The sequence below is a fragment of the Phascolarctos cinereus genome, unplaced genomic scaffold (assembly GCF_003287225.1).
Source record: "Phascolarctos cinereus isolate Bilbo 61053 unplaced genomic scaffold, phaCin_HiC Scaffold_4;HRSCAF=312, whole genome shotgun sequence".
In the NCBI taxonomy this organism is placed as follows: Eukaryota; Metazoa; Chordata; class Mammalia; order Diprotodontia; family Phascolarctidae; genus Phascolarctos; species Phascolarctos cinereus.
In genome coordinates this window covers 285,096,113-285,240,291 of record NW_027555847.1, presented here as the reverse complement: position 1 = coordinate 285,240,291, position 144,179 = coordinate 285,096,113, and the positions used below count along the sequence as shown (strand labels likewise).

Genomic DNA, 144,179 nt, shown 5'->3' with positions numbered 1-144,179 from the left:
ATTAAATAAAATTTAGAATTAGTTAAGTTCACTGAAAACAAACGATGTCTGCTTCACAATTATTATAAGGCTAAGTTATATCACTTTATTTTTTAAAACACTATAGTTGAAAATAACAATAAAATGAATAAGGAATCACCATTATAGTTCTTACTTTTTCTCCAAGTGGTGGTATAGAAATGGATCACTCATCAGATAGAGTTTTGTTATATCAGTTGTATCTAAACTTTTTTTAAATCATAGATCCTATCAAAAAATTGTGAGGATGAAACTCCAATGTGCATATTTATTTATAAATTATATCTACCTGCTACTTACTGTACTAATATATTATAAAATAATATAAAAATAGACATTAAAAAGGATAGAATGAGTCATTCAGGATAAGTATAGATGCATTGTGATCTCCACAGCAGATCTCTGTACATTACTGTTCATATCAAACTCACTCCTCTTCCAAACTTTTCTATCCCTCTCCAGAGTACCACCATGCTTCCAGTCACTTAGTTTCACATCCTCAGTGTCATCCTCAACTCCTCCTTTCACTCACTTCACAAGAAGTTGTCAAATCTTGTAATTTCTATTTCTCCTCCAACACCTGCCACCCTGGTTGAAGTGCTTATCACCTATTGCAATAGCATCCCATTTAGTCTTCCAACCTCAGGTTTCTTTCTAATACAACCCATTAATTAACTTCCACAAAGCCTGAGTTTCCTAAATTGATTTTCCTAAAGAAGAGTTCTGACCATGTCATCCCACTGCTTGAAACTGTTGATTCCTTATTGACTATAAGATCAATTATAAGCTCCTCCATTTGGTACCAACAGGTAGCCAGAATAACTGGCTGTTATTCTAAGTGACTGGTAGGCTTCAAACAGCTCAGAGCAGCCATTACCTATAAAAAGCAGCTGGTCACATTTTACTGGGCACTAACTTCTACTAAAGGGATGATACAGGGTCATACAATCGTCCTTTATCCAGAGTTCCCTATTATGGGTTAAGCAATGCTAAATAGTTCCTCTAATAAGATGGGGTAGAACACAGGAGGCTTATGTTGCTAACTGGAAATGGTACATTAAAAAATCAGGCCTGCCTACGTCCCTCTAGTTTATTTGTAATAAAAGAATTAAATTCAATTCTTTTAAGGAATGACTTTTCTCTGTCCTTTCAGCATCTCTCTAGCCATGGTAGGTAACTCTGAATAACAGTTAATTCAGTCTCTTCACAGACTCCACATAAAATGACAATTTCCACTCTCAGTCTCTTCTCAGTCGACAATTAAAATTGATTTTCCTTATAGATGACAGTTGAAACCTTTTGTCTTCTTAGTAATTCCTCATAGTAATTATTAAACTGTCACTGTTCAAGAATCTATTGCCCCATAACTATAGTATCTCTAGTCTGTCAGGGATAAGCTATTAAAGCTGGTATTGAATTTCTTCTTATATCTACATTTTTTTTTCAGTCCTTAAATATCACTTGGGGGCACATTCAAATCCCACTCATACTTGATAAAAAGTTAAATATCCAAGGAATGATAGATACTTCTGCCAAATTTGTCAACATGCAGAGATATTTTAAGAACTGGTTTTTGTTATATATTCTCAAAGAACAGGTTCAGGATTCTAGATTACCACTGAGCACAAACCAAAGTTTTCTCAAGTCTTATATAGTTCCAATTATATCAGAGAAAAAAAGAAGATACAATTAAGATTGACATTTCAAAGATATGCTTGTATAATTTATAGTAGACTAATGGAGAGGAAGGAGGTTTACATATCAAAAGATAACAGAAGAAGAAAAACTACATCAGATCAAGCTGCAAATTGATCAACAAACTGAGATTTATAAGTGGAAAATGGTTATCCAAAAACTGAGCCAGAAGTCCTTTGTCTCTAATCAGTTAATTAAAAATAACTGGACTAAAAATCTTCAAAAGTCTCAGCTAAAATACACGCTGTAAGGAAAGCCTCAGCTAGCCACATGATTTTCTTTACAAGTTAAATGGCTGTGCAGGAGTCAAATGAAAAGAAAATTTAAAACTCTTACTTCGGAGGGAATTGTGGGGAGATGGCAGAATAAGGCAGAACAATACTTGGCTTTCACAAATCCCCCCACCCCCACACCAAATAATAATGCCTCAAAGTAAACTTTAGAGCAGCAGAAATAATTAAAAGTCATGGTAAAGCAGTCATCTAGCCTAAGACACTAGGGAGGATATTAGAAAAGATCTGACCTCTCAGGGTGGTGGTGTAGCCTGACCGAAGTGAAGATACCTCTGGGCAGATATCAAGTCAACAGGCAGCAAGCTCTGGGGACAGGTGTATCTGGGAAGCTTTCACCCTGCAGATGTGTGAGGGGTTCAGTGGCTGATCAGAGGAAGATTGTGGGGGCCCTCTGCTGGCGCTGGAGGTGGGGCCTAGGCACGGACCAGACAGGAGGCTGTGGCTGCAGGTGAGGGGGAGGGAGCATACATTGGTGAGTGTATCACAGAAGAGGAGGGACCAAATCCCTGGTTTTAGTTCCAGGGCAGAGGTACAAGCTGACACAAGCCATCTGAGGGACTGCAGGGAGCAAGAGCATTTTCTGTGGTGGTGGTGCTGGGGACTCTGGTCAAGGCTAAGGGGCAGAGACAAGTACCTGAGGTCACTTACAGGCCAAGGTGTGAACTGGAGGAGCAGTGACCACACCTTGCCTTGGATTACAGAATATTGGAAGAACCAAGAGGTCAAAGGCCCCGGATAGAGCTTCAAAAACAGCAGCTCAAGAAACATGAACCCTGAGACATTATCTGCCACACTCTGAGAGCTGAGCCTGACTCTAACATAAAGTTAACAGCCAAGAAATAGACTGTTAAAATAAGTAAAAAAGGGGCAGCTAGGTGGCACAATGAATAAAGCACCAGCTCTGAAGTCAGGAGGGCCTGAGTTCAAATCCAGCCTCTGATCAAACACTTGACACTTAGTAGCTGTGTGACCCTGGGCAAGTCACTTAACCCCAATTGCCTAAAAAATAAAAAATAAAATAAAATAAAATAAGTAAAAAACAGTGAAAGAACCTGACCATAGATAGTTAGTTAACTGTGGTGATAGAAAAGATCAGAGTTCAAACTCGGGAGAAGACAAAATAGCTTCTTGTAAAGCTTCAAAGAAAATGTAAAGATGGCCTTGGTGCAGCTATAATCAGCCCTAGTACCATGAAAGCTATAAAGGACCTTTCTCCTATTAAAGGGTTACAGGGTTCTACTACCAGCTCTTGTTTTCTGTAACTGGAATCATGGCGCCTGCTCTTCCAGTCACAGGTGTGGCTGCCAGCAGTGCTGCCCTTTGCCCTTTGTGTACTGCTTAAGTGTGCTGAAGGGATCCAGAAACCAAGCTTACAAAATACCTTCAGTATCCTCAAAAAAGGGGATAGGATAAAGATGTAAAAGTTTAAAAATTTTACTAGAGTAGTAAACTTTACTTTGAGAAAGCAACAAGATTAGACTATTTTCTCTAAGAATTAAGATATCTATCTATCCATCCATCCATCCATCCATCCATCCATCCATCTATCTATCCAATTGGCTTCCAAATATTTCTAATGGGATATACAGGCTTTGAGAACATTTTAGTAATAATTGGATTAAGGATTTTACATGTAAAATTGCATTAATAATTTTAAAGAAAATTTTAAATCATGTTTTTTTTTTCTCCTGCTTTGGAGCCTCTGGTAATATTAAGAAACAGAAGGGCTCATTTTATAAGTCAGGCCCTCATGGATTCTCATTAAGATTCTTCCTTCAACTTGTAGATGGTATGGTCCATGTTATGTTCAAATAAAGATAAGAAAGAGCAAGTAATATGTACAAACAGAAATTCTTTGAAGTTTCAGGTGAATTATAGTTTTCTAATTTGATATTCCTCTGTAGCTCTGTTGTTAATAGGAGTCGTTCCATAAGGTTTGAGCTGGTTTTCACCACATGAACTAGTTACTAGAAAACAAAATTTAAGAGGCTGTACTAAGTCGTATCAAGTTTTGTTACTGGTAGATTTTAGCAGTACTACCTAGGGAATCTCAGCAAGTGACTCGGAACCAGAAAAGTGGATCTTCTAGGAGGAGGCCCTTCAAGAGCTATCCTGAGAACCAGGCCTACTCCAGAATTTATAAAGGAAGATGTTTCCAGGGACCAAACAACTACATGTGACAGCTGGCACTCAAGAAGAAATATTCTGATAAAAGAAACACTGGCAGTGAGTTACCAGGAAGAAGGAAACTTTGTTATTTAATAAAGATAATCATATCATTTTTGCTTTTTGTTTCATAGTATTTATGTTTATCTGAAAGAGGGATATGCCCAACTTATTTTTATATATTGTTCAGAGATTAGGGCCATTCCTCCTGAAACTTTTGATCAACTAAAAGTTGATTTTCTGTTTTTATTAACCTCACCTTACCAAAACGTGACATATGGAAGGTTAACTGTTTGACATTCCTCAGGTAGAAGGCAAAGGGAAATTTGAACTTCCTAACTAAAGCATTTTGGTTATTTATCAACTACCCGAGACAACTGTGTAAGGGAGGAATTCCCTGACCATGAGTTTTCTTAGTTACCTTGGTGATATATGAATCTTCCCTCTCAATCAGTCTATTGTGAACCCTCTAAATGTAGTTTAATCTGTAACCTAACTTAGTTCACTTATAAAATATGTTTAACAAGTTTTGACTCCTTAAGGGATATATGAGGTTATCACTCAGCTGAACTATTTGTTCAACTTTTATGACATTGAAGGAAACATGATATTATCATTTTTTGTGATACTTATGGCCACAATACACTTGTTTGCTGTTACAAATTTAATTCCCTTGACTTACAGTCCCTGAGACTTACTCAGATTTATCCCTCTGACTATTAGACATCAGGAAAAGTTTGTCACCTATCTGCCTACTCCCCTCCTTAAAGGAATTCTATCAAGTTCTAGATGAGAGAGATAGTAAGGAAGACACCATGGCTTTGGGTTATTTTAATGAACTCCCTTTGAAATCATAACCCAGTTTCCTGCTTCTATAATTATGCTTTCACTGGTGTGAGAATGTTGGGCTTAAACCCAAAAGAGGGGATTGTGAATTATCATTTATTAATATTATTTGAACCTGACTTTATGTGACTAGAGATTGTTTGAACCCAGAATGTCACCCTGACCTCAACAACTCTCCAGGAATGTCAGAGATAGCTATAAAGAATTTTGGGTTCTCCAGGATCTACCCAAAACATTTTAGTTCCTCTCACCCAGACCTTGTTTGGGGTCTACCCAAGCTTGTGGTTTGGGTTCCCTTTGTGTTTTGGCTTCACTTAAATTTTATTGAATGTTTACATTTGCTGATATCAATCTCAATCTACCTTGATTTCAAGTTGCCCTCTTGGCAAAATTGCTTAACTGCATACCTGTGGTTTGTGTTTGGGTCCCCTTGTCTAAATCCTATGTAATGTAAGCCTTCCAGAGCTTAGAGGAGAGGGATGCACACCTCCTTTCTGGCTTACTCTCCTCTACCATAAATTTCTTTATAAAACTATTTCGGATTTATGGGTTTGTTCTCTGGAACAACAACTCCCATGTCCAAACCTAAAGGATGAGCTTTCAGATTCTAGGAAGATAATATATGTAATAATCTTTCCAAAATGAAGTTACATCAGCTAGAAATTTATAATTTGAATTAACACATAGTCTAGACAGAATTAGGCCAATTGACTCCAAGAATAAGTTTAAAACCCTACATGTCTATACACAAACGCACAAAGTATAAGTAACGAGCAAAGTACACTAGAAAACCTAATACAGGGGATCAAATTTGATCTACTACTTATTACAGAGGCATAATGAGATGAGAGGAAAAACTAGAAAATCAATACTAGAACAGCATTTTTTATTCAGAGGAACAAAGTACAGATAGCTCATGCTTTATGTAAATTTGCATTATGCACATTCACCATTATGTAAAGAATTCTGAAAGAATTCTGCCTTCCAAAAAACCCCCTACACTACTGTTCAATGTTATGCTCCCTTTCTCTCTGCTCCTGCCCCTTGGCTTGGCATTCTGTGGTCTCCCACCCTCCCCCACCAAAAAACAAAAACAAAAACAAAAAACCCTGCAAGTGAAAGCAGAAGAACAGATGCAGAGAAAGACTGACTCTGCAGCACCATTCCCACTCAGGTACCCCTAGCCTGCCCCCACCTGTCACTTATTCTCTCCTATCTGTATCCATGCCTGGCTCCCATGTCTCTCTCCCCCTCCTCCCCAGTTCTTCCTCTCCATTCAGGCCAGGCCCCTGAGATGTTCCTTTTCCTGTTGCTCCATCCCTGGTCCTTTTGTGTCCTTGATCTAGCTCCCTCACTCCACTCGCACCTTGTCCCCTTCTTGCCTCCCTCCCTTCCTCATGACAAATTCAGCAAATTCGCATTAGGTAAAAAATTGCTTTATGTAGACGTTTGTGGAATGGTCCGCTCAGGTAAAGAAATAACTGTGTGTAAATAAGGGACAAGTAGGACTGGATCTTAAGAAAAGAGCAAAAACAAAAGACATAGACCCAACTGGAGCCTTAAAAATGAAACTGTAAGTATTGAGTGGGTCAAAAAAATAAACCATAGGGACTGGTGGTACAGTGGATAGAGCACTGGAACTGGAGTCAGGAGGACCTGAGTCCAAAATCTGACCTCAGACACTTGACACTTCTTAGCTGTGTGACCTTGGGTAAGTCACTTAACCCTGATTACCTCACCAAAAAAAAAAAGAAAAGAAAAGAAAAAGAAAGATAAAGAAAAAAAGATAGGAATAATTAATTACCATGTTAAAGAAAATGATAATTATGAAACAACATACCAAAATGTCTGGAATGCAGCTAAAAGCAGTCCTAGGGTGGGGGTGGGGGGGTGGGGGACAAAGCAAAGACAATTTCAATTAGGAAAAAAGTAGATACTTAAAGTGACTCATCTATGTATAAGGAATTCATAAATCAACTTAGATAATAAGAAGAAAATAGAAGCAAGTGCAAGAAATGAAAGATTAATATAAAAGTATAGTCAAGTCCTAATAATAGTAATGATGACCTATTAGTAAGTCCTATAAGAAAATTATTAGAAGTGCTAAAGCTGAAGCTGAAGTCATTGCTAAACAAAAAGAAAAATAGAAAAGTAGAGTTTTTTTTAGATACTCAATGCAAAAAGGATTTATTTTTTCAGCATATAGATATCTTTGATTCTTTCTGACTTAGTAGGTATTTATGAGGGAATTGCTTAAGGTACACTGAAAACAAATGCCTTATCCAGGGCCAAGTAAATGTCCCAGACAGGATTTGAACTCAAGTCTTCCTGAGTCTAAATCCAAAACATTATGCCATCTTCCCCCCCAAAAATATATGTGTATATAAGTGTATATACACATATATTTGTGTGTGTACATATATAATATATATATATATATATATATGTATATGTATAGCTGTAGACAATATAAATTGTTACTTTGTATTAGCTGGAACCCTTTTACTAACATTTGCAGAGATGTAGGCATAAATTATATTCATTTCATATACTGAGATACTTAGAAGAAACTTTGGGTAGTAGTCATTCAGCCATGTCTAATTCTTCATAACCTCATGGACCATACAGTCCATGGAGTTTTCTTGGCAAAAAAATACTGGAATGTTTTGCAATTTTCTTCTCCAGTAGATTAAGACAAACCGAGGTTAAGTGATTTGCCCAGTGTCATACAACTGATAAAAGTGACTGAGGCTGGATTTGAACCCAGGTCTTCCTGAATCCAGCCCCAGCACTTTATTCACTGAGCCACCTACCTGCCTTCTAGGCAAATAGAGGTTAAGTGCTTTGCCCAAGATCACACACAGCTAGTTAAGTGTCTGAGGCCAGATTTGAACTCAGGTCTTCCTGACTCCAGACTTAGTGCTCAATAACATATATAACTAGTGGACCAAGTATCTCTTGGTTTACATAGACTAGGTTCAATCTAGAGGGCAGTCCCCAAAGATCATTCAGTTTGGCTCATTTTACTACCACCCAGTTTCCTCTAAGTATCTCAGAATATAAATTAATGTGACTTACGCCTATATCTCTATAGATGTGAGTAAAAGTTCTCAACCAGTAAGTCAAAGTGGCTACATATTGGCTACAGCCTTCATTTCACACCAATTCCATTAGACTGTGAGTTCCTTGAGGTCAAGGATTGTTTTTATTTGTTTGTTTTGTTTTGCCCCTTTCTGTATCCCCAGAGCTTAGCACAGTGCCTGACACATAGTAGGTGCTAAATGAGTATTTATTTGACTGGATGAATACACTTATACTCCTTTCCAGTAAGTCCCACAAAGAATAACAGAGCTAAAGCTGGAAGTGACCTGAAAGGCCACTTAGTCCAATTTCCCTCCTTTTACAGATGGGGAAACTGAGGCCCTTCAAAACTAAGTAATTTGCTCATGGTCATGTTAAACGAAAATCTTTGTCTGGGCATTGCCCCATATAATGAAACAAACTCAGGAAGAGAAAATTAAAAGGAGTTTATTAAGCACATAAGGCAACAGTGTTGAGTGAGGTCGGTAACAGTTTCAAACTACTTACATCTTTTATAGACAACTTTCATAAGAAGGGAAAGACAATCCTGATAGGTGCACATTTCTAACAGGGGATGGACTATTCACCAAGAGATAGGATCAAAGCATAAATGGCCTCCCTTTCCTGCAGGTTGCTTCACATGGTTAAGGAGTTAAGGATCACCCTTTTCTTATGGGCTACCTGACACTTAGTGGCTGATTCTGCACAATAACTTCCCCCTTTGGCGTTAACTACACCTATGATGCAGCACCACAACCTGACATTATCATAATCTCTGCTGCTTGTGATAAATCAGTTTGAGTAAGAATTGTGGTTATAAACTAGGGGACTTAAATTTACAACAAGAAACAAGTGTACTGTAGCCATGAGTAATACAAAATTCATAATCCCATGTTTTCTTCAATATCATAAAAGTTGAACAAACTCAGTTAAACAAAGTCATAATCTCATATATCTCTTGAGGAATCAAACCTTGATAAATAGATTCTATAGATAAACTAAGTTAGATTACAAATTAATAAACTTAGAGGACTTACCATGGACTAATTTTAGAGATTTACATGTCACCAAGATAACCAAGAAAACGCAGTGTCAGGGAAATCCTCTCTTATACAGTTAATCAGGGGTAATAAGTAAATAATTTTGGGGGAGCTTCAAACTTCTCTTTGGCTTCAACTTGAGACATGTCAGAAAGTTAATATTATTAATCCATAGCCAAATTTTGGCCAGGTGAGGTTAATAGAAACAGAGAATTTTCAATTGACCATAAGCTGCAGGAGGAATGGCTCTTATCCCAAACAATAATTGAATCCAAAATAATACGATGATTGTCATTATTAAATAGCATTTAGTATATATGTAGCCCACTCCCAATGTCCATTTAATGAGAACATTTCAACTTGAATCCCAGATGTCCCTTGCAGGCATCTGGTCCCTGGAAACATCTTCCCTTAAACATTCTCAAACTGACCTCATTCTCAGGACAGCTCTGAAGGGAGATCCTCCTAGTAGATCTGCTTCTCTAGTTCCAGGTCACTTAGGTAATTCTGCTAAAATCTGCCAGTAATGAGACTCAATACAATTTAGTGCAATCTTCTAAAAATGCTTTTTCAGTAACTAATTTATGTGGTGAAACTAACTCAAACTGTATTAACAACAGAATTATACAAATTATACAATAGAGTTATACAAATTAGGAATTCATAATTCAGCTGATACTTCAGAGAATTTCAGTTTTTACACACCACTTGCTCTTTCTATCTTTACCCAAACATTGTACCTGATATAGACAATGCCACCAAAAAGCTCATTTATTTAGTTGCTTAGGATATGCAATTGATCAGAAATCCAGATTAAAAATGGTAAGATTTTTCCTACTTGTATCCTATTATAGTAACTTAGTTATTTTAATATTAATCTATTAATTGATAGATTTAGTATTGCAATAGCAAAAACTTCTATAATTCACCTACTTTGATTATGTATTTGCTATGAAAATACAATTCATCTACTTTAGTTATGTAAGTTTCCTATGAAAGGAAAAAGGAAAGATGTGGTTATGACAATGTCAAGACTGTCATTTCAAGGGCACAGATTGATCTGACATAAGCCACAGTGGGAAAAACTCCATTAGCTCTGTTTGATTCCAGGCTAAAGTCATTGTTAACAGCCAATCATAGAGCAAAGTTCCATATTATTCACAGGGTATCATCCAGGCTTAAAGTTAACTGGGTGGGAGAATTTCCTGTTCAGAAAGAAAATAGCACAATGGAACGCCGAGTTCAGAGGATCCTACTTTTGCCTACTCAAAATCATTCCCTCAACTTTTCCCAAGGACAGACATCCACCTGTAGCAATTCTCAGATTGTACTCCTTTTGGGCAGCACATGGCATTCCTTGAATGGTGGACATTGGCTTCATGAGAATTCAGGAATTCATACCTGAAGTCAAAACTTAGAGCAATGTTAAAGACCCAAGAGATTTTACCTCAAATAGAACTTTTTTTTTACTAATCAAAACTTAGGACTAAATTATTATTAATTTTCTCATGTTTCAATAACTTAACTCATCAATGAGCACATAAAAGGACATTTCCTCTATCCTTCATTTATAAATTAAGAATAATCACATTCTAGAGTTCCACACATACAGTGAATACATGCTAGTTGACTCAAAACCCCAGAAAATGTTGGCTACTGTATGTTTCTAGAATAAAAGACATCCAGATTATTTATTAACCCTTAAGGCAAAATTGAAACCTTTGAATCTAAGGTCTCTTGTTACCAAATTAGTTCAAAGATGTAACTTCAATGCATACTATATATTAACAGATACAGTATCATAATACTCACAAGTAATAACCTCAGATAAGCTCACTCTTTACTAAAATTCAACTTGTAAATTCCCTGCTTTGAATGAGAGTAGTCCTAGTTTCTCAAACTTCATTACTTCAGCACTTTACCATATGCTTTTAGCAGGGCTGATAACATCTCATGACTCTGCCTGAAAAGAAAGTACTAAAACCTTCACAGATATTGACAACTTAAGAGACCTTGACTACTTCTGCCACCACCCTAAACAGTAAATTATCCATATATCCATATGTAATATATATATATCCAATAAAATATTTAAGTTTTCAAACATTTGACCATATTCTTTAACATCTAAAGGCATATCTAATAGTATACAGATTAAAAGAGAAATTACTTTTCTAACAGTATTTCTGATACAAGTTTCCCAAATTTTATAATATAAGAAATTTAAAAATACAAAAATAACCTAAACAATATTATGGGTTCTAAACAAAACTTTTTGCCAAGAAAATAATATCAATTCATTTGAATGCATCTCCAAATCAACTAATATATAGAAAATCACTATCTAGCAATTTGGCATTTTATATTAATCACATTCAAAGACAGTACAGAGTAATTATACTTAATAAGAATAATAGCTGACATTTCTATAGTGCTTACCATGTTAACACATGCCAAGCACTTCACAATTTATTCCATTTGCTACTCACAACAACACTGGGAGGTAGCTGCTATCATTTTCCCATTTTATAGATGAAGAAACTGAGGCAAACAGGTCACATAGCAAATAAATCTGAGACTAGGTTTGAACTCAGGTCTTTCTGATACATGCGGTTTCTAAGCACATCAGCAAAATGCCAAATATCAAAAGTATTTTGAATCAAATTCTGATTTACTACAAATATTCTAATAGGAGAACACATCCCCCTTTAAACGAGACCACATTACAATTTAGTTTCAGGACAAACCAACCAAATCAAATCGGGATTTACAATTACTAATGGTACTCTGATCAACTTATTTCTAATAGTTTCCATTTGGTAAACTTTTTTTTTATTAATTCATTTTTAGTTTTCAACAATCAACTTCCATACGCTTTTGAGTTTTACATTTCCCCCACTCCCCACCTCCCTCGCCAAGACAAAGTGCAATCTGATATTAGGCTCTCTCTCTATATTCCTATTAAACATATTTTCACAGTCATGTTGTAAGGGGATTAGAACCAATAGGAGGAACCACAAGAAGGAGGAAACAAAACAAAACAGAAGGAAAAAAAGAGCAAACAGTATGCTTCAATCTACATTCGAATTCCACAGTTCTTTCTCTGCATGTGGATAGCATTTTCCACCATAAGACTTGGAGATGGCTTAGATCTTTGCATTGCTGAGAAAGGCTAAGTCTATCAAAGTTAGTTATCCCATAATGTAGCTGTTACTGTGTACAATGTTTTCCTGCTTCTGCTCACTTCACTCAGTACCAGTCCGTACAAGTCTTTCCAGGTTTTTCCGAGGTCAGCCTGTTCATCATTTCTTATAGCACAGTAGTATTCCATTACATTCATAGACCACATCTTATTCAGCCGTTCCCTAGCTAATGGGCATTCCTTCAATTTCCAATTTTTGCTACCACAGAAAGAGCTGCTTTAAATATTTTTGTACATGTGGGTCCTTTCCCCATTTTTATGATCTCTTTGGGATACAGCCCTAGAAATGCTATTGCTGGGTCAAAGGCTATGCACATTTTGATAGCCCTTTGGGCATAGTTCCAAATTGCTCTCCAAAATGGTTGAATCATTTAAAAACTCTACCAACAATACATTAGTGTTCTATTTTTTCCACATCTTCTCCAGCATTTATCATTTTCTGGTTTTGTCATGTTGGCCAATCTAATAGGTGTGATGTGGTACCTCAGAGTTGTTTTGATTTGCATTTCTCTAATCAATAGTGATTTAGAGCATTTTTTCATGACTATAGATGGCTTTAATTTTTTCATCTGAAAACTGCATGTTCATATCCTGTAACCATTTATCAACTGGGGAATGACTTGTATTCTTATAAATTTGACTTAGTTCTCTATATATTTTAGAAACGAGGCCTTTATCAGAGACACTGTTTATAGACATTCTTTCCCAGTTTTCTGCTTCCCTCCTAATCTTGGTTGCATTGGCTTTGTGCAAAAGCTTTTCAATTTGATATAATCAAAATTATCCATTTTGCCTTTCATAATGTTCTTTATCTCCTCAGTAATCTGATAGAATACTGTCCATCTGAAATTGCTAACAGGAATTTCCCTAAAAAGTTTCTCAAATCTTTCTTATCTAAATAGAATCAAAACCTTCTCAGATCTCTTTCCAAAATTGCAAACCCTTAACTAAACCATAATTTGGAAGTTTACAGTAAATACATTACATATTAGTTACAAATTTTAGCGTCTAGTTTATAATGTTGTGGATTTCTGCCAACCAGGAGAAAAAAAAGAAAGAGAAAATAAAATAAAATAAAAAATATTTCTTCTTATCTGTCTTTATCTCTGTAATCTCCAGCCTGGCCAAGGTTGAGAAGGCGGAGAGAAAGAATCTCACAGTTTTCCTTTCTCCCACTGAAAGTTTAATCAAAAGTCAATGAGAATAAATGCCTGTTTAAAATCACTAATAGCTAGGTTTGGTATTCTTGCTGATTGGGGTGGAGGGAGAACTCCATGTGGTCGCTGCTTCTTCACTGTCTCCCAAGGAAAAAAGATAGGAGGAAGGAAGAAAAGGAATGAAAACAAAACTTTTGGTTTCTAAAGAGGTAACTACTTAGCATTCAGTTTATCTCCACTTCAACCCTAAGGCTTCTGGCCATAAAATACTACCCAAAAGGAATTCCTGTAAGGAAAATGAATTTTGAATTGCTAGAGAGGCAACTCCCTTTTTCACTAAACTTAAATGATTCATGGTAATAACAACAGAGAAGTCTCAGGTCTTTTGCTCTTCCACATCTTGCAGTAGTTCTTTGCTGTTATTCCAGCTCTAAGGGTATGTGTACTTGCCTTTTTTCCCCAAGAGGCTGATTCTAAAAGGCAGGAATCCTATATTCTCTTCTCTCTAAGAGACTGGCATGGAGAAAACATTCTCCTTTCTATAGAAAGCTAGATCCTAGAAATCTCAAAGTTGTTAGAGAGGCCACCCTTAAGGCTAACACTGCTCAGGGGGGCAGCTAGGTAGTGCAGTGGCTAGAGCTCTGGCCTTGGAGTCAGAAGAAGCTGAGTTCCAATCCAGCCTCAGACACATAACACAAACCAGCTGTATGACCCTGGGCAAGTCACTTAACATTGATTGCCTCACCAAAAAACAAAACAAGACAAAAACACTGCTCAGAAACCCCCTTTCTCTTTCTACAGCCTGGGGGTTAGGAATTCCCACTACATTGCCACATGTTCCTCCTCTCCTAGGACCATATGGTTGAAAACATATGCAACTGCAATATGCCTTTGTCACCTAAGAGTCCAGGAACCTGGGAGTCCAGGATTGCCATCTCCTGCTCTTCTCCTAATCCTCTTTGTTCTACCTGCAGTGTAAAATAGATCAATGGGGTTGAATAAGAATGACCCACCAGTTAAATGGGACATACTACAGCATTCTATGCTCATCTGTCTACTTCTAAATAAAAATGTCTATGATTTTTTTCTAGAAAAAAAAGGTAGAAGCAACTTTTTTTTTTGGTTAGGCAATGGGGTTAAGTGACTTGCCCAGGGTCACACAATTATTAAGTGTTATGTGTCTGAGGTTGGATTTGAACTCAGGTCCTCCTGAATCCAAGGTTAGTGCTCTATCCACTGCGCCACCTAGTTGCCCCCAAATCAACTTTTCTTTATTTTATCTCCTCACAGGAAGAAAGGAAATACAAAACTCAGAGGGATGGAATAGTTAATGGGAAGGAGAGAGGAGAGGTGGGAAAGGAGGACTGTCTGCAGACCCTTTGACACCACATCATTTAGCAACAGTCACCCATCAAAATCTTAGAAGGAAAGAAATAAGGAAGAAAACAAACATTTATATAATACCTATTATGTGCTAGAAGCAGCTAGGTGGCGAGGGGGTAAGAGAAAGAGGGGGACAAACACGCAAAAATAGCATGAAGGGAAATACACAGTTAGTCATCATAAGTATAAATGTGAAGAGGATGAAGTCACCCATAAAATGTAAGCAGATAGCAGAATGGATTAAAAGCAAGAATCCTACAATGTGTTGTTTATAAGAAACACATCTGAAGCAGAGAGATACACACAGAGTGAAGGTAAAAGGCTGGAGCAGAATATATTATGCTTTAGCTGAAGCAAAGAAAACAGGGTAGCAATTATGATGTCAGACAAAGTAAAAACAAAAATAGATCTAATTAAAAGAGATAAAGAAGGAAACTATATCTTGCTGAAAGGTACCATAAACAATGAAGTCATGTCAATACTGAATGTATATACACCAAATGGTATAGCATCTAAATTTCTGAAGGAGAAGTTGAATTGGTAATAGGAAGTTATAGACTATAAAACTATACTAGTGGGGAACCTCAACTTTTTCCTCTCAGAACTAGATAAATCTAACCAAATAATAAACAAGAAAGAAGTTAAGAAGGTGAATACAATTCTGGAAAAGTTAGATATGGATCTCTGGAGAAAATTAAATGGGAATAGAAAGGAATATACCTTTCTATCAGCTATACATGGCATCTGCAGACAGATTGACCACGTATTAGGACATAAAAACCTTACAACCAAACAGAGAAAAGCAGAAATAGTAAATGCATCCTTTTCAGATCACAATGCAATAGAAATTACATTCAACAATGGACAATGGAAAGAGAGATTAAAAATTAATTGGAAATTAAATAATCTAATTCTAAAAAAAGTGGGTCAAAGAACAAATCATAGAAACAATCAATAATTTCATTAAAGAAAATGACAAGACAGCATACCAAAATTTATGGGATGCAGCCAAAGAGGTACTTAGAAGAAAACTGATATCTCTAATTGCTTACATCAGTAAAATAGAGAAAAAGTAGATAAATGAATTGCACATGCAATTAGAAAAAAACTAGAAAAAGAACAAATTAAAAATCCCTAATTATACAACAAATTTGAAATCCTGAAAATTAAAGGAGAGATTAATAAAATTGAAAGTGAGAAGACCATTAAATTAATAAATAAAACTAGAAACTAGTTTTATGAAAAAATCCATAACAGATAAACCATTGGTTAATTTGTTTTAAAAAAGGAAAGAAGAAAACCAAATTACTAGTTTCAAAAATAAAAGGGGTGAATTTACCATGAACAAAGAGGAAATTAAGACAATTGTTAGGAGCTAATTTGCCCAATTATATGCCAATAAATTTGACAATCTAAATGAAATGGATGAATATCTACAAAAGTATAAATTAACTAGATTAAGAGGAGAAGAAATAAAATACTTAACCCAATTTTAGAAAAAAGAAATTGAACAAGCCATCAGTGCACTTCCTAAGAAAAAAATCCCCAGGACCAGAAGGTTTCACAAGTGAATTCTACCAAACGTTTAAAGAACAATTAGTCCCAATACTATATACACTACTTGGAGAAATAGACAAAGGAATCCTACCAAATCCCTTTTACAACACAAATGTGCTGATACCCAAACCAGGAAAAGCCAAAAAAGAGAAAGAAAATTATAGAGCAATTCCTTTAATGAATATTGACGCAAAAATTTTAAATAAAATACTAGCAAAGAAATACAGCAACTTATCACCAGTATCATACACTATGACAAGATGGGATTTATACCAGGAATGCAGGGCTGGTTCAATATTAAGGAAACTATCAGCATAACTGACCATATCAATAAAAAAACAACAACAACAGAAATCATATGATTATCTCAACAGATGCATAAAAACTCTTTGACAAAATACAGCACCCATTCCTACTGAAACTAGAAAGCATAGGCATTAGTGGAGCTTACTTAAAATAGTAAGCAATATTTACCTAAAACCATCAACAAGGATTATCTGTAATGGGGATAAGCTAGAAGCCTTTCCAATACAATCAGGGGTGAAGCAAGGATGCCCATTATCACATCTATTATTTAATATTGTACTAGAAATACTAGCTATAGGAATAAAAGAAAAATAAATTAAAAGAATTAGAATGGTCAATGAGGGAACAAAACTATCACTCTTTGCAGATGATATGATATTATACTTAGAAAATCCTAGAGAATTAACTAAAAACTACTTGAAATTATTAACAACTTTAGCAAATTTGAAGGATACAAAATAAATCCACATAAGTCATCAGCATTTCTATATGTTACCAACAAAGTCCAGCTGCAAGAGATAGAAAGAGAAATTAAAACAACTGTGGACAATATAAAATATTTAGGAATCTACCTGCCAAGACAAAACCAGGAACTATATGAACACAATTATAAAATGCTTTTCATACAAATAAAGTCAGATATAAACATCTGGAAAATATTAATTACTCATGGGCAGGCTGAGCCAATATACTAAAAGTGACAATTCTGACCAAATTAATCTATTTATCCAGTGCCATACCAATCAAACTATCAAAAAATGTTTTATAGAGTTAGAAAAAAATAATAAAATTAATCTGGAAGAAAAAAAGTTCAAGGATATCAAGGGAATCAATGAAAAAGAAATGTGAAAGAAAGTGGTCTAGCTGTACCAGATCTCAAACTATATTATAAAGCAGTAATTATCAAAAAACAATATAGTACTGGCTAAGAAATAGAGTGATGGATCAGTGGAATAGATTCGGTACAAATTACATTCATTATAGTAAGGGACAATAGTAATCTAATATATGATAAACCCAAATATCCAAGCTTTTGGAATTAAAAGTTCATTATTTGACAGAAACTGCTGGGAAGGGGCAGCTAGGTGGTGCAGTGGATAGAGCACTGGCCCTGGATTCAGAAGGATCTGAATTCAAATCCGGCCTCAGACACATAACACTTATTAGCTGTGTGACTCTGGGCAAGTCACTTAACCCCATTGCCTAGCCAAATATAAAAAAGAAAAAAAGAAAGAAAGAAAGAAAGAAAGAAAGAAAGAAAGAAAGAAAGAAAGAAAGAAAGAAAGAAAGAAAGAAAGAAAGAAAGAAAGAAAAAGAAAGAAAGAAAGAAAGAAACTGCTGGGAAAAATGGAAAACAGTATGGCAGAAACTAGGCATAGAACAACATCTCACCAAGATAAGGTCAAAATAGGTACATAATTTACACATAAAAAATAATACCATAAGGAAATTAAGAGAGCACGGAATAGTTTTCTATCAGATTTATGGGTAAGGGAATAATTTAGGACCAAAGAAGATATAGAAAGCATTAGAAAATGTATAATAGATCATCTTGATTATATAAAATTAATAATTTTTGAACAAACAAAATCAGTGCAACCAAAATTATAAAAAAAGCAGAAAACTGGGGAAAATTTTTTGCAACAAGTATCTCTGATAAAGGCCTCATTTCTCAAATATACAGAAAACTGAATCAAATTTATAAAAATACAAGTCATTCCCCAACTGATAAATAGTCAAAGGATATGAACAAGCAGTTTTCAGACAAAGAAATCAAAGCTATCTATAGTCATATGAAAAAAATGCTCTGTCACTATTGATTAGAAAAATGCAAGTTAAAATAACTCTGAAGTACCACCTCACATCGACCAGAGTGGCTATTATGACCAAAAAGGAAAATGTTGGATGTTTGAGGGAATGTGAGAAAACTGGGACACCAATGCACTATTGGCAGAGTTGTGAACTGATCCAACCATTCTGGGGAGCAATTTGTAACTATGCCCAAAGGGCTATAAAATTGAACATACCTTTTGATCCAGCAATACCACTGCTAGGTCTATATCCTAAAAACATCAAAAAAAAAAGGGAAAGGAACTGTTAGTACAAAAATATTTATAGCAGCTTTTTGTGGTGGCTAAGAATTGGAAATCAAAGGGATGTCCAAAAATTGGAGAATGGCTAAACAAGCTGTGGTATATGATTGTAATGGAATATCATTGTGCTATAAGAAATGACAAGCAAGATGATTTCAGAAAAAGCTGGAAACACATGAACTCATGCATAGTGAAGTGAACAGAACCAGGAGAACATTATGAACAGTAACATCAATATCGTTTAATGAAGAACTGTGACTTAGCTATTCTCAGCAATGATCCAAGACAATCTCAAAGGACTAGTGATGAAGCATACTACCCACCTCCAGAAAAATAACTGATATTGACTGAATTCAGACTGAAGCATACTATTTTTTCACTTTATTTCATTCATTTTTTTCTTTCATTCAAGTCTTCTTGTACAAAATGACTAATATGGAAATAGTTACTCAATTGTACATGTATAACCTATATCTGATTGCTTACCATCTATGGGAGAACAGAGGGGAGGGAGGAAAGGAGGGTTAGAATTTGGAACTCAAAACTTTGAATAAAAATGTTAAAAAATTTGGGGAAAAGACTAATATACAGTTGTACAAGGTATTAAAATATTTTCTTTAATAAAATTATTTATTCTTTTCTCAAATCCATTCTGCTATCCTCCTTCATTTTATGAGTGAGTTCATTCTATTCAAACGCATGGTTATGACTTTTAATTGTGTACTTTCTTCTATCAAATCATCTTTTCCTTGGAAGAAGAAAAAAATTGTTAAGAGTAGAAAGTAAAAATCTTTGTTGTTGTTCATCCTTCATTTTTGAAGAGGACCAATGACATCACAGGGTGATGTCTTGACTTGCCCATGAATTGGATTTAAGTAAGTCAGAATTGCACAAAGTCATCAGCCTCACTCCCTTTTCCAGAATCATTGAAGTCCCAGGGCAAGACAAAAGTCAGGATGACTTGGGATGGCTCAGGATGCAGTGGATGATCTTAGCATCTTTGATGTGTAACCAAACTCTAAATGCTCCACAGTGCTTGTTTCAGTTGCCTTCATGGCCATTGAAACAAATTGTTCTCATCTACCTGTTCCACTTGGGGGAAATCTTACATGGTTGGGGTAGACTTCCCCCTAACTCACCAACATAAATTGCTCTTCTAGTTCTACTTATTTCACTCTGAATCAGTTCATGTAATTCTTTCCCAGACTTTTTAAAGTTATCTATTTCCTCATTTCTTAAAGCATATTACTCTCCATCACATGATCATATACCATAACTTATTCAACCATTCCTCAATTGCTAGACATCAGTTTTTAGTTCTTTGCTACCACAAAAAGAGCTGTACACATTTTTATTTTTAATTTATTTTTATTTATTACATGTTTGTTTTTATTTATTTTACATTACATATTTATTTTAATTTTTATTTATTACTTATTTTTATGCATGGCAACTTTTCCTACTTTAATCTTTTGGGAGTATAGGTCTCTAAGTGGTATAGCAGGTCAAAGGAAACATTCTATTCAGTAGCTTTTCTTGCATAATTCCATATTGTTTTCCAGAATGGTTATATTCATTCACAGGTCAACCAATAGTGCATAAATGTGCCTATTTTCCCTCAGCCCCTCCAATATATATCACTTTCCTTTTCTGTCATCTTTGGAACTCTGATGGATGTGAGGCAGCATCTCAAAATCACTAACTTGCAATTCTCTAATTAGTAGTTATTTGGAGCATTTTTGACATGGTTATATATAACCTGAATTTCTTCCTTTGAGAATTGCTTATAAATATCCTTATCCTATTTATCAATTGGAAAATGGCTCTTATTCTTAGAAATTTGAATCAGCTCCTTAAATGCCTTATAAATGAAACATTATTAGAGAAACTTGTGAAGATTTTCTCCAGTTAATTGTTTCCTTTTCAATCTTAGCTTTATTGATTTGTTTGTCCAAAAGCTTTTTAATTGTATATAAATAAAGTCATCCATTTTATCTTCTGTGTTTCCCTTTGTCCCTTCAATTTAATAGACATTTATTAAGGGTCTACTATGTGCCAAGTACTGGGGATACAAATAAGAAAGTGAAAGACAGTGAGAAGGATGAGCAAGTTGGGAAGGTGTTAAGCGTCCCAAAGCCGAGTTATCTCCATGATGATTCTCCTCCTAGAAATGTTTCACAGACTTCAAACCTAGCAGTGCTTCAGATGGACAGTGACTTTGGTCATTATAGTTTCTTCTATCTATAGATCTTCTAAGTAATTTTTCCCATGTTTCTCTTGTTTATAATGTGAACTTTATATCTTGATTTGGAACTTATCTTGGTATAAAGCATGAAGTATGTTTGCCTAAATCTAACTGTTTCCAAACTGCTGTCTAATTTTCCAAAAAATGTAAAACCAAAATAAAATAAAATAAAACAAAATAGTGAATCATTCCAGTAAGTGAGTTCTCTGTGTTTATCAAATACTAAGCTACTATATATATTTGCTCCTAAATACTGTATAACGAATATATTCCACTGGTGAATCTACTTTTAAACTAATACCAAGTTATTTCTAGAATTATAGCTTTGCAGATAATGGCATTTCTGAGCTCCCTTCATCACCATTTTTTTTAATCACCATTTTTTGAAATTATTACTTACCTTGAGAGTCTTAACTTTTGTCCCTCCAGAAGAATTTCAATATTATTTTTTCTAATTCTCTGAAATAATATTTTAGTAATTTGATTGGCATGGCATTGAATAAGTAAATGAATTTGGTAGTAGTGCCATTTTTACTACATTGACTCATTCTACTAATATTTCCCAATTATTTATTTTATTTTTTATTAATTAATTTATTCTTAGTTTTCACATTCACTTCCACAAGATTTTGAGTTCCAAATTTTCTCCCCATCTCTCCCCTCCACCCCTCAGAGACGGTGTGCATTCTGATTACCCCTTCCCCCAATCTGCCCTCCCTTCTATCACCCCCCCATCCCCTTACCCTTCTATTTTCCTGTAGGGCATGATAGATTTCTATACCCCTTTGCCTGTATATCTTATTTCCCAGTTGCATGTAAAACCAATTTTTAACATTCGTTTTTAAAACTTTGAGTTCCAAATTCTCTCCCTTCTTCCCTCCCCCACATTGAGAAGGAAAGCAATTCAATATAAATTATACATGTATAATCACGCAAAACACTTCCATAATAGTCATGTTGTGAAAGACTAACTATATTTCCCTCTATCTATCCTATCCTGCCCCCCCATTTATTCTATTCTCTCCTTTGACCCTGTCCCTCCATAAAAGTGTTTGCTTCTGATTACCCCCCTCCCCCAATCTGCCTTCCCTTCTATCATCCACCCCTTCTTATCCTCTTCCCTCCTATTTTCCTGTAGGGTAAGATAGATTTCCATGCCCAAATGAGTGTGTATGTTATTCCTTCCTTAAGCCAGATCTGATGAGAGTAAGATTCACTCATTCCCTCTCACCTCCCCCCTCTTCCCCTCCACTTTAAAAGCTTTTTCTTGCCGCTTTTATGTGAGATAATTTACCCCATTTTACCCCTCCCTTTCTCCTTCTCCAAGTACAATTGTTTCTTACCTCTTAATTTTATTTTTTAGATATCATCCCTTCATATTCAACTCTCCCTGTGCCCTCTGTCCATATATATATATATATATATACATACATATATGTATGTATATATATATATGTATATGTATATATATATTTTTTTCTCCAATATTTTCTCCTTGACCCGGGGACTCTGGAATTTGGCTATGATATTCCTAGGAGTTATTCTTTTGGGATCTCTTTCAGGAGGTGATTGGTGGATTCTTTCAATTTCTATTTTACACTCTGGTTCTAGAATATCAGGGCAGTTTTCCTTGATAATTTCTTGAAAGATGATGTCTAGGCTCTTTTTTTTTATCACAGCTTTCAGGTAGTCCAATAATTTTTAAATTATCCCTCCTCGATCTATTTTCCAGACCAGTTTTTCCAGTGATATATTTCATATTGTCTTCTATTTTTTCATTCTTTTGGCTTTGTTTTATAATTTCATGATTTCTCATAGAGTCATTAGTTTCCATGTGCTCCATTCTAATTTTTAAGGAATTATTTTCTTCAATGAGTTTTTGGACCTCCTTTTCCATTTGGCTAATTCTGCTTTTTAAGGCACTCCTCCTCATTGGCTTTTTGGACCTCTTTTGTCATTTGGGTTAGTCAATTTTTTTTAAAAGGAAAAACACTAGCATGTTTAATATTCCAGCACTTTACAGGAAAAGTAGATAGAATATGAGAATTCTCTAGAAACAAAACACTGTATACTATAATTTTTAAGGTAAAGAGTACCAAGTTCCTTCCTCTCGACTCCCCAGATCCACCTTTTATGGGATTTTATTTGGCTCCCATCCTATTCAGTAAAAATGGGATTTTACTGTAAACTGTTGTAGCATACTGCAAGTATTAAAGAGGCTGCTACTAACAGGGCTCTAAGCAGGTGGCTTGACTTTGGTGTCCTCCCATACCCTACTTTGTGCATTTTCCCCATTTTCTAAAATCCCCTCTTTTCTTGTCTCTGGTGATCCAAAGACCCTCACAGGAGTAGCCTGTCTGTGCAGTCCTCAATGCTCCAAAAATGCCCCTCTTTTTTCCCACTTCCAATAATTGTCATTTATTTCATAAATATTTATAAAGTGTATTTATAAATCATCCATTCTTTCAGTGCTTTTGACCTCAGATAGGAGGAAAGTAATTTATTTAAAGTAACTCATACTAGAATGTCCAACAGGCCTTCTCTAGCCCCTTGGGCTATCTGACTCTCATTCTAACACGGCAGAATAGGAGCCAGGAGCTTGACACTGCAATTCTGAAAGACTGGATGAGGCAGTGTGGTGCCAGCTCTATCACTTATAGCCAATATGACCTTGGAAAAGAATAATAAGAATAATAGCTAACATTTATGTAGCACTTAACATATGCCAGGCACTCTACTGTGCCAAGTGCTTTATGATTATTGCCTCATTTAATCCTCACAATAATCCTGGAAGACCCCATTTTGCAGAGGAGGAAACCAAGGCAAACAAAGGTTAAGTGACTTGCTCAAGGTCACATGGAGAGTAAGTGTCTGACATCAAATTTGAATTTAGATTTTGTTGACTCCAGGCCTAGTGGAAAAATTAGTGACTTCTTTCTGCCTCAGTTTCCTCATCTGCAAGATGGGGAGAGGGGAGTTGAATTAGATGATCTTGAAAGTTCCTTCTAAATCTATGACCTAGCTATTTTACAACTGAGCTTTAAGCTTTTCAAGGGCAGGAGATGTCACTTATCTACCCTTTTCTATTCTCTACTGCAGGGCTTCTTAAACATTTTCCACTCACAACCCACAGTTTAAGAAGTGCTACGCACCTAGTATAGTTTACTATACATACAATAGGCATTCAATAAATGTTTCTGCATTAATGATGAATGAATATCAATGATCCAGGACCCCTTTATTCCCTTAGAAAAATAAGTATAACCTGCCTTGGAATTTTTCAAGTAATTGGCCACATAATCTGAAGTAAGAGCTTCATAAAGCAGCATTGGCTTAAAATCCTTTTGACTCCATTTCTTATACGCCCATTTCTGCAGACAGTCTTCATTGCCCAAAAGCTGATAATTAATAAAACACATCACAGTGGAAGGGTATCGCCATGTTTCACCCTTGAGTTCCCTTTTTTTCTCTCGTAGAAATTCATGCCATGAGAATTCATGAAGAGGAACCATTACAAAGTCTTTAAATTTGTCTGGATGAAACCTCTTCAGACACTCCACTGTGCACTTCACAATCTGAAACATGATACCCTTGAACAGCCCCGCAGACTTCAGCTGTAGTACCACCTGCAGTGGCTTCTTCAAACTGGAGCAGGGGTGAGGTGCCCATGGCTGGCAGCAGAGCCAGCTCTCCAGAGCATGTTCTTGTACCTGCCCACCTGCCTTTGGAGGGCCCAGGATCCTGCCTCATCCGGAGCTTACAGCTCACTCTCCAGGCTGAGAGACCAAACAGTGAGCCATCCCCATGGCAGTGCTCAGAGGAAGGGCAAAGCCATAGAGGGAGACAGATTGTGAGCTCTTTTCATTCACTTCCATCCCACCCTGCAGTGGTCCCTAGTCTATTTTTTAAGGTGTTATTTTCTTCAGTATTTTGGGTGTCTCCTTTAGCAAGCTATTGAGTAGTTTTTCCATGATTTTCTTACATTACTCTCATTTCTCTTCCAAGTTTTTCCTCTACTTCTTTTACTTGCTTTTCAAAATTCTTTTTGAGCTCTTCCATGGCCTCAGACTGATTCACAGTTTTCTTGGAGGCTTTGGATGTAAAAGCTTTAACTTTGTTGTTTTCTTCTGGTTGTATGTTTTGATCTTCTTTGTCACCAAAGTAAGATTCTATGGTCTGAGTTTTTCCTTCTGTTTGCTCATGTTCCCAGCCAATTATTTGACTTTTTAACTCTTTGTTAAGGTAGGTCTCTACTTCCACAGTGGAGGGTGTACTGTCCCAAGCTTCAGGGGTTTTGTGCAGCTGTTTTGAGAGATACTTCTAGGGACCTGTAAATTTTCAGTTCTTCCAAGGTGGTATGATAAAAGGAGAGGTGTTTACTCCTTTTCTGGCCTGTGCTCTGGTCTATGAGTGACCACAAGCCCTCTTTTCTCTCTTGAAACCGTGAGGAGGGTTCTCTCTGTACCACAAGCTCCACCATGCCAACTCTCCTTCTTGCCCCAGGACCACCACCCAAAACTGCAACCCAGATCCAAGCACGGGAAAAGCAAGAGAATCCTGCCTCAACACCAGCAAAGAGATCCCTGCAATCCCCCTCTGATCAGCTGCTTGATACCCCCGTCATCTGTGGGCCAAGAACTCCCTCTCACCCAGATCTGACAGACCTTTCCCACTGACCTTCTGAGTTGTCTTTGGTATTTGTGGGTTGAGAAGTCTGGAAACCACCACAGCTGCCTGTGATTCAGTCTCCTGAGGCCTGCTCTGAGTTTGCCCTAGTCCTGTCTTTGCCTGCATGGCCCACACTGAATTGTGCTCCTCTCCCAGCCAGAAGCAACAGACCTTTCCTATCAATCATCCAGGTTGTCTTGGGCTGGAAATTTGTTTCATTCTGTCTTTCTGTGAGTTCTGCTGCTCTAGAGTTTGTTTAGATTTATTTTTTTACAGGTATTTGGAGGGGCTTGGGGGGAGAGCTCATGTTAGTCACTACTTTTACTCCACCATCTTGGCTCCACCAAATTATTTAAGTCTATTTCTGTAAACAGTATCTATATTGTATTCTTGCATGTAGACTCCGAAGCATGATCCACATTCTGTTATACTTTTAAATGGAATTTCTCTTTCCTTCTCTTCTAGAATTTATTCATCAAGCACAAACAAAATTATTACTTTTTGGAGATGATATGATGAACTTAAAATACTCTAAAGAATTAACCAAAATGAAGTAAAATAATTTCAGTAAACTTGCAGGATATTAAAGAAATCCACAAATAATCAGCATTTCTATATAATATTAATTCCCTCAAATTTCTTTTTCTTGTCATTACTACAGCCAGAAGTTCTACTACAATGTCAAATAGAAATAATGAGAGTGGACATCCTAGTTTCACTCCTGGTTTTATTGAAAACGATTTAAATTTATCTCCATTAATTATAATGGTAGCTCTTGGTTTTAGATATATACTATTTATCATTTTGGGGCAGCTAAGTGGCACAGTGGATAGAGGGTCTGGATTCAGGAAGACTTATCTTCCTGAATTAAAATCTAGCCTCAGACACTAGCTGTGTGACTTTAGGTAAGTCATTTAACCATGTTTGCCTCAGTTTCCTCATCTGTAAAATGAATTGGAGAAGGAAATGGCAATATCTTTGCCAAGAAAATCCCAAGTAAGGTCAGAAAGAATAGGGCACAACTGAACAATAACAATAAACCTGTTGTTTTAAGGAAAGATCCATTTTTCCTATGTTTTCTGTTGTTTTTTTTTTAACAGAAATGAGTATTATATTTTGTCAAAAGCTTTTTGTGCATCAATTAGTATGACTTTGTTATTACTATGGTTAATTCAGATTATGGTTTGCTAACATTAAGCAAAGTTATCTAACATTAAACAGAATTAGAGTTAGGGTTAATTGCAGAATTAGGGTTAGAGGTAGAAGCAGGATTAGAATTAGGATTAGTTGACACTGCATTTCTAGATTCTCAGCATGGTGGAAGATCACTTCTCCCAGGGCACATGGCACTTCCACAGGAGCTACTGCAGGAAGCAGAACCCAGATGCCCTCTCCAGCAGTCATCCCAACCACTGGATAGGCTTGCTGCCATGTTGCTTAGTCTTGCTTCTTGTTACAATGTAACTTGTGGCTAGTGTCTCCTGAGCAGTCTCTGTCAGCCAGTAGGCTAGTGTGTGAACCACTGAAGGTGACTTTTTTTTGAGAAAAGGGGCAGTAGCCCACAGAGCTTATTTGTACAAGAAATCATAGGAAAGTATTGTATGGCCATGGAAAATGAAAGAATTCTTTGGGTTTTCCCTACTTTTTCTTTACAAACTCATTTCACATGATTCCTCTCTGTATATTCTGTTATGCAGCCAAAAAACACTACTAGATGTTGCCTGATTACTACATGCTATTTCCTTCCCCCATGTATTTATGCAGCCTCCTATGCCTCCCTCCTTATCTCAGCATTTCCAAATCTATTTTCTTCTTCAAGACAGGCCAGATGCCATGTTGCCTGTGAAGGCCACCCTGATTCCACCAGCTGAAAATGTTATTTGTTCCCTCAGATTTTCTAAGAGAATATTGTTTATATCTTTCCTTTGCTCCCACCACTCAGTCAGGAAACAAACATTTTTAAAGCAACTATCATGGGCCAGGCACTGTGCCAAGTGTTAGGAATAAAAAGAAAAATAAGACAGCTTTCCAGGAGCTCACAGTCTGATGTGGGAGGCACATGAAAACAACTGTGTACACACAAGATATAGACAAAATGAAGTGGAGATAATACAGGAAAGAACTAGCATTGAAAGGGAATCAGGAAAAGCTTGTAGGGGTTTTAGCTGGGACTTGAAGGAAGCCAGGGAAGTCAGGAGGCAGAGATAAGGAGGGAGAGAGTTTCAAGCAGGGGGAGACAGCCAGTGAAACGGCTGTCTTGTGTAAGGAACAACAGATAGGCTCATGTCACTGGATCACAGAGTACATGGAGGGGAGTGAAGTATTAAAAGACTGGAAAGACAATAGGGGGCCAGGTTGTGAAAGGCTTTGAATGTCAAATAGAGGATTTAATGTGAAACAAGGCTGGAAAGACAGGATAGAACCAAGATTTGGAGGGCTTTAAATGTTAGGCTGAAAAGTTTGTATTTTGTTCTAAAGGAAAAAGCTATTGAGAGTTTTTGAGCAGGGCTCAGAACTACACCTTAGAAAGATTATTTTGGTAATAGTGTAGAAGATAAATTAAGGCAAGGAAAGACTTAAAGACTAAAAGAGAGGGCAGAATGTGAGAAGTGATGAAAAAGCCTAAACATATTGCTTCTCTATGTAGAAGGCACATAGAGGAGCAATGTGAATGATTTTATAGAGTTGACTGAGCAACTGAGCAAGAAAGGGAAGAGCAAGAATAACTACAAGGTTCTTAGGGGAAAATGGTGGTGAAGGTGGTAGATAAGTTAAAAGGAAGGATGGATTTTTTTTTTTGGTTTGGAGGAGATGAATAATGACTTCTGTTTTGCTAATATTGAATATGAGAAGCTGATGACCCAGTACAATCTCCTCATTCTAGAAATGAAGAAACTAAGACTAAGAAAGATTAAGTGACTCTCCCAAGGGTCACACAGCTACTAAGTGTCTGAGGCCAGATGTGAACTCAGGAAGATGAGTCTTCCTGACACCAGGCCTAGCACTCTATCCACTGTATCACCTAGCTGCCCCATACTTACATACTACCTCAATATTTACAGAGCACTTTCTTCATAATCTTATGAGGTAGAGAGGGACAGTATTATTATCCCTACAAGAAGCTTTTCCTGATTCCCTTTAAATGTTAGGTCCTCCCTGCAAATCTCATCTCATTTCTGTGGGCCTCAATTAAGCTGAAGCTTAAATACTCTGGCCACATAATGAGAACATGGGACTCATTGGAAAAGACCCCCATGCGGGAAAGACTGAAGGCAAAAGGAAAAGGGAATGGCAGAGGTTGAGATGCATAGACAATATCATGGAAACATGAACATGAACATGGACAAACTTCGAGAGTTAGTGGAGGATAGAAGGGCCCGGTCTGCTACAGTCCATGGGGTCATGAAGAGTCAGACATGACTGAATGACTGAACAACGAATTAGAGCATTCAGCAGATGACCTCCGATCTTCTAGTTATAAATCTGTATTTCTATAATTCTATAATCTACTAAACTATCGATGATTTGGGAGTTGGTGGAGGTAGTTCCTACACCAATAAAATCACATATTTTTGAAATATTGAAGTATTTAGGGAGAAATGGAACACTCAATTGCCTTGATCCCTCTGTCTCTGTCTGTCTCTTTTTCTCTCTGTCTCTATCTCTCTTTCTCATCACAGAATGCTCTAGACAAACTGTGACATAGGCAGAATTGTTTGGTCTTCAAGTTGGCCTTGCTATTCAGGGCCTTTTTCATTCTTTGTTCCCTAAACCTGCCTTCCTCACTCCCCAAATCTCTTCAGGACTGTCATATTGCTCCTTCTCTAGTCTTTAAAGGAAGGAAGAGCTTATCAATCTGATGCACACTAAACTAGCTTAATGGTGTGTGTGTGTGTGTGTGTGTGTGTGTGTGTGTGTGTGTGTGTGTGTATGTGTGTGATTTTTTTTTTTGTGAATGTTTTTTCAAAGGAATCTTTGCCAGGGATTGCCTAACTCACAGGAATGAATTGCTAATGATGGGATTTCATGGGTGATAGGTCTCTTTAAATACAACATTGTTGGAAATCATCCCTGCACTGACTCACATAATGGTCATACTACTTAGAATGCTTTTGGAAAATGAAAGTCCAGACATTAAACATAGTAACTACTACATAAAAAGCATCATTAGGTAAGTTGACATTTGTAGTAATAGTCAGAGTTCCAAATTAAAGAGTGAGACATGTAAAATTAAGGACATTTACAGCATTTCCTGGAACCTGTCATTCATGGTGTAAAGAAGTCATCACATTTTTATGGACAACAGTTTTTAGACCTTTTTTTAAACCAATCTAAAATAGAGATTAACTGCTGTGCAAGAGCTATCATTACCCATTTGTAATGTTATAGCTCTAGACATATATCAAGCAGCTGGTGGCACACTGGACAGAATATTGGGCCTGTAATCAGAAACACCTGAGTTCAAATCTAGCCTCAGACACTAGCTGTATGATCTTGGAAAAGTCACAACTTCTGATTGTCTCAGCTTCATCAACTGTTAAATGGAAATAATAACAGCACCAATCTCACAGGGTTGTTGTGAAAATCAAAGGAGATGATATTTGTAAAAGTGCTTAGCACAGTGCCTGGCATATAGTAGGTGCTATATGAATGCTTATTCCCTTCCCTTCTCCTTCTATATACCCAGAAGATGTTGAAAAAGTGATGAGTATGATGAAGTTATTTATTGAACAAACATTTATTAAGTGCCTAATATGTGCAGAGTACTGATCTAGGTTCAGGAAAAGATTGAAAGTTTATCTAAAACAAGGTCCCTGCCCTTATGGAACTTATGGTCTATTAGGAGATAAGACATATGCAAAGATAGAAATCCAAAATGAAAAAAAAAGTAAATGAAAAAGATATAGGAAAAGATGCTATGCTAGGTCTTAGATGAATAATATAACACAGGAGAATCATATTTTCTAAGTATGCCAACAGAGACCCAATGCTCTAGCAATTTTTTGTTTCCATACCTCAAGGGCTATTTGAATAGCTTCATGACCTTTCTTGCTAACTCTGTTGCCAAATGTCAAATCTACTGAATTTAAAGGGTCACCGTTGTGTTAAGAGTGGTTAGACATAATTTCCCTAGCTCCAGAGGTCAGAATTAGGAGCAATAAGTGGAAGTAAGGAAAAAACTTCCCAATGAATGAGCTTTCTCAGGAGAGGTTTCCACCTCACTAGAGGTCTTAAAGTGAAGTCTGGATGACCTCCTGATGGGTACATCATAGCAAAGATTCTTGTTCAGATAAGTGTTGGGCTAGAAGGCCTTTGGAGCTATAACTGGGACAAAGAAACCAGGGCTCTGCACCAGAGCACAGAAATACAAAATCATTATTTCTAATGATTGTATAAGTCAAATATTTAACAATTATTATACATATTAACATTACATTTACCCCTTCAGGAGCATATCATAGAAACTAGCAAGAATAATTAAACTGAAAAGCTACCAGATGGTACCCCTCTTAGGTTAGTTGTCACATACCAGGGAAGTTTTTCCCAGCTGGATCTAGTTCTTTTTTCTTCATAGCAACCCCTCCACTAGCACATCTGAGGTGCCCAAAGTGCGGTTTGTTATCCTGAGGTCATTGTTTCCCTGCCTCTCCTTTAGAGAGTTCAAATGAACCCTATTTGAAGGACTGTTTAGTGTTACCTGTTTCAGGCATCATTTCTGGGCTCAGACCCCGAAACTGCTTATTACGCTTCCCCCCCCCTTTTTTTAGGCAATTGGGGTTAAGTGACTTGCCCAGGGTCACACAGCTAGTAAGTGTCAAGGGTCTGAATCCAGATTTGAATTCAGGTCCTCCTGACTCCAGGGCCAGTGCTCTATCCACTGCTCCACCTAGTTGCCCCTTGATTACGAATTCTTGAAGGGGCTTTGGGAAACTATAGGAAACTGAGAGGCCAGCATTCATGACATGTTAAAAACAAAGTTTCTCACCCTGTTTCTTCTTCACTGGTCTCAACCATGTCCACACATGAAACAAGTGTTGTATTATATTGGTCACTCTGAACTGCATACTCAACTATATAAGGTCCACATTTGTTTATATAAAGAGTTATTTACATGTAGTAGGGATCCATGTGGTTGAACTAGATGATCTGTGTGGTTTCTTCTGTCTCTTAGGATTCTTTGGTTCTATATTTTTTCTTCATTAGAACTGTAAAATGCAACAAATTTAATTTAACAAATTCTTTTTGGCAATGGAATAACAATTCTCTAGTTCAAACCATCATGCTTCCACACATCCATGCAGAACAAGTAGAAAAGTATGTCTTTGATAAAGCAAGCAATATTTCTCCCCCAATTTTTCTGCCAGGCATAATTAGTTCAGCACTGTGATTTCATGTGTATTCAGAACTTCCAGTGTAGAAAGTCTTCACAGATGCGGATTAGCAACTTATTTGTAATTAACAATTTTCTCTCTTTTGAAAGTGTCATTTTTACATCATATTTGTTTATAAATACACCCTTCACTCCCCAAACCTAGCCTACATTCCTTTATAGCAATTTTTTTTAAGTTCAGAAAAGCCAAACAGTACATAGACTATGCTTTACATCATATGCAATATTTCACTCCTATCATTCCATACTTCTCTGATGAAAGAAAGGAGGTGCATTTTATCTGAGATCAAGTTTGGTCATTATAATTTTACAAGGTTCAGTTTCATTTTATTACTGCTTACATTTGCCAAAAATTTACATTAACCATGAATAAGGTTTCAATGGCATTCCACAGTACCCCAGTGTGGTTAGGGAAACTAGTTTTGCTTTTTTCCTAGGGATGCAAGGAACTAGGCCCCGACTAGTGTTGCCATTTCCAGCCACATCTTGCTGTGAATCATCTGCTGTTCACTGCTTAAGTCGCATACACGTTTCCCTTCTCTCAGTCCAAACATCAGCAGTTCTGGGTGAGCATTACAACTGACAGCTGTTCTGCAAAGCTCTGGATCTAGTTTCTCTCCTATCCAATGCCCTTTCCTCTCAACCCCACTCCACCCACTGCTCTGGTTCCCGGTCTCTGTGATGCCTGTGACCTTTACCGAGATTTATGTAGGGTGCTCTGCCTCAGCTGCTCCAAGTGATGACTCCTAGGAACTTCCCAAGAGCTAAGAAGCCGCAGGATCCAACAAGTGGGGGGGGGAGGGGGGATAGGGAGGGGTATGAAAATGTATCGGGGGCGGGACTGACTGAGAGCTGGGTGAGCTTCCTTGATGCCTTTGTCCTCCAGGTCTTCCTTCAACTTGGAAGTTAAAAGGCTGTCTTGCTTAGGAACTGTTTCCCAGTGGGAGAGTGGGAGAGTGATTCCCAGAGCCTCCCTGTCCTTTTCCTTGCATCCTCCTCTCCCATCTCCTCCTCCTTTCCTTTTCCCACTCCGTTTCTCTCTATCCCAATCCTTCCTTTCTTCCTCCTTACCTTCCTTCCCTTTTCCCCATTCCCTCATCCACAGCATGAGAACTGGAAGTGGTGGAAAGACAATCCAAGAGCAGCACGCGATCTATCCCGAATTCTTTTGAAAATCTCAGCTCTCGCTTCACTTTACTGAGACGGGAGCTTGGCTAGTATTTCGGTTAGTTAGCTGTCTGACAGCAATTTGTGCCTCATGGTTGAGTGCTGGGCTGACGGTACTCAGGAGCTCTCTGAGGCTGCTTCTTCTGTGCTGGACAGCACCTCTGTACCTGTTTCCCTGAAATTTGACACAGGTGTCCAGTATCAAATCCCTTTGCATTCATTTGGAAACCATGCGCCTAGGCAAATGGGAGTTAGAACTCGAAGGAAAACAGCTCTTTGTCGCCAAAGTTTTACAAATACTCCATGCCAGTGCTGTTCCCATAACACCCCCTGGGTCCTTCCCTCTACATTTTAATTTTTGACGATTAGTCCCTTTGATGTAGGTTTCTGCTCTGTACCTGTCTGTGAAAAGTATCTCTCCAGAAAGCAGAGGTTTTGTTAAAAAAAAAAACCACCAGACCATTTCCTGTCCCCATTCACTTTAAACTGTACCTGTGTTCAAACATGCTAGCTCTAAGCAATGCTGTGGTGATTTCCTTCAACCTGGCTACTAGTGTCAAGCCACGCTACTTCTCCCATCTCAAATGCACAATAGGCTTTCTCTTAGTCATAGAGTGAATAAAACGCTGTTGAATAAAATGGGAGCCTTCAGAGATGTCAGACAAAAGAGTTGTGGTGTCAAGTCTCCCCCAAAAGAATAATGCCCTCAGGAAAATCTCAGCTTGTAAAGGTGTCTTTTCAGATCAAAGAAATCATGTGACTGGAGATGCCTTTTTGAAATGAATGAACATTTTAAAATCAGGATTCTTTGATAGAAGAAAAGAAGAAGGGGGATAAGGGAAATTCCTGGTAATTTTATTTATGTTAAAATTCCATAGATTTGGCTGCTCCTATTTTTTTTACATCAGCAATAGAAAGTATGACATGCAAAAACATCATTGGCCTGTGAAAGAAAATCAAAATTCCCCGTAGGCGTCAAGGTACTTTATATGTAGGAGCCAGCCAAGCTCTGATTATCAACAGAGAGACTCCAACTTCTGGAAACAACATGGGTGAATATAAGGCAATTTGGTGGCATTCATTATTGAGAGGAAGAGAAGAGTCTGTCAGCACTGAGCTAGTTCAACCAAGTGCAGTACTTCAAAGTCTAGGCATTATATACTGGTGGATAGAACATGGGGATAAGACTAGCCAGGGGATTCCAAGTGGGATGGCTGAGTCTTAATATATTTGTTTTGGTAGTTTTTTTCAGGTTGATCACCTTATTTCAACTGACTGGAATGGTGTTATCCTACAACTTCAGCAGCTGTAATCACTACCAAATGGCAAGTGACTATGAAAATACAATATACAATAAGAAACTGGAAACTTTGTATTATTCGGAATCGGTGAGTGACAGGATTTAGGATAAAACTCTACAGAAACACTAAGTGCAAAGAAATATTTTCCAGTTTTTAAATTTAAGAAAAAACACAAGGGTCACTAGGACACCAGGAAACAGGAAATAGCTGAAGCATAGGTTTTTATGGCCTTCCTAAGAGAATCTGTTTCAGCATCATCCCAGGGAAAGCTTGTGTTTGTGACTTTTTGGAAGCAGTGGAGAGATTGTTCTTTATTTTATTTAGAATTTTATTCTAAGCTAATAAGATATGAAATATAGTCAATGAATCTAATGTATGGTCAATATGTGCATAAGGATATTTTGTTGAATGTGAGCATGTTGTGTGTAGAGGATGTCTACTCCAGACCTAAAACTTTTTGTGTGTGTTGTATATTAATTAAAAATACACGTTCTGACTTTTGAGAGAAGAATTTAGGAGTCTTCTGACTGGACCCTTGTGAATGTTTCTGTGGCATGAAGGAAAGAGAACAAGCTTACTTGTTAATATTAGTGTGCCTACTATGTACCAGGCACTGGACTAAGCAATTTATGAATATTATCCCATTCAAAGATGATAGAGGACCAGAATGGAAGGAAACACAGCCCAAAGAAGAAATTTCTCCCTCCCCACCTCCCAATACTTCTAAACAATTCTAATTCTCTAAAATGTGTTGAGATGGGTTTAATGGAAAGAGTTGGTAGGAAGGCACCTTTGATGGGGTGCCCCTTCATTTACACTTGGATTGAGAGCACTTGTTTTTAGCAAATTTACTATAATAAGTTTATCTTTTTTCCTCTAGTCATCATCTGAAAATAGTAATTTGTTCTGTGAAACCAAGGTGAGTAGTGTTATATCTGCAGCTGAGGGGTGAAGAGAGGCAAGGGGAGGGGAGAGATTATTCAGTAGGATGGAAGTGAAGCTGTTGAACCTGAGGAGGCAATGGTTAGAGATGGTTCTTCAGTATGGACTGAGAGCCCCTGGACTGGATCGATCACATTTTAGGAAGGCAGACAGGGTTCTTGAAGGGGGTGCAGTGACAGAAACCTTCTGGAAGGCCATGACTTTGATCTGATCACAAACCTTAAGTAAGCCTCACTTAAGTTAGAGGGATCCTTCCACCTGAGAATTTCTGGGATATGGATGGGGGGCCGGATGCAGAGAGGGAGCTGAGGGATGAGGAGAAATGAAGAAATGGGAATCATTGCTCAGAATTCAGGATGGGGGCGGGAGGGGGGCTAGGGTGCCACCTATGGTTTTCACTCTGACAGTGAGCCTTGGTCTGAGACCAGTCCTGCTAGGTAATAAAGGAATTTCAGAGAAGCTAGTAGCATCTTCTTCTCATGGGCTCTCAAATTGTTCTCTTTTTCCTCCTTCTCCTCCTGCTCCTGCTGCTGCTGCTGCTCTTTCTTTTCCACCCACCCATTTACTCTCTCATCCCACCTACTCCCCTCTGTGCTTGCTTTTCTTGTTCCATTTCCTCTCTTTCTCTACCACTCCTCAGCTCCTTTCCTTCTATTTCTCCTCCTTTTTTCCTCCCCCGCCACTCATTTCCCTAGCTTTCTCTTTTGTGGACTTTCCCCTTTCTTTGTTTTCACTTTCTCTTTCAATCCTTTCCAAAACAGAGTGGTTGTCTAACTGTCATAGAGCAGCTTGCCCACAATTGGTCAAACAACTGTTCCTCTGAAATGGGGGAAACTGTTGAAGATTTCGTGAATAGGACTCGCATTGCCCTGAAGAATTATTGTCCAGTCTTCCAGGGAAATCAGGTACAGGCTGGCACCGATGGGGGTCCAGCCCTCCATCATCAATACCTTAAGCTTTGGGGCTAATACTTATGTAGTACTAACTGAACAGGAATTTCTGACCTGGTGCTTCTACAAAGGAGTTGTTTTGTTTCTCCTCTCCTTCCTCCTCTCTCTACACCCCCAGTCCCCACTGAAAAATAACTATGGTTCCAAGGAACCATAATTGTATGTGCTGAACAGAAAGTGGAAAGGGAAAAACTACAGTAGGGGAGTGTAGTCTCCCAGCTGGATCAAGAAACTGATACTCCTGAGGGTGACTGATGAGGCAGATTGTGTGGTAGTGTGAAAAATGCATGGCTTCAGGGGTTTTCAGTTAGACTTCCAGCTCTACTACTTCAATTGAGCCTACTTGCATTAAGCACATTAAGACACTACATGACACTGGGTAAGTCACCTTACTTTACCTGGAAAGGTGACAATTTCCCCATTTGTAAAAGAGGGGGTGGGATAAGTTGATCTCTAAAATCCCTTCCAGCTCTAAATCTGTGTCTCTATGGCCATTCTTTACACCTTAAGAGAGTCTAATTTTTCACTCTTTCCATTTTATTAACCTTCAGTGAAGTGTACAGGGTATCTTTCAACCTTCCTTCAAACTAGACAGTAGCTTTAAAAATTGCTTGTGGTTGTGTTGCAGGCTTGTGTGTATTTTAAAGCTAAGTTCTTTGCTAAAGCACAACAATATTTTGCACATAGTTTTCAAGGAAGGAAGGAGGGAATGAAGAAGAGAAGGAACGAAGGAAGAAAAAATTAGTGGTGTTGTCTGCAGGCAAATAAAACAAAGATAATTCCAGGATTAAAAAAGACTAACAATTCAATTGAATGAACATTTAACAAGTACCACCTGTATACTAGGTGATAGGGAAATGCAAAGCATACATAAGGCACAAAATGTCCTCATGAAATTTATATTCTCTTTGGTTAAGCACAAACATAGATAATTATAATACTAAACAAGTCCAGTAGCAGCAGAATACTCCTAGTTAATAACTTGTGGCACCTTTCAGCATGTGACCCTCAAGGAGTACCTGTGCCCATGACTTCTCTCTGTATATCCTGGTTTTGGGGGTATGGCTGGAGGCATAGAAGGGAAGAACTGGTTAGAATATGAATATAACCTAATTTTATCATAACATTTCATAACAGCTGGCGTGTTAAGTGCTTGTCAGGATGTAAAACTGTGATTGGGGAATGTGCAGGCTGGTCTATCAATCAGTCAGAAATAGTGCGTAGTAATGGAAAGAGCTCTGGAGCTAGCAAAAGGTCTGTGTCCAAATCCTCGGTCTACCTGTTATTAGCCAGTGTGACACAGGCCTCATTTGTAAAAAGGGGTTTAACTTTTGTGTAACCTGTATCACAGGACTGCTTTGAGGAAAATATTTTGTGAGCTTACATAAATGTGAGCTGTTACTATTTCCCCTAAAATGATTATAGCCTGGTCTGAGGGCATGTGACTCTGGGGAAGTGACTTAATCTCTGCCTCAGTTTCCTCTACTGTAAAATGCAGTTAATAATAGGACCTACTTCACAGGATTGTTGTGAGGGTCAAATGAGATAATATTTATTATTATTTATATCATATTACACATACTATACAGCACAGTGCTTGGCTAAGCTATATAATTATTGTTGTTTAGTCATATCTGACTCTTAGTTTGCTATTTCCTTCTCCAGCTGCTTTTACAGATGATCATATTGAGGTAAACAAGGTAAATTGACTTGCTTAGGGTCACATAGCTAGGAAGTGTCTGAGGTCTGATTTGAACTTAGGAAGATGTTTTCCTGACTCTGGGTCCAGGACTCTTTCCATTGCTTCACCTAGTTGCCCCTGTGCCACATAGCTGCCTAGCATATAGTAAGTGCAAAATAAATATTTATTCCCTTCCTCCTATTATAGCAAGATCTTAAAACAGAATCCAGAAACTAGAGGGGTTGCAGGCATGCAGGCAGTGGTCAGGAACCAAATCAGTTGAAGACCTATTTGGCCTCTGATTCTATATGTCATGGAGCAGCTTGCAATCTTCATATATCCAACCCAATTTTCATATATCAGGTGGTCAAGAAACCCTTATGGATTGAAATGAATCCTCACAGGTGGAAAAAGGCAATGACAATAATGGGGAAAAGAGACTGATCAAGTGCCAGTAAGATCATGATACAGCCTAAGACGAAGCAATCCTAGATGATTCTTTATACTATAGTTTCAAGTTCAAGGGAGAGATTAAGACCAATAGCACTATGTCTTTAATATTCAAAAAGTCATAATTTCATCAGTTTGGCTATACTTCTTCCACACTTTAGTTAGTGATTTTATGAGTTACTGTGGTTAAAAAAAATCACTTCTTGACCAATTCTCTGGAAATGAGTTTTTCTACTCTGAGCTACGTTGGATCAGCCAGTGAAGCAGGGTTTTAATAGTAGAACAGAACTACAATCCAGGAAATAGTAGATCAAGATGATTAAAATTAAGTCATACATAGAGAAATTATTGAAGTTTTTTTTAGCACAGATGAGTAGGTCAACCTACTCCTTCATTCAATAAGTATTTACTGATCACTGACTATATGCTAGTTTGGATATAAATACTTTTTCAGCTCTTGGCATGTGCAAAATATTGTACTCAAATCAGGGAGAAGGAGTATGATTATTTACTAAACATCAGTAAATAAGGCAGTATATAGTTAAGTGACAAGTTGTAGGAGTTCTGAGGAGAGCCAGAGCAGTTAAGGGAGATTTCATGGAGAAACTGTACCTTAAGCTGGCCTTTGAAAGATGTTTCACGTTTAGATAGATTGGAAGAACAAGAGCAAAATAGTAAAAGATACAAAAGAAGTGAACATTGATAGGATGAAATTGATCTGACTACAGTAATAAAAGTATTAACCACACCCTAGAAATTTTGGTCTGTATGGAAAAAGGCCTGAAGGATCCAACAAACTCGTGCGAGAGCCTGGGATGGCAAGATCAATTTTAGAGCTGACCTGAAGGCTTAAATCTCTTTTGAGAACAGACTCGTGGGAACCCCAAAAGTCTTACAACAAACTTCCAATAGCTCTAAAATTTTCAGTTGATTCCACAGCCTACTCTGTGTTATTAAGATTTTTTAGACCAAGGATGACTCTGAAGTGGCCTATTTTAACTCCTTTTATTTTTCCTTTTCCATCTGGAGATCACCAAATAAAAAGATAACAATAACTGACATTTATATAATTATATATAGGTTTGCAACATGCATTATGTATATTATTTCATTTGTTTCAAAGCAACTTCTCTTATTATTCCCATCTTACAGATGAGGAAAATGAGGCCTATAGATGTTAAGTGACTTGCCCAGGGCCATACAGCTAATAAATGTCTGAGACTAGATAGGGTGCATGTTGGGGCTCAAATGTTCTTAAAGCTAAACAAAGGTAATTTTATAACTTGAATATTGTGTTAATTTTATGTTGTCTTGTTCCACAGGCAAACAACACACAGCCACCAAAAAAGAATACGGAAGAAAGAATTGAAAAAATGACGTGCTCTGAAATAGCTAGAAATTTATTAGAAATTTGGAGAGACTACTGGAGAGAAACAGAAAAGTCAGGTATGTACACTTTCAAAAAATGCCTTGATTTTTTTGAGATGTTGTCAATAGTTTTTCTTGTTAATTATAAAAATTTTAGGAGTATGTTTTGTAAACATTTTAATACATATTTTCATCTGGTTAGGGGAGAGGTGGCCTCAACCAAGCAGGCTCCCTGGACCACTAGGAAAATGTTGTAGGAAATTTCTCTAATAATTAACCACTACCAAGTCATGGGCTGTGATTCTACACAGTACAGTGATTCTACCTGGAACTCCACAGAAGCATGATTCAAATGGAAAATAGGAGAGTGGACAGGGTGATCAGTGGTTTTCTGACAGTTTGATGATAACAGAATAAAATCATGCTCCAAAAATATTTTTAAATGTGCACCTTCCAAATCTTGTCACCATCTTCTCTTATGTTTTTATCACCTTGCTCGTCTTCATTAAATGTTTCACTATCTTGAAATTATGTGAGTTGTTCTGAATTAGAGTGAGTTATTTCAGGAAAAGCAAGCTCCCAAGCAATATATATAATCTATGCAAAATGTAGTAATGACAAATGATGGTAATGTTTCTATGATTTGAAAATAAACTATTGATTTTATGGTAATCTTATCCAAAGAGTTTTATGTTTTTAGATCCATTACATTATATTTTTTCTTATGTACCTTTTGAACAGTAAACCCATGAGGGAAGAAGATATCAGAAATAGTTGTTGTTAAAGAAAAAAAAAGTTTAACGATTATATCTAAATTTCAAAATATTTCTTAAAGTAAGTCATTTCACTAAAGCATATTATTAATTTTGTACTCTTCCTTCACAGCTAGAAGAAGGGGGGAAAAGGAAGAGAAGATAAAGTCTGAATAAGTGATATAAAACTACTGAAAAGAACTTGCAAGGAGAAAAAATGTAGCCACATTTTTAGCTCAGATTTTTAAAATTCTTGGAACAATAAGAATGATGAGGTCAAATATACGTATCAATCCTGAAAAACACCTTTAATGTTTATAAAGATTATTTATATTTTTGAAACATTTGCAGAGTGGATTTTTAACTTGTTTTGTGAACACTTAAAAAAATGTATTGTCCTGTACTGTCATATAGGTCCATATAATGGTTTTGCTGAACTGCTCTTTTCCTTTTTTCTTTTTACATTTTTTGTTACTAAGGTTACTTTAAAAAAACACTTTTCTTATTAGAGCTAACTGGGAAGGAGAGGGGAGAGAGATATATTTAGAATTTAATGTGAGGTAAAAACAAAAAGAGAATATTATATGTATATTCAGGGATATTGCAGAAGAGATTCCCTGCATTGGATAATTGACTAAGTGACCTCTAATGAGCCTGAAGCTAAGATTTTATGATTCTATGAATTAGTTTGTATGAATAAATGTTCCTAGGTAGAGCAGTGGATAGAGGGCTGGACCTGGGATTGGGATGACTTCAAATCTGGCTTCAGACACTTAACTAGCTGTGTTACCCTGGTCAAGTCACTTTTGTTGCCTCAGTTTCTTCTACTATAAAATGGGATAATAATAGCACCTACCTCTCAGGGTTGTTGTGAGGATCAAGTGACTCATAATAAGCACTATATAAATGTTAGCAATTATTATTACGTTAGCTATTATCTCCTTTTAATATTCAGAGATGCTGGGCTTTTTTTCTTCTTTTCCTAACTCACCATCAAAACTGTATTATGTGTTTAATTTGATTTCTCTTTGTGCTAGTTTATGTATTTAGAGAACTAAATTGACCTCATCTCTGTCCTCCAGGGGTTTCCAGTATGTATAATAACAACCTTCTTGAGGCTTATTTACCCAATTCTTACCACCTCCTAAAACCCCCAACCAGAATGCTTCCCGTTAATGTGCTAGGAGACTCAGTTAGCAAAGACTAATTGAATGTCATAGAAAGGACAGTAGTTACAAAGTATTTCCCCCCAAACACTGCAGGAAAATAGGTAGTGAAAAACACAGATACAGGATGGGGGCGGGTGTGTGTGTGTGTGTGTGTGTGTGTGTGTGTGTGTGTGTGTGTGTGTGTGAAGGCAACTCACAACTCCAGCACTGCAAGGCCCCACTGTCCCCTCTCTAGAAGGATCTCACAAAGTTGACTACAAGTCACACTGTTGTTCAGCTGGTCTAGCTCTTTGCTTAATTTTATTGAATAAACATTAGCAGAGGAGAGCCATCCCCAGGGAAGGGACTCAGACAGAGCAGGTTCTTCTGTTTGTAAATAAACAGAAGTGAAACTATCACTTTAAACTGGTTAGCAAATCATTGCCCTGGGTGTTTGGAGTGATCACATTACTCAATCTTGCCTTTAGTTTGGAATGGAAGAAGTCTCATCTTGAACTAGACTGAGAAATGGGATTTAATAAAATGGGCACTAGGGTGGGCTACAGAGTAATATTGGTTATTAAATAATACAGCATGATATCAATTTCCTCACCATATTTCCTCACCATAACAGCTAATCCCTTCACACCTGCATTCTTCCCCCAGTCATCACCTCTACAATCTATTCTTTTCTTTCTTTTCTCCATCTTGATCTATTGGTAAATCAGTTCAACACTACAATACTCTCTTCTTAGTCAGTGAATAAACATTTATTAAGCACTTACTATGTACCAATAAACATTTAAGCACCTACTACTTTTGTACCAGGTACTATGCTAAGCACTCAGGATACAATGAGAAAGTCCCTGCCCTCAAGAAGCTTATAATGGAATGGAGGAAGATAAAAGAAGCTAAAAAGGGGGAGGGGGAGAAGGTGAGGGGCAGAGGGTACCCAATATCATATGTTCACACTGACAGAGTTGAAACCAAGCAGAGAACCTTACAGGAAATAAATTTAGCAAATTTGGAGTCCTTTATAAAGGGGAGGCTTTGGGAGACGTTTATAGTCCATTCCTCCAGCCCTCCAGTACAGGAAAGGCAGCTGAGGATGATGTTGAGTTTCAAAGCTGAATCAATCTCCATGATGATGAGATTTTTAGGTAATGAGTTTTTCCTGGGGGAGGCATGATCTTCCTAGCATTAAAAACAAGCAGAGCTGCTGATGGGATACAAAGAGAGGGGGAAAAAAGTTTCTCCTCTCAAGGAGTTCACAGTCTAATGAGAAAGACAATGTATAAAAACCCCCCAAAAAACAAAATGCAACATATATATAGATATAGATATAGATATATGTATACACACGTATATGATAAATTTAAATACTTCAACTTGAAAAGGCTACAAGTCAAGTCTAAAGTGAATAGAATGCTGGTGCATGATTTTTTGTTTGTAGATGATTGTGCACTCAATGCAGCCTCTGAAGTGGAGATGCAACAAAGTATGAATCGATTCTCTGCTGCTTGTGCTAGTGTTGGCCTAACAATTAACACCAAGAAAACACAGGTGCTCCATCAGCCAGCACCACGTCATCCACATGTGGAACCATCAGTTACAGCAAACGGAGAAGTTTTGAATACTGTGGATAAGTTCCAGGGATGTACACATTGAGAATGAGGTTGATATTGACATTGACAGAGCTAGCTTGGTGTTTGGGAGGCTCCAAAGGAAAATGTGGGAGAGAAGAGGTATTAGACTGGTGACTAGACTGAAGGTCTACAGTACTATTGTGCTGACTTCATTGTTGTGCACCTGTGAAACCTGGACAGCATACCAATGCCATGCCAGGAAACCAAAATGCTTCCATTTAAACTGTCTTAGCAAAATTCTGAAGATCATCTGGCGGGATAAGATACCAGACCATGAGGTCCTTTCTTGAACTAAACTGCCAAGCATTCAAACTCTACCATGGAGAGCACAACTGCCAGGCTGGCCATTCGAATGACAAACTTATGCTTGCCAAAAAGACTATCTTATGAAGAACTCACACAGGGCAAGTGCTCACATGATGGTCAGAAAAAGGGATAGAAGGACACTCTTAGGTCTCTCTTAAGAACTTTGGAATTGATTGTGTAACATGGGAGACACTGGCATGGGACCACCCATCATGGCGGGCCCTCATCAGAGAAGGTGCTGTGCTCTATGAGCAAAGCAGAATTGAAGCAGCTCAAAAGAAACTGGAGACATGCAAATTTAGAGAATCTGCCCCAAAGGTTCACATGGACCATTTGTGCTCGATCTGTGGTAGAGCATTCCAAGCTTGTATTGACCTGATTAGCCACAGTCTGACACACCATAACTTGACTCTAACATAGCGATGTCATTTTGAGAATGTTGAACCACCACCACCACCACCACTAAATTTAAGATAACAGAAAGAAGGCCCTGGAGTCCCTTGCCCCCTTAGGCTCTTGTTCACCTTCCCTGCCAAGCCCCAAGTTTGGAATATACCCACCAGCCATTGTATTCACTCTTATTCAATGTGCTAATGAGTAAGAATAAGAATATGATTTTTTTAAGAGAACTAGAGAAAATTTCAAAACTACACTGACTAGTCCACTACAAATTTATGTTATGTAATCAACTGACCCTTCACTGTGGCAAGGCAATGCTTTTACACCTACCCAAACTTTTCATGTTTTTCCCTCATTTCTCCTGCTTAGCAGAGAAGCTTGCCTTCACTGAAAAAAATAAAGCCATTCACTGGCACCTTTCTTCTTTTTCCCTCCTCCCCATCTTACCACTCAGCTTCCTTTGTCCACTAACCCCTTCACATTTGTCTCATTTGAAAGCCTTTCTTACCAAGGGCCTATCACTTGCCCCACAGTGATCTCATCCAATCCATTCCATTTTCAGCATATTGCTTCCTCTCTTATCCCCACTCTCTCACTAATCTTCAAACTCTGCTTGTCTACTGGCTACTTTCCTCCTGCCTACAAACAAACCCCTTCCTCCCCACAACCCGAACTTTATCCATTCATCTCTGCTAGCTACTATTCTATATCTCTCCTTTTGGTGGCCAAGCTATGAGAAAAACATTTATGGTTGGTGCCCCTCTTCCTTTCCTTTCTTTCTTCTTAACTCTCTGGAGTCTTACTTCTGACCTCATCATTTCACAGAAACTCCTCTCTCCAAGATACCAATGATCTCTTAATTGCTAAATAAGCTGACCTTTCTTTTCTCAGTCCTCAGTGTTCCTTTCTGCTGTCTTTGACACTGTTAGGTACCTCTTCTCCTGGATACTGTTTTCTCTCTAGGTTTTTGTAACACTACTCTTTCCTGGTTCTCCTACCTATCTAACTGATCCTTCTCTGTTTCCTTTACTAGATTTTCATTTAGGGTACAACATTAACCCTGGGTATCCCACAGGGGTTCTGTCCTGGGTCCTCTTCTCTTTCCCTGTTACATTATTTTGCTTGATTTCATTAGCTCTTGTGGATTCAATTATCACTATATAAATGATTTTCAGGTCTATCTATTCAGACCTAACCACTTACCTTACCTCCAATCTTGCATCTCCCTCTGCCTGTTGGATATCTCCAACTGGTTGTCCTAAAACAGAACTCACTCTTTTCCCCCCAAGCCCTCCCCTCTTCCTAACTTTCCTATTTCTGTCAAGGTCACTACCATTCTCCCAGTCACTCAGGCTTTTAACCTACATACCATCTTTGATTCCTCACTCTCCATATCTAATCTGTTGCCAAATCCTGGCCATTCTACCTTCATAGCACCTCTCATATATTCTCTTCTCTTAACTAGGCAGCTAGGTGGTACAGCAGATTGAGTGGTTGGCCTGGAGTCAGGAAGACCTGAATTCAAGTCTAGCCTCAGATACTTATTAGTAGTATGGCCTTGGCAAGTCACTTAACCTCTGTCTGTATCAGTTTCCTCAACTGTAAAATGGAGATAATAGTAGTACCTACCTCACAGGTTTGTTGTGAGGATAAAATGAGCTAATATTTGTGAAGCACCTAGCAGAGTACCTAGCACATAGTAGGCACTTTCCTTCTTCCACTGCTACTGCCCTGGTACAATAAATTATCACAGGGTTGGCCTATTTCAGTATCTTTCTGCTTAGGCTGACTCTCTCAAATCTTTTCCCAGTCCAGTCTATTCTTCACTCAGCTATCAAAGTGATCTTCCTCAAGTATAAATCTGACCATGTCACTACTCTATTGAATATATCCCAGAGACTCCCTATTACCTCCAGGATTCCTCAGTTTGGCCCTTTACAAACCTGGTCCTTTCCCATGTTTATACTTGTCTTGTGTATTACTCTCCTCCACATACTTAATGATCTGGTCACTCAAGGCACTCCATCTCTTGGTTTTATGCATAGTCGCTGGCTGTCCCCTATGCCTAGAATTCTCTCCCTTCTCACCTCTGTTAGCTTCCCTGGCTTCCTTCACCTCCTGCAAGCTTTTCTTTGTCCTCCTTAATGTTAGTGCCTTCCCTCTGTGATTATCCCCAAGTCATCCTGTACATATCATTCGTATATACTTGTTTGACGCTATTTCCCCTCTCTTGGGTTGTAAGCACCCTGAAAGGCCCTTTTCGTACCCTCAGTGTTAGCACAGTGCCTGGCACACAGTAGGCACTTGATAACTTGCAGAACACGGTGTTCAGAGGACCTGAGGCTCAGTTGGGCTCCTACCCCTAGGGTGTAATATCACAGTGGGAAAAACCAATCTGCTTCTGGGCCAGATTTAGCAAATCACTTGGTGGCTGTGCTCATTCCTCACCAGATTCTGTTGCTGTGCTTGCTCCTCACCAAAATCTGCTGCTGCTAGATTGGGATAGGCAAGTTATTCAGCCACAGTGCCCTTCTCAAGGTACTGAGACCTCCAGGTGTGTGCTAAGTGCTGGGGACTCAAGAAAAAAAAAAAGACAGTCCTTGCCCTCAAGGAGCTTACTATCTAATGGGGGAAGATAATAACAAAAGGATGCTAAAAGGGGCAGGGGAGGACACCAGGTAGTATGATATTACTTGGAATCAAGACCAAGTAGAGCTGCTCATGGAAAATGGAGAGTTACTTGGAAAGTTTAGGTCCCAGCTTTTGGGAGGACTTTTTTGCTCCACCCTCTAGTCCTCCTGAGGGGAGAGGCACCTTAGGAAGTTGAGAAAGTGTTAAGTATCAAAAACTGAGTTAATGGCATGGTGATTAGATTTCAGGTGATCAGCCTATCCTGTGGAAGATGGAGAATTGCTTCATTCCTCATATATTGAGTATGAGTATGTTACCTCATATTCATATGTTATTTCATAATTTTACTTAAATTTGATCTGGAGAAAAGGAGTTGGAAAGAACAATATCTATAGTAAGCTGTGACCTTACCTTTAAGCCATGTATGCTCTCTAAATATGAATGTACTTTTCCCAAGGATCTTGTGCGTTTAAGAGGAGCGACCTTCCATAGGACTACGTGCCTTCCTTCTCCTGATGCATGTTACCTAAGGGAAGAGGAAAAGGGAAATCTGCAGGGAGCAGGATTTTCTTCTCCTTCTAAATGAATTCACTTTCCATCTCCTCCCACACTGTCTCTTGCCTGAACTCCAGCCTAGAGGACTCTTCTTTCTTCCTCAATAAGTTCAGTACCTGGCTCACAATCCATATCTTCTCCTCAACTCCTGCATTCATACCAGAGGATGTCATCATACATATTGACATTACCTCAAACACCCTAACTGTTCAGTTTCTCAACCTACTCATTTCTCATGACCTCTTCTTCCACCCACTTCAGCCATACACAAAAAAGAACATACCTTTGATCTTGCCATCTTGCCCCAAAATGTAACACCTCTATGTTCATGGATTCTGAAATCTTGTCTGATCACAATCCATTGGTTTCCACTTCTCCCTCTGTCTTCCCTTACCAAACTCTACTTTTCAACCACAACATGACCTCCAATTCCTTGACCCCTCAGTTCTTTCCCGGTCCATCACCTCTGAACTAGCATTTTCTCCTCCTTTTCCCAACTTGACTCTCTGGTGAACCAGTTCAATCCTATGCTGCCCTTTTCTCTTGAGTCCCTGACCCCTTTATCATCTTGTTGACCAAGCCTTAGCCTTAGTCACTATCACCATCTGCTACCTTCACTGCTACTCATGTGCTACTGAAAAAAGGTGGAGAAAATCATGCAATTGTTTTGACTGAGTTCACTATAAATTTATGTCACATGGCCTCAGCTGGGCCTTGATTGCTGCTAGGTAATCTTTTTTTTTCCTTTTTGGTAAGGCAATTGGGGTTAAGTGACTTGTTAAATGTCAAGTGTCTGAGGCAGGATTTGAACTCAGGTCCCCCTAACTCCACGGCTGGAGCTCTCTCTATCCACCGCACCATCTAGCTGCCCCTTAAATAGTCTTTCTACACCTCTTCTATCAACTCACTATTCTATTCTTCACAGTGGCTCTTCCAAAACTTTTCATCCCTCCTCAAACTCAAATGACGCCCCTCTTCACACTCTCTCAGCTGAGAACCTTGCTCCATATTTTATAGAAAAAAATTGAGATCATTCACTAGTATGGTTTTTTTTTATAGTTTTCCTTACACTGCCTTCCATTCCCTTCCAAAACCTACTTTTCTGTTATAAACTTGATCATAGGCTATTGTCTTTTTTGTTTTTTGGGGGGTTTTGTTTGTCTTTGGGTGATTGTAAACTTATGGTTCATCTGACACTGAACAAAAGGAGATTTACTTAGTCTATAACATAGAAAGAATATTCACTCAACAAAGATACTCCAACACTTTAACTTCTGGTAAACAGAGCATAATGGGGTAACACATAAAGTATCAAGATAGCTACCAAGTCTGAAGGACCCAGACCTCATATGAATGGGCCTTCTTTTATCCCCTTAGTTGATCAAAATGTCACATCAGCAAATAATTGGAAAAAGTAGTTTCTGAGAGTTTCTTTTAATTCATCTCTAATTGTTATGAATTCTTTTTTCATCTTTCATGCATATTTTTTAATCACAGTAACTGTTAATCTATTTTATTAGCTTTTTTAAAACTTAAAAAACCTACTTCTGCTTTTATTTAGCAATTTAATGAGTTTTTTTTGCGTTTAATTTTGTTGATCTCTTCCTTGATTTTCAGAATTTTTAATTCTGTTCTAAAAACTTTCCTAGTTTTTTTAAAAAAATTGTATATCCAATTCATTATTTCATTCTTGCTCTCTTTTGTTGATGAAATCATTTAGATATATAAATTTTCTGCTAAAGACTGCTTTAGGGGTATCCCAAAACATTCGATAATATTTTCTATTTTTTCCTATGATTTATTTATTGACTAACCAATTCTTTAGGATTAAATTATTTAGTTTCCAGTTTATTTTTAATCCTTTTCTTAAAAAACTCCTTATTGAAAACAATTTTTATTTCATTGTCCTCAGTAAGATGTTTTGCCTAACATTTTTGTTTTTCTGAATTTGTCTGTGAAGTTTTTATGTCCTAATATGTCCAATTTATGGAAAGGTGCCATGCATAGATGAGAAATATGTATCATTCTCTTCATTCACAACCAGTAATTTCCAAGAATCTTTCATATCTAGCTTTTCTGAAATTTTATTTAGGTCTTTAACCTCTTTCTTCTTTTTTCTGTAGGATTTTGATATGTCTAGATTTTTTATATGTCTAGATTTGCTACATTCTTTTACTTTAACTCTGCCTGCATATTTGTTTCAAGTTCTATAAACAACTTATTGTTTGATTTTGCTTTGTAATCCATTCTGTATTCAATTCCATTTTACGGATGAGTCCATCCTATTCATATTTATAGTTAGGATTGTTAATTGTGCACTTCCTTACATATTATCCTCTCATACTTTTTCTTCTCTTTAAAAAAAATAAGTGATAAAATAGGAATGTACTTAACACTAGTGATCCATAAGTGAAGTGTTTTATTTTTTCCCCAATAACCTTTTTCTCTTCCCTTCCCCTTTTCCCCAAACACCAAGGGAATTCTTAGTCTTTCATTCTTTCCAATTAATACTCCCTTCACAACTACCTCTGACACAAGCTTGTTTTTATTGTAATCCTTCAACAATCCTACCCTCCTTCTTATATTTCTTTTCTCCCCTTTTCTTATCTCGACCCATTTCCCTGTTGAGTTTAATGTATTTCTACACCACACTCTGGGTGTATAGGTGTGTATTGGTATGGGAGTGTTCAATCCTTCTAGTCCAGTTCATATGAAAACGAGGTTCATGGGATTCTCTTTCTACCCACTTGTTCCTCCATGTTTATATATTCATCTCACACACCTTAATTATGTGTATACTAAGTTCCCATTCCTCCTTTATTCCTTAGAAACCTCCCTTTTCTCTCCCTAGTCTTTTATTTTGTAAGACAAAACCAGAGCATTATTACACCCTGGACCTCTCTTCATTTTAACTCCCTTTATGACCTTTTAGGGCTCTGAAGAGATACTATTTCTTCTTCCTTAGTTAGTATGTAAACACTCCATTATCACATATTCCCTTCCAAATGCTCAAGTGTATTTACTTTTCTAGTTTTCTCTTAATTCCTGTGTTTGCATTTCAAAGCTTCTACTCAGCTCTGGTCTTATAATCAGGAATGCTTGAAAGTCCTTGATTCTTTTAAAAATTCATTTCTCCCCATATGATTACACTCAGTTTTTCTGGGCAAATTATTCTTGGTTGTAATCATTTCTCCTTTTACATTTAAAATATTATATTGCAAAATCTCTTCTCTTTTATACTGGTAGCTGACAAATTACATGAGATCCTTAACTGTGGTTCTTGACAAATAGGTGGCACAATGGGTAGAGTGCTGGACTTAGAGTCAGAAAGACATGAGTTCAAATTATACCTCAGACACTTGCACGCCTAGGTGCAGGCAAGATATTTAACCTTTTGTACCTCAGTTTTCTCATTTATAAAATGAGAATAATAATAATAATAATATCCACTTCTCAGTTCCATGTTCTCCTCACATTCCACAGGTCTTCTGTCTCATCAAATGTTAGATCATTTTCCTTTCTTTTGCAATATTTATTAATGCCTAAAATCATTTATTAGATCTAGGCCATATTTCTTCCGTTAATTTTTTCTCTGTTGTTTTATCTGCTTATGCTCATGATCTTTAAGTTTTCTTCTTGAGATCTTGGTAATTTCAGTCTCCACATTGGTTTTGTTTGTGCAGTCTTTTTATTTTTATGTAATCAAAGTTACCATTTTGCTTCCTGTGAATATCTCTGCCTGTTTCTGTCTCTCATTTGGTTACAAACTCTTCCTTTACCATAGATCTGATGAGTAATTTCTTCCATATTCCACTAATTTGCTTATGATATTACCTTTTATGTCTAAATTATATCCCCATTTTAGGATTATCTTGGTGTCTGGTGTGAAATGTTGATCTATATCTAGTTTCTGCCAGACTACTTTCCAGTTTTCCCAGCAGTTTTTGTCACATACTGAATTCTTAGCCCAATAGCTGGGATCTTTGGGTTTATCAAACACTGGTTATTGAACTCATTTGCTTCTGCAAATTGTGTGCTTAATGTGTTTCCCCGATCAATCTTGTTATTCAGTTGTTCAGTCTGACTCTTCATGACCCTGTGGACCATAACACACCAAAACTGTCCATGGGATTTTCTTGGCAAAGATACTGGAGTGATTTGTACTTCTTTCTCTAGTGGATTAATGAAAACAGAGGTTAAGTGACTTGCCCTGGGTCACACAGCTAAGTCAGTGTCTGAGGCCACATTTGAACTCAAGTCTTCCTGACTACAGGCCCAGTGCTCTGATCCACTGAACCAACTAGCAGTCTCTCTATTTCTTACCCAGTACCAAATTATGTTGATGATTCTGCCTTTGTAGTATAACTCTCACAACTGGTACTGCTAGGATTCCTTCATTTTTATTTTTTCATTGATTCTCTTGATATTCTTTTTTTTGGGGGGGGGGGTTGAGGCAGTCAGGGTTAAGTGACTTGCCCAGGGTCACACAGCTAGTAAGTGTCAAATGTCTGAGGCTGGATTTGAACTCAGGTTCTCTTGACTCAGAGCCAGTGCTCTATCCACTGCACCACCTAGCTGCCCCTTTCCCTTAATATTCTTCTTGTTCTTCCAAATGAATTTTATTTTTTTTTCTAGCTTTATAAAGTAATTTTTTGGTAGTGTGATTGGCAAGGTGCTGAATAAGTAAATTTATTTAGACAGTAGTGTCATTTTTATTATATTGGTTCAGCCTCCCTTAAGCAATTAATATTTCTGCAATTATTTAGATATTGTGTGAAAAGTATTTTGTAATTGTGTTCATATAACTTCTATGTATGTCTTGGTAGGTAGACTCTCAAGTATTTTATACTATCGATAGCTATTTTAAATGGAATTTCTTTTTCCATCTTTTCCTGCTGGGTTTTGTTGCTAATATGTAGAAATTCTGATGACTTGTGGGAGTTTATTTTATATCCTACAGCCTTTGTTGAAGTTGTTAATTTTTTCAATTAGTTTTTTTTTTCAACTGTCTCTCTAGGGTTTTCTAAGTAAATCATCATAACATCTATAGAAAGTTATGGCTTTATTTCCTCATTGTCTATGTTTATTCCTTTAATTTCTTTTTTTTCTCTCATTGCTATACCTAGTATTTCTATTAAGTTATTGAATAGCAATAGTGATAATAGACATCCTTGCATCACCTGTGATTTTATCGGAAAGCTTCCTAGCATATCACCATTACAGATAATGTTTGCTCTTGGTTTTAGATAGATACTACTTATCAATATAAGGAAAGCTCTATTTATTCCTCTGCTTTCTAGTGTTTTTAACAGGGATAGGTATTTTATTTTGTCAAAAGCTTTTTCTGCATCTATGGTAATAATCTTGATTTTTCTTGTTTTTTAAATGTGGTCAATTATACTTATGGTTTTCTGAATTTTGAAGCAGCACTGTATTCCTGGTATAATTGAAGCTAGGACACTTTAATATACTGCTGTAATCTCCTTCCTAATATTTTATTTACATTTTTGCATCAATATTCATTAGGGAAATTAGCCTATGGTTTTCTTTCTCTGTTTTGACTCTCCCAGGATTAGGTATCAAGACCATATTTGTATTACAGAAAGAATTTGGTATCAAGGATTCCTTCTTTATCTATTTTTAAACTGTTTATTATTATTATATTTAATAATTAATTCCAATATTGCTATATTGGAATTAATTCTTCTTTAAATGTTCAGTAGAATTTATTTGTAAATCCATCTGGTTTGGGGTTTTGTTTTTCTTAAGGAGTTCACTTATGACTTGTTCAATGTCTTTTTCTAAGACAGATAGGATTTTTTTAATATACTGTACTTCCTGTTCTGTTAATCTGGACAATTTATATTTTTCTGAATATTTATTCATTTCATTTAGATTGTCAATTTTGTTGGTATGTAGTTGGTCAAAACAGCTCCTAATAATTACTTTTATTTTATCTTCATTGGTGGTAAATTCACTTTTTTCATTTTTCTTTAAAAAATCAAATTAGCCAATGCTTTATCAATTTTATTGGTTTTCAAAAAGTGAGCTTCTAATTTTATTTATTGGTTCAATTTTTAAAATTTTCATTTTTGCTGATCTCTCCTCTAATTTGTTGGACTTCTATTTTGGAATTTAATTAGGGGGGTTTAATGTGTTGGCTTTCTAATGTTTTAGCTGTGCACCCAATTTGTTAATCTGCTTTTTCTTGTTAATATAAGTGTTTAGAGATATAAATTTTTTCCTAAGTACTGCTTTGGCTGTACTCCATAAATTTTGGCATGTGGTCTCATTGTTGTCATTATCTTTAATGAAATGATTGATTGTTTCTATGACTTGTTCAGTGGAATACATTTGGGTAAAAAATATAGTAGCAAAAAAGCATAGCAACTTCGTGTTTGATAAACTAAAAAATCCAACTATTGGGTCAAGAGCTCACTATCTGAAAAAACTGTTGGGAAGACTGAAAAGTAATCTGGCAGAAACTGTGCACAGATGAACATTTAACACCAGATACTAAAAGAAACTAAAAATGAGTACACAGTTTCAATTAATCAATAAATGTTTATTAAGCAATGACTATGTTCCAGACACTATACTACATGCCTGGAATACAGAATGAGGCAAAAGACAGCCTTTGCCCTCGAGGAGCTTCCAATCAAATAGAGGAGACAATATGCAAACAAATACATATAAAGTAAGCTATACACAGGATAAATACAAAATAACAGACAGAAGGCACTAGAATTAAGAAGGATTGGGGAAGGCTTCTTGTAGAATGCAGCATTTTTACTAGGGACTTAAAGAAAGCCAGGAAAGTCAGTAGTCAGGAGTGGAAGAGGGAGAACATTCCAGGCACAGGGCATAGCATGAGAAAATGCCCAGAGTTAAGAGATGGAGTGGCGTATTCATGAAACAGTTAGGAGGCTAGTGTTATAGAATCCAAGAGTACCTATTGGGGAGTAAGATGTAAAGGGTTATTTCAGAAGCAAATGAAAGAAGCACTGAAGAAATTACTTGTCAGCTCCATGTATTAGGGAAGATTTTGTGACAAAACAAGAGACAGAGAAGGTCACAGGAGATAAAATGGAAACTTTCTATTACATAAAATTAAAACATTTTTGCACAAACAACCAATGCTACTAAAATTAGAAAAGCAGGAAACTGGGGAAAATTTTACAGAAAGTTTCTCTAATCAAGGTCTCATTTCTAAGATATAAAGGAAACTTACTCAAATTTACAAGAATGAGATCCATTTCCCAAATGATAAATGGTCAAGTGACATAGGCAGCTAGGTGGCGCAGAGGATAGAGTGCTGGTCTGGAGTTAGGAAGACAACTTTCTGACTTCAAATCTGACCTCAGATATTCACTAGCTATGGACCCTGGGCAAGTCACTTAATCCTGTTTGCCTTAGTTTCCTCATCTATACATGAACAAGAGAAAGAAATGACAAACTACTCCAATATTTTTGCCAAGAAAACCCCAAATCGGGTCATGAAGAGTCAAACATAACTGAAAATGACGGAACAATATTAAAGGTTATGAACAGGCTGTTTATAGAGGAAGAAATCTAAGTGATTAATCAATAGCCACATGAAAAAATGCTCTAAATCGCTAAAATTAGAGAAATGCAAATTAAAACACCTCTGAAGTACTACCACATGCCTATCAAATTGGCTAAAATGACCAAAAAAAAAAAAAAGACAAATGCTAGAGAGACTATGGGAAAACAGGCACCCTTAATTCACTGTTCATAAAACTATGAATTAATCTAACTATTCTGAAAAGAAATTTGAAACTATGGCCCAAAAGCTATTAAACTGTGCATACCCTTTGATCCAGCAATACTGCTACTAGGTCTATACCCCAAAGAGAGCAAAGAGGAAAAGAACCCATAGATATAAAAAAAAAATTATAGCAGCTCTTTTTGTGGTGGAAAAACATTGGGAACAAAGAAATATCCATCAATTGGGGAAAGGCTGAAGAAGTCATAGTATATGAATGTGATAGAATACTTTTTCTTTTTTTTTTTTATCCCCTGCACTCCTCATTACAAAGAAGAAAGGGGTGGTAAAAGAGAAAGAATGTGATCATCACTTGCAATATATAATTAAAATAATCTGCTCCCATTTGTTTGTTTAGTCCCTACCCCAACTGCTGGTTCATACATTTTCTTTCTTTCCCTTTAATACCCTCTTTATGTTCTATCTTCTAAAACTAAAGTTTGCTTTGCTTGTGTCTCTTCCCTTCCTGACACTATCAAGATTCCTAAATCTCTTTCTACCCTCTCCTTGGCCATGCCTGCTTACCTGTTGAATTTAATGTATGGAATTATCAAAAATCTGGTGTGTGTGTGTGTGTGTGTGTGTGTGTGAGAGAGAGAGAGAGAGAGAGAGAGAGAGAGAGAGAGAGAGAGAGAGACAGAGACAGAGACAGAGAGAGAAAGCAAGCCCTCCTTTGTCCCACTCAAGTAACAGGGAGATTCATGACATACTAGATCTCTCCATTCTCCATCCCAGAATCTTTTCCTTCAGCAATCTGAAGTGGGATTGGCCTCTTCTATTTTCTCTCTCAAAGCTGGAAGCCAATTTGATACTAGGCTTGAAGGCAACTTTTACTTGGAAAGTCCTGAAGGGGAACCCCTGCTTGAAGGGTTTCCAAAGGCAGACTAAGAACTGAGGCTCTTACCTCTACCCAATTCCATCCCTCTCCTTCTGCAGGGAAGGGTTTTAATTTCTGCCAATCAGGAGAGTCCCACACCGTTGGTTTTGGGGACATGGGTTACATTTAAAAACAAATTTTTTTGCTGCATTTGCGTCTAAGGGCAAAGGATTCCTTCACTTGCAGACAGTGAAACTGTTGCGGTCTGAGAGGTTCAGAGATCCCTCAAGGACCAGAGTACAGGACTATAGTAAAACACATACCAAATATGCTAACTATGTGATTCATGGTGAGATTAGGGAGTGGTGAAGGGGTGGTCAGTTTTTAAAGGAACATTTACTTTTTGTACCTATTGAACAGGTGTTTTATCCAGAGTTCACTAGGAAAAGCCCAAGAGGGGTGGGGAGGAATTACAGGAAAGCGGTTTTTTTTTTTAGGTCTGCTAGGTTTGTTTTTTTTTTTTTTAACACATATAAGTTAATTAGTGGTCAGGGCCTGCTGAGAGTTGCCCAGTCTGCCACCAATCAATTGTTTGACAAGATAGAAGAAGTAGGCAAATAATGAGGTAGGGAGTTGGTATAAATAGTCCAGTGGGTACCAATATCTTTATGACCCAGTACAAAACCAGTTCAAACTAATAATTCCTTCAGGTGCAATTTGTAACTGCACTAGGGAGAGAGAGGTATCATGAGTAATTGCTAGGCATTGTGTCCTTGGGCTGGGGAGAAACTGCCAGGGATAGTGTTTTTGAGGCTAGGGAGAAACATGATCTTGGAATTGGGGTCCCAGTACAAGCACCCCATCAAGACCATGTATTAAAGAGGGAGAAGGGGACCTCCTCCTCTCCCCACTACCCCATAGGCCACGTTGCTTTGAAAAACAGGCCTGGGGATTTGGCCTTTTCCTCTGACCCTTTTCATTGTAGGTGAAGGGAGTGGAATCTCCAACCTGAGAGTTTAAGCCACAGGGATCTAGGGATCCAGGAATCCAGATTGTCTTGCAGCCACACACCAGAGAAGTTCTGGGGATCAAGGGTGTAGGCAAAGTAGCCCATAGGAAGCTTGAATTTGAACTCCTTGGAACTAATGTTAAGCAGGAACTGTGCTATGCTGTCAGTCCAAGTCCCACCTCCCCTCCGGAGCAAAAGAGATGGTGAAGAGGTGGGGAAGGAATTATGCCCCAGAGGTGTTGAAGGAAATGTGTATATGTTTGTTGTTGCTATATCTTTGAAGTAAATATCCCTCTGTAAAAGGCAATCTGATGTTAAGTGGTAAATGAAGCTGGAGTGCTACTTACTAGATCCCCTAAAATGAGATATTTGTAAAATGCTTGGCATATAACAGGCACTATATAAATGCTTATTTCTCTCAAATGAGGATGGGAATATAATCTATGGAGGCTTAAGCCAATGGCAGAGAAGAGAGACTCTCCAACCTCCTCCCAGTACCTGAGAACCCTGGTGGGAGGGAAAGTGTGGGAAGAGGGTAAAATGTAACAGCCTTGACCTTGAGAGAGTAGAGCCAGAGTCAACTGTGTTACAAATGAAATGTTTTTAAAATACATAGAGGAAATTTAGAAGGGAACACATATAAGCTTTTTTTTTCTTTTTAAAGCTTCATGTAACAAAAATTCAGTTTCATATATAGTCTTTTTATTCTGTTCTTTGTGTAGCACCACAGTTATCATTGAAGGCTGAGTACCTAGAAGACAGCCTGCCTTAGGCAGAGGTTTATGTTATGGGTCTTTACTCCTAATACTATAGCTCAGAAGCCTCCTACTGGCATATTTCCCTGAACAGTTAGCCATAAAAAAAGCCAATTAGCTCTTAGCCAAGGTATTTACTAAAATAACACATCAAAAAGAGTCGCTACAAACCATTCTCTTTCTCCCACAAATACATGCAACGTCCACAAGATGAGTAGACTCAAACGGTGCACGATGGCAGGGAGGCATGTTATACAGGGAATACATGTGGCCAAGTCAAGTCACAATTCCAGAACCACAGGGCCTCAAAGTCCTTTCTCTCTTTGTGGAGTCTTCTCTAGTTTGATTCTTCATTACCAGGTCTATCTCTCTAGAATCCACAGGTGACTCTTTTCTTTGCTGCCAAAGGTCTTACTTCATGGAGTTGATTCTAGTCAAGAGACTGTCTCTTTGTATTCTTGATGTACTGAACAATATGGCAATGGATGGAAGAAAAAGAAATCCTATCCTGTGAGAATAATCTTGATACCCCTATTCAATCTGATCAGTACCTGCTCAGTTCATTGTGACTTATGGGTATCAGTGATTGTCTTTAAGTGAGATAAATGGGGATACAATTAAGTTCAATTGTCAGGATAAGAATTACATAGGTTGGAATTAACCCACTATTTAGTAATGATAATATCCATGCTTTGATGATTATATTGTTTTTAAATGATATATAAGATAGATTTCTACCACACAGATTTGCAGTTTGTTATGTAGGCTGGTGTTAGGAATAGTGGTAGAGACTTGCTATAATTCCTCCCCTCCACCCCCCGCCCCACTCCTATGAATGTACTGTGAGAGTTGCTGTGATTCAGAAAACCACAGTTTCCCCACTTTCAATGTTCTTTTGCACATAATGTTCATAATATGCTTGTGAAAAGTACCAGAATCCTGTTTCCTAATCACTGAATAGTGGCATTTGAGGGATATCTCCCTTGACGAAATACTGGAGTTCCTTCCTTTAACCAAACATGGAGTTCTACTTTCTCCCCTTGACCAATCATGTAAATTTCCTCTTTTGGAATTGATCAATCAAAGAACTTTACTCCCTCATTCTATTTTTAGTGCTATCTCATTCCCTATAAATATTTACCACCTTCAAGCAGAAGAGATCCATGACTACAGAGGTGATTCTTGAATCCAATTTCTTAGGGATGACTAGTTTCCCTATTAAATGAAACTGCTAAGAGTCAGCCGTGGGTGTCCTTGTTGTGGACTGGAATTTTGAGGTCACACTCTTCCCAAAAGTGATTACCTCTCAGGGGCCCGCTTCTTCCTCAACTGCTGGCCCCTTCTAGACGCTTTAAAACTAACAAACTCTCACACTAGGTCTTTTAAGGATCACCTAAGGATACAGCTGATATTTGTTTTTCCAATGCAATTGCTTCCTCAAATATCAATCAGGGAGAGTTGTTCATACCTCTCAAAGGGATGGCAAAGTGTTTAATATCTCATCAAGACATTAACTTCTCATCATCTGTGATTTCATCCTGTGATTAATCAACTGTAACAGGAAACCAAATCCTCTCTCCCAACAAAAATTTTCATATTTATGTTTGTCTAATTCATAACTTTAATTTTTTAAAAATATTTTTTCAATCAGCAAAAATGTCTCCTCTCTCTTACCCTCAACCTTCCTAATTAAGAACAACAGCAAAACCCATTACAAAGATGTACAGTCAAGCAAAATAGACTTTTGCATTGTGTAAGTTTAACAGATTATGATTACAGTTAGGACCAAGAAAGTCATAAATATTCTCAATAGGTCAAGAATGATATGTGGCTAGTAACCTGCTCTGTCTCGGTTGAACATTTATAGACATTGCTTGCTTTGACTTAACCCGCTCCCTCTTTAAGGATTTTCAGTAAAACACATGAATTGCATAAAGACAAAGCCCCTGCATATACTTACACCATAGGCATTCCCTGCTTTATTGCTATCCGTCACAAGGGGCTAACTGCAAGCGCCTCCTGTAAGTAAATCCCCTCACATAGCATGAACTGATCACCTTGGCTTTGTGCATCTCTTTCCTTTGAACTCCTCTGTCACTAGCAGAAGTAATTGGGCACTTTGGTGCCCTGATCCACAATAATCATCATAGTCTATAAGATTCCCAGGAAATGGGCTGGGAAGTGCCAGGTGGATCCCTGATAGCCATCCATGGGAATGTGGGCACCAGTGATTCAAGTAATAGATTTGTGTGGACCACCTAGGAGGTTGGGAGATGCTCCCAAGACTCCATTAGGGTTAAGTACCTGCTAGCCAAGATGAAATTGCCAGCTGTTGGCAAAGAAGCTAGAGCAGCAATTACTAAGATAGCTTGGCCATTGTTAATTGTTTTGCATTATGTCACTGAACAATAGTCAGCTGCTGAGGCTTGAGTGGGAGAATTAGAAAGACCTAGTGCTAAAACAAGATACTTGGACTATTTCTTCCCAGTTAATGAAGCATATGGCTGAAAAGAAAGAGGAGAAAAACACATTTGCAAGGGTTATAAGGGCTCTAAATACCAAAAGTAAGGTCAGAGGTCTTGTAACATCTAAGAATTGAGACCCTGGGACACAGGCCCTGGAGGAAATGGATTCAGATGAGGAGTGAAAGATAACATCTGAATCTGAAGGGGAAATAGTGGATGTGGACTCTTTGCAGTCATTCAAGTTAGACTAGTATTATAAAGCTAGATAAAGCAGAAATATATGGGGAATAATCAAGGTTTCCCAACCACAGCACAATATATTATGAGCCTAAGAAACAGAGATTGGCACAAGAGGAATTTAAGAGAATCATTCCCTTTTAGATTGGATTATTAGTGCCTATAGGGATGCTTGGGTGGACCCTTATTCTTTTTTTTTTTTTTTGGAGGGGGGAACCATTTGAAGTTTATTAATTGGGAAATGACGTGAACAAAATGATTTCTTAGGAAACAACGAATAGATAGATGGATGAATGAAAAATCATTTATTGAACATGCTAATGCTCACAGCTATGCCTGTACTAAGTACTAGGAATACAAATAGCAAATCAGAAATAGTCCCTACTGTCCTCAAGCTCACCTGCTATTGGTGAGGGTGGGTTGGACAGCAACTATAGGAAGTTTCTTCAGCCCACTCCACTTTGTATCTGCTGCTCTGACTAGGTTTCAACTCTAAGGAATAAGATGGCCCTCTCATGGTAAGCTCATAATTTTTAATCTCATCACTATGCTGCCAACTCAAACCTTGACTGACACCATCTCCTTCAGCCCTCTCCCCTCTCATTGAAGGGGTGGAGGTCAGACTACCAAGCTCCTCACAATGCCTTTCTTTGTAGAGGGCAGAAACTGGACTTACAATTTACTCTACTTTGCATAGGTTGTTCTGCCTAGTGTCAGCTCTAGGATAAAGATACCCCTGCACCAGGTCCCCTTGTGTTTCCCTCATGCCCCACCACTGCTTTTGTGTCTCTTTTTCTACATTGTTTCACTCCACAAGAGTGTAAAGTCCTTGCAGGCAGAGACTGACTTTCTTTTTTATTCATTGTATCCTCAACACTTAATATACTTCCCAGAACATAGTAGGTGCAAATAAATGCTTATTGAATTAGACTGGATTGGATTGGATTAACTTCAGTTGTAAATCCAACAGAAAGGTCTCATGATCCTTAGATTTCAGTGGCAAAGCAGATGGCAATTCCTTTTTTTTTTTTTTAATATTTTAAACTGAAAAAATAATACATATTTCTGGTGCTGAAACTTTTGACAGTGCCAACGACTCTGACATTGAGAATTTGCTTTTCTAGATCTTTAATAGCTATGGCTGCTAAGGAATTAGGGGCTGTCGCCCTGGCAGAAACAGTTGCCATGTTGCATCTCCACAGGGGCTGCTTTCCAGTATAATGACTGTAGGACCCGAACTGGAAGTAGTACCATTGGTCTGGAGATTGCTGCCATTTCCAGGGCTCTTGGGCTTACTTGCCTGTTGCTGGCAGTTAATGAAGTGGTTGGTTTTGGCAGCAGTTATTAAAGTGATCTCCCATTCCACAGGAATTGTTCCCTTCAATGATAGCTTTACGTTGCTAATGATATGCTTGATGGGTTGCAGAAGACAGAAACTTGTAGCATCGTGAACCTTAATTGCAAGCTAAAAAAGTGAGGAATAAAAGGACAACGTGATATGCAGGAAATAGCACTAAAATAGGAGTCAGGAGGTCTGTGCTTTAGTCCTAGTTTTACAAGGCCCTAAACTTTTCTGGTCCTCAATTTTCTGTAAAATGATTGATTTGTATTATACCACAGAGTACCCTCAATGTCTAAAATTCTTCTATAGTTTCTCCTAAATTACATTACATCGCAAGGAAATATCAGATCCCACCTACTGAAGCCCCCTCAAGGACCAGTAGAAACAAGGGATCTTCACAATATAGTTCTGTCTCAGTGTGGTCTGCCTTTGTTAACTCTTTTATCCCAAGTTCTTTATCCAGCTTTGGCACATGCTGCTGACCTGTTGACCCAGATTTTCCTCCTTGGGCTTTCCTTCCTTTTCTTGGTTTGCTGATCCATTTCCCAGGAATGACTATGACTCACAGTCTACCTAAATCAATATCTGGTACTACGTTATTTTACTGACATAGCAAATATAATTGTTCCATTTTCCCAGGGGGTTCCATCTAAAAAGGAAGTAGGGCAGTTATCAGGTCTGGCTACACAAAGATATAGTTCAGGCCTAGGGCAGCTTGACCTTTATAACAGATGGGAGACTGGACCCTTTTAATATGCTGGTAGAAGGCCTCCTCTGGAGGAGTGTGTAGGAGGCCCAGGCTAGTATTAGGAAGATGCCATACTAGGTCAATGAGTTTCATTGGGCCTAATGCAAAACCTGTTACATCTGGGATGAAGAACAAACTTTTAAAGTTATCCCCTTTTCACTGGAAGGAACCTGTTAGCTGTTTTAAATCCCTTAGTACAGGCATCACTTTGTGACTTTGGAGAAATATTTGGCTGAGTTGGCTGAGATCTAGGATCTAAATTCCATCAGAATAAGATGCATGCAAGGAAAGTCAGAAAAAACTTCTAAGATAAACGGATCAAAAAGAGTCACAAGGAATCAAGTACAGTTTGATGTGCTATGGGCCTCAGGAGTGTCAGGAAAAGACATAAAAAACCTAATGCAGGGTTACTAAAGAGGTGGGGGATGTTGAAATCTCTTCAGCAATATACAAAAAAGACTTCATCAGTTCCTCCCGAAGAAAGTAAGGCCCCAGAAATGAAGAGGGGACAAAAAAACCTGTGCCAACCCCTTGCTGCTTAGAAGACACCTGAACCTCCAAGAGACTAAGGCTAGGGTTGAGACTCCCCAAGAGCGAAATGGATTGAGGATCTCGAGATCAGAAGCCATATGTAGAAATAACCCTGAACTGGTTGCAGCACAATTAACAGTCCTTCCCCTAGTAGACAATGGGGCTGGGTGCAACCTTATTCATGGAAATCCACCCTGGTCCTCTGGTTTACATTGATGGGTTTGGAGGTACTGGAGCCCTAGCAAAGAGAATTTAAGGTAAAGCAGGCAGTGGCACATTGTATTAGATCTAGCTAATGCCTTTTTTCATATTCCTTCTTCACCCACACTGTGACTTCTAGTTCCTTCACTTCTCAAATCTCCTCAGTACTAACTACTCTCTCCTCTTTTCCCCATCTTTACCCCTTGGTGAAACATTTCAATTCTATACTATCCTTCTGTCCTGAATTCCTGATCTAATCTAATCCTAAAGAATAAATGGGCCAAAGAACAAATAATAGAAACAATTGATAATTTCATTAAAGGTAATGACGAGATAACATGACAAAATTTTTGGGATGAAGCCAAAGCAGTACTTAAGGGAAAATGTATATCTTTAAACGCTTATATCAGCAAGAACGAAAAAGAGCAGATCAATGAACTGGGCATACAACTAAAAAAACAAAAACAAATGTAAAATTCCCAACTAAACTCCAAAATAGTAATCATGAAAATCAAAGGAGAGATTAACAAAAATTACAGTAAAAAATCTAATTGAACTAAAAACTTTTATTTTTTAAAAAAAGTAAAATAAAGCACTGGTTATTTTAAAGTTTAAAAATGAAAGAAGGAAAATAACTTACTGTCTCAAAAATTAAATGGCTAAATGAACAACCAAATGAAGATGAAATTAAAGCAATTATGAGGAACTGTTTTGTCCAACTACATGGCAATAAAACTGGCAACTGTCACAAGTAAAATCAGCTATACTGAGGCACAAAGTTCTGAGCACAATCAGTTTATTAGTAAAGCATGAATTTGCTAATAAAGAGGGTCAAATGACTAATTCAGTTAGGCCAATGACCCAAAGGAGGAAAAGTAGCCTTTTTTATTGCTGTAGAACAAAGAACAGAAGATGGTAGGTGGGAAAACAATATGATTGGTTAAAGGACTGAAGCGTTAGAGAGATCGGGATAATATGATTGGTTGAAAGTCTGAAACATGGACTGCTAACAACTCTTCCTTTCATCCAGACAAGGTTGATTGACACTGTCCACCAGGATCTTGCAGGAATAACTAATGGTAGATAACAAATTTCCTCTCATTACACAAAAGCAGCTAGAGAAAATATATTTCCTGAAATGGTACCATGCTAGCTGATAGAGACAACAGATGTTCTGGAATTGAACCCAGATAGTTAATGTTAGAGGAGAAAACAAGTTTCCTTGACAAAAAGTGATTTGCAGGTGGTGTTGAGGTAACAATTCCCTTTGAATTAAAGTGTTTTATGACAGCACTGAACTTCTAAACTTAGCTCAGTGTATTTCTTTAATGAAAAGTAATTGAATTTTGTATGTACTTAGAGTTTTCCTTTAATTAAAAATGACTGATAGGAAAACTGAACTTTTCCATCTAACTGAGAATGGAAGACTGAACTTTGAACTCATGGGCTTCTTCACTCAGAGAAAGAGTAAAGCTTAGGATGTTACACAAAATACAGAATAAAGTGACAGAACAGAATCTTCACAGAATGGAACCAAAATAAATTACAAAATTATCATTTTATTTTCTCATAATGAAATGAGTGAATATTTAAAAAAAATACAGATTGCCCAGATTAACAGAAAAGGAAATAGAATAAATTAAATAACTCTATCTTAGAAAAATAAATTGAACAAGCTATAAACGATCTCCCTAAAGGAAAAAAAAAGGACCAGATGGATTTAAAAGTGAATTCTACAAATATTTAAAGAACAATTCATTCCAATACCATATAAACTGTTTGAATAAAGAAATAAAGGAGGAGTTCTACCAAATTCCTTCTATGACTCAAACATAGTTTTGATACATAAACTAGGGAGAGGAAAAACAGAGAAAGTAAACTATAAACCAATTTTCCTAGTGAATACTGATACAAAAATTTTAAATAAAATACTAGCAAGGAGTTTACAGTAACATATCACAAAGACCATAAATTATAACCATGTTAGATTTACAACAGGAATTATAGGCTGATTTAATATTAGGAAAGCTTTAAGATAACTGACCATATCAGTAACAAAAACAACAAAATTCATGTGATCATCTCAATAGATGCAGAAAAAGTTTTTTTCTTTGTGCAAAATACAACACTCATTCCTATTAAAAATACTAGAAAGCATAGGAATAAATGGACTTTCCTTAAAATGATAAGCCTAAATAATCTGCCTAAAACCAAGAGCAAGCATTTTCTGTAATGGGGATTAAACCAGCAGCCTTTCCAATAAGATTAGGAGTGAAGTAAGGATATCTGCTATCACCATTATTATTCAATATTGTACTAGAAAAAGAAATTGAACGAATAAGAATAAGCAATGAAGAAATAAAATGATCACCATTTGTAGATGATATGATGGTATATTTGGTGAACTTGAGAGAATCTGTTTTCTTGGGGTAAGTGTTACATTATTCCAGAATCTCAGGAGCAGGCTGGCTGGGTACCTGCAAACTTTCAGTGCTCTTAAAGTGGTCTGGCTCAAGACAAAGTCTGATTGTTGCCACCTTAGCTCTCTAAGTCCCTGATCTGGGTTTAGGCCTGAGCAAGAGGAGACTGCTATTGTACTCAGCCATGATTAGCCAGCTAGTAATTTCTACCTGTTGAGAGTAACTGAACTGCAGGCTCTGCTTTGGTCTGGTATTTCTGCCATGGTTATTTCTCTGTAGATTTCAGACTAGGCTAGAAGCTGGAACTGATACCCAACTCTGCTCTTGGGGTCTGAGTTACACTCAGAAAGCACCTTGCTTTTGAACTTGCTTAAGGCCTGCAGACCATTCCCTACTATAGAACACCATCCCTGGGTGACGGACAACAAAATTGCTTCATGGATACTACCTGCTCCTGTACCATGCATGGATGCCTAATATGACTCTGGGACTTTCTCTTGTCATGGAGCATAGACTCTTCCTAGGGACTAGAGTGTTCTTCAGCGTGCCTCTAGGCAGACCACTTCCCCAACATCCATAGGCCTCTCTTTATGCCAAACTGGGCTGGACAAATTCCTGACTTTTTGTTGAATTTCCCCATCAGAATTCAGTCTGATGTCTTTCCTAGATCTGTTTGGATGAGTGTGGGCAGGGATGGAAGGAGCTAGCCTTACTTCTTCACACTAATATAAGATTCAACTTACTAAATACTCTAATAGTATTTACTTCCCTCAGCCTGGCATCAAAAGTCCTCCTAATCCAGGCCCACTCCATTTTTCCAGCCTTATGTCCTCTTACTCTATTACATGTACCTCATGGTTCAGAAATATTAAGACTATTAAGTGTTCCCTGAACATATCCAGTGCTTTTCAACCTCCATGCCTTTACTCATACTGTTTTCTCTGTCTTGAATATCATCCCTAACCCTTCTCTGCCCTCACCTCCTACCCCTACCCCCAACACCATCTTTCTGTCAAAATCTTAGCCACCTCTAAGGCCAGTTCAAATGTAATTTCCTCCATGAAGTCTTCTATTGTCTCCTTAATCAAACAGAATCTCTTTTTTTCTGAATCCTCAAAATACTTTGTACTGTTGTACTACTTGTGAGATGTCATAGTAGGGATCCATGGTATAAAAAAAAAAAACAAAAAAAACCAAACCTCCGGACTTGGATGAAGCCAGAAGAACTGAGCTCAGTCTCTAGCTCTGACATTTATTAACTGCATGATTCTAGGCATTTCATGGATTAAAGTTCAGAGAAGACAAACATATCATTCGATATTATATAGCTAGTAAACAAGGTAGGGGCCTTCCACCCATGAAGACACTGATAGTTTCAGCCTTGACAGTTTCAGAGTAAACCTGTTCAATCAAGTTCTGTAGCTCAGACTAATGGCACATGCTCCCCTCTGCTCCTTAGGCGTTATGGTTTTCTTTCAAAGTACAGAGTAGGAAGTAACAGGAGGACTCAGGGTTCCCAGGATTTTTTGAGCTCAGTTTCTTTAAATATCTCTATTGTTTGTAGGTACCTTTGTATGGCTTGTGTGGAACAGAACACTGGTACTTTCTTTTTCTTTTTTAAAAAATAAGTTTAATTGATTTCTTCTGTTTTTTACATTATCACCAGAGAAGGAAATGCAAACCACTTCAGTATCTTTGCCAAGAAAACCCCATGCACAGTATTAAAATTATAAAAGATGAATCTTCACTGGAAGATGAGCCCCTCAGGGTAGAAGGTGTCCAACATGCTACCAGGGAAGAGCAAAGCACAACAAGTAGCTTTAGTACTAATTAAACAACTGGGCCTAAGCAAAAAGGCAGCTCTGCTGTGGATGTATCTTGTGATGAAAGGAAAACCTGAAGCTGTATAGATCAATATTGTACAGGAACTTGGAATGTAAAATCTATGAATAAAGGTAAGCTGGATGTGGTCAAATAGGAGATGGAAAGATTAAAAACTGACATCTTGGATATTGGTGAACTTAAATGGACAGGAATGGGTGAATTTAATTTGGGTGATTGTTATATATTGCTGTGAGCAAGAATCCCACAGAAGAAATGGAGTGGCCCTTATAGTCAACAAAAGGGCAAGAAAAGAAATACTGGCATATAATCTCAAAAGTGAAAGAATGATATCTGTTTGAATCCAAGGCAAACTGTTCCACACCAATTAATTTAATTTAGCCACCTTTAAAGTTTATTAATCAATGCAATTTTATGCTCCAACTACTGATGCTGAAGAGATCAAAGTTGATCAGTTCTTCGAACACCTACAACATCTTCTAGAAATACCAATAAAAAAATATGTCATTCATCATAGGGACTCAAATGCTAAAGGGTGAAATCAAAAGATAATTGAAATAACAGGCAAGTTTGGATTTCTAGTATAAAATGAAGCAGGGCAGAGATTAATAATTTTGTCAAGATAACTTGTTGGTCATAGCAAAAACACCCTTTTTCAACAACCCAAAAGGTGACTCTACACATGGACATCACCACATGGTCAATATTGAAATCAGATGAATTATATACTTTGCTGCCAAAGTGTATTAATATGATTTAGTGAGGTTCGGATTCGCTCCTATAAATGACACTCTCCAATGCACCAGAAAATAATAAGAAATAGATAATTTATTTAGAAGAAGCAAGGCACAGATAGTTTGAATTTGCATAGAAAGCATATAACAATAAGAACAATCAATAACATAGCACCGATCAAGAGAGTCGGTAATGGAAGAGAATACATCACCAATTCAAGGCCCAGCCGTTGCAGCCCGTACAAACTTGAATTGTGTAAAGATTTTCCCGGGTGAAGCGTCCTTCCCGCGGGTGAGGCTCAGCGGGCTTACAGGATGCAGTTTTTTTATATTGTTCTAAACAAAGAAAAGCTTGGGGCCAAGAAGTCCTTTTTGAGGGCATGCGCTATTCATGGTTTGTTCAATACACATCTGGCCTTAGTCACGTTTTCATCTGCCTGAGGCCTGGTATTTTGTTATTTAATAACATCACGTCTCACAAGGAGAGAAGCCAACCCTCCATGTCGACGTGACCTAGGAATGGCTAGTTCCTGGAATGCTAAGCCAAGAGCACTCAGGAGTTATGGAACGGTCATGGCCGGGATTTGAACTGAACCTATTTATTTGAGTGATCTTATTAATTTAAAGGGGAATTTCCAATTTCCATTTCACAAAGGCCTTAAGATCATGAGAATAATAGGTGAGGGGCAAAGGTGTGACATGAGTGTATATGGTGCGTATTTTGGTATACATATAAAAATTGCATATACAAAGACATAAAAAGAACAAAGCAAGTAGTAGTATGGGGGTAGCTAAGGAATTAAAATACATAGTAGCAGTAGGAGATTTAAAAAGAAAATCATACCAATGATGATTAGTATCTGAGGTCACTAAATGAGAAGCTTCGACTAGTCTTCCTGCGGCTATAAGAGTCTGTATTCGATGTTCATTTAACGCGCGTTGGTTGGACTCTAATAACTTTTTGATTTCAGTCGACTGATTCAAGATGTTCATAAGGGGATATAGAGATAGAGACACATGAGGTAGAGGCAAAGATTGGGGTACCCAAGCAAAATTTTTAACTAGGTTAGTGTCTGGTGGAAAGTAAAAATCATTTCCTTGCCAGCGTAGGAAAGATACATTGGATAAGCAACCAGAAAATGGAACAGTAGTAACATCTACAGATAGAAGGTCAGAGTGATTATTAGAGGCTATACAAACATATTGAGTAGATACTTCATATATCATAGAAAAGTTACTCACTGGGTATAAAGTTAGATCACACAAATTGGATGAATGTGAGAGAAGGCAGGGTTCCATCTGCCGAGTCATCATCCCACAAACAATCCCTCCATTAGTTACAACACAATCAGACAGAGTATGAGTTACATTATACCAATCTATATAGTTTCCATAGATATGAGGTAAAGCAAAGTATTTATGTAAGACAAAAGGTATTACATGAAATTGCACATAACAGTCCAAGTTTTAACTTGGTAGAATATAATAGTTCCAGCGCACCAAAGTGGAGTGCATCTAGCATTCTCAGGTTTTTGCTTTTCCCATACATCTGACAAGTCAAGTATATCGTTCCATATGTGAGAGTTACCTTCCTGTAGTAATCTTTGGGCATTTTCCTTCTGTATGAGGGTATATAAGTTTTGCAAGGAACATTTAGTCCAATTAAATAAAACACAATGTTTTTCATAAGGTGTAAATTAACGAGGATGCTATTATTAAAGACTTGTAAAAATTGGCCTTGATATTGTAATGTATTTTGGTGTGGCAGGATCGTTGTGGGCATTCACAGTCAAAGCTTGAGAAACATCTTGTCCAGCACTGCGCAGTCTGCTGGCCAAGGTCTCAAGGTCTATAGAATTAACTATACCCAAACCAGTTCCTGCACCACCAAGTAATGTATCATACCAGCTCTCTTTTTCCTAATACAATTTTTAAAGAGGGAAAAGTTACATTATAATGAAACACTATTTTACGTTGCGAGATAGAAGCATTAGTACATGATTTGGGGACACGAACTATTCCAGGGAATTCTGGAGTAACCGGTCTAGTCCATATTAGCTTATTATACCATTCCTTATACCGCCGATCCAATATCGGGGTTGCATTATGACAATATAGATACTTATTGTCCATTTCTGGCATGTAAATAGTAAAGGTCCTGGCCGTAAGGTACACATTAGTCCAGTTAAGCGCGCCTAATGGTGGCCGTTGCCGATTAAAAGAGAAGTGGGTACTAGGTGGCAAATTCGTGATGGTGCAAGAGATATTTGCCCCTGGTGCTGGAGTGACGGTTATGTTAAGAGTAGTCAAATTGGTTTTCATTAGTTGGACAAGGGGCTAGGGGCTGCCCAGACTTCTACGTTTCCCGGATAGGACCAATTCATATAATTGCACCAGGAGTTGGGAGACATTTGAAGCCATCCTGCTGCATGTCTCGTTATAGTCCCAGGATATATAGGATATCGGCAAGACCACTGGTCCTTGAAGGCGATTGTGTATCTGGGTGCCTGGAGTCCATGTTTTGATCAGTGTGCAGCAGGTGAGCACTGTAAAACACTTAATTTCGCAAAAACATTTGGGTTAGTGGGACATGATACCACTTATCATCACCAGGGTATACTACTATGGCAGTATTAGTGTTTCCTTGTGCTATGAGCTCAGCTGGCCTTGGTCTATCAGATTGATGCTTCTTTATCCAAACTTTAGTACCAGGAATTGCCTTTCTGGTATCCAGGAGATGTCACTATTATTAGAGCTCCCAAATCCTGATCTCCTCTTTTGTGGAGTAGGAGACCCATTGATTTTCTGCCACGAACCATTTAAATAGGGTAATATCACTAGTTGACAAATTCTCTCACCAGTCTTACATTCAAAAGGTTCGCTTTCATGAGAGTTATGTAAACAAACTTTAATTTCTCCTCTATAGTCATTGTCTATGACCCCACCCAAGACATGGACTTGGTTGTTTAGGGCTAAACCAGATCTAGAGAACAATTGTCCATAGTGTCCTTCAGGGAGCTTAACTCCCACTCCTGTAGAACACAGTTGTTGGCCTAATGGAGGAATATGGACGTCATGAATTACATATAGATCATACCCAGCGGAGCCTAAAGAGGCATGCCAGGGCTGCCTAGCATTCTCATGTAAAGTCCACCATTGAATGGTCAAGGGGGACGAAATTCTCCTTATTTGCAAATTAGGAGTCATCATTCTTGAAAGAGGAGTCCCACCCCCATCAGTCAGAGGCCTGTTATTTAATTGCTTTAAGGCCTCAAACAAATTTTCTTTCCATCTCTTCAAATCATGGTTCTCACTTAATTTCTTTAGTTTCTCTTTTAATAATCCGTTCATTCTTTCTATCAAACCAGTGGCTTGGGGATAATATGGTATATGGTAAATCCATTCTATATTATTATATTTACAATACTCATCTATATCCTTACCTTTAAAATGTGTACCATTATCACTCTGTATTTGTAGGGGGGTCCCATAATAGAGAGAAATAATATCTAGGGTTTTACAAGTGTTTTTCTGGGTAGCCCGTTTATAGGGGCAGGCAACTAATACCCCAGAGTAGGTGTCCACACAAGTGCAGGCATATTGACACCCCTGACTAACAGGTAATGGTCCAATATAGTCTATTTGCCAAATTTGAGCAGGTAAAGACCCTCTAGCCAATTCTCCAGTGATTTTCTTCGGCACAGGCCAATGAGCAAATAATTGACATTGTATGCAGTTTTGTACTATTTGCTTAAATAGATCCAGAGGTATGTTAATCCCTCTGTCTAATGCCCACCTGTAAGATGCAAGAGCGCCAAGATGTCCTGCGGTGATATGGACCCATTTTCCTAATTGTGTTTCGTTTTCCTCTCTGGGGGTGACCTTTAAAGCTTTTCCTTGAAGTTTGGATAATTCATCAGCATGGGTATTATACTCACGTTCCACAGAATCTTGATTCACATGGGCATCTACATGAAATACAGATACATTAGTACATTGACACCATTCCCATATTTGTTCCCATAATTCTTTTCCCCACACATCTTTGTCTCTAATTTTCCATTCGTGTTTCTTCCAAATTGGCATCCAAACTGCTAGGCCATTGGCTACGGCCCAGGAATCAGTATATATATGACATTGGCCACCTTGTTCCTTTTGAATTACTTGATAGACAGCCACTAATTCGGCCCATTGGCTACTCCGGCCTTCACCAGAGCTTTCCAAAATAGTATTGCATGAAGGGTTATAGGCTACAGCTTTCCAACACCTTTTAGATCCTATATATTTAGCCGACCCATCCGTAAAGCAGGCATGATTCTTTTGTTCAGGGGATAACAAAACATACCCGCTATTCCAAGAGACGGGCGATTGTTCATAAGTTTTTGGTATATCGACATCATTTGAATGTTTTGGTAATTCTAATACCTTTTTGTGCAAGGTGGAAACACCCGATCTGCCTGTCTTGACTCTATTTTGCAAATACCATTTCCATTTAATAATTGATGATTCTTGGGCATGTCCTATTTTATGTGAGGCGGGGTCCCCATAATCCAACTCATAATGGGTATGGCTGGCCTCAATACAACTTCATGGTTTAAAGTTAAATGTTCTGTCTCTACCAGGGCCCAATATGCTGGCCAATAATTGTTGTTCAAAAGGAGTATAATTTTGGCCAGCAGGTGGCAGTTTCCGCGACCAAAATCCTAAAGGAACACTCCTGCCCTGTTGTTTTTGCCATAAACTCCAATCAGCATATCCATGCAAAACTGTAACTTGCAATTCCATTGGCCCTGGCTGTACAGGCCAAAGATCCAGGGCAGTTTGAATAGCTATTTTGGCTTCCTCAAAGGCTTTCGATTCTGTTTCCCCCCATTCAAATGCATACTTTTTCCGGGTAACTTTATACAATGGCTTCAAAATCTGACCTAAATGAGGAATGTGATTCCTCCAGAAACCAAACAACCCAACGAACTTTTGAGCTTCTCTTTTGTCCCTAGGAGGTGAAAAATCTAATATTTTTTGCTTGGCCTTGGGGAGGATTTCTCTATGACCCTTATTCCAAATTATCCCTAAAAACTTCACACTTTGAGCTGGACCTTGAATTTTATCGGATTAATCTCCCATCCCTTCTCCTTCATATGTTCTATTAGTTGAGTTAATCTTTTCTCTACCACCTCTTTATTCTCTGCCTGTATTAAAATATCATCAATATAATGAGTTATTTTCACATCAGACCATTTTAACTCATCTAAATGCTCAGCTACAATTCGGTGGCAAATGGTTGGGCTATGTATATAGCCTTGTGGGAGTCGTGTAAAGGTATATTGCCTGCCTTGCCATGTGAATGCAAACTGATCCCATTGTTTGGGGTCTATGGGTATAGTGAAAAAAGCATTAGCCAGATCTATTACCGCGTACCAGAAACCTTGGTAGGCTTGTATACTCTCAATTAAGGATATTGTATCCGGTACAGCGGCGTGTAGAGGTGGAGTAAATTTATTGAGTTGTCTATAATCCACCGTCATTCTCCATGAGCCATCGGATTTTCTAACTGGCCAAACTGGGTTATTCCATGCAGTGGTGGTAGAATCACTACCCCAACCTGTATATATTCCTGTATAGTTTTAGTAATTTCCTCCGTTCCTCCAGGAATCCTGTATTGTTTTAGGTTTACTATTTGAGATGGAGTAGGAATTACAACGGGAGGTATCATCAATTTCCCTACAGTGACATATACTTGTAGGGATCGAATAGCAAATTGATACTGGCCATCGGGTAAATGTAGAGTCATCCCCTTCAAAATGTCTATTCCCACGATATATTCCGGAATAGGGACTATAACTACCGTGTACTCTTTTTTTGAAAATTTCCTATCCTCATTTCCAATCGAACTTGTTTTGCTTGTACTTCACTGCCTCCCAATCCTGATATAGTTATAGATTCCTTTCTTAAATTTAGAGGGGTTTCCATATATCAAAGTGGCCTCCGCCCCCGTGTCCACTAGGGCATTTGCTTTGGTGGTCGAACCATTCCTCCAAAAAATAGTTATTGGAACATGAGGCCGATAATCAGTATGCAAAGCATGGACACGAAGGGTTTGGCCTTTCTCCTATTCCCCTTTAAAATGGTCCAATGAAGGGTATAGTGAGGGAGGAGCGCTGGGAATGACAGCATTCAGAGCCGAAACCTGACCAGCGTTTTTCACTTTTTTCTTGTACAACTGGGCTAGTTCGGAAGTGGGAATTCCATCTATCTCTTCCCTATTTACTCCAGCCTTCAGAAGGGCTGAGAATAGCTCCCTCCAGGTTAGTCTGTTCTGTGAACTAGGTCGGGGCTTTCCCCAGTCTCTGGAAGCAGTTTCTCCCACATCCCTAAATTCCCCAAGATCTCACAGTTGGGACAGTTTGTCAATTACTTGTCCTAAAGATTCTCCCGTGGCTGCTACTAATAAAGTCAGAATCAGATGTTTATATGTCGCAGGGGCGGTTTTAACAACGGGGGCCCGATGTACGGCAATCACAGGGGTATCAGTGTAGGTATCAGCTTCTCCTACTACAACTGCAGTTTTCATAACCTCCTCTTTTAACCTTTGAATCCCGTCCTTAAGAGTATACCATGGGCGGGCTGCATTGGGCCACATGGAGGAATCAGGATATTGGGTCCTAAACCCTTGAGCTACTAGCTCTAAAATTGATGTACTGTCATTGTGGCCAATTGGCACCTGGCTATGGTCACGGATTGCCTGTTGCACAAAAGGATTAGAGGTCAAACTCAAAAATTTTAGACAATCCTTGGGGTCTAGCCACACTCCTCCAGCTCCCCCATCACTTAATCTCACAAGCCAGGAGATTGCAGGCTCTCCTGATCGCTGTGAAAACCTACTAAGCAAATCAGTAATTTCTCTTTGGGAGTAATCTTCCGTGATTTCAGTCACCCTGGGTGGGTTAGCTTCCCTCCTTTTCGGCTTTTCGCCTAACTATCGGTCGAGCTTCCCCATCCTTAACGTCCGGAATTTCCTCCTCTATCACTTCTTCCCACCCGTCGTCATCCTCATCCCAAATATCGCCGTCCCAAGTATCAGGGTCCCAATTCATATTTGCTGCGGCGATTACAGCATGCACTTTCCTTTTACTCACTTCCCCTTCTATTTCTATATTTATACTGTGCCACCCGACAGCAGCCTTCTCGGCTACATTTTGATAATTCCTAGCTTGATCCCCTAATATAAAATTTTGGCACTGCAGCATAGACAATCGACCCTGCAATTCAGACATTTCTTTCTCCATTTGTGCTTTCTCTTCCTCCTGTCTAACTCCAAACACACTGTCCTATATGCAGTCAGAAGAGCCCACCCTCTTCGGCATACTCCACTCATTTCTTTCCCCTTTTCAATTGGAATATTAGATAAACATGCAGTCAACTGTGAGGGCCTTCGGTTCCTCACCCTGCTCCCCCAATCCTCACTAGGTCCTGTACACTGTGACCAGGTTTTTGCGAGCGAGGAAAACGGAGGGTCCTCCCAACCGGGGACCTCTACCGGAGCCCGGGGCTCAACATTTCTCTTAAAGAAAGGCATTTATACAGCGAATCCTGTTCGTGACGCCAATTTTGTATTAATATGATTTAGTGAGGTTCGGATTCGCTCCTATAAATGACACTCTCCAATGCACCAGAAAATAATAAGAAATAGATAATTTATTTAGAAGAAGCAAGGCACAGATAGTTTGAATTTGCATAGAAAGCATATAACAATAAGAACAATCAATAACATAGCACCGATCAAGAGAGTCGGTAATGGAAGAGAATACATCACCAATTCAAGGCCCAGCCGTTGCAGCCCGTACAAACTTGAATTGTGTAAAGATTTTCCCGGGCGAAGCGTCCTTCCCGCGGGTGAGGCTCAGCGGGCTTACAGGATGCAGTTTTTTTATATTGTTCTAAACAAAGAAGGCTTGGGGCCAAGAAGTCCTTTTTGACGCATGCGCTATTCATGGTTTGTTCAATACACATCTGGCCTTAGTCACGTTTTCATCCGCCTGAGGCCTGGTATTTTGTTATTTAATAACATCACGTCTCACAAGGAGAGAAGCCAACCCTCCATGTCGACGTGACCTAGGAATGGCTAGTTCCTGGAATGCTAAGCCAAGAGCACTCAGGAGTTATGGAACGGTCATGGCCGGGATTTGAACTGAACCTATTTATTTGAGTGATCTTATTAATTTAAAGGGGAATTTCCAATTTCCATTTCACAAAGGTGGAGAAGCTCTATACAATTAATGAAAACAAGACTTAGAGCTTACTGTGGCTTAGATCATGACCTTCTTATTGCAAAATTTAAACTTAAATTGAAAAAAGTAGGAAAAAACTATCAGACCTTACAGTTATGGCCTAAATAACATCCCTTATGAATGTGAAATAGAAGTGATGAATAGATTTAAGGGATTAGATCTGGTAGATAAAGTGCCTGTAGAACTATGGACAGAAGTTTGCAATACTGTATTCCAAAGAAAAAGAAGAGCAAGAAAGCAAAATGGCTGTCTGATGAGGCTTTACAAATAGCTGAGGAAAGAAGGAAAGCAAAAGGTAAAGGAGAAAGGGAAAGATATATCCAACTGAATGCAGAATTCAGAGAAAAGGAAGGAGAGATAAAAAAATTTTTCTTAAATGAGTAATGCAAAGAAACAGAAAACAATACAATAGATAAGAGATCTCTTCAAGAAAATGAGAGACATCAAGTGAATAATATTTCATGCAAAAATGGGCATGATAAAAGACAAAAATGGTGGAGACTTAACAGAAGCAGAAGAGATCAAGAAGAGGTGGCAAGAATATACAGACGAACTATACAAGAAAGATCTTAAAAAAGATGCTGCTAAAGTGCTGCAGTCAATGTGTCAGCAAATTTGGAAAACTCAACAGCAGCCCACTGGATTGGAAAAGATCAGTTTAAATCCCAATCCTTAGAAAAAAGGCAATGCCAAAGAGTGTTCAAATTACCAAACAATTAGGCTTATTTCACACACCAGAAAGGTTATGCTTAAGATTCTGCAAGCTAGGCTTTAGCAATAAGTGAACCAAAAATTACCAGAACCACAGGTTGGTTTTTGAGGAGGCAGAGGAACTAGAGACCAAATTGCCAGCATTCATTGGATTATGGAGAAAGTAAGGGAGTTCCAGAAAGACATCTACTTCTGCTTCATTGACTTCACTAAAACTTTTGAATGTGTGGATCACAACAAATTGTGGCAAGTCCTCAAAGAGATGAGAATACCACATCCTCTTACTTGCCTCCTGAGGAACCTGTATATGGGTGGACAAGTTTGAGATTGGAAAAGAAATATGACAATGCTGTATATTGTCACTTTACTTAGCTTATATGCAGAGTACATCACGTAAAATGCCAGGCTAGATACATCAAAAGCTCAAATTAAGATTGTTAGGAGAAATATCAATATCAATCTCAGATGTGCAGATACCACTCTGATGGCAGAAAATGAAGAAGAAGCCTCTAGATGAGGGTGGACGAGAGTGTAAAAGCTAGCTAGCTTAACTAAGATCTTAGCAACTGATCCCATCACTTCCTGGCAAATAGAGAATGGAAGCAGATTTCATATTATTGGGCTCAAAGATCATTGCAGATGGCAACTGCAGTCATGAAATTGAAAGATGCTTGCTCCTTAGAAGGAAAGCTATGGACAGCGTACCAAAAAGCAGAGACATCACCTTGTCAACAAAGGTTTGTAAGGTCAATGCTATGGTTTTGTTCCAGTAGCAATGTGTGGCCATGAGAGTTAGATTATACGGAAAACTGAGTGTCACAGAATTGACGCTTTTGAATCGAGGTGCTGGAGAAGACTTTTGAAAGTTACCTGGACAGTAAGGAGATCAAATCAGCCAATACTTAAAAGAAATAAGTTCAGGCTATTCACTAGAAGGGCAAATACTGAAGCTTAATTAAATACTTTGGCCACATAATGAGAAGACAAAACTCATTGGAAAAGACCCTGTTAGGAAAGACTGAAGACAAAAGGAGGAGACAACTGAGGATGAGACGGATAGACAGTGCCATGGAAACAAGGAACATGAACTTGGACAGACTCTGGAGATAGTGGATGATGAAAGGGCCTGGCATGTTATGGTCCACGGGGATCACAAAGAGTTAGACATGACTGAGTGACTCAACAACAAAGTTTTTCTGAGTATCCTTCCCACTCCTCCAAAGAGTTATTCTACATAAAAAACAATATTTTTTAAAAACAAAAAAGAACATACAGACAAAATCAGCACAACTGGATCATTACATTGAAAAAGTCAGAAAACATGTAATGTGCAACACCTGTAGAAGTGGTGACTCAGGGGTATTCTCTTCACAATTTTGTTATATTCATTTTTTTGTGGTGATGGTGCTGGTTGTTCCTGCCATTTATATCGTTGCCCTCATCACACGTATTGTTTTCTTGGCTCTGCTTACTTAACGCTACATTAGTTTATATTGATCTTCCCAAGCTTTTCTGTATTATTCTGCCAGGGAGGTGAGCAGTCTTAACAGAGGAGGGAGAATGTTCCAAGCACAGGAAACAGCCACAGAATGCCCAGGAGTTGAGACATGGAGTTGTCTTGTTTGTGGAACAGCCAAGAGGCCACTGGACTTAAGAGTATGTGTTGGGGAATAAGGTTTAAGAAGAATAGAAAGGCAGGAGAGGGGTGGATTATGAAGGGCTTTGAATACCAAACAGAGAATTTTATATTTGCTCTTGGGAAGTAATAGGCAGCCACTGAAGTTTACTGAATAGAGGGGTGACTTAACTGGACCTGAGTTTGAAGAAAAACCCTTTAATGGCTGAATGGAGGACTCACTGGAGTGAGAGAGACTTGAGGCAGGCCCGCCCACCCACCCACCCAAGAGCAGGCTATTACACTAATGGAGGCAGGAAGTGAAGAGGGCCTGCATCAGGACAAAGGCAGTGTCAGGGGGAGAAGGGGGCACATTTAAGAGACTTGGCAAAGGCGAAATGGACAGGCCTTGGCAAGAGCTTGGACATGAGGGGTGAGAGAGAGTGAGAAATCCAGGATGACTCAGGTTGTGAGCCTGAGACGGGGAGGATGGCGTCATCCTCTACAGTAACAGGGAGGTAAGAGAAGTAGGGGGATTGGGGGGGAAATATGATGAGTTTTGTTCCGGAGATATTCAATTTAGGTTGTCTATTGGCCATCCAGTTAGACAGGAGATTGGAGGTCAGCAGAGGGATCGGGGCGGGGTCGGCGGAACCACCAGACCGGAGACGGGCATTAAGCTGATGACGTCACCAGGTGAAGGGACAAGAAGAGGGTCCAGGCCAGAACGAGGGACACCTACAGTTAGTAAAAGGGTTCTGATACAGAAGAAGACAGGAGAACATAAACCTTATTTGTCTGCCTGCTGAAGGTGCTCCCCTACGGTCTCAGGCGGCTCCAGCGAAGGGTGCCCGGGAGGGACGCGGAATAACAGACCCTCGAGCACCTGAGACGCCGCCGCGCCCGGGAGCGCCGGGGAACGTTCCTCTTACTGCACGGAAGTGAGTGACGTCATTGGCCGCGGCGCCGGAAGTGACGCTGAGAGGCCGCGGAGTCGGTGCGGCCGCCGCGAGAAGCGGTGGGCGCGGGGCTGGGGAGTTACCGAGTTATCAGGCGGCAGGCGCAGCGGGGGGCCGCGGGCTCCGGGCGTCCGAGCTGATGGAGGGCGGCGGCGGCTGCGGCGGCGGGCGCGGCTCGAGCAGCGCGCTCTTCTCCGGCTTCCGCGCCCTCGGGCTCTTCAGCTCCCACGTCCCGCACGTGGTTCGCTACCACGGACGGCATCGCAGGTTCTACGTGACGACGTGCGTGGGGAAGAGTTTCCACACCTACAACGTAAGTAGCCCCATGTCCTTTCTCGCGTCCCCGCCCCCCGGTGCGCCCCGGTCCTTCTGCTTCCCCTGCTCCCACCCGCGTGTGCAGCCGGGGTCGTGGCCGTCGTCCCGACCCCAGCTCCGGCCTCGAGTCTGAAGACCCGCCCGGGCTTCGGGCATAGCAAGCGCCCCGGAGGGACTCGTCCATCTCCCGCTCCCCGGGCTCTGCAGTTTTGCGCAGCATTCCCCAGTCACCCGGTTTGCAACTTCGCTGTCATCCCTGGACCGTGCAGATCATCCTGTGCACTTTGCCATTCCTTGGCTCCCATGACATTACTCTCTCCTGAATCTCTCCTGCCTGTCTGGCCACACTTGTCCATCTCTGGCCTAATCATCATCCTCGTAGAGTGTGTTCGCTCCAATTCCCCTCCTGGACCACCTTTTCTTTATTTACTTAGAGACTTCACGTGCTACCATTGATTCAAGTATTTATGTGAATAAACTCCCAAGTCCTGATCTCTCTCAAGATCTCCTGATAACACCAACTGCGTGATGAATGTTTCCCCCTGATATTTAAGAGGCATCGCAAACTCAACGTAGGGGGAGGGGAAAAGAACTGCTCCCTAACTTGTTTGCAAACTCAGGTTCATGTTTGGCTTATTTCCTTCAATCTTCATGGACTACTATTAGGGGCCAGATCTGGTTCCTACCGAAGCATCTCTTCGAACAAAAACACTAACCTAGTTCAGGCTGTCATCACCTAGGTTATTGTAATAGCTTCCTAACTGGTCTTTCTGACCACCAGCTCTTTCCTTTTTCATTGTTATTCATGCACCTGTCAAAGTATTCTAGTTATAGAATAGCTGGCTATAAAATAGTGATTCGATGTTGCTCCTCAGCTCAGAAACCTTCAGTGGCTCCCTATTGTCTGTAGGCTAAAATATAAACTCCTCATCCTGACCTTTGAGATCCTCTATGATCTGGCTTCAGAATACTTTTCCAGTTTTCTTTCACATTAATTCCATTAGTTAAGTCTCTGTTAACTTAGTATATGTGATCTTCATTCAGTACATTTGTCCCATACTGACAATATACTTCTTTCTCATCTCTGCTTTTCAGAATCTGTTTTTTCTTTTAAGGCTTAATTTCAGGCGATACATCCTCCAAGAAGCTTCCCTTGACCTTAGCTGATAGTGTTTCCTCTTTCATAGAATTATCCTGAAGCAGTTTGTCTGACTGACTCTCCTTTGCCTCTGTAACACCTTTACATATTTATCTGTGAAATATATTTATCTTTCCATCTACCTTCCTCAAGACTTTAAAGTTGAGAGTAGGAACTTAAAAAAAATTGTTGTATTTTCATTGCCTAGTATAGTATAGTGGATGTAATAAGGGATGAGTCTTGAAATTAAAACGAAATGAGCAAATACATTAATCTCTTTTGTGTAGTACACTTTTAGGCACTTAGGAAAATGCAAAATTTAGATAAAATACAACTCTTGTGACATTTAAATCTAGGAATACATAAACATAAGTATGTGTAATATTAACATAAATTAATAAGAATATTAATTAAGTTCCATGATATAAGGCTGGACTTAAAGTCAGAGGAACTGGTGTCAAATTTCACCTTTTTTCTACTTTATGACCAGAGTGACCTGGAGCGAGTGCCTTCTTTGGCTTTAGAGGGATCCCTCTAGGATCATATATAATTTCCACTTCCAAAAATAATTTTATAATTCCATATAATCCACCCATATAAATTCCATTTAAACTAGTGTTTAAAATCCTTTATACCTGGCCTTTCCAGTCTTATTAAAATCATTTCCTTTCATGCACACTACAGTCCATCCAAACTGACCTTCTTACTGTTCCTCTTGCTTAAGCACTTTTATCTTCCGTATTGATGCCTTTTCATTGGCCCTTTCTCATACCTAGAATGTACTCCTTCACCTCTGCCTCTTAGAATTTCTATTTTCCTTAAAGACTCGTCTCAGTCCACCTTCTACGTGAAGCCTTTCCTGATACCCCTCAGCTGCTAATACCTTCTTCTGCACCAAAAATAGACAAAAATAAACAAAACTTTGAATTGATTTTATTTGGGTCTTCTCCATTCCTTTATCTCAAATCCTTGAATTGTTCTTATGTACTTATGTATAGAGTCTCTGTTTTGTCTTCACATTTGGATTGCCTAGCAGTGCCTAGCGCTGAATAGATATGCCATTTGATTGATTGATTAATTGAGAGCTGGAAAATCGAATGCTTTATGAGGCCCAAGAGGAAAAGTCATTTTTTGTGTGGTTGGAAGGAAGGGTATGCACTTGTGTGTATGTGGGTAGAGGGGTGGGCAGGGCAGTGAGGAATTCTTTTGTTTGTGAAGATGAAGAGACTGTTCCTCACCTTTAACTCTAGGATCTTGGTTCCAAAAGGGATTTTTATGTTCTCAGTTGCTTCAGGCTGTTGGATGTCTTCAGTGGACAGTAGCTGCCTTAGTCCCTCTATGGTTTTTTTATAGCCAAAGGCTGTATTCCTAATCATAATCACATTTCACAAATGTGCTCTTTGCCCCAAGGAGAAATAATGTAGCTATACAAATCTATCACTACTGGAAAAATGAACCATGATTCTTTGCCCTCCTAAAGTTTGTAGGGTTATTTTCACATGCAAAGGACAGCACATTTTGTTATTTAATGAGTTTTAATTCTTAAACATGTTATTATGTTTTTTATTTGCCAAAACTTCTTTTTTTAAAAAAATTTTATTAATTTATTTTGATTTATCAACAATCACTTCCATATGCTTTTGAATTGAAAATTTTTCTCCCCCTTCTTCCCCCCACCCTCCTCAAGACAGCGCACAATCTGATATAGGCTTTACATTTACATTCCTATTAAACATATTTTCACGTTAGTGAAGTTGTAAGTAAAAATTAAAACCAATAGAAGAAACCATCAGAAAGATGAAACAAAGCCCAACAGAAGGTAAAAATAAGTGATAGCGATTTGACTTCCATAGTTCTTTCTTTGGATGTGGACAGCATTTTCCATCCCGAGGCCTCTGGAGGTATCTTAGATCCCTGTAATGCTGAGAAGGGTTCAGTTTAACAATATTAGTCATCGCATAATGTGGCTGTTATTGTGTACAAAGTCCTCTTGGTTCTGCTCACTTCACTCAGCATCAGACCATATAAGTCTTTCCAGGTTTTTCTGAAGTCAGCCTGTTCATCATTTCTTATAGCACAATAGTATTCCATTACATTCATATACCACAACTTGCTCAGCCATTCCCCAATTGATGGGCATCCTCTCAATTTCCAATTCTTTGCCACCACAAAAAGAGCTGCTATAAATATATTTGTACATGTGGGTCCTTTTCCCATTTGTTTGATCTCTTTGGGGTATAGCCCTAGAAGTGCTATTGCTGGATCAAAGGGTATGCACATTTTTGTAGCCCTTTGGGCATAGTTCCAAATTGTTCTCCAAAATGGTTGGATCATTTCACAACTCCACCAACAATGTATTAGTGTTCCAATTTTCCCACATCTTCTCCAACATTTATCATTTTCCTGTTTTGTCATGTTGGCCAATCTGATAGGTGTGATGTGGTACCTCAGAGTTGTTTTGATTTGCATTTCTCTAATCAATAACGATTTAGAGCATTTTTTCATATGACTATAGATGGCTTTAATTTCTTCATCTGAGAACTGTCTGTTCATATCCTTTGACCATTTATCAATTGGGGAATGGCTTGTGTTCTTATAAATTTGTCTTAATTCTCTATATATTTTAGAAATGAGGCCTTTATCAGAGAGACTGGTTGTAAAAATTCTTTCCCAATTTTCTACCTTCCTTCTAATCTTAGTTGCATTGGCTTTGTTTGTGCAAAAACTTTTCAATTTAATGTAATCAAAATTATCCATTTTGCTTTTCATAATGTTCTCTATCTCCTGTTTGGTCATGAATTCTTCTGTTCTCCATAGATCTGATAGGTAAACTATTCCTTGTTCTCCCAGTTTACTTATGGTATCAGCCTTTATATCTAAGTCATGAACCCATTTTGACTTTATTTTGGTATATGGTGTGAGATTTGGGTCTATGCCTAGTTTCTGCCATACTCTTTTCCAGTTTTCCCAGCAGTTTTTTTCAAAGAGTGGGTTCTTATCCCAGAAGCTGGGGTCTTTGGGTTTATCAAATAATAGATTACTATAGTCATTGACTACTGTGTCTTGCATATTTAACCTATTCCACTGATCCACCTCCCTATTTCTTAGCCAGTACCAAGCAGTTTTGATGATTGCTGCTTTATAATACAATTTAAGATCTGGAATTGCTAGGCCACCTTCCCCTGCATTTCTTTTCATTAGTTCCTTTGATATTCTGGACCTTTTGTTTTTCCAAATGAATCTTGTTTTATTTTTTCTAACTCTATAAAATAATTTTTTGGTAGTTTGATTGGTATGGCACTGAATAAGTAAATTAGCTTAGGTAGGATTGTCATTTTTATTATATTAGCTCAGCCTACCCATGAGCAACTGATGTTTTTCCAATTATTTAGATCTGATTTTATTTGTGTGAAAAGTGTTTTGTAATTGTGTTCATAGAGTTCCTGGGTTTGTTTCAGGAGGTAGACTCCTAAATATTTTATAATGTCTACAGTATGTTTAAATGGGATTTCTCTTTCTATCTCTTGCTGTTGGACTTTGTTGGTAATATATAGAAATGCTGATGATTTATGTGAGTTTATTTTATAGCCTGCAACTTTGCTAAAGTTGTTTATTATTTCAAGTAGTTTTTTACTTGATTCTCTAGGATTCTCTAAGTATGTCATCATGTCATCTGCAAAGAGTGATAGCTTTGTTTCTTCTTTGCCTATTCTAATGCCTTCAATTTCTTTTTCTTCTCTTATTGCAAAAGCTAAGGTTTCTAGTACAATATTGAATAACAGTGGTGATAATGGACATCCTTGTTTCACGAACCCCGATCTTATTTTGCCAAAACTTATTCAAAATTAAATGTTTTTTTTTTTTTTTTACAGGTCCAGAAGCTTAGTCTGGTGGCAGTAAGTAAGTATGCAATTCATTCAAAATTTGTTGACATTTTGGACTTTCTAACTGGTGCAAAATGTGTATTTTTGAATTACATAATGTAATGGGAGACTATTTTGAAAATGAATTTGTGAAGCATTCTTTTTGGAAGTGAAGCAGTATGGTATAATAGAAAGGATATTGGGCCCATATTCAAATTATTTCACTCCTTGAGCCTCAGTTTCCTTATTAGTAAGCTGGAGATAATGATGCTTGGCACTACTTATCTTATGGGGTTGTTTTGAGAAAATCACCATAAATCTTAAAAGTTCTATATAAATATAAGTTCTTGTTATAGAGGCAGGAATGATACCAGTGAAAAAGAAAGCATCTGACAAAATTAGTCTCCTTATGAAGGAACCCATACCAATGATCTCAAATTTTAAAAGGAAAAAATGAGAATTAATAGAAAGGAGTATCTCAAATCTGTAATAATAATGTCACAAATATTAAAGTCCCAGATGAGCTGAGGTTCTTGAGAAATACCACAGACAAAAATGAGAGTCAGTCATGCAGTTAATAGTCAACAAATATTTATTAACGGTAACCACATATCAGGTACTATTCTAAGTGCTGGAGGTAAAAAAAGGCAAAAACAGTCCCTTATGGCATGGAGCTTACATTCTAATGGGAGAGAAAACATGCAAATGACTTGGTAAATACAAGCTATTTACAGAGTAGATTGGGGTGTATTGGGTGTTCAAGGAGTACTAGCACCTCTGGTGTGAGGGTTTGCCAGTCTGCTTTCAGGGATGCTCATCTACCTTTGGTGTCAATCTGGCACTCAGCTCTCACCTGTGGCTCCTAGAAGCTGTAGCATGTGCCTCAGCCACACTCTGGTAAACCATTTCAGCAGATGGACTATTCCAGGTTGAGGGTAACCGATGGGCCACAAACTTGGTGAGTTAGGGGAATGTCTGTCCTAAGTTTGTGAAAACTTCCCCTGGCATAGTGGACGGATGCTGAAGCAGGCACTGTGCAATGCTTATAGCTGGTCAGACATTGAAGATGCCAAGGTCATCTGCTGCATCCCAGGCCATCACCAGTTGTCCTGACTTTTGTCTTGCCACAGGACTTCTATGACTCTAGAAGAATAAGGCTGATGACTGTGCAACTCTGCCTCATTTAAATCTAGTTCACCCATGAATGTAGATATCACTCTGTGATGTCATTGTTCTTTGAAAATGAAGGACAAAAGACAGAGTGGTTAGAAGGTAACCTAAGAAGGAAAGGAAGTATCATGTAGGGAGATTGGAAAAGACTTCTAGCTGCCACTCCAGAGCGGATACAGGTGATACAGTAGAGAGATCTCTGAGCCTGGAGTGTGGAAGAGAATCAGACACTAGATGCATGATTCTGGGCAAATCACATACCATCTGTTTGTCTCAGTTTCCTTAGTCATAACATGGGTATAGTAACAGTACCTACCTCACAGGGTTTGTTGTGAGGATCAAAATGAGATCATATTTGTAACGTGTTTAGTTTTAAAAGTACCTGGCATATAGTGATGCTATCTGAATGCTTATTCCTTCCTTCCCCTCTTGCAGAAAGTACTATTTAAGTTGTTGTGAAGGAATCTGGAATAACTTAAGAGGCTGAGGTGAAGGGAATAGTGATGGGAGATAGTATGTTATATTCAAGAAATAGCAAGTAGGCTAGTGAATCTGAATATTGGAGTGTGTGAAGAGGAGTAAATTATAAGAACACCAGAGGAGGAGAAAAGGGCCAAGGTATGAAGAACTTTAAATGCCATACAGGAGTTTATATTTGATTCTAGAGGTAGTAGGGAGCCATTGGAGCTTGTTTAATCTAGAGGCAATATGGTCAGAACTGAAAAGAGGCCTGAGGCAGGGAGATCATTTAGGATGCTGTTTCAGTAGTACAAGCAAGTGAGAGCCTGAACTAGGTGGTGACTGTGAGTGAAGAGAAAGGTGTGTGGTATGTACTCTACATAAACATGCAGTGCCTATTATGTGTCAGAGGACGCACAGAAAGGCAAGACATTCCCTACTTTCAAGAAGCTCACAATCTAACGGGGAACACTGAAAAACAAATAGAAAAGCCGGGAGGTATGAGGGAGTGGATGGGAGGGCATGCTGCAGCAGCAATCTCATGGCCTGGTGGGAATTGATGAGATGGCCTAGGGGCTCTCCTGAAATGGAAGGTGTTGAAGGAGCTCCCCTGATAGCCACCCCCTACAATCTGGGAGAGGCCCCAGTGGCAGAGTTTAACTAAGGTGATGTGAGTTAAGGTAGAAGGGACAAGATTTATTAGTAAGGATGAATGAGAGTGAGGAGTTCAGTATAACACAGAGTTTGTGAACCTGGGATACTAGAAGGATGATAATTCTCTCAGTAGTAATATGAAACTTTGGAAGAGGCGGTTTTTGGGGAAAGATACTGCGTTATTTTGGACATGTTATGTTTGAGATGCCTATGGGATATACAGTTCAAGATGTCTAAAAGGCAGTGAGTAGTGTCATAATTATAGCTTAGTAGTGAGAATAGTGAAATCATCTCGATAGACATGATGATTGAACCTTTGGTTGCTTATCACCAAGTGAGAATAGTATGGGGTCACCAGATTATGAGTTGGCCCACAGGCTAAATCCAGCCCAGCAAACTGCTTTTCTACCACTGAGAGCTAAGAATGGTTTTTACATTTTAAAAGTTTTATTATACAGTACTTATCTCTAAACTGTTACATCAGTAAAGAGCAGATCAATGAATTGGGTATGTATCTAAGAAGAGCTAGGAAAAGAACAAATTAAAAATTCTCAATTAAACACCAAATTGGAAATCCTGAAAAGCAAAAGTGAGATTAATAAAATTGAAAGGAAGGAAACTATTGTGCTAATAAACAAAACTAAGAGCTAGTTTTATGAGGAAAAAAAAAACAGATTAAAGAAAGTAGATAAACCATTGGTTAACTTGATTTTTAAAAAAGAAAACCAAATTATCAGTGTCAAAAAAGAAAAGGGAGAAGTCACCACCAGTGAAGAAGAAATTAAAGCAATTTATTAGGAACTATTTTGCCCAATTATATGCCAATAAACCTGACAATCTAAGCAAAATTAATAAATATGTACAAAAATATAAATTGCCTAGATTAACAGAAGAGGAAATAAAATACTTAACCCCATCTTAGAAAAAGAAATTGAATAAGCCATCAGTGAACTCCCTAAGAAAAAAATCCCCAGGGCCAGATGGATTCACAAATGAATTCTACCAAACATTTAAAGAACAATTAATTCCAATACTATATAAACTGTTTGGAAAAATAGAGAAATATTTCTACAAAGTTTCTTTTATGACACAAATATAGTGTTGATGCCTAAACTGGGCAGAGCCAAAACAGAGAAAGAAAACTACAGACCAATTTCCCTAATGAATATTGATGCAAAAATTTTAAATAATATACTAGGAAAAGAGATTACAGTGATATATCACAAGAATCATAAGCTATATTCAGGTGGGATTTATACTAGGAATTCAAGGCTGGTTGAATGTTAAGAAAACGAAAAGCAAAATTGACCATATCAATAACAAAACCAACAGAAATCATGTGATTATCTCAATAGATGCAGAAAAAGCTTTTGACAAAATACAGCACCCTTTCCTATTAGAAATTAGCATTAGAGAGCATAGGAATAAATGGAGCTTTCCTTAAAATAAGTAGTGTCTTTCTTAAAGCATGTTAGCATTCTCTGTAATGGGGATAAACTAGAAGACTTCTGAGTAAGATCAGGAGTGAAGCAAGGATGCTCATTATCACCACTGTTCAATAATGTATTCATTTAAGAGAAAAAAAAGAAATTGAAGGAATTAGAATAGGAATGAGGAAACAAAACTGTCACTGTTTGCAGATGATATGATGGTATACTTAGAGAATCAATTGAAAAAAAACTGGTTGAGATAATTAACAACTTTAGCAAAGTTTCAGAATATAAAATAAACCTATATAAATCATCAACATTTCTATATATTACCAACAAAGTCCAACAGCAAAAGATAAAAAGAGAAATTCCATTTAAAATAACTGTAGACAGTATAAAATTCTTTGGAATCTACTTGCCAAGACAGACCTCACAGGTTATATTGTGGTTTGTTCGTTCTCTAAGAGTCCCATGACATCAGGAAGATAATGTCATGACTTGCAAGTGAATTGGTTTTAAGTTGAGGGAGAGCTGTGCAAAGTCACCTAGGAACTATATGAACACAGTTACAAAACACTTTTCACACAAATAATGTCAGATCTAAACAGTTGGAAAAATATTAATTGCTCATGGGTAAGCCAGGTCAGTGTAAGAAAAATGCCAATTCTGCCTAAATTAATACATTTAATTCAGTGTCATAATCAAACTACTCAAATTATTTTATAGAACTAGAAAAAATAATAAAATTCATCTGGAAGAACAAAAGGTCAAGAATATCAAGGAAATTAATGACAAAAAACTTCGAAAAAAGGTGGACCAGCCGTGCAAGAGCTCAAACTTTAAATAAAGTGGTAATCATCAAAACTATCTGGTACTGGCTAAGAAATAGAGTGGTGGATCAGTGGAAAAGATTAGGTACATAAGACACAGTAGTAAGCAACCATAGTAATCAAGTGTTTGTTAAATCCAAAGACCTCCGGTTCTGGGATGAGAGCTCACTATTTGACAAAAACTACTGGGAAAACTGGAAAACAGTATGGCAGAAACTAGGTATAGACCAACATCTTATATTACATACCAAGATAAGGTCAAAATGGGTACATGATTTAGACATAAAGGGTGATACCATAAGCAAATAAGGAGTGCATGGAATAGTTTATCTGTCAGGTCGCTGGAGAAGGGAAGAATTTATGACCAAACAAGATAGAGTGCATTATGAAATGTGAAATGGATAATTTTGATCATATTGAATTAAAAAGTTTTTGCATAAACAAAACCAATACAGCCAAGATTAGAAGGAAACCAGAAAGCTGGGAAACAGTTTTTACAGCACATGCCTCTGATAAAAGCATAATTTCTAAGATATAGAACTGAGTCAAGTTTGTAAGAATACAAGTCAGTCCCCAATTGATAAATAGTCAAAAGATAGGAACAGGCTGTTTTCAGATGAACAAATCAAAGCTATATCTGGTCATATGAAAAAATGCTCTAAATCACTATTGATTAGAGAAATGCAAATTAAAATAACTGAGGTACTAACACCTATTAGATTGGCTAATGTGGCGGAAAATGATAAATGTTGGAGGGGATAGGGGAAAATTAGGACAGTAATGCACTTTTGGTAGAGTTGTGAACTGATCCAAACCTTCTGGAGAGCAATTTGGAACTATGCCCAAAGGGCAGTCAAACTGCATACTCTTTGATCCAGCAGTACTACTACTAGGTCTGTATCCCAAAGAGATCCAAAAAAAAGGAAAGGACCCATTTGTACAAAAATATTTATAGCAGCTCTTTTTGTGGTGTCAAAGAATTGGAAATTGATGGGGATGCCCATTAATTGGAGAACGGCTAAACAAGTTGTGGTATATGATGGTAATGGAATACTATTGTGCTATAAGAAATGATGAGCAGGCAGATTTCAGAAAAACCTGGAAAGACTTACATAAATTTATGCCAAGTGAAGTGAGCAGAACCAGTAGAACGTTATACATAGTAACACTAAGAGCGTATAATGATTAACTGTGAATGACTTGGCTTTTCTCAGCAATACAGTGTTCTAGTCCCAGCACTCTATCCACTGTGTATTCTAGCTAACCTATCCATGAAGTGATCAGCTGTTAAGTGCTGTAGAGGAGTCATGAAGTATTGAGAAAAGGCCATTAGAATTTTTTTTTTTTGCAGGCAATTGGAGTTAAGTGATTTGCTCAGAGTCACACAGATAGTAAATGTCTGGTGCCAGATTTGAGCCCAGGTCCTTTTAACTCCATTGCCAGTGCTCTATCCGCTGTGCTACCTATCTGCTCCAATTCCATTTGATTTGGCTTTTAAGAGAGCATTGGTAACTTTTGGAGAGAATGGTTGCGGTTGAATGGTGAGATTGGAAGCTGTACTACAGAATGTTTAGGAGCTGGTTAGAGGAGAGGAACCTAGGTACTTTGTGTGGATGGCTTTTTCAGGGACTTTCACTCTGAAAGGAAAAGAGAGATACAGGATGATTGCTAAGATCAAGTGGCACATTTGTAGGCAGTAGGAAAGGAGATAGGAGATAAGGCAGTATTGAAATTAAGAGAAAATGGGAACAGTCTGCTGAAGAAGATGGGAAGGGATAAAAGATGCAAGGAGAAGGGTTGGCTTTTGCTGGGAGAAGGGCCTCTTTTTCATCTGATAATGGAATGAAGGATAAAATAATTGAGGAAGATATCTGATGTGAGATGAGAGGAGGGGACAAGATGAAACTCGTGGCAAATGGTCTCTCTCTCTCTCTCTTTTTTTTTTTTGGTGAAATATGAGATGATGTCCTCAGCTGAGAAGGTTAGATATGATGGGAGGCTTGAGTAGGCAGGAAGGTTTGGAACTCTCACTGTGGAAGGCTTAAGCTGTATTTGTTAGCAAGATATTAAAAAAAAAATGATAATCCCAATGTTTTGGGAACATGGTTGACAGAGAAAAGGGCTCATTATTGAAAACTGGCAGGACCAGATCTTTCATTCCAGCTCTCTTCTTTTAGAGATGGGATAGCCAAGGCCAGAGATGTTAAATGACTTTCCCAGTCTCACGAATAGTAGGCAACGTGGTGTATTAATAAGGTCTAACTTAAACTACTACCTCTTACATTTATTTTGTACTCTTGGGCAAGTCACTTAAACTCCTTTAGACTCAATTTCCTCATCTTTAAAATGGGAATAATAATAGGATGTACTTCACCAACGTGTTGTGAAGATAAATGAGTTAATAAATATAAAATGCTTTGCAAATCTCAAATGCTATACAGATGATGGCTGCTGCTGCTGTTGATATAGATAGTAAGGGGAAGGACAGGAATGTGGCCCATTTCCTTTTTTTGCTTACATTTCTCCAGAAGGAACACTTTTATAAACTCAGACAAGCAATGTATAAAGGAAATTAAAGACCAAGATAGGGAGATTAAGTAAAAAAAAATAAGATTGTCAGTAGGGCTATGACCTTAAGTTATAATTTTCCAGAGTCTAAGACTTAAACTTCAAACTCAGATATACTTTGAAGATACTGCATGCACTTTTCCATCTTCTCACCTATCTTGACTTTACTTCACTTTTTACAAATTGTTTAAATCTTTTCTAGTTTGAAAAGGCTTTCCTGCTGGAGAAAATGTAAGCAAGATAAGAAGTGACTACATTCAGCCCTTCCTCTTACTAACATGTTCCAAATAAACTTAATTGCCTTTCTTGATAGAGTAAACAGGTTGGGAAATCAGTGAAATGCCATAAACAATAATGGTAGCAAACATTTGTGTAATACCTTACAAAGTGCTTTATGTATGTTATCTCATTTACTCTTTTTAAACAATTCCTTGAGGTAGGTGCTACAAATATTTTTATCCCTATTTTTATAAATTTGGGAAAGTGAGGCTAAGAGAGATCATGCTGCTATTAAGTATAATGAGGTAGGATATCAACTCAGGTCTTTTAACTTAAAGTCCAAGGCTCTTCCCACTACACCACACTGCCTCAGGCATTTTAATAAATATTGACATAGAGTATCTGAAGTTCATAAAAATATTTGACAACCTTTTGAGTGACATTGCAGATAAGATGGTGAGCATATGGATTTTTTTATTAGTGAACAACTATAACCAAAGATTGTTAGGTAATGGATTTATCATAGATCCAGCTCATATTGTATGATATGTGTAATCATAAGTAATCTTGGCTCTGTCTCTTAACAACCAGTGGAGTATCAGACAAGTCACTTAACCTCTTTTATCTTCAGTTTCCTGCTACCAAATGAAGGAGGTGGATTAGATGATCTCTGAGATCCCTTCCCACTCTAAATCTGTGGTCCCATGATCTGTTTCAGGAAAGTTAAAGGATGGGCCCAGTATCACTCTGGTTGAGGAAGTAGGGCTAGGTTTGAACCTGGCTTCTGTGATTTATGAGCCTGAGCTCTTTCCACTCTGTGACAGAATTCTTTGGAGTACTACAATGATTTGTTCTTAGCCACATCCATCCCATTATTTTAATCACTGGTTTAGATGGAAGACATGAGGGTCATGTTTATTACATTTTTAGATCACACAGAGCTTGGAGCAATAGCTAATATATACATGTGAAAGACTCGTATGCTCAACTGAATCAAGAAGATGCAAACTAAGTAGAAAAAAAATCCTTTATTTTGGGTTTAAAAAATTCACTGCACAAATATAGGATGGGAGAATTTATGTTAAAAAAAATCCTAGGGTTTCAGTTGACCATGAGTTTAATAAGAAAGCATCTTATTTTGGTGGAATGAACACTAGGTTTGGAATCCTAGCGAGCACTTTACTGGCCTCACGATCCTGGGAAAGTTACTCCTTTTATAAAATTTGAATTACGTGATCTTTAGGGTCCCTTTCAGCTCTAAAATCCTATGATCCAGAGGTATGATACCTGCTTTAAAAATGGATTGTCTTATGCTTCATTAATGGAAGTCATGTTCAGAAATACAGTAAGAGGTACTGTGCTACACTGGCTATTGGGTCTGCCTTAGAGTCAGTGTGACCTGGGTTAAAGTCCTACCTTTATTGTATACTGGCTGTGTTATGTGGGCAAATCTCTCAGTGTCCTAGTCTATGCAGAAGAGTTGCTGATCTGAATTGGTAGTTTCCTCACTGGGAGCTTCTTACACAGATGAAATCATGAGTCAGAACAACAGCAACAAAAAAAGTGTGGGTCATGGGAGTAATAGCCCCACTATACTTTGTGGTTATTGTGGAGCATTATTTTTAATATTCCATATACATTTTAAGAGAGGCAGTGACAGGTTTGTTTTCAGAGTTGATCAGTGAGGATGAAGATGCTATAAACCAAATCATATGAAGAATAATTGAAAGTATTGGAGATACTTAGCCTAGAGGAGAGAAAAATAAGAAAAAGAACTGAATGTGAATTTTTAAAAAAATGTCATTTGTAAAATTGAGGATTGCTTTTTATGTTTCTTTTTTGAAACTTTATTTTAGCATTCATTTTTTTAAAAAAATTGAGTTCCAAATTCTCTCCGTTGCTCCACCAGGGTGGGGAACCTGTGGCCCCAAGGCCACATATGGCCCTCTAGGTCCTCAAGTGCAGCCCTTTGACTGTTTGGATTCCATCAAAAGGCTGCACTTGAGGACCTAGAGGGCCATATGTAGCCTTGGGGCCACAGGTTCTCCACCCCTGCTCTAGCCCCCTACACACCCACTGAGAAGGCAAGCATTGTGATGTCAATTGTATATGTGGAGTGCTTTTTATATTTTCAATAAATAAGAAAACTATTTCATGTAAATCATTTTTATATAGGAGAAGGTATTAGAGTTTTACATTTTTTTTCTTATATTATTTACTTGTTCATTTACCTCCCCACTATCCTGCCATGACTAGTCTTGAAACATGTTATATCTTTTTGTTGTTATTGAAATTGACTTACCATCCTAGCCATGCTGGAAGTGGGTCTAATTCGATGGCTAGATGGCATGGAAGCTTGGGCCAGTTCATGCCTCCACAGGCAGCCAGGAGGGGAGGGGCTCCACCATATATATAGGGGCTACATTTAGTATGGACACCAAATTGGCTTTAGCTCTTATTGTAACTCAGGACCCTGAAAGCTAAAGTCTCAGCTACCCAGGTAGCAGAACTGCAGTTTGTCCCTGTAGCCCATGAAGTATGTGGAAATCAAGTTAGAATATTTTCTTATTTTGTATTAAGATCTGGAAAAAATAATTAACTCTTTTCTTGTTTGTTCTGTCTTAGGCAATTCTGTACCTCAGGATATCACTTGCTTGGCAGCTGATGGGAGGCTGGTCTTTGCTGCATATGGGAATGTTTTCTCTGCATTTTCCCGAAACAAAGAGGTTTGTATCACTTATTCTGGGAATATTTTAATTTACCTATTTCATATGGTAAATTAATAGAGGAAAATAGTGAGTGCAACTTGTTTCTTCTGTCAGCTTCTCAGGAACCTTGCTGTTCTTCTACCTGGGAGGAAGTTAAATTACCCATCTTCCTCATTCTCAGGCAGATCCTATTCTAGACCAAAATACTGTATTGTCACTTCACTAATTGTCTAGGATGGAAAAGAGTGCCTTAGCTATGTAGTACACTATAATGAGATAAAAGAAGTGGCAATGTTGATTACCCTGGTAGCTCTATAGTTTAGCCACTCTGTGGTCTGTGATTTTTGACAGGGTTCTTACTGTTACACAAGCGCTCCATTAAAGTTAATTTTAAATCCAGCAGAAAGCCTTTTCCACCACCCCCAGTGTCCAATGCCTTGGATTCCATATAGCTTCTAACTCTTCATCTTTTATGTGTTATATGTGTATATGTCATCTCATTCTACTAGTTTATAATTTCTACAAACAGCTTTATCTTATCTAATGTTGTAAATTAATTTTAAACAGGTATTCGGTAAGTTTTTGTGGATCTCTTATGTAGTGAGTTTCTAGAGCCAAATTAAAATCAGTCCCTGGTTACCAACCAGGCTAATCTGAAGATAAGGGTTTTTAACTTTTATTGTGTCTTGGACCCCTTTGGCAGTCTATGGACCTATTCTCAGAATAATGTTTTTAAATGCATAAAATGAAATATCTAGGATTATAAGGGAAACCAATTACATTGAAATACAGTTATCAAAATACTTAAACCAAATTCACAGACCCCAGTTTAAGAACCCCTGTTGTAAGACCCCCTATTTTGTCACTAGGGTTATTCCTGAAACCTTTTCAGCTTGATAAGACCTGTCCAATACTCTTTCTTTCTCTCTTCGTTCTTCTCCCTTTCTGACCATTTCTTCTGAGTGTCCCTTGCCATATCATCATTCTTAGTGTCTTTCACTTGTTGGTGTACCCTCAAGACTGCCCTGGGCTGTCTTTAGTATAGTCCGTGTCTTAGGGATCATATCCACTTACATGGGTTTAAATATCATCTCTGTGCTGATTACTTCCAGATATGTGTAATCAGCCTGATCTGTGGTCCTTTATTATCACAAACTGCTTGTTGATCATTTTGAACTGGGTGTCCTGTAGGCATCTCAAATTCAATGTGTCTCATTGTATTTCCTCCAAAAACCAATCTTTTTACACATTTCCTTCTCTCTGTTGAGGACACCACCATCCTTTCAGTCTTTTAAGTTTACAACTTTGTTGTCATTCTCAACTTCTCACATTAATTCATCTGACATATCCATTCAGTTGCCAAATCTTGTTGTTTCTACCTCCATGTCATCCATCCCCTTCTGTTACTAACGAAGCTGTCAGTCTGGTTCAGGCCCTTATCACCTTTCATCTGCATTATTGCAAGAGATTCCTAATTACTCATTTTGTGTTTATCTGTAGATGTGTGTGTTGTCGAGTTTGGATTGTAAACACATCGAAGGCAAAGACTGGTTCATTTTGGCTTTGTATCATTTGATTGATGTAGTCTCTGAAAATCCAAGATCACCTCTATGGTACATGTTGTATGAAAATAGGATTTTAAGGCAGGGTCATCCCTGCCTTTCATTTGTTATTACTATAAGAAGAATTTGTATAAAAGGTTCAAATAGTATGATTGTTTTTATGTTTTTGACATTACTAACATTTTCTGAATTAGCATAACTAATGGAAACAATTTGAACTTTTAATGTTATAGGTAGCACATACCTTCAGGGGTCACAATGCAGAAATTCACCTCTTACAGCCCTTTGGGGATCATGTCATCTCTATTGATACAAACAGTATTCTCATCGTTTGGCATGTGTATTCAGAAGGTAAGAATGAACATTATGTAATTTATTTAACTTGGAATGGGAGTAAATAAATCTTTAGATGGTTAATCTTTTCTGGAGAGCTATCAGCATTAGCAATAAATACTTTTTTACAGTAAAAGAATTACTCCATTTCCTTCCATTGTTTAAATTTTCAAGCAGCAACCAAAATCACAACTTTGGTAGCTTGTCTGTCTGATGTTTTTTTTGTTATGTTACTTGTTTTCTAGGAATATAACTTAATTATTGACATTCCCAGAGTTTAGTAAATTGTTACATTTTATGTTTAAGTTGTCAGATAACCATATTTGGTTTCTCATCCCTTCATCATTCTGGAATGAAGGTCTTTTTTTTCTTTTTTTTTTTTTTAAAGCTAACATAACTACAGATTTCTAATATAGGAGACTTTGGAAATAATCTTGGCATGTTATATATGCTGTTGTTCTACTGGATCAGACCTACATCCATTTCCGTTGATATCTTATCTTATCTGGCACCAAGGGACATTTGTGGAATTAAATAGTGAAGTCAACCTCAGAAGATTTGGAGTTGAGGTCCAGAACATCCCCAGCTTCCCTTAGTGACTCATAGATCCATCATCCATAAAATTTATTTGAATCCTCTTCAAACTTTTGTATTTTCACATTATGCTGCCTTTTAGAGTAACAGGTTACTGAAAGTTTGCTACTCATATGTAAAGTAATTTGTCTTGAAATAACATTTTTAAAGGTCAAGGCAACTATCTCATCAGCTCCAGTTGATTCAGTATCATCTCTATGAAGATGATTCTCAGATCTCTTTGTCCAACCCTAACCTCTTGCCTAACCTTCTCTAGTCTTGCATCTGCAAATACTTCTGGAACATCTCAAACTAGTTGGTCCATAGACATCTTAAACTCAGCATGCCCCAAAACAAACTAATTATTTATCCTCTCCAAATGCCACCTCTTTCTCACATCCTTTTTACTGTTAAAGGCACCACCATCTTCTCAATCTCCCAGGCTCACAACCTAGTTATCACCCTCAACACGCTTTTTCTCACCGTCCACATCCAGCACCTGACTGGTAAATCCTGTTGATTCTGCCTTTTGTAACTTCTCTTTTAAACACCTTCATCTCTCCTCTGACATTGCCACCACCCTGGTGCAGGCCCTTATCACCTCACACCTGGACTATTGGAATAGCCTCCTGGTTGGTCTCCCTGCTTCAAGTCTCTCCCCACTCCAAACCATCATCCCCTCTGTCCAATTGATCTTACTATAAAGTACATGTCAGAAAAACCTGGGAAGACTTATATGGACTGATACAAAGTGAAATGAGTAGAATTAGGAGAACATTGTACTCAGTAACAACAATATTGTAATGATAATCAGCTGTGAAAAACTTTAGCTGCCCTGATCAGTACAATGATCTTGACAGTCCGAAGAACTTATGATAGAAAATGTTATCCACCTGCAGAGAGAGAACTGATGAGCTCTGAGTATAAGTTGAAATGTATTTTTTCACTTTATTTTGGAAATATATTTTGTCTAACTTCACATGTATAATGGGTATTAATATTGCTTGTATTATTAGTGTATAGGAGAGGGGCTGGAGGGAAAGAGAAAAGTTAGAACTCGAAATTTAGAAATGAATGTTAAAATAAGTTAAAAAAAAAAAAAGCACGGGTCTGACCAGGTTATACCTCCCCATTCAGTAAACTCCCTTTCGTCTCCAGGAGCAAATATAAAACCTTCTGTGTGGCATTTGAAGACCTTCATAACCTGGCCTCTTCTTACCTTTCTATTCTTATTCCTTACTCCCAGATACTCTGAGATCCAGTGACACTGATCTCTCCTGGCTGTTTGCCTGAATGACACTCCATCTCTTGACTGTGTATTTTCTTTTTTTCTTCCACCACAGATAAATTTTTATTGCAGTTTTTTGTGTTCTTACATTACCATGATTTCCTTCATACTCCTCTTTTCCCCTATATGGAATGGGAAAGCCATTCTGTATAACAAATAGTATTTTTTTAAAGCAAAAAAAAGATTGAAGTAGAGGAAAAATTCTGCATGATTGATTAATATATTGAAAGCGTTTAAAAATATGTGCAATGTGCAACACTTATGGACCTATTACCTTTGACTTTGCATTTTTACTCACTGTCCCACATACCTGAAATTATCTCCTTCGTTTCTTATCTCCTGGCTTCCTTTTAGGTTCAAGATAAAATCATAGCTTCTTGATCCTTCTTAATGCTAGTATCTTCCCCCTATGGTTATCTTTAATTTATCCTGTCTGTTAGGTGGTTATTTGCATGTTGTCTCTCCTACCAAACTGAGTTCCTTTAGAGCAGGGACTGGTTTTTTTTTGGGGGGGGTGTCTTTCTTTGTATCTCTGACTATAAGCACAATAAGTCCTTGTTGATTTGACTTCCATTAATTTAATATATTATTATCTGGAGTACCCTAGCATCATATGTATTCTTGGAGAATTCACTATGCAGACTCTCTTAAATCAGTTATAAAATATGAAGTAAAGCTGTAATTAGCAGATAGATCAGGTTTGCTGCTATAGTTCTATATCTAGGAAAGTGTTTTCTTTATCATAATCTCTTTTTCTGTTTCCTATCTCTAAACCAGTTCTATGTCAATGTCAAATTTTTTCTTCATTCCAGATAAGACTAAATTTTCTTAATAGTCTTGGTATTCATTGTTTCCATCCTAACTGTGTTTGTTTATCCCTTCATAGAACTCTTACAGGTGAGTTTGTAACAAATCTAAATTTTAAAATTTACTTACTCTTAGTATTAGGTATATGGAAGAAATATTGGATCTTTGCTGAAATTATTTTGCTTTGTTCTTTAAACTCTCCCCCTGTTTGCAGAAAAGTACCTGCAGTTGACCTTTGATAAGGCTGTTTTTAAAATTTCTACCATTTTGCATCCAAGTACCTACTTGAACAAAATTCTCCTTGGGAGTGAGCAAGGAAGCCTGCAGTTGTGGAATATTAAATCCAAGTAAGAATATTTCTAATTATCTCAAGCATCTCCCCACCTTTCAGCTTGTGTTCATTTGTTTAGCAGTTAGTATTCCTAACCAATAGTTAATTGTGTTTATTTAATAAAATCTAGACAGACCTGTCTTGGTAATTTTCTAGTGAAAAATATTTTAAAGTTCTTTTGTACAGTCCATACAACTGACTTTGATTTGTTCTTATGGTTCTGCAGTCAAGTATGAAATACAGAGGTGGCTTTTATTTGGTCTGAGTGAACTTTCAATAAACTGAGGAAGAAGAAAAATAGAGTATGAACGTGAGAAATGTTGGATCAGAGCTTTACTCAGTAACAGTAACAAGATCGTATTGCTGCAGTATTTTGAGGCATTTCTAAGAACACAGAATGGTTTTTTAATACATATGTTTCTTACAAGTTAATTGAAGGTTGTAAGAAATTTAGAGAAGGAAAACATCATGTCAAAGTTCCTGGGATATTTAAGAGACTTTGCTTCCCAAAATCTTTCCTTTGAAGTCCTTCTTAATTCTAAGAGGGTAACAGTGATTGTGAATTAAATGTTTAATCCTTCGCATAGCTAGCATAATAGTTTTAGGTTGGGTTGTATAAACTAATAAATGTACATGTTAGTATGTTGAAACTTCTTATATAATCAATTTGCACAATACACCTATTTTTACGTGACTACATGTGGCATGATTTCATTATTTTGAATGATCACACAGAGGTGCACAGTATGTTTTTTATTATATTTTTTATTTCATGGCACATTTTTGTTTGTGCCTGTGGTTCATTTCATGCCAAGTTCTAGAACAGGTACATAGTCTCCACTAAGAACCTTTTTCCTATGGAGAAATGTAATCTGCTTTAATGATCTGTCTCGTGTTGTTTTCATGACTATTTGGTAGCTAAAAGTGGAAAAAGGCTTGCAGTGATATTCTAGAAGAGAGTGTTCTTTTTTTGGATACATAATTACAACAGTTACTGCTTCAGGCTTTGCCCAGCTTTTAAATTTAATAAGTATTTATTCAATTCATCAAATTTATTGAGTGCTTACTTGGTGCAAGGCACTGTGTTAGACCTTAACTTCTGATTTTCTGAAGAGCATGTTTCCATGTTTTCTAAGCATGTGATATTTTCCCTTCAAAATTAGTTTAAGTAGTTTCTTTCTCCATATAGCAAACTTCTGTATACATTTCCAGGATGGAATCTTGCAGTGACAGCTCTCCAACAGGTTAGTATTTTTTCTGTTAAGAAGTAAGTGTTAGATATATGCTTTTCTGTATTTTGAGGAACAACTCTATGTTAAAAGCAATTTGATATGTAATTTGTTATTTGGATGCCTGTGACTTTTGGAATGAAAAAAATAGTGCTTTGGAAATGTGGAATTTAAAATAATTTAAAATGAAAAGAAACAATTCTTCATGGGCAGTTATGAATGTGAAATTCTGAATATGCAGTTGATGTATTAGTTTCGCTGAACGGTTTTTTTCCACCTTTTAAAATCTTTGTTACATGTGATGACTTGATGAATTAGGGGAGAGGAGAGGGATATATTTGGAAATGAGTGCAATTTTAAAATAAAAAATGCCAATTAAATTCAGTTGTTTTTTTTTTTTTTAAAGAAGCAATTTCTACATCCATTAGCATTTGAGGAAAAAATTAAGATCTGTGTTGGCATCTGTGAAACTATTGTTTTCCTGTACTAACTTTCTTGTAGGATTGTACAGTGCTGGGCTTCTTTTGGATTGTAACTATATGCTATTGCTCTGTTTGAGAAAAGTTATTACTAGAACAAAAGTAATGATGTTGAATGGTGATTGTTTGGAATTATGTAGCCTAACCCTTCATCCAATTTAAGCTTACCCTGGAAAGAACTGTTTTCCTTTATTTTGATAAACTTGGAAAAGATGAGTTTTGGAATACCTCCTGTGGAAATGAGATAAACTCTTTCTGGCCCAACTCTGGTAACTGACTTCTTTTGTACACATTTATACCCAAACAGATACTGGATATCTGCTTCTCTGTAGATCTGTTGTCTGTAATTGTCTACATATGTTTGCCTAGAGAGAAGCACATTATAGACAAACTCACTAATTTGGGGATTAGACTAGAATCACCTTTAAGGTTCCTCTTAGCTCTCTAACTGTGTTGTTTAAATATCCCCAGAAAAAGATATTATGAAACCTTTTGATAACCTGGAGTTAGGGGGATCTAACAAGATGGTACTGCTAAATCAATTATATTTGGATTTAAAAAAATTTTTTTTTGGGGGGGTTAATTATTTAATTTTTAGGCACCTGCAGTGGATGTCATTGCAGTTGGACTTGTGTCTGGTCAGATTATTATCCACAACATTAAATTTGATGAAACACTGATGAAGTTTCGCCAAGATTGGGGTCCTGTCACTTCAATTTCTTTCCGCACAGGTATATTTTATCCTTTATAAAAAGTTCTTATACAAATTTGATAATAATGTAGTTATTGGGCAATAGGAAATTTTCAAAATGGTGTTTTCTTATAACCTGTGTGAATCCTGTACTGTAGTAGAAGTTCACAAAAGAGTAGAGATGATCATATATAAGGATATTCTCAGTTTTTCAGTTTTATCATCTCTATCAAACATCCACTTGCAATTTATTTCTAACAATTGAATTTTTTTAAGGAGGTGAATATTTTGTATATTTTAATTATCTTTAAGGAGTTTATAATTTGATATAGAATACTTAATTGTATTTTGTTGTTGTGTTGTTTTCAAATGTAGATGGACATCCAGTAATGGCATCTGGTAGCCCACTTGGTCATATCAGTCTCTGGGACCTGGAAGAGAGAAAACTAATCAATCAGATGAGAAATGCCCATTCCACAGCAATTGCTGGTCTGACATTTCTCCATGGAGAGCCACTTCTCCTTACTAATGGTGCTGATAATGCCCTGAGGGTAGGATTTCTTTTCTTTTTTTTTTTTGGCATACTTATAACTGATCAACCCAGCCTATTCTTTTTTTTACCATGTTGTCTTTGTCTTAAGAGAAAAGACTGCAATGAAATTGTAGTATTAGGAGCCATATGATGATACTTTTCTGCTCCAGAGAATCCTCAGTATAGGAAATGCTGCTACTGTTGACAATAGAGAGCTCAACAAATTGGATGATAGTCAAAAAGGATTAAAAAAGATCTGAATAGGCGGGAACATTGGGTGATTCTAAGATTAAACTGAATGGTAATGAATGTAAAGTTTTATATTTGGGTTAAATTTTTTTGAGAAATAGAAGGCATGATTAGAAAGGAAGGAAAAAGATCTACACGTTTCATTGTGCTGTAAGCTGAGTACATATTCACAGTATGATATAGCAGCCAAGAAAGCCAATGTGGTCTTAGCCTACATTAAGAGAGGCATAGCTTCTGTGAATGGAGAAATAGCATAAAGAGCCCTGGAATTGGAGTTAGGGGACCTGAGTTTGAATCTGCCATTTAATACTTTTCTGATTTTGGCAAGTTACTTAATCTTCCTTATGTCTGATATTGAGGATGACCTAGAAAATTTCTAAAGTCCCTTCTAACTCTTTTTTTAAAAATTTGATTTGATTTTTTAAAAATAAATTTATTGATTTTTTGTTTTCAGCATTCATTCCTATAAAATTTTGAGTTCCAAATTTTCTCCCCATCTCCCACCTCACTCCACCCCAAGATGGTGTGTGAATTGATATAGGCTCAACATATTAAACCTATTTTCTTTCCTTTCTTCAAAAAAAAATTATTTATTTTTAGTTTTCACCATTTACTTCCATAAGATTTTGAGTTTTAAATTTTCTCCCTCTCCTCCCCCCTCCCCAAGATGGCGTGTAATCTGATATAGGCTCTACTTATACTTTTATATTAAGAATAGTCATGATGTATGGAAGAGTTAGAACTAATGGGAGGAACCACAAGAAAGAAGAAATAAAACAAAACAACAGAAGAAAAGCAGAACAAATAGTATGCTTCCCTCTGCATTCAGACTCCCATGATTCTTTTTCTGGATGTGGATAGCATGTCCATCATGAGTCTTTTGGAGTTGTCTTAGATCCTTGCGTTGCTGAGAAGAGCCAAGTCTATCAAAGTCAGTCATAGGACAGTGTGGCTCTTACTGTATACAATGTTTCCTAATTCTGCTCATTTCACTCAGCATCGGTTCATATAATAAGTCTTTCCAGGTGTTTCTGAAGTCTTCCTGCTTATCGTTTCTTATAGCACAATAGTATTCTGTTACATTCATATGCCACAACTTGTTCGGCCATTCCCCAATTGATGAACATCCCCCCAATTTCCAGTTCTTTGCCACCACACAAAGAGCTGCTATGAATATTTTTGTACATGTGGGTCCTTTTCCCATCTTTATGATCTCTTTGGTATACAGACCTAGAAGTGGTATTGCTGGGTCAAAGTGTATGCACATTTTTGTAGCCCTTTGGGCATAGTTCCAAATTCCTCTCCAGAATGGTTGGATCAGTTTGCAACTCCACCAACATGCATTAGTGTTCCAGTTTTCCCACATCATCTTCAGTGTTTATCATTTTCCTGTTTTGTCGCATTAGCCAGTCTGATAGGTGTGTTGTGGTACCTCAGAGTCGTTTTGATTTGCATTTCTCTAATCAGTAGTGATTTAGAGCATTTTTTCATATGACTATGGATAGCTTTAATTTCTTCCTCTGAAAACTGCCTATTCATATCCTTTCAGCATTTATTGGTGAATGAGTTATATTCTTATAAATTCAACTAAGTTCTCTACATTTTAGAAATGAGACCTTTATCAGAGACAGTGGCTGTAAAAATTGTTTCTCAGCTTTCTGCTTCCCTTCTTATCTTGACTGGATTGGCTTTGTTTTGCAAAAACTTCAATTTTTTGTAATCAGAGTCATCCATTTTGCATTTCATAATGTTCTCTATCTCTTGTTTGGTCATAAATTCTTTCCTTCCTGGAGAAGACTTTTCAGAGTCCCTTGGACAGCAAGGAGATCAAGTCAGTCAGAACTTAAACTGAAACTGAAGCTTAAATACTTCGGCCACATAATGAGAAGATGGGACTCATTGGAAAAGACCCTGATGTTGGGAAAGATTGAAGGGGATAGTAGAGGAGGAGATGAATAGATAGTGCCATGCAAGCAATTAACATGAGTTTGGACAGACTTTGGGAGATTGTGGAGAATAGAAGAACCTGGCATGCCTTGGTCCATGGGCTCATAAAGAGTCAGACATCACTGAACAACAGCAAACTAGAGAGCATCCAGAGGAGAGTAACCAGACTGTTTAAGGAAATTAAGTCTTGGCTATGTGAGGTTAATTTAAGGATCTGAAGATATTCATCATGGGGAAGAGGGCCCAGGGACATAATTGCTCTTTTCAAGTATCTGAAGGGCTGCCGTGTCAAAGATGGACTTCTTCTGTTTTACCCGAAAAAGCATCAACAGGAACAATGGATGGAATTTGCAAAGAGGAAAATACAGGTTTTATGTCTGGAAATTTTTTCTAACAGAGTTATTTCAAGGTGGAAAAAGAAAAGCTAGATTACTACTTTTCAGTCATATTTTAGAGGCAATTAGATTGAACATAGAGACCCTTTCCAACTAGAAATTCTATGAATTTCTCCCCACTCCAATTTCTAGGAAGCATTTTGCAGTGTCAATTTGTGGTAATCAGTCTTTCAGAAACTAATACTGTTAATGCTGTGCTTTTTAAAAATTATTACAGATTTGGATATTTGATGGTACTGGAGGTGAAGGTCGGCTTTTGAAATGCAGGATGGGTCATAGTGCTCCAATAACGAAAATTAGGTACTATGGACAAAATGGACAGCAAATTCTTAGTGCAAGTAAGAGTATTTTCTATCATATAACTTCAGTTTTTCATTCATTTCAGTACTTCAATAAGTATTTATTAAACATTTACTCTAAGCCTTTTGTTGATTTTAAGACTTAAAGTTCTTTTTGGCCACCTTAATGGTAATTTTAATAATTTTCTATACCTCACCTGTTTAATTCGTCTATCAAGATTCAGTCATTAATTTCAACTTATAGTGATGTGGGCTTAGAACATTAAATTCAGATTGCACTGGAAATTCTTAATTTACTCTTGTCCATTAACATTCTCTCATGATGTAGTTGAATGCTTTTATGGTGTATTTATAAGGCTACTTTCTCCTAAAATGGCACATATTTGGGGGTTGAGGATTTTTGTATCTGACTTGATCAGGTCTTTAATTCAAGTTGCTGTCATTTGTAGCTTGACTTTTTAATGTTTTTTTAGGTCATGATGGTACTTTGCAGTCGTTTTCCACAATTCATGAAAAATACAACAAGAATTTGGGACAGGGTAAGTTAATAACAAGGTGAAAGTTGGTCTTGAAAATCTAAAGTGTCATTTTACTATCTTTCTGAGGTGTCCTTTGCCATGGGACCTTAGAAAGTATAGTTTATCCCCTGTTATCATTCAGTCAGTAAACATTATTAAGCACCTAGTATGTGCTAATATTCGCCTGAGGATACAAAGTGCCGAGGATATAAAAAGAATCAAAAGACAGTTCCTGCCCTCAGTGAGCTCACAATCTAATGGGGAGTCAACAAAAACAAATATGTACAAATAAACTATATACAGGATAAATAGGAAATAATTAAAAGAGGAAAGCACATGATGAAGTGTACTAACTCCTCCATTCCATTTCCACCAAAAGATTGCCCCCCTCTGATGAAACCCTTACTTGATCATTTCATCCCTGCTAACTATTGTTGTATTTCTCTTCTGCCTTTTGTAGCTGTCATTGAAAATATCTATTGTCTACAATAGGTACCTCCACTTTCTCTCTTCTCACTTTCTTTTTAACCTCTTACAGTCTGGCTTCTGACTTTTTATTCCACTTAAACTGTTCTCTCCAAAGTTACTATTTGATCTCTTAGTTGCCAAATCCAATGGCCTTTTGTTAATCCTCATTATCCTTGACCTTTTTGTAGCCTTTGACACTGTTTATCACTCTGTTTTCTTTGACATTCTATTCTTTTTAGGTTTTCAGGACACCACACTTTACTGATTTTTATCCTACTTATCTGACCTCTTCTCTGTCTCCTTTGCTGGATCCTCCAGGTCATGTCCTCCAGCCGTAGATTTCCCTCAGGATTCTGTCCTGGATCTTCTTCTCTTCTCCCTCTGTAAGAGTTCACTTAGTGTTCTCATCAGCGCTGATGAATTTAATTACCATCTTTATTTTGGTGATTGTCAAATCTACATTTCCTGCCCCAAGTCTCTCCAGTCTCACATCTTTAATTGCCTTTCATTTCAAACCGGATGTCCAGTAGATGTCTTAAATCTGCCATGTCCAAAACAGAACTTATCTTTCCCCCAAAATCCTTCCCCCTCCTACCTTCTCCATTACTGTAGAGAGCAACACTGTCCTCCCAGTCCTTCAGGCTCACAGCCTAGGAGTTATCGTTGATTCCGCATTATCTGTCAACCCCCACCTCGACTTTGCTCCCCTCTGCCTCCATATCCAGTCTCTTGCTGAGGCCTGTTGATTTCACCTTTTCAGCATCTCTTGTACACACCCCTTTTTCTGCTCTGACACTGCCACCTCTCTAGTGCAGGCTTTCATCACCTTGTTACACAGTAGCCTGTTGTTGGTCTGCCTGCCTCAAGTCTCTCCCCACTCCAGTCCATTCTCCACTCAGCCACTAATGTGATTTTCCTAAAATGCAGATCTGATCACGTTGATCCCTTACTCAGTAAACTACATTGGCTTCTTATTGCCTTCAGGAGCAAATATAAAATGCCTTTCAGATTCCTTCATAACCTAACCTCTTCTAACCTTTCTAGTCTTCTTACACCTTACTCCCTAATACACATGCTTCGATCTAGTAATACTGGCTTCTTGGCTGTTCCACAAACAAGGCACTCCATCTTTCAGCTCTGGGCATTTTCTTTGGTTGTCCCCTGTGTCTCGAATGTTCTTCTTCCTCTGCTATAATTACTGAACCCCTCCTAGCTTCCTTTAAGTCCCAGCTAAAACCCCACTTTCTATATGAAATTGTCCTTAAACCTCTGAGTTCCACTGATTTCCTTTTTTAATTATTTTCTACATATCCTGTATATAGCTTGTTTTATATGCATGTTGTCTCCCCCATTAGATTGCAAGCTCCTTGAGGGCAGGGACTATCTCTTGCCTCTTTTTTTTTTTTAAATCCCTAATGCTTAGCATAGAGTCTGGCACATAATAGGCATTTAATAAAAGTTTACTGATTTGAAGTAAAAGATGACATTTTAGTTGGGACTTAGTTGGGCTTTTTTTAAAGAAGCTAGGAAGGTCAGTAGTTGGAGTGGAAGAAAGGAGACCATTCTAGGTTTGGGACGGCCGGAGAGAATGCTGGAGCCAAGAGATGGAGTATCTTAATTGTGGAACAACCAGGAGACCACTGTCAGTGGACTGAAGAGTACACATTGGGGAATAAAGTGTAAGAGGATTGGAAAATTGGGAGAGAGGTAGGTTATGAAAGGCTCTGACCGAGGAACATAGGATTTTTTTACATTTGATCCTAGTGGTGATAGGGAACCACTGGAATTTAAGGAGAGGGGTGACATGGTTGAAACTATACTTTAGTTTCATAGGCTTTGTTTCTTCTATTCCTTAATGAAATTGATAACTTCTGATACCAGAGGGGATTTGGTATAGTGGAAGGTGGTAGGAAGGGTTCCCTACTCCCTAAGATTAGGATTATAGGATCTCATTGTTGGACCTTATAAATCATCTGGGCCAACCCTGTCATTTTACAAATTAGAAAGCTTCAGAAAGATCAAGTGACTTGATTAAATTTGCACAGCTAGTTAGCTCAGAGCCCAAAGTAGGACCCACAGGCTCATATCTTAGTCCCATGTCCTTTCCCATAATACTGCTGAGGAAAATGCTTTTTAAATCTTAAAGAATTGTGTAAAGGTGAGTCAGTATTTCTATAGGAATACATTAAAGTTGACATGAGCAGAAATGTCAGTGTTGATCAGTGTTGCTTGTCCATAGTAGTCTTGTTTCATATTGTTATATAGAAAGTATATTTAGTATGTTATGTAAGACATATTGTTAAAAAGTAGTGAAAATAAATGTATTTTTTACAGGTCTGTTATTGAGATATTCACTGATTTTTTTTTTATTGTTATTTTCCAGGAATGATAAATAAAAAGCAAGCCAAACGTAAGGGCCTTAAAAATTGTGAGTCCATGAGACTTCCACCCATAACAGTATTCGTAGCAGGTAACTTTAATGTACTGTTTGAAAAATTTCAGCTTCTTTCTTTATTTTCATTTATAGCCTACTGATTTGTTGATTCCCCACCTCATCTCCTCTTTCCACAAATGACCTTATTAAAAAATACTTAGTAGTGATTCGCCCCTAATCCTAAGAACTAAGACATCTTTCAAATGAATACAGTTTTGTTGAAGAAGCTTCAGAAACCTTAAATCACCTCCTTTTTAGGTAGAGAAAGGACATGTGACTTACTTGAGATCACATAGTGGCAGAGTTGAGACCAGTAGGTAGTTAAGTTCCCTTGATTCTTTATCTATTGTTCTTTCCACTATATTGTGCTACCTTCTCATTTATGCATATTAGCCATATAGATCATACTTCCAGGATGAGGGCCTTGGAATTTAATATTTCAACATGAAAGCTCTCTTTAATTCCTAAAGTTAATTGTTCCATTTCTTTGATCTTATAGACTTAAAATTTTTTTGACTTTGCTTTTTTAGAAAATTAGTGTTTTTAGGGATTTAAAACATTTGCCTGACTAGGAAAGGGGCAAATTTATATTTTTAAAATTGGTACTGATTTGTACTGTCACTATATTTCTCTCACTAAAGGAATGATTTGTCCTTTCATTGTGCTGGTCTCTTTGGAATTTAATAAAATAAAATGAAAATATATATTAAATATATGTTTACAACTATAAAATAATAATTTAATGTTGTTCTCTGTACTATATAATATAATAATATGATGCTTTTAGTTTTGCAAAGATGCACATCTCATTTGAGCCTCATAATAATAACTCTTTGAGGAAAACATTACAGGTATTATCTTCATTTTACAGATGAGGAAAATAAGACTCAAAGGGTTATACTTACACAGCTAGTAAATGCCTGAGCTAGTGTTTCAACATAGGTTTTCTTGAGTTCAAGTGTAGCCCCCAGGTCACTGTATCCATGCTATTTCTCCCAAATGAGATGAGGATAAGTTGAAAACATATGTTGGATGTAATTAGATGAGGATTTTCTTGAGCTGTGGGGTAGCATAAAGGACGATATACAGGACTTTTGATATATGCAGAAATTTTGGGAGGTGTCCATTTTAAGAGTCGATGGTGTTTTGAAGAATACTTAGATTGTCTCATTATCTAATTGGATACTAATTAGTGTCATGTTACAATGCAAGACCATTAATAGTGTACTGTTAGGTGTTAGAACTGATTAGTGAAAAGATATATTGACAAATAACTAAATTCATATGTAAATATGTAAAAAAAAAGTGTTTTCCAGGGTCAAAATAGAAGAGATCTTTTCCAACTAGGTGGTTCAGGAAAGGCTTCACGAATGAGATGGCATTGAAACTGGTCTTTGAGGATAAGAAGGATTTCAGCAGGATGGATAAAGAGTGCATTGGTTTCCACATCCAAAATAGGTCATATGTCAGGATTGTAAAACTGTTAGCTAGTAAATCAAAACTTAAATTCCAGCAGTTTACTGCCATGTACTTAATATTTTTGAATTGTTGGATTTTTTTCATTTTTTTCTACTTATTAATATAATAGAGCTTTTCTTGTTGCATTTTCCTATTTTGTAGCATATGTAAGAGCCATATTAAAAAAATTGCTATAATCTGAAGTAAAAAGTCATTTATGTAAATAACTCCCAGAAATATGGAAGTTATAAAGTTCCTTGGATTTATTACCAAGGCAACTGGATTCATCTTGCCTCTGACACCTAATAACCATGAGACTGGGCAAATCACTTAAGCCTTAGTTTCTCTATCCATAAAATGAGTATGATAATACTTGTATTACCTTACTTTATAGGGTTTGAGGAAAATGCTTTGTAAACTTTAAAGTACTATAGAGATGAATTATTGCCAATGAAACATGATCTATTTTAGGAGCAGCATGGTATCTACATAATAAATGCAGTAGTTTTATTATTGGGTAAATTCATATTTTGAGATACTTGACAATCTAGAAAGGAGAATAGGAAGTGATTACAAGTTAATAGAGAAAAATTGATGTTTAAGAGTGAGTAATGATATTCTACCAGAAGGGCAAGAAAAAATACCCGAAGAGGTTGCAGCTTGATGTGAATAAACATTTACAGATTATTTGAATCCCAAAGAGCTCTTAAAACTTGGAATTATTAGCAGGCACATAGAAGAATGATTTCATTGAGCGCTTAAATCTTTCTTTATGATAATATACTATGCATGATAAAATGTTAGGTTAATATTTGTAATAGAAAATAATTTTCATACTTAAATGAAATATGAAGGAATTTAATTTGTATAAATTTAATACAATCAGAAAACCTATAAATGAATGAATGGAAAAGCATTTATTAAATCCTTGCTATATGTTAATCACTATATTAAGCTTTGGGGATACAAATAGAAAAGGTAAAACTGCCCCTTCTCTATACGTATTCCTTAAAGTCTCTTCCAAGAAAACATCTTTTCGTGAATATGTTAAAATCATCCCAGGGTCCTTGAAATAGACCAAGCCGGATATGTTATTTGTCCCTCTGATTATTAGTGATGCCTGAAGCAGGTGTGTGCTTGACAGGTGTTTCCACTGTCATGGAGAACACCCAGTGTTCAGTTTGTCCAAGTGCCCGAAAAATCCATGTAAGTGGTGGGATATCCAAGGTCTTTACAGAAAATATTGTGCTGATTGCCTCAAGCCCTGGAACATTCCATGACCTACTAAATGAGATTCATAATCATCAGAATGACAGCTTTAACTATGTACAGAGGGAAGATCGTGTAGATAAAAGAATACTTAAGTTCTGGTCACTCAAAAATGAATGAAAAAGCATTTTTAAGCATTTATGTGTTAAGCAGTAGAGGAAATAGAAAAAGTAAGACAGTTCCTACACATTCAAGGAGCCCACACTCTCACACTTGAGAGAGATAATACATATAAGTGAGTTCAGTTTCAGGGTGACTGGAAAGTAAGGGTGTTATGGCTGGGTGAGGGTGGAGGTTCTTGGACTGCATCATTAGGTCAGATAGCAGTGGCGAGGGGTCTGGAAGATGTGGCAGCAGGACAAATGAGAAGACATAGAGGTCCCTTAGAGTGGCAGTGACAGAGCTCATGATCAGATCTGATGGTCCTCTAACCAAAAGGATTCGAGTTGGTGACTCCCAGCTTATCCAAGCAGTAAGAGCATTCATGTTGTTCAGATATAGTCAACCAAGCTTGGTGACAGATTGTATATGGAGGATGCCAGGGAAAGAGGTAAAAACTAAGGATGATTCCAAGGTTGCCAACTTAGGTGGTTGGAGGGATAGTAATGTCTTAGGAACAAACAAATTTCTCCCTCCATAAATTATTATTTTTTTGTGAGGCAGTTGGGGTTAAGTGATTTGCCCAGAGTCACACAGCTAGTGAGTGTCACCTAGTTGCCCCTTCCTCCATAAATTATTGAGTATGTACTTTTCTACATGTTCTATCTCCCAATAGAATGCAGGCTACTTGAGGGCAGGGATTGCCCTGCATTCTTTGTATTTCTGCACCCAGTACATTAAATACTTAAGTAAGGATTTAATGAATATTAAGATGTGTAGAGGCTTCAACTGTGTAGAGGTAGTAATCGAACCTGTCGCAGCTGATACAATCTGGAAGAGGCAACACACACCCACGACAGAGGGACCCATGTGCTTTTATTACTATATGCAAGGCATTGTGCTAGGAATTGGGGATACAGTTACAAAGAATGAAACTATTTCTACTTTCTAGACCTGATAATGCAGGGTTTTTTGAGTCCTTATTTACCAGCGCTTAGCATAGTATCTAGCACATAGTAGGTACTTGATAAATATTTGTTGATCGATAGCACTCCACAAAAATATAGTCTTATCAATACCTAGTTAGATTGAACATAGCAGATAACAAATTAGTGACTTTAGTTGCTGTCTTCTGAAAAACTGATTTAAGAAATTATTATACTAATTTTTTCACAAAGTACATATTTTTTCCCACAAATATTTCAAGAGGCTGCAGGTTGATGATGGTTTGAATTATGTTTCAGAGAATGCTCGTGAGAGTGACTGGGATGGAATCATTGCTTGTCATCAAGGAAGATTTTCTTGTTCAACTTGGAATTACCAAAAATGTACCATGGGATCTTATTTTCTGAAACCAGAAAATTGGAAGAAAGATAAACAACGTAACACAACTGCATCAGTAAGTGATCTTTTTTGCAGGGAACTTTATCTTAGTTATTTTTATTTTTGTTGTTGTTATCCAGTAGAATTTTAAAGTATAAGGATCGCATAATATCTGTTGCAGTAAAACAGCTCTCAGTAAAGAGACCTCTAAAAATCAATCAACAAGCATTTATTAAATACCTGCTATGTGCCCGACACTGTATTAGCTGCCATATACAAATACAAAAAAATTAAGCAATCCATACTCCTGGGATTTTGATAACATGTACATATATAAGTATGTATAGATCAATATATGCAAAATAAATACAAAATAAACAACGTAGTTAAATACAGTTAATATTACTTTATGTGATATAAAGCTGCTATTAACCAAATATTCACATCAATTGAAGTGTCTTTGTTACTTAATTTTCCAGTTACCCTAGGATAAACCAAAAGACCTTTTCTATGGAAATTATTTTTAAAATTTAAATGTATATATTACCACCTATGTCATATTTACATACTGTGCTGTGTACCTGATTTCTTTGCTTAAAGATCTCAGCGCTCAAGGGCATTATCAGCTTTCGTTGGGGATAGGTGAGAGAAATTTAATTGAATTTCTATTGACAGCTGGACAGAGGGCTACTTGCATTTGGCAATAAATAATATTATAATAACTTTGTTGAAAGTTAGATAAATGTATTTTAGTATAATTGATTTCTTTTATGGTCCTTTGTATTTTATTGATGTAAAACTATTCTGAGAAGGAGTCCCAAGGCTTCTCTCCAGGTTGTCAGAGGAATCCAGGACACACCAAAAGGTTAAAAACCTCTGCCCTGTATCCTAAGAGTGTTATGCGAGGAAATAAGAGGGAGCAAAGCACATAACACTTTAAGTAATGGTGTAAAAGTTACATTTCATATAACATAGTACATTGTAAGTTCGGATGGCCTTGATAAGGACAGGCAAATAAAATTTGAAAATAAGAGGCACTAGAGCAGCACTGAAGACTTTTGAACAAAGGAATAATGTAGCCAGATGTATGCCTAAAAATATTAGAGTAGTGTAGATAGGCAGTAAAGAATGTCTTACTGGGTGGTGGCTTTGAGAAGAAAGGAGAGCAGGACAGGTATGAGAGATGATGGAGAGGTAAAATGGTTAGAAGTTAGATAATCTTTTGAGAGTGTCAGAAGGAGAGAAAATAAATAGTATGAACAATGGTATATGCCTCAAGGAAGATGGAGACTGAAAAAAGGCTGTTAAATATGACAGGAAGTAATTGATGACCTTTGAGAGAGTAGATTCAAAGCAGAATATACACACACACACAGTAGGCATAGCATTTACAAGAAGTTAATTAAAAGATGTCACAGCTTAGAGGGAGTAGATAAGTGGTTAGGTGATTTTTTTTCCAGATTCAAAAGGCTTGTGTCAGCAGGAATTCCAACCTGGATTTTCTAACCCCCAAGTCCAGTGTCTGTACTTGTTAACTTCTCAACTTAATTATAGCCATAGTTAATTAACCATGCATTAGTGTATTTGTTTTTAGTTTTTTTCTTGTAATTTTCTACAAAGGCTATAGATATAACTTCCTGTGGAAATTTTGCTGTAATTGGTCTTACATCAGGAAAGGTTGATGTCTATAACATGCAATCTGGTATGCATCGAGGTTCATTTGGAATGGAAAAAGGTAACATTTTATTATTTTTAAAAATTTGCATTTATTTCAATTTGATAAAGTATTTTTTAAAACTGAAGCAATAATAACTTGCTGAAGAATTGGTGTACTTTAAGAATTAATAAAACTGTTCGACTTAGTCTGAGATAGAAATACTGCTTAGAGAATGCAGATTCAAATTGTTGTAAAATTGTATCATACTTTTCTAAAATGATACTGTCAAGGCTTAGGCTGAAAGCTAACTTGGCTTTGCTAAGTCATAGCACACTCCATGAGAATTTGAATAACATTAGAGCTATTCAAAAGTGGGATGAGCTTGCCTTGGGAAGTTGTGGATCCCTCCTACCCCCCCCAACCCCCTTCCCTCGGAGGCCTTAAAGCAAGGGCTGTATTATCATCTTGTAAGGTACCTACAGGGGAGAATCTTGTAAGGTATGTATTGGATTAGGTGGCCTCTGAGATTTCTTCCAACTCTTTGAGAGTCTGTAATTTCTCAATTTGGTCCTTACATGTGGCTTGATTTTTAAATGTCTTCCAAATTTTAATGTCACAATATTCAAGTGCAATGAAAGGATTAACATGTGTAAAATTCAGATTTTGTAGAGTTCAGGTTTCAGAATACTTAGTTTTTACCATAACATCTTTTGATAATCCTTGGATTTATCTTTGTGGAATCAGTGTGAACTACTTTAGTAATGAGATTCATGTCGGTTTTATTTCTTACCTAAAAGTATTTTGTTGTGATAAAGAGCACATGGAATAGTTATTTCTGTTAACTTCATCCTCTTAAAAAGTGAAGTTAATAATAGGTATTCATTAATAGTTTATTGAATGAAATAATGAACTTTTATGTGAAAGTTTTTTTTTACCTATATTATGTGTGTATATGTATGTATGTGCATATTTATTTTTCTTTTGTTTTACTTTTAAAGCCCATGAAGGTGCTGTTAGAGGAGTGGCAGTAGATGGATTAAACCAGTTAACAGTTACAGCTGGTAGTGAAGGATTACTCAAATTTTGGAACTTTAAGAGTAAGATGCTAATTCACACTGCAAACCTAAGTTCATCTCCAAGTATCATACTGCTGCATAGAGACAGGTGAGTCTTTTTTAACTTTCTAACTTAGACTACAAACTCTTTGAGTACAAGAATTAGTTAGATTTAACTCATGAACCAGAATTATGTGTACAAAAGCAATTTGAGTACTTATGATGTTACTTATATCAAGTGTTCTATCCACTATTTGCAGAAATTACTTGTTTTATCTCTTGATTTATATGTGCAGTACACCCCTCGGTTTACTTTAGAAGAATCTGTGAGCTCAAGAGTATTAATGTAGATCACATTCATCATTACTCATTTCTCTCTGAAGATTCTCTGTGTATAGGAGTCAATCCTCCCTGTTCTCCCTTATTCAGTAAACTTCAGGGATTCTGTATTACTGTTTTGTTTGATGTTTAACACTTTTTACAACCTAGTCCCAGCCTACCTTTCCAGCTTTATTATTCCCTTCCACATTGAGCTTACTGTTCCTTATACAAGTTATTCAGTTGCTTGCCCATGTGCTTATAACCTTGCTTTTCTCCACATCAGAAATGCATTCTTTCCTGTTCTCTAGTTCTCAGAACTAGAGGTTAGCTCCATTGTTACCTTTTACATGAAATCTTCTATCTAGTGCTTTCCCCTCCACATCACCTTGTATTTATTTTTGCGTATACCTTCATTGAATACACCCTACTCCTGTATAGATACTCTCAAAATTTTTTTTTATAGATGGGATAATAAAGTTGGTAGATCTTGAAGTTCTCTCAGTTACCTTTTTTCAGTATTAACAAGGTCTGAGATTTTTTCCATGTCTTTGGTATCTTCCCCTCCATTAGATCACTTCTATGTTAGTCTCTCAGTGCCTTAACAATTGCATTATCTGAATTCTGACAGTGAAGATTGTGAGCAGCTGTATCTCCAAAATATCAAATGGTAAATTCTATAGTATACTCGCCTGATATAAGTGATAGATTAGACCCAATTAAATCAATCGTCTCAAGATCAGCATTAGCTAAAAAGGAAGGCAGACCAACAAACAGATAAAAAATGGAACAGACTTCTATAGTTAGCCTTTTTTTTTTATCACATAAGACAGTGCTCTAGTGCATTTAGAATCTAATACCTCAGTTCATAATGAGTTTAAAAAAATTGAACTTAAAGACAATTGGACTATATCAGATACAGATAGAAGAAATATGTGCCAATTTTTAAAGCATTGAAGGATCAATTTTTTAAAAGATCTGATACGAACAAGCATATATTAAGTGCCTATGTACTAAGGCACTGTGTTAGGTGCTAGATATTAAAAAAAAAAGGATGAAAATCCCTTCTGTCAAAGAGCTTACATTCTAAAGAAAAAAAGATAATAAATGATTTGAAGAAATCTTAGTATTATTATCCAGAAAAGTGATCAAGAGAGTATTGACTTGTATGCTGAATTTCTCATTTCTAAAATCTTTATAAAAATGATCCATCAAGGATGTCTTTGAAAATATGAGGAAAGGAAGAGGTATGCTTTTGGGGGAAGTGAGGATGATAGATATTTGAGTTCATTTTATTTAGATCTATTCAGAGCACGTCTTTCCCATCCTTTCCCTAATTTTTCTTCTGCCTCTCATTTGACTTTTAAAATCCTTCTTGAGCTCTTCCAAGAAGGCTTTTTGGGCTTCAGACGAGCTCATATTCCCTTTTGAGGTTCCAGGTGTGGGTTTGTTGACAGTGTTGTCCTCTTCAGAATTTCTGCCTTGATCTTCACTGTTCCCATAATAAAAATCTATAGTACATTTCCTTTTGCTCATGGTGTTTGCTCATTTCCTGGCCTTTTTAAAAAAAGCTCTCCTGCTGGGGAGCAAGGGTTACTGACCCATGCTTCTTGTGCTGGGAGCCCGGGGCCTGGTCACTGGCTTTGTGTGCTGGAGCCTCAGGTGCTGGCAGTTGGAGGCTGTAGGTTCTGGCAGCTTACCTGGTGTTGGGCTGGAATCAGCAACACTGGAACTCTAGGGGTAGGATTGGGTAGTCTGGCCCCTGCAGGTTGCCTGCTCACCTGGGCCTTTCCCTCCTTTCTCTTTCTTCTACTGTTTTCAGATGGATGTTTTGCTACTGCAGGATATTTCTCCGCCTGGGGCTTTTCCCCTTGGAGCTGCACATCCCAGAGTTTTCCTGAAGCACTGGGAGACTTTGCTGCTGGGGAATGCTGTGGCACGTGGTGGTTTTCTGAGCTAGTTTCCACTATTTCCCCTGCCTATACTGAGGCACTCGGGGTCCTGGTGTTGGTGCTTGCCTGCTCCATGACCTGGGGTTCAGGATCTCCACCTGGTATGTTGAGGTGGCGCTTTCTGCTAGGTTTCTAGGACGCCTCCCATTCTGTACTGCTCCCCTTCCCCCAGAGCAGGAGGGCCTTTCCAGTTAATCCCTCAAGCTTTCTGTGCTACTGGACTGCTGCTCCCCATCCTTCTGTTGCTTCAACTGTTCTAGGGTTTTTCCTGGGGCAATATTTTCTGGGCTTTCAGGGTTAATAAGGGACGGTGAGGCTGACTTACTTCTTACTCCATCATCTTGGCTCCCAGAAGTGCAAGTGTCCCTTCTTTTTCTTGAGTATCATTTATGACCACCAACTTTGTTCCTCAGCTATCACCAGATACACATTCTGTTATCAGTGGAGGAAGAAAAGAGTCAAAATACTACTATGAGTCCTCAAGCGTTCTTGACTTTTGCAAACAATTTTCTGCAACAGGTCATATCTTCATAATTACATAATTGAGTGAAAAATGTAGCAAATACAGCATCCCACTAATTTTTTGTTGCTTCTAAAAAAAAAACCCTTTTGATTTTAGAGCAAAATGCAGTTTTAAAGGCTCTCTCAATAACATGTTTCATCCAGAGAAAGTCATACAAGGTTCTTTGATAGATAAACTACAGAGACAGCATTGTTCATTAAGCACTTGCTGTGTGCCAGATCCTGGTTTTAGATTGTTGATCGCATCAAATTCCAGAACACTAAGGACCTACCACAACTCCTCATCTGCTCTTAAGAAGCTCTTTGACCTAAAAAAAAGAAGTTAGGCCTGACTGTCCACATAGGGAAAAGTAAATGGAGTGCTTACTGTCCAGGTGTTGTTGATATAGTCTGTCAGTGTGATGTGTGTCTCTCTATTTCAGAAAAGTGTGGATATGATAATAAGCTGTGCTCGGAATTGAATTGGAGGAAGAAATTAGGGTGGATTCCTTTAGGGAAATTATGCAGCACTTTCGATAGTCCCAGACATCTCAAGGACAAAAAAATCCATGTTTTAGATATTTGTATTTGCCTATTGATGACATCATTAGGAACCACTAGAGTCTCTGAAGAATCCAATTTTTAGTCACCCAGTGGGCGAGAGAGAGCTGTGGTGGTCATGAGAAGGCTGCTGCATATTATTGGAGATGACTTCATGCAAGAATTGGTGTCCAGAAAATGTATGATTAAGAATTGGCCAGTCATATAACAAGAGCAAGGAGTACCGAGTGTTTCCTGTTTTCCATAATACAACATTAAAAGACCTGAAATAAGGACTTCAAGATATTGGAGCTATATCTTCGCTTTATCATGTAGAATGAAAAGGCATTTTTGGCCTGAGTCACTTGTGAAATTATAGAGAATCAGTTAAGGGAGAATCCTACATTGATGAAGTCGAAGATCTTTGAAATTCTATACATGTATGGGTCGATATAGAGTAATTCATCAGGCTGTTAATATGTCATTTGTTACATTTTTCTGCTTGGTTTTTCCATTATTATGACCTTTTTTTGCATAGTTGTTGAGTTCATTGTTCTTATCTTTATGTAATGTTTCTGCAAAAATCTGTAATTTGTTTATATTCTCTTAACTAGTGGAATCCTAGATTTATCTTAAATTTAGTGTCACTGCTATAGATAATAAAACATTTTATTTGATTTTTACTGATGTAAAATTTAGAAATAGAAGATAGCCTTTATTGTGTGTGCCTTTGTGATTTGTATGTCTGTTTTTTTAAAATTTCTTATAAATTATGTACTTCTTTTGTCAGTGGCATCCTGGGAATTGCCTCAGATGACTTCAGTCTAAGCATTGTAGACATAGAAACCAGAAGGATGGTCAGAGAATTTTTGGGACACCAAGGCCAGATAAATGACATGGTAACATTGATGGAACAAAAGTCACTTTTAATGAACTTTTAATTTCCTTTTAAAAGTGGAGTATCCTAAAAAGGATTCAAGTTAGGTTAAAATTATAGAAAGAACATAAAAATTTATGCTGACTATAGAACTAAGATCAGTTGTTTTCTAAGGGAGAAAATATTCCAAATAATTTTTTTGTTGTTGTTATTTTGGGTAAGTTTAAAGGGAAAAAAAGCATGCTTTTGCTCTCCAAGGAATTGGTGCTATTCATAACATTGTGAAATCCAAGATGAATTATTTTTGTCTAAAAAATTTTAAGGAAAATTAATATTTATTTGGGGAACAAAATAGACTTGTTGATGTACAAATGCTTTTTTTCATCACTAAAATTCAGTGTAAAAATACTGTTGGTACTTTTGAGAGTTGCATTTGTTCTGGATATCTGTATAACAATACCAGTGTGTTGAGTATAGTCATCTATACTTTTTCAGAGGCCTTTCCCATCCTTTAAGTCGTATATCATAGACTTAGAGCAAGAAGAGACCACGCAGTTTATTCAGTTCAACCTTCTTTACTCCCTCATGTTATAGATGGGGAACCTGAGGGCCAGGGAGAGGTTATATGATTGGGTAAGGGGCAGAGCCTGAAACCTAGACTTGGTGTCCTGGATATGTATAGGAAATTAGACAGTGCTAGCACTTGTAGCCATGCCTAGAGTTATTGTGAATTACAGATAAAAATTCATGATTTTTGTTCTTTTGCTATAAGCTTTACCCACCCATGAGTTTTATTTTCCACAGATTTCTAATTAGTCCTCCCAAAACATTGCAGAATAATGCTTCCTGAGCGAGGAAGAAAATAGGTTTTTTAACATAAGCTATAAGTAAACAAAATTGGAAATATTCTTAGTTCTTAAGAGACTTTATTTAGAAAATTCATATTTTTTTCTCATCTAAAGCTTCACTTATTTGGATTGATTCAGGGGAATGATAGTTTGAATTAGAAGATATATCAAAGAAATACAGTTTTCATTTCAAATGCCTACGTGAGACACTACCTGTCCTAGGAGCTTACATTCATTCCACTATTGGAATTAAGCTGACAGAATGTTTGGGCGGGATGATTTAGTGGGAAAGCACATTAGATTGAAGTTAGTGGATCTTGATTCAAGTTCTGACTCTAAACAGCTGTGTGACTTTGAATCCTCATTTTTTTATCTGCATCATGCATCTGTAGTACAAGAAAGTTGGTCATCTCCTGTTTGCTTGATACTGTACTGTGAAAAAGAAGTGATTTGAATCAAAGTACTTTAATGTTTACAAATTTCTATGTAATGAGTAGTTAATAGAGTGTTTTGGAGAACAGTTGTGATGAGTGGTTTATTATTAGCATATCAATTTTCTTTTTCTAGGTGTGATTAAAAATATTGTAGTACTTTTAGAATGCTAGAGAAGTATGCTAGTACTCTAGTTCCACTCTTAATTTGATTAATCAGTACCTTTCTTCATAGACAACAGTACAAAACCCCATGCTAATTTTAAAAACTGACAACAACAACAAATAATTGAAATCTTTGGCCTGGGAAAGGCCTTAGAGAGATCAAGTGTTTCATCCCTCTCTCTTGACAGTTAATGGCAGGTGTGAGCCTAGAACCCATCACTCCTAGCCCAGCACTTTACTACTATAAAAGCTTGCTTTTCTCTTTAATTCATAAAATTTTACTGTTTATAAGTTCTGACAACCTGAATTTTATTTGAATTATTTCTTAACTTCCTCTCCCTTGTTTAGGATGTCCCATTCAAATGACACCTCCTGTATGACACCTTTTCTAACCACCCCTGTCCCTTGCCAACTGTCACTGCTTCCCCCCTGCCTTATTACCTTACATTCATGTTGTATATGTGTACATAGATTTTCTCTCTTTGAATTTGTTGTGAATTGTTGTTCAGTCATTTTTGACGCTCCATGATGCCATTTTGGGGTTGATTTGTTTGTTTTTGTTGGCAAAAATAGTGGTGGAGTGTTTGCCATTTCCTTCTGCAGCTTATTTTACCAATGAGGAATTGAGGCAAATGGGGTTAAGTGACTTGCCCAGAGTCACACATCTAGTAAGTGTGAAGCTGGATTTGAACTCAGGAAGATGAGTCTTCCTAATTCTAAGCCCAGTGCTCTCTATACACTATGCCAGTGAGCCTCCTAGAACATAGGCTTCTTGAAGGTGGAAACTTTCATTTTTGTCTTTGTATTTCTCAGGGCCTAGTATAGTCTCTAGTGTATAGTACTATAGTGGGTGCTTAATAAATTCTTGGTGATTAATTGAATTCTTAATCAATTCTGTTGTCTTTTGGACTGCTTAGCACTTATAAAACGAGCATTTTATTAATTTTGTTTTAAAGGCTTTCAGTCCTGATGGTCGTTGGTTAATAAGTGGTTCAATGGATTGCTCAATTAGGATTTGGGACCTTCCATCTGGGTGGTAAGTAAATTTTTGATAGAATTCTTACCTTTGTATGGATCCTGTTTGTGTGTTAAGGCACTGTAGAAAGAGTCTTCACTTTTGACCCTGGAATTAAATATTTAATAGCTATCTCAAAAAAGTTAATGAAGAATTGTATATGACTTTTACATCATTATCTGATGAGAATTCCACTACTGGAGTTTAAACCTGAGGATAGGGTAGGAAAATAGATTAAAGATTGTTTTCTGTAGTAGTTAAATCTCTGAAAAGAAGGAAAAGAAAAGGTAGAAAGACTAGGTAGGAGATAATAGCTTTTATTGTTTACAGTATCCCCAGGTTGAACTCTGTTCACCTTGGCCTCCTTCTTTCATGTTAGGAAGAGGGTTGAAGGATGGGATTTTTCATCTGTACCTAGAAGCAGTTTGACCTTTAGAAAGGAAAACTCCAGTTTTCTTGTGATTATGTTAAAACACAGAAATATCGTGGTGAGATGTATTTTCTATTGTATAGGCCGAGTTTGAAAGGTACTACAGGAAAAAAAAAAGCAATTATTAATGAAGTTAAGCCCTAATTAATTATGGAATTTTGTTCATAATTGGAAACTACTTACTTTCCAGATTTCAAAAAAGCCCTTGTTACTTAGAGTCCTGGGCCTGGAGTCAGGAAGACTCCTCTTCTGGCTTCAATACACTTGCTAGTTGTGTGATCTTGGGCAAGTCACTTAACCTTGTTTGCCTCACTTTCCTCATCTGTAAAATGAGCTGAAGAAGGAAATGCCAAATCACTGCAGTATCTTTGCCAAGAAAACCCCAGATGGGTCATGAAGAGTCAGATGTGACTGAAACAACCAAGCAACAACAACAGTGTTCTCAGTACCACCTTACTGAATGAATATTGGTTCTCTCCTGTTGTCTTGACACTGTGCTGTGAAATAGAAGTGATTTGAATTGATTTTCTGCCTAGTTTGTTGCAGTTGCTATGATATTGGCTATTTAAATTAGTTAAAATGAGAAATCCTAGCATCTGCTGAATCTTTAATACACAGAATAGTGAATTTTTATTTGGGACAGTTTGAGTGTTTAAAACAAACTTAAAAATTTGTGATTTAGCTTTTTTTGCCCAGTTTTAACGTGATAAGATTGGGATCACAGGACTTGGATTTGACAGTTTTTTGGCTCCCATACCTTTCTTTAAGTAGGTACCTCTACAGGATCAGAAAAATCTTCCCTTAAATGACTTTTAAAACTCCATTTGACTTGTGATAGGAAACAGGTATTGCTATTAAGATGTTAAGAAATTTACCATGTAATCTTTGTTTATGGACAGATTCTGCCTAATCCACCTATTATGAGCAAGATAGAGGCATCTTGTATAAATAGAGAGTTAGTCTGTTTTTCAAGAACACTTGAGTTCAAATTCTCATATTGGCTGTACACAGCCTGGACCACTTGCTTAACCATTCAGTGCTTCTCATAATTCTCTTAAGGAAATAAGTTGTAGGGGAGCAGCGAGGTGGCACAGTAGATAAGCTCTGGCCCTAGAATCAGGAGGTCCTGAGTCCTCAGACACTTGACACTTACTGGGCAAGTCCCTTAAGCCCAATTGCCTCACCAAAAAGCAAAAAAAAAAAAAAAGAAAAGAGAAGAAGCTGTAGAATAGTTGTAGAAGCAGCTAGGTAGTATAAGAGGAAACTGTGCTGTTCTTGGAGTCAGGAAGACCTGACTTCAAATTTTGCCTCCTAAGAGGCTTCTCCTCTCCACCTGGAGGAAGGAGGGACCCCAGGTGCAGAGAGTGCTAAGGAGGTATCATTTTCAGAGTTGATTTCATCTTTGTAGAATGATGAGTTTCTAGAGATCATGAAATCCAAGAATGGGGGTGGGTGTTCAAGCTGGGTGAGAAATGATGAGGTGAATTCTCTGGTTACCCTCCTTAAATGGTAGAGGATTAGGGAGGAGGTCTCTAATGTCTGACCTTCAGTTTTTTTTGCAATAGAAAATTGTATCCCTATGTTCACACCCCTTGTCTGGTTACTTTTAATTAGTGACTTGGCCTCCTAGAGAATAGAACTAAATATTTTCATGTAAATTAAGATAGTTGTGTTGATCATAAGACCAGTGTCACCAAATGGCCCAGAGTGAAATCTTATTTTGTGAGGTTTCTTCTATCTTCTGTCCCTCCATTAAGCAAAACCTAAGAGGAAATTATATCCATTATTATGAAATGTAATATAAATGGGATAAAAAGCATAGGAGGCCTCTGCATGCTTGAAAATCATAAAAAATTCTTCATTGTCTTCCCCTTAAAGAATTTTTTTCCCCCCATCAGCCTTATAGACTGTTTCTTAGTGGATTCAGCACCTCTCAGTCTTACTATGTCTCCCACTGGAGATTTTCTGGCCACTTCTCATGTGGATAATCTTGGAATTTATCTGTGGTAAGTACTTCATATTTTTTTCCGGCAAAAAAATGTAGCTGCTCAAATTGTCTTAATAGTTTTTACATCTGTCAAGTGAAAGTGCCTGATTTTTTTCATACTTTAATGAAGAAAAACATACTGAAAATGACTTCAAGATTTCTAGTAAAATAACACTAACACGCTTCGTGAGGTTTGATTTATAAAGAGTCATTCCCTTAGTGTATTCCCTAGGGCACAGTTGTTCTAAAAGATTTTTGTTCTAGTCAGTATTACTTCAGTATTTTAAATTTGGTCATCCACTTATGTTGGGCATTGATGGAGGTTTTCAGGGGCTCCAGTAAGGCGGATAAAAATCATCATATTTGTTAAGTTGGAAGAATCAAGAAAAAATCCTTACATATTTTCTTGAAACTAGAAAATGCTAACTTTGGCACATGCATGATGAAGTCAATATTCTGATGTTTAGTCCTCTGCCACCTGGTATTCTGTAGAAAAGGAAAATTCATTTAATGTACATGACTGACTTCTAGTTTTTCTAAAACATTGTATTTGGAAATAGAAATAAACCTACTAAGTTACCTAGTCCAGCAAACTTTGTTTTGTAGAAGAAAGAACTCAGAGAGGTCAGGCATCCCATCGTTCGGTAAAAGCAAGAATGAAAACCCAGGCATCTGGACTTCAGATTCCAGTGTTCATTCCACTGTGCCATAGTGCCTCTTTTTTTTGGGGGGGGGGTATTAATATTTGGCAGCAAGCCTAAGATGTTTCTGAAGCTTCAGGTCAGATCCTATTACAATGAATTCCACTAGAATTTTTTCTCTTATTTTAAATTAGTAGATTATTTGCTAGTATATAGAAAGAATTGAATTTGGAGTCATAGGAGCTGAGTTCAAACTCTGATTCTGCTGCCAGTTTGGGCCAATCCTTTTCCTTCTGGACCTCAGTTTTTTCCTTTGTGAGATGAGGGATTTGGAATAAATTACCTCCAAGTTCTCCTCCAACTCTAGATAAGTTCTCCTATGAGCCTTTGAAATCTTGACTCATGCCTTGCATTTATAGGTGTGGTACTTTTTTAAAAATTCCATTACTCTGAATTATGGGAGAGAAACGAATCTTCATTCCTTTGCCAAAGAGTTGCTAAAGCCAGGCTTTTCCACTCATCTTTAAATCTTAGAAGGTCCAGTATTTTGGTGTTTTAAATAGGCTAGGCTTTGTACAACTGTGCTCAACTTCCAGTTACATGGGGAGAAGTATTTACCCCTCCTAAAAAAGATTTACCTGAAAGATTACACTTTTAAAAAGGATTTGTCGCAGGGTTCCTTTAAACAACAAGCTTCCCCAGTGCATAGGATTCTATTAAGAAAAGCTTTATTAAGAGGTGTTTTTTTTTAACTTTGACCTTTCCAAGTGTTGAATTAAAGCAAGGTGTATAATATATTATGATATTTTCAAATGAACAATCTAAGTATCTTAATCTTTCTTAATTACTGAATAATCGGAATCCGTAGCCATAGCATTAGAATATAGGGATGTGCCCTTTAGAAGTTACTCTGAGAACATTGTTTCTGTGAACTTAAAAAATATTGACTTGTATTGTTTTGAATTCTTAGGTCTAACATTTCCCTGTATTCACTTGTTTCATTACGGCCACTTCCAGCAGATTATGTTCCTTCTGTTGTAATGCTTCCTGGTACCTACCACAGCCAAGGTATCACAAGATATGAGATGCTTTTTTGGGGGGCGGGAGGGGGAAGGTAGGGGGGAGGAGTGTTAGTATGACAAGGTAACTCTTTTAAACATACAATTTAGTGTGTGGGATAACTGACCATATTTGATTTTCATGTTAAAGTATTAACTTATGAAAGCATTTTTTTATTTTTACAAATTTAGTTGGGCCGATTTGAGTTGCCTTCTCATGCAAAGTCATTACTTCAAGAAACCAGTGGCTATAAAAAAAAATCCCAACCTATATTATTTGAATATTTACAGTTGTTTGGTGCCCTGAAAACCAGGAATATGGTAGAATTTTCATTGTTAATTATGTTTGAGAGAAGGGTAATGCCCTCAGTTACTGAAATACAAGCAAGTAGATAAAGGAAGAAGTTTTTAACTTCCTTTTGTCTTTTTTTTTCCTTTGGAAATAGACTTAATTGAAAAACAGGTTAAGGAGATTAACAGGAGAGATAAGTAGAGAGATTAGAGTAAAGGTTTGAGAAGGTGAGAAGATGGTAACTTGGCATATAGAAAGAGGAAAATGTTTAAATGTATTTGGGTATGGTAGAAGGGGGATGGGAAGTAAAATAGGACGTATAAGGCGTTCAAGGGCTTCAATAATAGAAAAATACTTGATATATAGACGTATTTAAATCACTTCCCAAAAACAGTATATATATCAAGTATCATGGTGTTATATTTGAATGATCTCAAACTTAACATTTTTAAGCATAGTTTAAAAGGATTTAAGCTGACCGTGTATTTATAATTGTATTGTGTATCTGCATACATCTATTTTACTGAGCATTCTTTCTTTAAAGAAGTAGAACTCTCAGAAGAAATCGAAGGACCAAATGATGAAATGATAGATTATGACTCACCAGAACAACTCAATGAGGAGCTGTTAACTCTGTCATTGCTACCTGAATCAAGGTGGAAAAACCTTCTCAATCTTGCAGTTATTAAGGTAATGACAGTTATTTATTAAGGTAATATCTCAAATTCTGGGATCCTAAATGAAGTTTACAGAAAGGGCATTCGTAACCATTAATCATTAGAAAACATACTTTTCTTTTGAGGAGCTCACCTTGCCTTGTAGTCCAGGGCTTAGTGGGCAGTGGCTATATAAAGTAAAGGTAAAGGTGGGTGTAAGAGGATGTGAAGAGATAAAAATCACATTGTAACAGGTCTGATTGGACTGAAACTATGCTTATTGATGTTTCTAATCCTAATTTGAGATTCTCTAATAATCTAATCCTAAAACCAGAGCTGTCAAATATTGGACCATCATAATTTTTTTGTTGCTTTTGTTCAAATGAATCCAATAAAGAGAATTACTTTATTCATTTTGGAAGGTTGTGTTCTGAAACAAAAAGGAGCTCTTTGTGGTACTTGCACAGCATAGAGGTGATGAAAGAATTTTCACAGATCTGTCATCACAAATAAGTTTCCCTTCTTTCCTCAACCTTTTTTTATTGTCAGCAGACATTTACTTTGGTCTGTTCTCAGAGCGTTGTTGTCTAACACGTCTTTGTTTCTTAACATCCTCTATATACAGCAGAACTTTTTTAACCACCTACAAGAAAAAAGTATTGTGCATAAAAAGGTTCAGAGGAAGAAGACAGTAGTTAAGATTGTTCATGACACAAACACTATTTTTACCTATTGTATTCAAAACACTTCTTTATGATTAGGTAATCTACCCAGAGGCTGAATTATTTCTGTTTAACTTTCAATTTCTTATACTAGGAGTATATGATGACTAGAAATATATTCAGAGCATCTTAGAAATGGAAGAAATCTTGCAGGTTATCTTGACCCATTTTCCTACCTGAGAAAATAGGTTAAGAAGAGTTACATTTATGAAATAGTTAAAAATAGTTATGAAAAAGTTAAAAATAACTGCAAATCAACAAAGTGTAAATTAAAGTAACAGTGCATAAGTGCTAAGGAATTGGTGGTTAATTAGGACTCCCCATCTTCTCCAATAGATTAATCCCTGAATCATTCTCTGTTTCTAATCTCTCCTCCCTTTCTCAAAAGTCCTAGGAAAAAGTTATCCAACTTGAAGCACCTAGGTGGCTTGGTGGATAAGAGTCCTGGGCCTAGGGTCAAGAAAACCTGAATTTAAATCCAGCCTCAGACGCTCAACAGCTATGTGGCACTGGGAAAGTAACTTAATCTCTGCCTCAGTTTCCTGAAATTGTAAATGGGAGTAATGATAACGCTTACTTCCCAGGCTGTTTTGAGGATCAAAGTGGATATTTGTAAAGTGTTTAGTATGGGGCCTGACAGATACTTAATAAACGTTTGTTCCTTTTCCTGACAACCTACTGCTTCCACTTTTCTCTTGTCTTGCTCAGTTGCCATCCATTTATGATTTCTCACCTCATCACTCAACTAAAATTATTCTTTTCAAAGTTACTGTTGATTTCTTAATTCTGGTGGTCTTCTCTCAGTCCTTTTCTTTCCTGTCCTCTCTGAGGCATTTGACCTTACTGACACCATCGTCTCTTAAATACTCTGTATTCTCTCAGTTTTCAAAACACCTCTCTTGGTTCTCTTTCTACCTGTGTGACCATTCCTCAGGATCCGTTTCTGGTTCGTTATCCATGTTAATCAGACAAGTATTTATTAATCACCAACTACGTGCCAGGCACTATATTATTTGCTGGGGATACAAATATGATGAATGAGACAATCACAAGGAACTCACATTTTAACTCTCATTACTATTTTTTTTTTTTGGTTTTGCTTTTTGATGAGGTAATCAGGGTTAAGTAACTTGCCCAGGGTCACACAGCTAGTAAGTGTCAGGTGTCTGAGGCCAGACCTGAACTCGGGTCCCCTGACTTCAAGGCCTGAGGTCTATCTGCTGTGCCATTTAGCTGCCCCAGAACTTAGATTTTAACAAGAGAGATGACAAAGAAATACCTACACACATGCACACATGGAATACTAAGAGAATAGTTACATATAAATACAAAGTCATAAATAACAACATAGTTTAGATGAGAGGGCACTAGCATTTGGGAGGAGGGATTATGAATGAGAATAGTGTGCTTGAGCTATGCCCTAAGAGAAAATTGGGATTCTGTAAGGTGGAGTGAAAAGGAGATATAATCCAGGCATGGGAAATAGCCAGTTCAAAGGCCTGAAAAATGGAGATAGAGTGTTGTTTGGGAACAGAGAAAAGACTTGTTGGCTAGATTACAAAATGCAAGAGAGGAAGTAAAATGCAATGAAGATGGAAAGAATAAATTTGGAGCCAGTTTGTGAAGGGCTTTAAAAGCTAAACAGAAAGGTTTATATTTGATCACAGAGTCAATAGGGAGCCACTGTAGTTGATTGAGGAGAGGAGACGAGACATAGTCATATCTTTGCTTAGAGGAAATCACTTTGGCAGCAGTGTGTGGGATAGATTGGAGTGGAGAAGTCTTAAAGCAGGGAGGATAATTATCAAGCCATTATAATGCTCTAGGCAAGATGTGAATAGGGCCTGAGTAAGGTGGTAACTGAGTAGAGGAGTCAGATTTGAGAGATATTGTGGAAATGACAAGATTTGACAGCTAATTGCATATGTGGAGTGAGGGGAAGTGAGGAATTGGAGTGAAGATAATGCTGAGTTTACAAATCTGGTGTTGGAGGGATGATGGAACCTTTGCTGGAAATAGGGAAGCTTGGTGGGCTTAGGGGGGAAAGATAGTGAGTCCTGTATTGGACACATTGAGTTTAAAATCTTGGGCATCCAGTTTAAAATGTCCAATAAACAATAGATGATGCAGGACTGAAGCTCAGGGGAAAGAATGAGGCTATAGATAATATATATGTGAGCTATTGGCTTAGAGATACTTTAATCTGTGGAAGCAGATGAGGTCACCAGTAAACAAGTATAGAGAAGAGGGCCTGTGAGAGAGCCTGAGAAATATCCATAGTAAAGGCATATGAGCTGGATGATGAACCAACTAAGGAGACTGAGAAGAAGCAGTTGGACAGGTCGAAGAACCACCAGGAGAGAGTAGTGTCTTGGAACCCCAGACTGCATCTATGAGATGCGCAGTCATATAGCAGATAGTTTAAGAATAAGGATTGAAAAAGGACTGTCAGCTTTGGCAACTAAAAAATCATTGGTAACTTTTAAAGAGAGCCATTTAGTTGAGTGTTGATGGTACAAAGGTTGAGAAATGAGTGAAAAGAGAATTAGGAGACTTCCAGTGTAGACAATTTTTCCTAAAATGTTGGCTCTGAAAGGCAAGAGAGATACAGGACAATAGTTTGATGGGATGTGAGGGTCTAATGAAGATTTTTTTAAGGGTGGAGAGAATTGGGTGTATTTGAAGTCAGATGGGAAAGAACTAATAAATAGTGAGAGGTTGAAGTGAGGGAGAGGAATGATTGTGCTTGTAACTTGTTGGCAAATAAAGGAGGAGATGGGCTTGCATCCTACTTGTGATTTCTCACAAATGCATTTGCATCTCTAGAGGGGTTGACCTCAACAAGAAGAATCACCTTTTTTCAGTCAGGCATGATTTCAGGGGGAGGTAATAGCCTTTCTTCAAATAGCCTTTATTTTCCTGACAAAGTAGGAGACACTGTTCTCAGCTTTACCCTCTAAATGTGCATGTGTAGCCCTGTACTGAACCCTCTTAAATTTTTTGGCCCACTCTGGGTTTAGTTATCATTTCTGTTCAGATGACTCATAGATGCATACATCTAACCACGTCTCGTTTCTGAGTTCCAGTACCCTATCATCAGCTTCCTATTAGCCATTTCAAACTAAATTTCCCATAGAATCTCAAACTCAACTTGACCAAAACAGAACTCATTGTCTTCTACCTCCAAAACCTCTCCTTTCAAACTTCCTTATTTCTGTTAAGTATACCATCATCCTTCCAGTCATTTATGTTCACTACCTGAGTCATCTTCTTATTTTTACTCATCCCCCGTATTCAGTCTATTGCTGCCCCTGTTCGCACAGCTACCATACTAATTCAGACATGCTTCATTTCTTTCCTGACTATAAGAGTATAACTGTGTAAGCCATCTCATTGCTTTATATGTCTCTTCTTTCCAGTTCATCCTCACACATCTACTAGAATGAGTCAGGGTGATCCCGACCTGTCTTTCCAGCTTTGTTCCACATTACTCACCTCCACACACATTAGATGTCCTGCAGCCAGACTGGCCTCACTGTTTCTCATTCACAACCTTCTGTCTCCCATTTTCCTGACTTTTTACTGGCCATCCCACATCCCTCAAATATACTATGCTCCGTCATCACTTCTGCCTCAAAGAGTTCCCCACTTTCTTCAAGACTCAAGAAACACCACTTTCTAGGGTGGCTAGGTTGCGCAGTGGTTAGTGCACCAGCCCTGGATTCAGGAGGACCTGAGTTCAAATCCAGCCTCAGACATATAACACTTCTAGCTGTGTGACCCCGGGGAAGTCACTTAACTCCATTGCCTAGGAAAAAAGAAAAAAAGAAACACCACTTTCTACCTGAAGCTTTTTCTTATTCCCAACTCTAGGGCTCTCCTTGTTTGCTTTACTTTATGTATCACATATGTGCACATGTTATCTCTTCTTATATATTTGAAGTTCTTTAAGAGTAAAGACTGCTTCATTTTTGTCTTTGTATCCCCAGCACTATGTCAGGAACATAGCCATTTAATAAATGTTTGCTAATTATAGTGGGCATAAACATATTGAAACAATTAGTTACTTACCTCTCCCATTACTAAGCATGGATATCTTAAAACTTTTCTTCAGTTGCTTTAATGTCAGTAAACAGTTAACTTCTCTTGTATTGACTAATGTTTTTAGATTTCAAAAGTCTTTAAGCCTCTTAAAAATTTATTAATAATCATGTTAAGGTTTCAAACATCCTGTGTGGCCTCTGAGGTCACATATTAGAGGGCCCTTACAAAGAAGGGCCTAGTATATAATTTTTAAAAATAATCCTATGTCTCATCAAATGATTCATAACAGAATTTTGTCAAAATTAATCCTTCTAATGGGATAATCTTGTGCAACAAATGCTTCCTTTGCATTTCAGAGTATTTGTCTTTAACCAAAGTCCTTGATTGTGTCCTGCTTCTGCTGCGCCCGAGGAGAGTGATTTTGTCATACTCTCGAGTACTCCAACTCCTTAATTTTATAGTTAAGGAAACTAAGGTGAAGTTACTTGAACAAAGTCGCAAACCTAGTGAAGGCCAAACTAGAACCCATCCTGATTCTAGTTCTTTGCTCTTTCTTCCAGGATGCAGCTTTTAAATTTTATACGTATTTTCCTCTTCTTTTAAAAATCAAGGGTACCAGAAAGGAGTTTAGAACAGTAGAAGTTTCAACAGATGGAAAGGGAATTGTCAGGTATCAGATATGGTGAAATAATTGGTATGAATTTGTTAAGTGAGAGATCAGAAAATGAAAAAATTTGAGAGCCACTTAACCAGCTCTATGACTGTGGACAAGCTCAATTGCCTCAGACAGCTTTTTAAGGCAGTCTGGGATCTGCTCTAGTGGACGAATATATACCAGTGAGATCACAGATCCTTGACATGATGAGGTATATAGTTCCTTTGAAAATATGATTTATTACTTTTTATTTCTTCAGTATTGATGGAGTGTTAAAATATTTAAGTGAGTTGCAGAAGTTTTTGTTTTACAAATTTTTTCATCTTTGTATTTTCCTTTTATCAGAAAAAGAATAAACCAAAGGAACCTCCCAAAGTGCCGAAGTCAGCACCATTTTTTATACCTACAGTTCCTGGCCTTGTACCAAAATACCTTTCCTCTGAACAAGATACAGATGCCCAACAGGTAAGATCACAGATTCAAAGTTCTAAGCATGACTCCTTCTTTTGCCTCCCTCTCGCTCTTTAATATTAATTGGGGTGGAAGAAGAGAATAAACTTCCCCTCCTCCCCACTATGTGCCAGGCACTGGACCATCATACTTTATTTTTTAAATGTGTAATTTTGATGTTGTTTTTATTCAAGTCTAAAGTGATAAATCTTGGGATTTTGGCTCAAAAATCTGACTTCTGTCTGAAACTTGAAGAAGGACTGAACCATAATAAATGTAAGTAAAAAAAATCTAAACATTTCCATGTCTGTTCTAAACTCTGGAATACATAAAGAAGAGATAGTGAATTATTTATACTTAGTTCAGTAGTTGGATTTTATAGTTGCTGATGTTCGGTCATTCAGTTGCATCCAACTCTTTGTGACACCGTGGACTTGTTCATGGGATTTTCTTCACAAAGATACTAGAGTGTTCTTGCCATTTCCTTCTCCAGTTTGTCCCCATTTTACAGATGAGGAGCTGGGGCAAATGGGGGTTAAGTGACTTGCCCAGAGTCACACAGCTAGTAAGTGTCTGAAGCCAGATTTGAACTTAGATCTTCCTTTTCCAGTCTGACTCTGTCTACTGAGCCAGCTGGCTAGTAGTAGCATCATAAGAACAGCCAAAAGAAAGCAACCCTAAAAACTAATGAGCTGAGTATTTTTTGTTTTGTTTTTAAACTTAGTTTGTGGTAATATATTCAGTTTAATTTTAATTCATTCATCTGAGTTTTTGTATTAGTGTTGGGTGTACAAATTGGTACCATTTTGTACCAACATTGGTATTTTGTTTTTAGAGGGAAGAGAATTCATATTGAACTTGAGATATTTTTATCCATTAAATGATATTGTCAAACATCAATTAAATATGACTTTTTGTAATAAGTAATTTGATAGCTTCTTTCTGCTCTAGTTGACTTGAACAGATTTTTTTTTCAGAAGTCAACTTTTAGTATCTTTTCTTAACTGGAATTTTGTCTAGTCATAATTTTTTTCTTTTATTTTCCCTTTAAATTTTTTTGTAATTTCAGTTGACAGCATTTTTTCTGTTAATATGTCCCTCCTACTCTTTCTGCCCCCATTAAGCCAAACTGAAAAAATAAATCCATCAATACATAACTAGTTACATAGCCTGGCAAAGCAGACTATTACATTAGACATTACCAAAAGTACCATCTCTTTCTGAATTTTAACTTCATCTCTTCTCACTTGGGAGATGAGTGAGTGACCTGTTGAATTTTCAGTGTTTTGAACTGATGGTTTTATCATTGCATTGATAAGAGTTCTAAAACTTTTCGAAGTTGTTTTTCTCTGTGATGTTATCATGTTATAAATTGTTCTAGTAGTTCTGCTTACTTGGGTCTGCATCTTCATAAAAGACTTTCCAGTTTCTTCTGAAATTACCTGTTTCATCATTTTTAATGACACAGTGATAGTCTATTATACTCATATCATAATTTGTTTAGCTCTTCCTCAATAGGAAGAAATCCTCTTAATTTCAAACTTTTACTACCATGAAAAGAGCTATTATAAATATTTTTGTATATGTGGATCCAAGTCCTTTTTTAAAAAATTTTGTTGGTGTATTTTGTTTTTACATTACAGACATTTACAAATTACGTCCCATATATACCCAGTCTGTGAGAGATGTCTTGTAACAATGTAAAACAATTAAGTCAAACTATTAATACATTGGCCTCATTTGAACACAACATTCCATATCTGGAGCACCTCCCTACCTTTCTGTTTTTAATTGACAAATCTATTTTTTTTCCTTCTCATCCCCATTCTAACCTCTGAGTCACTCAACTTACTTTTCTTTGACTGCTACTCCACTTCACCTCAGCCACACACAAAAATGGTCACTGATCTTGCCATTGGGAGCAAATGTACCACCTCCATATTCAAGAATTTCAAAATTCCTGTATCCAACCATAATCTGTGGCCTTCATTGCTGCTAGACAGTCCTACTGTACCTGCCTTGTCAACTCACTGTCCCAATCTCTGCATTGATTCTTCCAAGGCTTTTCATCCCTTCTTGAATCTCAGATGGCTCTCTCTCCCACCACTGTCTTAGTTGAGAACTTTGCCTCATATTTTACAGAAAAAATTGAGACCATTTGCCATGAGCTCCCTTCTTTCTCCTCATCCTTGTCTCCTTTCACTTAGATGGCTTCTGCCACTATCTGCCACTATCTTCTCTTCAGTCCTGTCTCAAAGATGAGGTGGCCCTACTCTTTACCAAGGCTAACCCCTCTACTTGTTTAAGTGATCCCATTCCGTCCTGTCTCCTAAACAGATTGCCCCCTCTGTCATCCCCATTCTTTCACTGATTTTCAATCTCTCTTTGTCTCCTGGCTCATTTTTGACTGCCTGCAAACATGCTCATATTTCTCTCATGCTAAAAACCCTTCCTTGATCCTTCCATTCTCGCTATCAGCTTATACCTCTTTTGCCCTTATAGCTAATCTTGAAAAGACCATCTATAATAGAGGCATCCACTTTTACTGTTCTCACTCTCTTCTTAATGTAGCCTCTGACCTTTAGTTGCCAAATCTAGTTTCTTAATTCTCATTCTCTTTGACTTCTCTGCAGCCTTTGATGCTGTTGATCACCCTCTTCTCCTTGATAATTCTCCAATTAGAATTAAGTCTGGTGCATTTCCTAGATCTTTGTAAAGGAGGTTTGGTGGGACTGTGCTTCTTCCTCCTATTTCCAGATAATCAGAGACTTTTGGCATGTTATTCACAGTACTGTCCTCAGAACCTGTTTTTTGTTTTTTGCTTGGAAGCTATTTATCTTATTTATAAAAATAAATTGCAAATGATTGGATTATATAAAAATTCTTTTAATAAATAATAGATCACTTAGGTTCTAATGATAGAATTCTTTCCTATTACAGATAACTGCAAATGGTAACTGATTTTTTTTTTCTTAACAACACAGATGAATCTCCATTTAATGTTCTTAAGGAATTGGGTCCTTCAGCAATTGAAATAGAGCTACGCAGCTTATCTCCAGAATGTGGTGGCTCTGTAAAACTCATGCAGAGTTTCTTGAAAATGATTGGGGCAATGTTAACCACGAAGCGTGATTTTGAACTGGCCCAGGCATATCTAGCTTTATTTTTAAAGGTAACTATAGCATTTATGGGAAGGGAGCTCTTTTCACAATCACATCTGTTGTGATTTATGAATACTTGCAAAATAAAAAGATACCTCTCCTGAATAAGGTACAGCAGTCTGCACTTCCTCCTTCAACTCCCCAAAGCAGTTACAATTTTGCTAATTTTTCTTGCATGAGTAAATATGACAGCATTTTATGACAAACCTAACACCTTCTTTCTGTAGCCGTTTGTGAGGTTGAGTTCCACGTAACTTCAGAGTGGTTAAACTGGCATGAACTCCTGTTGTAATGATTATATTTCTACAATGGTCAAACTTCATAAGGTTTCTTTTAATAGTAGGATGAAGGCAAGGATAAGCTACTTCACTGTAGTAAACAGCAATTTTCCTGAGAATATTGATTTGTTCTAGTTTTAGTTATTGAAGGGAATGTGTACATATATATATGTGTGTGTGTATACATACACACACATATATCAGATAAGATGTATAAAGGGCTTTGCAAACTTTAAAGCGCTATGTTAAATGCTGACTCTTATTAGTGTAGTTTTAAGCTAAGAAAGGTTAAAACTGCACTAAAACTTTTGGGAGAGCCATTAGTAAATAAATAATTTTTAGTATTAGATTGCTCCATTTAACCATTTTCTTTAAAATATAACTGTTCCCTAAACACTAATATAGATATGTTACTTAAAAGTTTAGGAAAGGAAAAGGAATAAAAACAGTTCTTATCCATCATTAAAATCCTTACTCCCATTTAAAAAATTTTGTATAAACTTATGTATGTACATATTGTCTCCCTTATTAATAGTATGTACTCCTTAATGGTAGAGACTGCTTCATTTTTATCTTTTTTATCTTTTAATCCTCCAGCATCTAGTACAGTGCTTGGCATATAGTAGGTACTTAATCGATTCTTATTGTCTAGGGTATTTTGTGATAGCATAAACTTTGAGTTTGGTTTCTAAGCCTTTGGAATTCTCACAATGTCTACCTCAAGTCAATTGTAAAAGCAGAGTGTAATGATAATTACTAGATTATGAAGAGATCTAAAGAATAAAAAATAATGTTACTAAAGAAGAGGGGAAAGTCTTTGCTGGCTAGAGGGAAAATGTGCAACCACTATAGGCACTAGGAAAAATACTAAACTTTGAGAAGACATAATTAAAACATTGGGGCCTCTGTAAAAAGTAAAAGATAGAGTAGGTGAAAATGTCATTTTCTAAAACCTACACAATTTAATTTTAACTTTGAACATTTTTTTTTCAGTTGCATCTTAAAATTCTTCCTTAGAGCCAATACTACTAGAAGAAATGACCACATTGTCTTCACAGTTGGAAGAGACCTGGATCCATCTGCAGTCCCTCTTCAATCAAAGCCTGTGTGTTTTAAATTTTATAAAAAGTGCTTTGTTATGAAGTATTTATTTCTTATTCCTGCTAAATATAAAAAGTCAGAAACCTGCAGTTTTGTAAGAGAGGCATGGCACAAGAAGATTGGTAGTTGTTTTAAACAAGACTTAATTGAGTTCTGTTTTACCCAATTAACCCTTTACTATTTCATTGTATAGTAAAGAAAAAAGTGCTTATAATATTGACTGGATTTTACAGTCACTGATCTTTTAGCTCAGATACAGATAATTCCTTTGAATTAAAAACATGTATTTGTTTTATATCTCTTTAGAACTTCGTTAGTTCTCTATTTTCCTGGTATTACATGATATACTTATGATAGCCTGATTTTTTGAATCATTCTCATCTGTTTAGTGTCCCTTATATGCCATGCATTTATGTTTTCTTGCTATTAGAATTCGACCAAACCTGCCATGTCATTATCATAGGGAACTCCTAATGAAGACATTTCCTCTACCTATTCAGATGAGCATCTTCTATGCTGCTCATCTCAGCACCTCAGGCAGTTCTTTGTCTCAGAAATTGAGAAATTAAATGACACTTGCACACAGTCATGTCTCAGAGGTAGGATTTGAACTCAGGAACAATGTCCACTAGGGGCAGCTAGATGGCAAAGTGGGTAGAGTGCCAGACCTGGAGTCAGGAAGGCTCATCTTGGTGAGTTCAAATTAATCCTCAGACACTTACTGGCTGTGTAACCCTATTTGCCTCAGTTTCCTTATCTGCAAACTGAGCTGGAGAAGAAAATGGCAAACTGTTTCAGTGTTTTTACCAAGAAAGCCCCAGCTGGGCTTACAAAGAGGCAGACATGAGTGAAAACTGCAGAACAACAACAACAAATGCTATGCACTGCCCTCTCTTAGGTGTCATTTCTAAATTAAATGAAAGGGGGAACAAATCTTTATTCTTTCTAGCATCATCTAGCCTAATAAATGGGCGTATCCCATTGATAAAAGGAATATACATTGTAGGGAAACTTTAAAAAAGGTTTACTCATTTATTTTTCATTTATTTCTTGATGGATGAAAAGTTAGAGTTACAGAATAATAACTTTTTATAATTGGAAAGTGTCTCTGCCTCTTCTCATTCTACAAATGAGAAAAGTGAAGCTTTGAGAGATTTTGACTTTTCCAAGGTTAGATGGCAAGTGAGAATGGAACGAGCATTTCTATAGCACCTGCTGTGTGGCTGCTAGGCACTGTGGTAAGCACTTTACAAATATCTCATTTGATTAAGAGCAAGTCCGATCACTTTGATTCAGTGCAGGGCAGCAAATGTAGATGGCCTTTTCAAAGTATCTGGCCATAAAAAGGAGAAGATACAGGATGACAGTTGGGAGGCATTAAAGAATCAAGGATTTTTCCCCCCCTAGGATGTGGGAGGCATGGGCTAGGTGGCGCAGTGGATAGAGCACTGGCCCTGGAGTCAGGAGAACCTGAGTTCAAATGTGGCCTCAGACACATAACACTTACTAGCTATGTGACCCTGGGCAAGTCACTTAACCCCCATTGCCCATCCGAAAAAAAGAATTATGAAATACCTTTATCTGACTAAAACTTGGTGGCTTTTTGTGTTTCCCTCAGCCTTCCTTTACTAAACCCTGCTCTTCATCTGCACTGTGACCTCTAATCCCTTGACCCCTCAGTTCTCCGTCGGACCATCTTCCCTACACTAGCTGATCTCTCCCCTTTTTTCCCCCATTTTGACCCTTTGGTGAACCAGTTCAGCTGTACCCTGTCTTCTTGAATCTCCACCTCCCTCATCATTTCACTAATTGTGATTACACCTGGCTAAGCCTCACTCGGCCTTAGGTCACAATTCACCCCTTTGCTCCTTGTTGTTCAGTTGTTCAGTCATGTCTGACTCTTTGTGACCCCTGTATAGGGTTTTCTTGGCAAAGACGCTGGAGTGATTTGCCACTGCCTTCTTCTTCATTTTACAGATGAAGAAACTGAGGCGAACAAGGTTAAGTGACTTGCCCAGGATCACACAGCTAGTGAGTGTCTGAGGTCAAATTTAAACTCGGGTCTTCCTGACTTCAGGCCCAGCTGAGCCATCTAGCTGCCTTTGTTCCTATATACATACTACTGAACAAAGGTGGAGAATATCCTGCAACCTTCTGATTGGGTCCACTAAAATTTCTTTACATAACCTCAACTGGGCCCTCTCTGCAATCCTACTATACCATCCTTATCAACTAATTATCCCACTTGCCACAGTGGCTCTTCCAAACCTTTTCATCCCTTCTCGGATGTCCCATGGCTTCCCCTAATGCCCTCCCCCCCCCGCCCCCAGCCTCTCAACTGAGATCCTTTACTCATATTTTGAGGCCATTTCCAAGAGCTCCTTCTCCCTACTTCCTTGTCTCCTGTCACTGAGGTGCCTTCTGCTACTATCTCCTCCACCCCTATCTCATATGATGAAGTGGCCTTACTCTTTGCCATGGCTTATTTCTCTCCTTTTTCAAGCAATCCCCTTGTATCCTGACTCCACCAACAGATTGCGCCCTCCATCATCCCCATTTTTTTTTTCTTGGCTAGGCAGTGGGGTTAAGTGACTTGCCCAGAGTCAGACAGCTAGTAAGTGTTATGTGTCTGAGGCTGGATTTGAACTCAGGTTGTCCGGAATCCAGGGCCGGTGCTCTATCCACTGTGCCACCTAGCTCCCCCTATCATCCCCATTCTTTCCTTATTTTCCATCTTTTCTCTGTCTACTGGTTCATTCCCTACTGCCCATAAACATGCCCATGCCTCCCACATCCTAGGGGGGGGAAAATCCTTGATTCTTTAATGCCTCCCAACTGTCATCCTGTATCTTCTCCTTTTTTTGGCCAGATACTTTGAAAAGGCCATCTACAGTATAAGCGTTATGGCTAGGAATTTTTTTTTTTCCTGAGTCTTTACCTGGACTTGTGGGATCACTATCCTCTTCAGAGTTTACCCTCTAGGCATTTCTTAAAACAACTTATTTCTTTGTGGTATTTGGAATGTTCCTTTGCTTGATCATTATGGGGCCTATGATTGGGATAAGCTTTAAAACTGAATGACTTAGGTAGAGCTTATCTGGTCCTGAGTGTAGTGGGCCAGACAACAGAGCTACTCTGGTGCTATACTTTTCTGGGAGATTCCTCTTGTCACTGGGCTCCCCACACTCTCCCCACCATAGCCTCTACTTGAGTTTCTTCCTTCCTGTTGTTGGGGTTAGGGGCTAATGCAAGGCTAGGGTCAGGGCCACTGGTCCCTAGCTGAACGCTGGAATGTCCGAGGCTGCTCTCTGCTAGACAAAAACTGGGTGTGGGCCCTGTTGATACTGATTGTCCCGAAGTCAATTCCTTGTAATCATGTGCTCAGGGAAGGCTCAAACTGGGATAGCTTTAACTGTCATGAAACTCAGGCATGGAGTGCTAGAAGTTCCCAGGAGGTCCAGGGTCTCCTTCCTTTATTCAGTCCTCTGCAGTTCTCTCCTGAACTCCTCCTGGAGGACTCCAGGGGTCACTCTGTGGATTCTGGGGTTGGGTAAGGGGAATCTAGAGGTGATTCTTTCTTTCTGTGAGTAGTGCATCTCTAAAACTTGATGGATTATTTTTTAAGGGGGTTAGGGAGAAAGATCTGGGGATCCTCTGTCTCTGAGTATCTTACTCATTTCCTAGTTATTTTAGTGTTCTAATAGGCAGTTGGTATAGTCTTAGTGACTCACACATCATCAAGGACAGTTATATACTATCACCTCTGTAGGTTCATAGATCCAGAGCTGGAAGGGATCTCGGGAGCCGTCTACTTTGGAGTCTAAACCTCTCATTTTACAGATGACAAAACTGAGGCACAGGAAAATTAAACTGGGCTACAGTTAGACTAGTATACTGTATATCAGTTATACTCTTTTAATGTGGGTTCGAACTCAGGTCTTCTGCCCTTTCCACTGTAGCACTTATTTTGTATTTTTTTTTATTAATTTATTTTGATTTCTCAACAATGACTTCCATATGCTTTTGAGTTTTCAATTTTTCTCCCTCTCCCTCTCCCTCCTCGCTTCCCTCCCCAAGATGGCGCACAATCTGATATAGGCTATACATATACATTCCTGTTAAACATATTTTCACATTGTGATGTTGTAAGAATTACAACCAATAGGAGGAACCACCAGAAAAAGGAAACAAAACACAACAGAAGAAAAAAAATAGCAAAATAGTATGCTTCGATCTGCATTCAAACTCCATAGTTCTTTCTTTGGATGTGGATAGCATTTTCTATCATGAGGCCTTTGGAGATATCTTAGATCTTTGCATTGTAGCACTTACTTTGAATTCCAAAACATTATCTGTTATACGTCTTTCTATTCCAGGGCAAAGACCATATTTCTTGGAGAGTGATTACTCAGTGCTGAGCTGGTGCTGAGGGGTGTGCCAGAGTTGGTGAGAGGTCCTCATGTGGTTTATAAACTCTTTGAGTTCTTCTGGCTTCCAGTTTTGAAAGAGGTGTGAAATACAAACCTCTCTTCAGGTTCCTGAAGGGAGAGAAAGACTCAGAAGAATCTGACATGAGGGGATGTGGGTAGTCTCTATTATGTCTCTCTCTGCACCTTGCTACGCTAGAGACTTGGGGGAATTTCCTGTTGGTTGAGATCTGGGATTTTCCCTTTTGGTTGAACTGAGCTGTCTCACTCCCAAAAGGAGAGCTCATTTGGTCTGTGTTATCTGATATGATATTGTCTCCTTTGTATACTTTCTCTGATTTCTGTTTCACTATTTACTTGGTTAAATTAGTTTATTTGCTATTTGTTCTCTATGTTCATTGTAGACCAGGCATTTGGTGGGAAGGGAGCCACGTCTTGGATGTAGAGCTTGGCCATGCTTTCCCCATTAAGGAGCAAGGAACAGGAATTTACCTTGAACCTAAAAATTCTATCCTTTACACTAAAAATATTTAAGGGAGCAGATGTAAATTCCAGCCTGGTACCTCCTCTCTCTGAGGAGAACAGAATAGCCTGCCCCTGCCCCCAATCTCCTGCTTCACCTCCTGGCAGGGATCAAAGTCTCCTTTGAAGTAGGATGGGTGGAGGAGACAATAGTGATGTATATTCTTGCCTCTCTGTGAGCTGCATCTGGACAGAATCATGTGGACACATAACCTACATGGGCAAAAATAACAACACCCACACTACAAACCCTTATGTAATCTTTTGCATAAAACTGTATTTTAATAGACAAAAGAAATCCTCTATCACATTTGTTCGCTGAATGTTTATCCAGCAATCTGAATGAGCCAGCACGTAACTGTGAACCTGGAACAAAGCAAAAAGAGCCTTTTAGCAGTGAAAATGCAAGTTATTAAGTCCACACATTAAAGTTCAGTACTCTACTCACAAGAGCCCTCAGATCCTCAATAAGAGCATATTCCCACTTCAGACAATTTAAACATGCTTAGTTACCAGGTTTTCCAAGCCACAGTATATCAGAAACAACAAATTAGAAGTAGAAGAATGAGAAGGGAAAAGAAAGGAACAAGAATTAAGTGCCTCCTATGGACCAGGCACTGTACTAAGTTCTTATAAACGTTTTGTTTGATCCTCTCAATAACTCTGGAAAATAGGTACTGTTATTATCCCCAATTTACAATTGAGGAAACTGAAGCAGAAAAAGGTTAAATGACTTACCCAGGATCACATAGCTAGTAAATGACTGAGGCCAGATTTAAACTCAGGTCTTCCTGATTTCAAGTCCATCTCCCTATCCACTGTATCACCTGGCTGTCTATGGGGACTATTTAATGAAAAATG

General features: G+C 37.6%; 3 protein-coding genes and 1 long non-coding RNA gene across 4 annotated transcripts; 2 read left to right on the top strand and 2 right to left on the bottom strand.

Moving 5' to 3' along the window:
- Positions 1–36,257: 36,257 nt before the first annotated feature.
- TSLP (thymic stromal lymphopoietin) lies at positions 36,258–41,096 on the top strand. The gene is made up of 3 exons (XM_078151932.1): positions 36,258–36,456; positions 39,955–40,078; positions 40,886–41,096. The coding sequence occupies exons 1-3, from the start codon at positions 36,376–36,378 to the stop codon at positions 40,927–40,929; spliced, it is 249 nt and encodes an 82-aa protein (XP_078008058.1). The 5' UTR covers positions 36,258–36,375; the 3' UTR covers positions 40,930–41,096.
- A 29,919-nt stretch (positions 41,097–71,015) lies between these two features.
- Positions 71,016–71,675, bottom strand: LOC144456531 (deoxyuridine 5'-triphosphate nucleotidohydrolase-like). Its single transcript, XM_078151747.1, has one exon. The coding sequence runs from the start codon at positions 71,673–71,675 to the stop codon at positions 71,016–71,018; it is 660 nt and encodes a 219-aa protein (XP_078007873.1).
- A 56-nt stretch (positions 71,676–71,731) lies between these two features.
- LOC144456896 (uncharacterized) lies at positions 71,732–79,871 on the bottom strand. The gene is made up of 2 exons (XR_013486097.1): positions 79,728–79,871; positions 71,732–72,292 (listed from the first exon to the last, which is right to left on the bottom strand). It is a non-coding gene; the product is annotated as an uncharacterized LOC144456896 (long non-coding RNA).
- A 58-nt stretch (positions 79,872–79,929) lies between these two features.
- On the top strand, positions 79,930–138,954 carry WDR36 (WD repeat domain 36). The gene is given in 24 exon segments (XM_021009406.2): positions 79,930–80,210; positions 85,223–85,250; positions 95,169–95,269; positions 97,047–97,164; positions 100,029–100,161; positions 101,335–101,389; positions 102,452–102,584; positions 102,920–103,095; positions 105,885–106,005; positions 106,440–106,505; positions 109,336–109,422; positions 113,457–113,611; positions 115,156–115,270; positions 116,191–116,356; positions 120,349–120,457; positions 122,836–122,915; positions 125,223–125,330; positions 126,923–127,020; positions 127,847–127,992; positions 133,725–133,844; positions 134,024–134,105; positions 136,814–137,001; positions 138,262–138,280; positions 138,283–138,954. Coding segments are annotated over 24 exon segments (2,706 nt in total). The 5' UTR covers positions 79,930–80,036; the 3' UTR covers positions 138,411–138,954.
- The last annotated feature ends 5,225 nt before the right edge of the window (positions 138,955–144,179 follow it).

Coding starts and splice junctions, on each gene's coding strand:
- TSLP (XM_078151932.1), top strand. CDS start 36,376: ATGGGGGAAACTGTTGAAGATTTCGTGAATAGGACTCGCATTGCCCTG. Junction 36,457..39,954: donor CAGTCTTCCAGGGAAATCAG/GTACAGGCTGGC, acceptor CTTGTTCCACAG/GCAAACAACACACAGCCACC. Junction 40,079..40,885: donor GAGAGAAACAGAAAAGTCAG/GTATGTACACTT, acceptor CTTCCTTCACAG/CTAGAAGAAGGGGGGAAAAG.
- LOC144456531 (XM_078151747.1), bottom strand. CDS start 71,675: ATGAACGGATTATTAAAAGAGAAACTAAAGAAATTAAGTGAGAACCAT.